Genomic DNA, 144,179 nt, shown 5'->3' with positions numbered 1-144,179 from the left:
GTGGTTTTAACTTAAAGTTTTTATTCTTCATTCCTTTAAATAATACACCTCTATTTTTATTTCTTTACTTACCACTATTACACATGCTTTGTTGACTCCTTGCTATAAGGTGGTGGATATAGCTCTTTGGTTCTAACTTCCTCTTCTCTTTCCTGACAACAGATTTATACTCTATTTTTAAACCCCTTAAAAAGATTGTCTTACTGAGCATCAGTGGCTCACAACCTGTAATCCGAACTACTCAGGAGGCTTAGATCTGAAGACTTCAGTTCAAAGCCAACCCAAGTAGCAAAGTTCCTGACACTTTTTATCTCAAACTATCCAGCAAAAAGCCAGAACTGGAGCTTTGGTTCAAGAGGAAGAGTGCCAATCTTGATTGAAAAAGCTAAGGGTCAGAGCCCAGGCCCTGAGCTGAGTTCAAGCTCTAATACCAGCATGCACGTGCACACACACACACACACACACACACACACACACACACACACACAGATTGTTTTTGTTTGTTGTTTCATCTGTTATTGACAGTGTCAACTCCAGGCATTTAGGATGAAGATACTTTTGCCCCCATCTGACCACTATATTTTCTTCATATTCCTCCTTCTAATTTCTCTCCACTGTACTTGACCTTGTCAAAGGTGGTAATTACACCCTACAAGCATAATTGTATTCTATGACCTTTTGAAAACCCCTAACGTCAGGTGATAAGTTATTTCTATAAAAGTTTTGGTTACTGTAGGACTAGAATTACAGAATGATTATATTTCTTTCTTGATGGCTTTCCAATGCATAACCGCAGGCCTCACAAAAGAATATTTCTAACACCCAGTGTCTTTTCTTTGCTAGACAATCCTTTTTTTCCTCTCTGCATGTTTCCTGGATTGTCTTTAACGTGAATATTTTGAAACTGTACAATGGCGTACTCAAGTGAAGATCTGTGCTATTTCATCTTACTTTGAACTTGGTAAATCATCTTGCCTGATAATATGTGCCCTTCAACTCCAAGAAATTTATTTATACTTATTTTCCTCCTCTTGCTCTTCAAACTCCTTTTCGTAGAACCTTTGTTTTGTGTGTATTTGGATTAAACTTCTACGTGTCTGTCTTCTCTCCTCTACATTTTTTACCTTCATATCTTTTCATTTTGTTTTCTGGATATTTATTCGACTTCATGTTTTATTTTTAAATTAAATTATTTATTCAACATTCACCTCGTTATATTTTAAAAGGTCTTTTTTTGTTTGTTCATTTTAATTCTTTTGTTTTAAGGATAAAAGTATTTCCTTCTCTCCAGGCATATTAAATAAGATTTCCTTATTGTCAGATTTTTCTAGAGGTTATATTTATTTCTTCCTCCTGGTCTTTTGTTTTGTTTTTGTGCTGATCCTAGGGCTTAAACTCAGGACCTGGACACTGTCCCTGAGCTTTTTTTGCTCAAGAGCTCTACCACTTCAGCCACATCGCCACTTAAAGCTTTTTGGTGGCTAATTGGAGATTCTTTAAAAGTCTCATGGTCTTTCCTACCAGGACTTGCTTTGCACCATGATTTTCAAATCTCAGCCTCTTATGCAGCTACGATTATAGGTGTGATCCACTGGTGTCCTTTCTCTGGTGCCTTTCTCTTTGATGTTGCAGATTTTCCTCAAACATTTTGTGATTCTAGGTTGTGCATTCACAACATATTACTGAGGTCTGAAAAGAGAACTGAGAGCGCTAACATTAAGGCTGGAGTTGCACAAAGACTTCCCAGCTCCTCACCACAAGTATTTTGCCTTCCTTCCCTCCTCCCCTCTTTCCCTCCCTTCCTTCCTTCCTTCCTTCCTTCCTTCCTTCCTTCCTTCCTTGCTTCCTTCCTTCCTTCCTTCCTTCCTCCCTCCCTCCCTCCCTCGCTTCCTCCCTCCCTTCCTTCCTTCCTTTCTTTTTTTTTCTTATTTATTGTCAAAGTGATGTACACAGAGGCTACAGTTTCATATGTTAGGCAATGCATACATTTCTTGTACTGTTTGTTACCTCCTCCCTCATTCCCCCCTCCTCCCTCCCCCTTTCCCTCTCCCCCCATGAGTTGTTCAGTTGGTTTACACCAGTTTTGCAAGTATTGCTTTTGTAGTTGTTTGTCTTTTAATCCTGTGTCTCTAGATTTTGGTATTCTCTTTCACTTTCCTAGTTCTAATACCAGTATATACAGTTTCCAATGTACTCAGATAAGATACAGTGATAGTGCAGATACAACCACAGGAAGGGGATACAAGAGGATCATCAACAATAGAAGCTACAGTTTCACATGGCATGTTGAAAGTAATTACAACAGTGATATATCACTCATTTTCATAACATGGAGTTCATTTCATTTAGCATTATCTTGTGCATTCATAGGGGCATAGCTATTAAACTCTTGTGATCCTCTGCTGTGACTAACCTAAACCTGTGCTAATTCTTCCCTATGAGGGAAACCATAGAGTCCATGTTTCTTTGGGTCTGGCTCACTCTACTTAGTATAATTTTTTCCAAGTCCTTCCATTTCCTTACGAATGGGGCGATGTCATTCTTTCTGATAGAGGCAAAAAATTCCATTGTGTATATGTACCACATTTTCCTGATCCATTCGTCTACTGGGGGGCATCTGGGTTGGTTCCATAGTTTAGCTATGACAAGTTGTGCTGCAGACTCTACTCCCAAGCTACTAGAGCTGATCCAAAACTTTGGCAAAGTTGCAGGATATAAAATAAACCCTCAAAAATCAACGGTCTTTCTATATGCTAATGACCCGAAGACAGAGGCTGAAATCAGGAAAGCAACTCCTTTTGCAATAGCCTCAAAAAACATAAAATACCTAGGAATAACCTTAACCAGAGAAGTGAAAGACCTCTATGATGGGAACTTTAAAAACATGAAAAATGAAATTAAGTCAGAACTAAGGAAATGGAAAAACCTCCCATGCTCCTGGATTGGGAGGATTAATATAGTCAAAATGGCAATATTGCCAAAGGCTATATCTACAGATTCAATGCAATACCCATTAATATCCCAACACCATTTTTTAATGAAATAGAGGAAGCAATCCAGAAATTCATATGGAGCAATAAAAGATCCAGAATTTCAAAAACAATCTTAAGCAGAAAGAACAGTGCTAGAGGAATTACAATACCAAACTTCAAGCTGTATTATAAAGCTATAGTAATAAAAACAGCTTGGTATTGGCACCGGAAGAGACCTGAAGACCAATGGCACAGAATTGAAGACCCAGAAATGAACCCACAGAACTATGCCTACTTAATCTTTGATAAAGGAGCTAAAAAAATAGGATGGAAGAAAGATAGCCACTTTAACAAATGGTGCTGGCAAAACTGGTTCAACACCTGCAACAAACTAAAACTAGATCCTTATATATCACCCTGCACCAAAATCAATTCCAAATGTATCAAAGACCTCAAAATTAAAACAGATACCTTGAAAACACTAAAAGAAGGAGTAGGAGAAACACTTGGGTTCCTTGCCACAGGACAAAACTTCCTTAACAAAGACCCAGAAATGCTACAAATCAAAGAAAGGATGGACAAATGAGACTGCATCAAACTGCAGTGCTTCTGTAGGGCAAAGGACGTAGCTCGCAAGATAAACAGAAAGCTCACAGACTGCGAGAAGATCTTTACTGGCCATTCAATGGACAAAGGCCTCATATCTAAAATATATGCAGAACTAAAAAAATTAAATTCCTCCAAAACAAAACTGCAAAGAACCAACAGCCCCCTCAACAAGTGGGCTAAAGACCTAAAAAGAGACTTCTCTGATGAAATGAGAATGGCCAAGAGACATATGGAAAAGTACTCTACATCACTGGCCATAAAAGAAATGCAAATCAAAACAACATTGAGATTCCATCTCACCCCAGTAAGAATGTCCTGTATCAAGAAAACTAACAATTAACAAATGTTGGAGGGGATGTGGCCAAAAGGCAACCCTACTTCACTGTTAGTGGGAATGTAAAGTGGTTCAGCCACTCTGGCAAGCAGTATGGAGATTCCTCAGAAAGCTAAACAGCAGCAGAAGGCTGCTGACCCAGCAGCACCACTTTTGGGCATCTACCCAAAAGACCACAAACAAGAACACACTAAAGCCACCAGCACAACAATGTTCATCGCAGCACAATTTGTCATAGCTAAAATATGGAATCCTTCCTTCCTTTCTTTTCAGTTATGGGGCTTGTACTCAAGGCCTGAGCGCTGTCCCTGAGCCTCTTTGTTCTCAAGACTAGTGCTCTACTACTTAAGCCACAGTACCACTTCCTCTTTTTGAGTGGCTAATTGGAGATAAGAATCTCATAGGGACTTTTCTGACTGGGCTGGCTTTGAGCCAGGATCCTCAGATCTCAGCCTCCTAAGTAGCTAGGATTACTGGCATGAGCCTCTGGCACCAGGCTTCTGTTAGTTATTTTTAATCCACTGCTTTCTTCTTGACAATTATTTGAGCTGTTGAGAATTGTGTTTTAAATATATTTCTGCCATTAAGATTTTCTCTATTTGTAAGATATTTTAGAAGAGAATCTAAAAGCATGTTTTCTGATTGGCAAGTTAATCGGCAGTTATACAAGATTTATTATAACAAGATCCACAAAGACATAACTAGTGGATAATTATGGCAAGAATAAAGAACAAGTTAATGGTTAAGGACAAATGTTCTAAACAATGCAGTCATCAATAACAAACATATACAATTGTAGGTGACCAACCACAGCCCACCGGAGACAATGACTTGAAATGCACTGGAAATACTTTTCCCCTTTGACAAAGTAGATACATTTCTTGATGACAAGATAAAAAATAAACTATGAAGAAAATTCATCTTTTGGCTAAGGCTTTTTTTTTCCTTTAGATATAAATTTCAACCTTCTTCATCTTTAAAACAAAAGTTATGTCAACAATCCCTTTTTTGCTTTCATGATTCTTGTTTAAATATCATTCTGGCTTATGACTTATACTGTTACCGGCAATGTTAAACAAGGCTGAATCAAAATATTTAAGGCTAATAATTTCCTGTTTATTTGGAGCCAACTGTTCTAATTTAGAATGATTGCTCTCAAGTCCTGATGTCCAGCAGCCATTTTAGATTGCCATTTATCTTAGATTTTGAGCTGTCTTCTACCTTATTGGTAATGCTCAATTTGTTAGAGAAATAACCTCACATTAATCCAGTAGAGGTGCTTGGTATTTACTCCCTTTCATCTAATAGCAACCAGGTGCAAAGATGTGTTTCCTATATTCTGTTGATTTTTCAAAATCAATCTGCTTTTTAAAAGTTTGAACATGAATGCTTTACCTTTTCCTTAGTTCTTTGTCTTCCATTGTTTATTTGTTTTGTTTGTTCTAGAAGGAGCATACTTAAATGCTTTCTTCACTATACATTAATATTATCTTCACTATTATCCAGTAGCAACAACCCCCCTCATCCTACCTCCTAGCATTACAGGTCTGCTCCGCCACACTGGATTGATGGATGTTTTTACAAATGCTATCTGGACACTTGTATAGTAAGCAAACACTTACTATAGACAACTTTTAAGTTATATCATTCAGATTGCTTGCTTGCTTCTTTACTCTTGTAGGATTCATCAAGTAGTAGTTTCCTATTATGAATGTGTATCTATTCATTGCTTGACATTTCTTTCCTTACAATTAATACACATTAATATTAGTGAGATATTCATATTGAAAAATGTACTCATTATTAATACAGAATGACCCAATTTGCCCTCTGAGACATGTTTTGACTTGGCTTTATTGTATCTTATAGAAATACATTGGCATCTGTTCCATTTTAGTTTGCAGTAGCTGTGCTTGTCTTTGTTTATCCAAACATTTAAACATTTGTCAAATAATTATGTATATTTCTCTTTGACCTGTGCTGGGTGCTTTTTAAGAAAATGTTGTTTAGCTATTGTTGTTATAAATATATTTCTTCTTATTTGTTTTACTTTACTTTATACTTTTAATGTCTATTTTAATTCATGTCAAATTTAGCAATCAAGAAGCAAGCATCACACATGGTTATTTGTTCATATAATGAGAAAGTTATCTACTTTTATATGTTTTAAATCCCCTCTATTTCTCATGTCCTAATTTTTATTGAACTTATAGTTGTAACCATCTAATCATGTTAATTTTCTTTAAATATATTTTAATATATATTACTTAAGTTACTAATATGTACAAATGTCTTCTATGTCACCAGAAGTCATTTCTACATGTACATATATAATTCTACATATATGTTATATAATTCCATATATATGGTGTATATATATATACATACACACACGTATATTATGAGAATGAGAGATTAGCTAAATAAAGATAATCCAAACTTAGTCATCTTAAGCATATGGTTATCCTACACATGATCTACCATTATTTTTAGCTACTATCCCTTTAAACTAGAGAGTATTACTAAGGCTTTGTGGAGTTAATCTCTATCACTTGTATTTATCAGTCTAATAATAATATTTAATAAAACAATATTATTAGTACTAATAGGAAATTATTTACAAAGTACAGTATATACTATTATGGTAATTTAGCTCCTGATTTCAGGGACTCAAATATCATAATAAAATCTATATGTACAATTTTACATATAGATTCTGAGTTCTCATCTCAGTGTTGGTTTTTTTTTTTTTTTTACGAATTTTTAACAACTCATTCCCACTGTTTGAAATCCATTAACATTCTTGCTGTAGAGAAAAGGCAGAAGTCACTGCTTGTCTCTTGCATCTCCAACGGCACCCTTCTGTCTCTCATGTTCTCTAAAAAGATGTCCTTTGATCACTTCACCTATGTATCTTTTGTTTTCAAATAGTGGCAATCTCAAGAGGAAGAATCTTGTCTCCTAAGTCTTTGGCCTTTCCTGCAGTTTCCAATTTTGTGCCTTTCCTCAGTCCCATCCCTATGTAGTTTCTGCCTTAACTTTTTCAAGAGTGGTAACTATAATTCACAGGTTTTCTCAAGACAAAGATTTTGAACTTTCCTTGTCTGGACTGTCATTAGAAATTAGTTTTTTGGGCTGGGATTGTGGCTTTGTGGTATGCATGCCTACCAGTCATCACACATCTATGCATGCCTAGCATGCATCAAGCCCTGACACATAAGCACATAAGCAGGAAAAGGTTGAAGTGGCTCTGTGGCTCAAGTGGTAGAGCTCTAGCCTTGAGCACAGAGAGGCTCAGGGACAGAGCCCAGGCCCTGAGTTCTAGCCCCAGGACCAGAAAAAAAGTAGTTTTTGATTCAATATTGCTATTTTAATTCCATATTTCAACATAAAAAGATCAAACAATTAGCTTTGGTCATACATTTTTCTTTTCTTTTCTTTCCTTTTTTTTTTTTTTTTTTTTTTTTTGGCCAGTCCTGGGCCTTGGACTCAGGGCCTGAGCACTGTCCCTGGCTTCTTCCCGCTCAAGGCTAGCACACTGCCACCTGAGCCACAGCGCCCCTTCTGGCCGTTTTCCATATATGTGGTGCTGGGGAATCGAACCAAGAGCTTCATGTGTAGGAGGCAAGTACTCTTGCCACTAGGCCATATTCCCAGCCCCCATTTTTCTTTTCTTAAAGTAAGGTGAAATTCTAAGTATCTTAAGGCAGATTCTAAATCTAAACTGAGTATATGTGATGGCATAATTTATATAACTGGGATTCAGTCTTGAATACCTGAATTATAAGTTGAGAGGAGCCATTCCATCCCTCTGAGTTCATCCAGATATCCTCAATAACACATCAACTTGGAAAATAAATAGGTATTTCTTCCTTGTCTTCTGTTTGTTGGTTGGTTGGTTGGCCGGCTGATTGGTCATGGGGCTTGAATTCAGACCCGGGCACATCCCTGAGCTCTTTGCTAGCACTCTACCACTTGGAGCCACAGTGCCACTCCAGTTTTCTGGTGATTAATTGTAAATTAATCAGTCAGGCAGTGCCCTGTCTGACTTTGAACCTGATCCTCAGATCTCAGCCTCCTGAATAGCTAGGATTATAGGCATGAGCCAGTGGCACCTGGTGTTCTTTGGTTTTTAAAATTGTGTAATTATTACTTGATGTTGACTGAACTACATTAAATTGAATTTTTTCTACTTCAAAAGTAAGTCTCAGTTTTTAGTTTTCTTCTTAGAGGTGAAAAATGGAGTGTGTGCTATTTCCATGGAAAAAATGGGAAAATCCAAAGCAGAATTTTAGAAGGCTACTCTTAAATAATACAATTTTTAATGGTGTAATATTTAGTCTAGGTCTTAAATTATAATTCAAATCTCTTTTTTTCTTATTTATTGTCAAAGTGATGTACAGAGAAGTTACAGTTAATTCAAATCTCTTATTTAGCATATCTACCTACTTAGATTTAAACCATTAAAATTTACTTCCGTTTGGGGCCAAATAAGCTGAGCAGAAAGGTTGTAGTGGTCCATTTCTTTACTGGAAAAGAGGAAAACTACAAAATAAAGTCACTTCTCTATAGCTTACAAGTTTCTCCAAGGTAGTTCATACATTGGCCACATCTTTGTGTCCTTTCTACAGCTTTCTTAACATCTCACCCTGGGTTGTGGTCTTTGCTTATTATGAATTTTAAAACTTGAGCTGAATTTCAGTTTTAGTAGACTTAGGCCATGCTGTTTGTAAAATCTTGGAAGACACTTCTTAAGCTAAAAGCCCATGCTAAGATTTTTTTCTCTTTCGTGAAATCATCACACTTTTAGAAGGTTCTCTGACAGAAACAGAAACATTTTTAAGTTTCAATTTCACACCTTTGTAGCAAGACAGAATCAGAATGTATCTTTGTTGTTATATATTCCCTTGTTCTGGTTATCTGAAAAAGACACATTATGAGTGTTAACTGCAGAGTTTATAAATTGCATTTTTATTATCTTTAAATAGTTGTACAAAAAGGAGTTACCACTACCATAGCTAAAATATGGAACCAACACAGTTGCCCTTCAGTAGATACATGGATCAATAAATTATGGTATCTATATCATATATATGATATATGATATATATGATATATATGATATATGATATATATGATATAGATACCATAATTTATTGATCCATGTATCTATGTACACATATACATATATATGTATATATATGCATATAAATATTTAAATTCTATCAGAAAGAATGTCATTGCCCCCCAAAATTATACTAAGTGAAGCGAGCCAGAACAAAAGAAATATAAACTTTATGGTCTCCCTTATTGGAAATGATTTGTATAAGTCTAGGATAGTCCTAGCAGATGATTACAATAGCTCAATAGCTATGTACATATGATCACATAAGATGACACTAAGAGAAATGGCCTCCAAAATATAGAAGCAAGTGGTTTATCATTGAGGTTATTACTTTCAATGTACTATGTGAAATTGTTTCTTTTTTCCTCTGTACATTTTCCCTGTGATCTAGCCCCTGTTGTCACTGTATTTGATTCTGGTACCCTGGGTATTTTATATACATCTGTGTGAATTAGGGAAGACAAGGGAAGGGAAACATTAAAATGGTGAGACAAAAGGTAAAAGGCAAAGCAATGCAACAGCAATACTTACAAGACAATATGTTGCAAACCAACTGTACACTGGGGCGGGGGGAGATGGGGGTGGAGGAAAAGTGGGAGAAAAATGAAGGAGGGGGTATCAAGTTGGACAAGAAATGTACTCACTACCTAATGTATGCAAGTGTAACCCCTCTGTATTTCAAACTTGGCAATAAAAATAAACAGATAAGTTTTTAAGTTAAAAAAAAGAAGTTGCCACACAACAAATCATTTTACAAGTACAATGCATCTTGATCACAGAGTTGTGGCCCACGCTTTAGTTACAATTTTCTGATTTTAAATCATTATTTTGCATGGACTTTGGTTTTAGTCTTAGTTATAATAGGTTCTGTAAGTTACCAAAGAGTGAACTGGTAAATTATCACCTGCAAAGTCTAATGACTCATTATTTGATCAATTTCTCCGCCCCCGCCCCCCGCTTTTTTGCTTTTTGCACTCTAGCACTTGAGCCACAGCACCACTTCCAGCTTTTTCTATTTATATGGTGCTGAGGAATCTAATCCAGGTCTTCATCCATGTTAGGCAAGTACTCTACCACTAAGCCACATTCCCAGCCCTCAAGGCACTAATTACCTTTTATTATCTTTAAGCAGACGTACAAGGGAGTTACCATTCAACATATCAGTTTATAAGTACAATGTATATCGATTAGTATCACCCCTTTAAATATTCTTCCCCATCAAGCTTTCAATAGTGATCTTGACCCAAACTCAAGACCACATTCCCAAAAGCGTTCTCTAGAACAAGCCTGGTTTGTCTTGGGGTGAATACCAAGTGCTTGTTTACTGCTCAGATCACAAGGACAACCTGAAAGACTGAGGGCTTGCTGAGGATACCTGCTGTCCTATTTCCCGCACAACCAAACCAGGTATCCAAAATGAGTCTCACAAACCCAGTTCTGAATTGCAGTCCCATTCTAGGTTTTACCAAGTTTTCTCTCCACAAATCAAGACAAAGCATTTATTAATAACCTATTTCTACAACTAGATACTAGAATGTAACAGAGCCACAATAAATATGGGTACACTGGCAAATCAATAGATCATATGAAATAAACATAAAGCTGGGAGCCAGTGGCCCATGCCTGTAATTCTAGCTACTCAGGGGGCTAAGATCTGAGGATCATGGTTCAAAGCCAGCTGGGGCAGGAAAATCCATGAGACTCTTATCTCCAAAATTGGAAGTGGTGCTGTGGCTCAAAACGGTAGAGCACTAGCCTTGAGCAAAAAATGTAGGGTGTTATGTGAGATTTATTAAAGTAGGGAGCTAATGAAGGAGAATATCATGTGGTATTCAGGCAGGAGGGAAAAGTTTATTTCCAAACTGAGGGTCTGGGACTGAGATGATGCCAGAGAGAAGGGCTATTTGATCAATTTCATACTGCAGATATCTTAGAGTTACATTTCCATGCAAAGGCACATTCTCTAATTTTTCTTTCTAATATTTGGGACAGAGTAGCTGCTCTGTAAACGAGGAAGTTGTAGAGTTCTAGAGTCATACTTACTATTTAACACAATGACAAGTTTAACACTAGATTGAGTTTGTTCTGGCATTACTACCAAAGAGATGAGATTACTAAGAAGTTTCAGATCATGGTCCCTTGCTCATAACAGACTTTGCTACCCAGTGTGCTCATGGCATAGGGCAGATATTCCATAAGAGTCTGGTAAATGTGCCACATGGATGCGGAAGCCCTAGCTAGAGCTCTTTTCCAAGTTTGGGTGAGAGTGATTGCTTTTGCATGTTTTTCTTTAGCATTGTGTCCTGCTTACCTGCGTACTGCCTTAGTGCCCGAACCCAAGTAGCTCACCCAGCAGCAGTGCTTTGGTCCAGCCTCCAGATGCACTGCCCAAGGAAGCAGGGCTTGCATGTGTTAGGAAGATGGAAATGATTATCATAAAAGACGTAAGAAGAATTATGTCAGGAATTCTCTCCAGATCTGTGTATATTTAGCAAGCCATCCTGGTTCATATTACACAATCACGTTGTGTTCTGCAGCTCCCCTGTGACTGTTTGCTGTTGGTCATGGATTTGTGAGAGAAGGGGGTGAAAGTCAGCGATGTTTACAAATACAGGAGAAATGGCAACAAGATATGGTCAAATCCAAATATGATCTGTATGATTTCTAAGTGGCTAGTCATCTGACTTGTAAACACAAAGCCTGGTTTCTGGCTAGGCAAGGTGTTCTCTGCATTTAGAATACCTTAAATAGCGTAACCAAAGCAAACCGTTCATCGGTACTTCAAGTGCTGGCAAGCACATCCTCCCTTGATGCCAGAGTTTCTGTCTGATACCCGGGACACTCTTGTGTAATGTTCAAAGGGAACCACAGGAGGCTGAAGCATGTCTGTGCTCATAAGAACTCATTTCTATAGCTTGGAAATAACTACAAGCCATTTGTCCTGGGCTAGTGGAGTTTTTGTGCAGCCTTAGCTTCTAGAATAAGAATAAGATAAGAAGCAGACATTGATATTCAGTTGTGATTGTTTCCTATCTGCAGGCCCTGTGGTCAGGTGGACTTTACCATTGTTTTTTTGTTTTTTTTTCCCTCTGTCAGACAATACATCTTTCCTGATTCTTATGTGGAAAAGTTGTGGCAATCATCACTTATCAATGTTATCTTCTCTATGAGAGAGATGGACAGACAGACAGAGACAGAGAGAGGGAAGGATGGAGAGAAGGACAGAGAGAAGTGCCATCCTTTTTTATCCTTGAACCAAGCAGCAGAGAGATGGTCTGGAGATGATTCTTTGGCTCGGAGGATATTTATGGGTATGTTACTGAGTCAAAATCCTCTAAGAAGCAGTGTGCCCTTTACAAGAGTTTTATGGGGACCACTTCTGCAGTTTCCAATCTGAGTTCTATTTTGGACCCTGGAAAGAGAGCCCAAGGAGGAAATCTTGATTACATGACATGCTTCCGGCCTCTTTTTTAAAAACAATAATAAAGTGAGATAGCTTGGGAATGACACGACTGTAGGGAGAGGAACGTGGCTGTAACTTAACCTCTATAGCACCACTAAAACATTAAACTAAGATTCCTATTGTTCAGGGAACTGACATAGTTGTGACCCTAGACCAAAAGTATTTGGAGTGAATCAAATCCTTACAAGGGTCCTGAGACCTGTGTCCAAGCTGGGATCTGAGTTTTATGTCTTGGAACTTGAGAGTGAGCGTCCTACAGCTGGATGTGTGTGGTTGAATGAACTGGTTCACCTCAAGGTTCCTCCTTTAAAATGCCCTCTTAGTGTTCACTCCAAGACCCCTAAACTCATTTTGGATGTTTCCCTCCATTGCCACTATTAGAGGAGCAGAGAGAGGAGCAATGAGCTGAGAGGAAAGGAGGACACAGCAGCTGTATCCTGGCTGAGGGTCGATTCTGTCTGAAGATTGTTGTAATTATATCTTCCTCTTCTCCATGTGGATTTCAGTATCGCTTTGATTGAAGCCAAAGGGAGGAGGGGGAAAACAAATCAAAGAATGGAATAAAATTACTGCATGCAAAAATTTCCGATTTTTGGAAAGAAGAGACCAAATCAACATGTGCTTCAGAAAGTCATTTCTGGACAGGCAGAGGTGTGATGGGGTCCAAGGCGAAGAGATCATCCAGAGGGCACAGGACTGGAGGAGCCGGGGGGGGGGGGTTATGGGGTCTTTTGGGGGCGGAAAACCTTGTTGAGGAATGAGTAATAAGTCTCAGATTTGGGGAGAGGAGTTACTGTTGTATGATTTAATTTTACAGCACTCACATTTGTTTCCCCTGCCCTTTTTCTTTCAGGGGGACTGCACAGCTTTCAATGGCTTCTTCCACATAGGACTATCTTGGCTTCGCTGTGTCCTGACCAAAAGGGACACAGGAGCTCTCCATCTTGCCTTCATAGCAATAGGTGGGACGGAAGATGCCCACACCGAAGTAAGGGGCTCCTTAATGCTTAACTCGAAAGCCTGAAGAGGCAGTGTTTTAAAACATAAAAAAGTGATAGAAGGCCTTGTGATCCTCTCCTAAGAATATCCTTCTTTGTTCTCACTGTGAGAATGTTTAGAGTGATGTTTAATTAATCATGTCCAAATGTAATTATATGGTTTTTATTTTTACTGTCCATTGGGTTTACTTGTAGATTTATAGGTACATTCTAATTATTATTATTGAGGGAAACCATGCAGCCTATATTTCTTTGGGTCTGGCTTACTTCACTTCATATAATTTTTTCCAAGTTTTTCCATTTCCTTATGAATGGGCAGAGTCATTATTTCTAAAAGAAGCATGGAATTCCATTGTGCATTTATACTATATACCATATTTTCTTGATCCATTCATCCACTGAGGGGCATCTAGGTTGATTCTATATCTTAGCCATGGTAAGGGCTCAATGTGAATATGTGAATATAATCATATAAAATGATGCTTATTGAAATGAACTCCAAGAAATGTTAATAAGAGATTTTGTATTGTACTGTTTGCAGTTCTCCCCCCACCCTTTGTTTTATTTCCTTTTGTCATTGCTTTTTTGAAATTTCTGTACCCTTTGTCTTGTATATAAGTTTATCTGATTGTGGGGGTAGGGAAGCACAGAACTGGTGGGACAAAGGGTGAACCAATCCAGCAGTGACACTCACACACTATGTTGGAAATGAACTATACAACTTGTGGGGGAGAGGGTTTGGGAGAGGAAAAGTTGGGAGAAAATGAGGGAGGATGTGACATTGTTCAAAAAGAAATATACTCATTATCTGACTTACATAACTATAAACCCTCTGTACATCACCTTTACAATTTTTTTTTTTTTAAGAAAAGTGAGTTTGGCAAAAGAAAAAAAGTGATAGCAGGCTAAGAGCTGGTGGCTCACATCTGTAATCCTAGCTCCGCAGGAGGCTGAGATCTGAGGATTGAGGTTAAAAGCCAGTTTGGACAGACAAAGCCAAGAGATTTTTATCTCCAAATTAATGAGAACCATGTCAGAGTGGAAGTATGGTCCAAATGGTAGAGCACCAATCTTGAGTGAAAAAGCTAAGCAAGAGTGTAAGACTCTGAGTTTAAGCTCCCATCACCCCACTACCATCATCAAAAAAAAAAGGGGGATAGAAATGCCAACAAAATTTTCTCTTAAGACTTCATGGAGTTGGTACCCGAGCCTCTGAAAGTCCACCTAATGGGAGGAAAGTGATGGGGTCTCACCTGAGAATAAATGCACACAAAGCTGGATTCTTGGAGAGAGACAAATAGAAAACTAGGGACGGACAAAGAGACTTTAAAGACCTTGCTGAGTCATGCATGTAAATTCCATTTTTGTTATTTTTAGTGGTTTGAGGGGTTGGGAAATGCTTGGTATTTGTAAATAGTATTTTCTGCATGTGAATGTTTTTCAAAAAGCCATTTTTCTTCTACTGTAGACTGGATCTTGAAGGTGGACATATGATATTCCACTCCTTCAAGTACCTGAAATAACTGTGGTGGAGGAAGCTTACAATCTGAAATCCCCAAGGAGCTATATTTGAGAATTTTTCCTCCTCCTAGTTATTACGTCCAATTTTCCCATCAAATCCTATAGGACTGCTTTGAACCCCTCCAGCCCTCTGAAGGCAGAAATGGATTTTAACTCATTCACACTGTTGCTAATCTCCTAAGTGATTTATGAGGTCTTTCAAGCTTTAATTCTCTGTCTGTCAGGAGTCTTCCCTGGTAGTGAGTTGACAGTTTAAATGAGTGTTTAGACATGGCTTTCAGAATGTCAGTTTGGTTTTGTCTCAACAGCCCCTTGGAATTCCTTCCATTGTACCTCAAGTGACTCATGGCAATAAATGACTCTCCTTCTCTTTTGTTCTTAATCAAGGAAGAATGGAATGAACCACATAATGTTTGTTAAAGAGCAACCTTAATTAGGTCTCAGCTGTAGCCAGAGATGCTTGTCTTGTCTCTTTAGCATACAAATGTAGAAACGTGGTGAGTTCATGAGTGAAGACTGATTTCCTAAAAAGCATCCTTTGGTTTCCTTCCAAAAATAAATAGAAGGGAGATTGCTGTGGAAACTTTGTAAAGCCCTTTCCTTCAACTGGCATAGAAGAGATGCCCAGCTAGCTTCCAAGATTGTATTTGTTTTAGGCATTGAGATGACCTTTTGGAATTGAATGAATAAACCACCATGTGAAAGGTCCTCCTGAAAAGGGTTTCCCTGTTCGCCCCCCAGCCATTCCTACCATGAAGAAAAAAGTGCCAAGAAACACCCAAGACTAAAGTTTGCCAATGCAAACTTTATTCCTGAATTTTGGATACAAAAGTAAAGCCCAGATCCTTAGGGTCCAAGTTTGTTTACTCTCAGTGAGGTTTGGCTTCCTAAGAAAAATGGTGAAAGAAAGTATAAAACTCCATTAAAAAAAAACCCTCAAGTATTCTTGGACATCAAACAACTCTTACAACACAATCCTTTGATGAGTTCAGTGTAAATGAATCAGAAACATATGGGTAGTGTTTATGCTCAAGTGCACATGCGTTTAAAAATTTTGAGAGAAATTAGTTTAGTGAGCTATGCTTGGGTCATTTCCAGCATTGAAGAATTTGGAAAAATCACTTCGTTGGAGTAAAGATGTGGAAGAAATGGTTGAGCACTTCTTGAACTGAAAATGGGCAGCATCAGAAGCCTGTGCCTCATGGTATATCATAAACACGGTAGCAGAGGGCACACATCTTGGGAAAGCTCCAAGCAAGGCAGAACTGGGGCTACTGATGGAGTGAAAGTTTCTGTATCTCATTACCAGCTGTCAGTACCTGTGCTAGAGAGTTTCACACTTGACAAACATGGCTTGCCAGCCATGTTTGGATTAGTACAGTCATTGACACCTTTATAAATCACATTTTATACTTAGGCCATTGTAATCCATTGGTTATGTGGCTTCCCTTTGGTATAACCCCAGCTTTCTTCTCACTTTGAGGATAGTGAAAACTGCCAATCATGTTATGGGTGCAGAAAGTTGTCAGCTACACTGTCTCTGTTTATACCAAGGAAAAATGTATGTAAACGGACAAAAAAAAATCCAACTGGTATAATTCTCATTGCTAGCTGGAAAAAAAAAAGTATTGAATTTTGAATCATCTCCTTTTTACCCAAAGTGTGTGGTCATTTATAAAGGCAAGAGAAGAGGAAAAAATAAAAAAAAACAAGGCAAAGGCTACTGTATATTGAGACATCAGATTGAAATTTTGTCTGTAACCATCTCATGAACTGAGTCTGCAACGTTGATTATGACTTCAATGATCTTCACAGTTAGGCTGCTGACTAGGAGAGTGAAAGGAATCTTCTCAGTGTATCTTGATGTCCACTCACAGATAGAAGCAATAATGTTCTTTCACAGTGATGGATTTACTGAGGGTGATAAACAATATCTATTATGATATCAACAGCTCTACATGTGGTTCTCAGAGTAAAGAGAAAATGTCAGTAATGCAGGCCTTCTGCCTTCAAAGAATCTGAAACTGAATTGAGGTTACAAATAATAGTCCTAGACATGCCACCAGGAAGTTGGTCCATTGATAACTAGTGACATACAACATTGTTTTCTGATTTGAGGGATTTGGGTAAAAAAAAATTTTTTTTGGTACTGGGGATTGAACCCAGGATGTTGTACTTGCTAGGCAAGTGCTTTTGCCACTAAGCTACATCCCATCCCTTGGATAAATTTTTAAGGCTATGTGGATTAGTAGAAATACTATGAGCTACTTAAACACTAATGGAAACATAGCAAAATGGAGAACATGATAGTTACTAAACCTCTTTCAAGAAGAATAGTATGTGTACTTGAAACGCCTACATAGACCCCCTGATGGTGGGTGGGGTGAAAAGAAGTCATAGGAGTTAAAACTCGTAACTGCTGGAAGCTACTTGTGTGACTGTTTGAATTAATTGTCCTGAAATGACATAGGTAACATGGAAACATTAAAGAATGATCTATTATTTATCTGTTACAGTTCTTTGAGATGAGGAAAAAAGGGACCCACAAATAAACACAAATCACCAGAGCTCAACATGGTAGATTGCAATGGGGGAGCCTTGGGGTTTCACACGATCAAAATGCAGAAAAAGGGAAGCTGATGTTACATAACAGTAACAAAATTTTAACTTTGATCCAGGGAATTCTGTGCACCATTACAGTCTAAAATGCTACAAAACAGAATGTCAAGCAGGGTGCCAGTGGCTTGGCCCTGCAATTTTCGCTATTCAGGAGGCTGAGCTTTGAGTACCAAGGTTCAAAGACAGTCCAGGTAGGAAAGTGTGGGAAACTCTTCTCTTGGATTAACCAGCAAGAAGCTGAAAGTAAAGTTGTGGCTCAAGTGCCAGACTCAAGTGAAAAAGCTAAAGGGATATTGCCCAGGCATAGTCTCAAGTCTCAATACTGGCAAAAGAGGGAAAAAAATCCCCAAACCAAAACAAACAAACAAAAAAACCAAACTGAATGTCAACAAATGTTTTTCTTTTCTGTAGCATATTATAAACATTGCTATTTCATTGTTCTTATGCCTCTCTCTTTCTCAGACCTTTGCCTGGAATGAGAGTTATAGTAGTAACAGTGTTTTATCCACAACTTCTGTCCTTTGTTCTTCTCAGAACACACCTGGTTTAAATATAGCTTTATAGGATGTCTTCTACTCCACCTGTTGTGCTACCCTCGACTCAGTGTGTGACTTTGACTCCTCTTTATGTACCAACGTCTTCATAAGAGAATAATATTGACTAGGAAATAAAGCACCCAGAAAGCCTCATGAAAGATACTAAATCATATTATTATATACTCATGAAGCCTATGGGTCATAGTCTTACTGCCTTCTAGATATTTATGAGATTTTCATTTCTTAATAATCTTTTATACTTTATTACTTTGATCTTCATGAGACATCTTCTCCCTTATGCTACTGAAGGTATTGGGTGTAGTAAAGAGAAGACAGTGACGCCTCTGAGAAGCAGGCACGGGGTAGGAAGGAATGAGGAAGTCATGAGATGTTTGAGGGTACCAGAGTTCTAATATGTTTTTGTTTTCTTAAAGGCATGATCATGGGATCCAATACAACCAAACATCTGAAGGTCTGAAGCCAATAGATGAAATATTTTCACTTTGAGCCCTTTATAGCTAATTAAATAACCTGTTGTAAATGTATACCACATTGCTATGTTGTGAGTCACATTGCTCATATGAGAGTCAAGGACCTACCTTCTTTCCACAGGAGCTCAAATTTCAAGAGAGCTAGCCTCTAGAGACACAAAGAATTTGGTAGAACAGTGAATGAATTGAAATGGGACAAGAGGATAGGACACAGACTCCAAAAAACATGGTCCATCACAGAATTAGAGGCACAAATTCATGACATACTCTCAAACAGAATCTTATATGGTTCCAAATATTTGGTAAGGGCAATTCAGAGTCACACTTACTATGTAGTTCCTTAATCTACTTGATAATGGGGCCCCAGGCAAGACTCAAGAGTTCCTAGGTAGAACTATACCCCTCCCTATCTCTTTCCAACACAAAACACAAATGAATAGCCATTAGATGAGCCCCCCCACCCCAGTAGTAGTGAGGCCACGGGAGAGATGTCATGTCACATGACTGGCTCCTATTAAGGCTTCTCCATCATTTCTTCTTGCCTAAGGAGCCTGCTGGAGCCTTGGGCACTCATGCTGCCACCACTAAAATATCACTGCTGTTACTGAAGTCTGTGCTTTAGTGTAAACTATGTGCTGGGCAAGAGCCTTCCTGTTCCTGAGGTATCCCAGGTTGCTTTGCTGCTAGGTTCTGGAGAGAACATTGGAGGACAAATCAGAGCGACAAATGCTATGCTGTTCTCGTTATCCCCATCTCTGACTGGTGAAACACCATTACTGACCAAACAGGTGTGTTTGGCCCAGTCATTTCTCAGAATTAGTTCTTTCTCAGGAGCCTCTAGGGCCTCACATCATTCTCTAGGGCCAGACCTGCACAGGCTTGTTTGTATCTTGAGGTAAACCCAGCTGGTGGGGGAGCAGAGAGGGACACTTGATTCTCTTGGCTTTAAGAGCTGCAATAAATTACTAATACATTCTTTATTTGCTAGTATATTCTTATTGTTTTCAGATATGGTTGGTCTTGTCTCAGATATGTTGGATTTGTTCAGTTTTGACAGAGAAATGGTGCAATGGCAAAGAGTTGGGGTTTTTTTCTTCCATAACTCCTATTTTAATTACTACCAGATTCTTTTTTTTTTTTTTTTTGTAGAACTGGCTGGCTGGCTGACTGATTCAATGTAAATGTCCAGAAGGGTGGGCCCGTTTAAAACCATAGAAACAAATACAAGACTTTTATCCACAGCTCTGCTAGGCCAGTAAACAAATAGAGGGTGAGACAGCTGATACCTTCCTACAGTCTCATAATTGTGCATCTGCCTTGTCCCTCCGAGAAACCTCTAAATTCCTCACCATTCCAGCAGATCGATGCCTTTTTCAGGCAACCATACTGTTTGAAATTCTTTTTGAAAACTTTATAGACCATATTTAAATAGAAGGGCTAATGTCAAAATCAATTACTTTTATAATTCAGTCTTGAGATGTGAAACATTATTTATTATAGTAACTATGAAACAGATGTTGTAATATATGTCCTAATTCAATTAAAAAATCAGTTAAAGCAGTCATTTTGTAAGTTTCCCAAGAATGTGGGGTCAGGTTTAAGGTATGTGATTCAAAATATAATGAACACAAAGTATGTCGGTATAACATTAGATTGACAAATATGAAAGATTCGGAAAAAGAATGAGAAAATAGCACATTGTGTTGAGGGAGAATCCCTTGCTTCCTCCTAAACAGATGGTCAGAGAGACCTAGATAGATATCCTGGGCTGAAAGTACCTGGGCAGCCCAGGACCCTGTCTAGTAGGAGGAGACTAGGTCAGGAGTCAACCCAATACACGGAAATGGAGCCATCCCAGCTCCAATGGCCAGAACAGACACTGGTGAACAGGCAGGAATGGGAGCTGGCTGAGAAAACACCTGTATGGCTATGGACAGCATGGCCTTGACATAAAGAGTGAAGCAATGCATTTGATATGCAACGATTCATGTCTTCTTGGCTTCTGTTGCATTCTTCAATTGTCTTCTCTTAGCTAATAGCTTCAGCAAGACTGGCCTTCAGGAGCTGGGCCTTCTAGAATAATAAGTTTGTTTTTGTTTTTGTTTTTCATTTCAAAATTTACCACACATTTCATTGGCATTTAAAGAACTTCACTTTGCTTTTGCCTGAATATAGGAAGGAGAATTCGGCTAGGTTTCAAATGAAATATGCCAACAGTTTTAAGCAATTTGCTTGTGGAAAAGAAGAGAGATGACTAAAAATTTCCAGAATTTCTCTTTGTTAGAAAATTTATTGTCAGGATGATGTACAGAGGGGTTACAGTTACATGCTTAAGGTAGTGAATACATATACATTTCTTGTCATACCTGTTATCCCCTTCCTCATTCTCCCTACTTCTTTCCCCCAACCCCTCACCTTATCCCCTTGCTTTCTTATTTTTTCAAAAACCAAAATTTTAAATAAAATAAACAGAGATCTTATCTTTAATGTCCCCAGAATTTCTTTTTGATACTATATCTATGTTATCTTTGATTAATTACTGGAAATCCCAACTATTTCAAAATAGATGCTATGTGGATGGATGTATAGTGAGGTCCTATATGGAACAATCTGTGAAAGATTACAAATTCACAATTACATCCATTTACAGCTAATCCTCAACTATGTTCATTCCAAACTTTTGATCCTTGATCAATTGAAGTTAAGTAAACTTCTAGTTGAGAATTAATGTTTTCTGGTTAGGAATAACTAATCATTATTTTCTCTGCTTCTGTTTGTTTATTCTGCTTAGTAGAGCCATACCTCTTATTACCTGTACCAATATTTTATAAAATAATAACAAAATTATAAAATCATAAAAAATAAATACACAATGCCTAATTAAATTGCTGTCTGGCAGGCAGCTAGAAAATAATGCTTTAAATACTAGGTCACTAGCTGGTTCTCTAAAGTCTACATTTGTTGTGTAAAAATCATTTATGGAGACAACACATAATTTTTAGAGTGCTTGTCTGTGAATGTTAGATTACTAAATTTAAAGATGCCCGAGTGTATAGCAAACCTCTCTCTTATGCTTTCATCTGTCTTTAGAAATTCAAGTTCATCTAGATTAGAAAACCATGTGGTTACTGCTGGGCAGCATAGCTGGAGAAACTCCATTTCCTAAAGTGATTCTGCTATATAAAATGGGGACATGAAGGCACCTAAACTTTAATGATGCTCCTGTTTTCTATTACGAGTTAGAAATGGGATGTTCTTCTTGATTAAATCCTTAGTTAGAACAACTAGTTGACATATATATTACATACCTTACCAATTTCCACTCAAGTTTTGTTGTTTGCTTGCTTTGGGTTCAGCAAATATTTATTGAGCTACTTCTCCAGGCATTGTGTAAATACCTAATGAGACTGTAACAAAAATACTCTGACCCTTCCCTCCAGGAGCTCCCCAAGGTTGCCAGTTTCAAAGCTCTTGAATACCACAAATATGCTCAATAGAAAAATCATATTGAATCAATTAGCCTTTGAGGATTCATAAGATACTTCCAGACCTTGCAGTAATCAAGGTCATATTATGAGTGCCATTTATCATGGGATAATCAAAGCCTCTATGTTCTAGTTAATAGGTTTTGATTTGGTAAACTGCAACTGAGAGTGTATTGTTTTGTGTACACTGAGAATCCCAGAGCACAGGAAACACTTGAAGACAATGCCTTTCATGAGCTGCTTTAGAGAAAGGAACATGCCCTTCCCCTTCTGTAAACAAGAAAGTGTTTGTAATTATTCAGTAGAAGCTGAGTGCTTACTGTACAAAGCTAGATGCCAACTTTGTTAAGGGATCCCCTTGTTTCTAGAGAAGCAAACACATTTGTTTTATATCAAGATATACCAATTGTTGGGGCTGGGGATATAGCCTAGTGGCAAGAGTGCCTGCCTCGGATACACGAGGCCCTAGGTTCAATTCCCCAGCACCACATATACAGAAAACGGCCAGAAGCGGCGCTGTGGCTCAAGTGGCAGAGTGCTAGCCTTGAGCGGGAAGAAGCCAGGAACAGTGCTCAGGCCCTGAGTCCAAGGCCCAGGACTGGCCAAAAAAAAAAAAAAAAGATATACCAATTCTTACTTTAGGGGCTCTACTAAAAGAATAACAAGGAGCTCCAGTGGCGCAATCGGTTAGCATGCGGTACTTATAAGAATAACAACATATTGCCATCCGTTGACCATCTATTTCATCCAGACTTTATTCTAGAATCTTATATACATTATCCTTGGTCCTTAGGATAACATTGCAGAATAGATGTGATCATCCCTCCTTGTAGAAATAGATAGGTCATGATGCACTTCCTATGAGTCTCTCCGGTATGAAGTGAAAAGTCAGAATTTAAATCCAAGCTGCTCTGGTTATATTTTTTTGTCTTTTTTTTGTCTTTTTTTTACACAATATAAATGTACTTTTTCATTTTGATTCAGTTCTTTCTTCAAGATGTGTCTCTTTTGTGTGTCATAAATGTAGCACTGAAAGTAACTTAGGATGGACAAGATAGAATTTTCTTGGAGGATATTGTTTGTAGGGGATGGGGCTCTTGCCTGGAGGAGAAAACAACTGAGATTGTGGATGGGAAAAGAAACAGTTCAGCACCTAGATGGTGAATTTCTTCCCTTTGGTGAGAGGAGTATACCTGGGGTAGTAGGCCACAACACTCGATTTACTCTTGATCTTTAGTATTCCTTAAGAACCTGGAATTTTTAAAGAAAATGCTTTTAAATATTACAAGATAAAAGGAAAATGCTTTTAGGTAAGTGCTATACAATTTGAACCACACCCTCAGACCTTTTGTTTTCAGTTTATTTTTCAGATGAGGTCACTTTGTCAGGTTTGTTTTCTGGACCATGATTTTCCTGTTTCTGCTTCCTTGAATAGCTAGGATCTTAGACATCCTCCTCCACAACTCGCTTCATGCAAAGTTCTTTTTATAAATTAGAGTTCTAGTTAACTGAGTTTTGTTTTGTTATGTTTTGGCTAGCCCTGGAGCTTGAAGTCAGCCTGGGCACTCTGTTTGAGCTTCTTTTACTCAAGGCTAGTGTTCTACCACTTGAACCACAGCACCACTTCCAGCTTTTCTTTTTCTTTTTTTTTTTTTTTTTTTGGCCAGTCCTGGGCCTTGGACTCAGGGCCTGAGCACTGTCCCTGGCTTCTTCCCGCTCAAGGCTAGCACTCTGCCACTTGAGCCACAGCGCCGCTTCTGGCCGTGTTCTGTATATGTGGTGCTGGGGAATCGAACCTAGGGCCTCGTGTATTCGAGGCAGGCACTCTTGCCACTAGGCTATATCCCCAGCCCCACTTCCAGCTTTTCTGAGTCATTTAATGGAGATAAAAGTCTCGTGGATGTTTGTGCCTGGGCTGGCTTTGAATTGCAGTCCTCAGATCTCAGCTTCCTGAGTACCAGGATTATAGGCGTGAGCCACCGGTGCTCAGCTTTAACTGAATTTTTAATATAACTTTATGGGGAAAAATGCTTTCACCTCATTTCCTGGTATTCCTAGGAATGCTGGGAAAGACACAGATGATCAAGCCCCCAGCAGCTTTCCATAGCCACACCTATAACATATTACAAGTCAGCGTTTATTACCAATTACTAGCTTATTACACATCACCAGTATTTACTAATTACTACACATTACTCTCATGTAATTACTATTTAATACTACTTTACTGTGTGCTACTAATTATATTTGCTTCTGTTCCCAAGATGTCACCTGAGGCCTCTCTGAGAAGACTTGGATAAAGTTGGACTAAACTGGTTCAGGGCCCATAGATGGTCAGAGATGCTAGCCCTAGGGAATCTATAAACTCCTAAATCTTGGTGTGTGTGTGGGGGTGTCTGTTTGTTTTTAATTAATTTATTGTCTAAGTGATATACAGAGGGGTTACAATTTCATATGTAAGGCACTGAGGACATTTCTTATCCAACTTGTTACCTCCTCCCTCATTTTTCTCCCACCTTCCCCCTCCCCAATTCCCTCCTCCCACTGTGAGTTGTGCAGTTGGATTATGGTATATAGTTTTGTGAGTATTGCTGCTGCATTGGTTTGTCTTTTATCCATTGTCTCTCCATTTTGATGTTCTCCTTCCCTTCCCTAGTTCCAATAAACATATATACAATACCTGGGGTACCGAAATAAGTGTGACATCAGGGGTAAAACCCTGGGGAAGAAAGACAAAAGAAAGTGGCATAATTTCAGATGGTACATTGAAAACAACAATGACAATGGCAAACCACTTATTTCCATAACTTGGAGTTCATTTCACTTAGCATCATCTTATGTGTTTATATGTACATAGCTTTTGAGCTATTGTGATCTTCTAGGACTATCCTAGACATGTACTAAGTATTACCAATGAGGGAAACCATAGAGTCTATGCTTCTTTGGGTCTGGCTCACTTCACTTAGTATGATTTTTTTCCAAATCTTTCCATTTCCTTATGAACAGGGCAATGCCATTCTTTCTCATAGAGGCATAGAGTTCCATTGTGTATATGTGCCACATTTTCTTGATCCTTTCATCTACTGAGGGGCATCTGGGTTGGTTCAATATTTTAGTGAAGGAATTTGCTTATAAGCAATACATGGAAGTAATACTAAATGCAAAGAGAATTTTGTGTAGCCATTGGTTAGAAAGATAAGAAATTATAAATCCTGAATCAGGGTCTTTCTTAGATACATACTGGGTAGTTTTTGTGTCAGCATGTGAAATGGCAAAGCAAACCTACTTAAAAAATTTAAAGACTTGTAGGAAAAAGCTTGGATAGGAGAATATGTCAGAGTGTATATCTAGTTTAAAAATATCTTTGCTAGTCTGTGCTTACAAGAAACTTGAGAAAGAATGACGTGAAACAAAGAAGATGCATTTCATAACTGTGTTTGTATAGGATCACACATAATCCGATCACATTTGACATTCTGATGATTTTTTTCTAGGACAGAGGATGGAAGGTCTAACAGGCAGATGTTTTGTCAAAGTTTATACCAGAAGGTCGAAAAGAAAGCAACATTTGGAAAAGGACAATGTTTTGAAAAGAAATGGGTAGATTTCAGAATTCTGAGCAAAAGAAGGCTTAAAAATCAGTAAATCAATGAGGTCACAGTTCATTTCACATGCTTGTTGTCATATTCCTTGCTTATAATTTATTTCATACATTTGTCTTATTTCCTGCTTATTTTTCCTTAATTTAATGGGTGTTTAAGTTCCTCATGGAAAAGTCTTACTTTCCCCATAACATAGGGAAATTTAAAATATTGTGAATGATTTGAAGTTCTAAAATGCAAAAAGTAGCCAAGAATTTTTCTGATTTTTGAGGTCAGCTTTATTTGTTACATATTTTTATACTTTTTAATACAGTGAACCTAAGTCTTCATTGTCAGCTCAATAATTTTTACATAAATCTGTCAAGCTGAAGAGCTTCCTGTATCTTATTTGTTGTTGCATAGATGCATTAGAAACAATTCCCAGCTTTCTGGGATTTACTGTTAATTTACCTTTATTTTTGAAAGGCATCTTCTCTAGGTTTTAAAATATAATTGGACAATTTTTTTCCATTTAGAACTTTAACAATATCAGTCTATTACTCTCTGCCTGGTTTTGGGGAGGTCATCCTTAATGCTATTGCTGTCCTTCTTAACATCACATACTTTTTTTCCTCCAGATTTTTTGTTAATCTTCCCTCTTCAGCTATTTCATGATCATATGCTAAGTGTGATTTTCTTCATATTATCTACCTGGAGTTCTTGGAGTTTCTGAATAATAGGTCAATTTCTGCCAATTTTTCTTCAAATAATGTTCTGATTTGTTCTCTCTGCTCTCACCAGAAACTCATATTTACATGAATACTTAGTTGTTTTTCTATCCTTTTCCTTCCTGACTTTGCTATGAATATTTTGAAAAATGACTCTTATCTGCTCTTAACCTTACCTACTAAGTTTTACATTTTGGATATTCTATATTTTAGTTCAAGAAGATGTGTTTGACTTTTTAAAAATTTTTTGTGGATTTGAAAGATTATTTGTATATGAATGCATATTTTTAATGTTGTACATGTAAAGAATATATATATAATATACATACATACACACACACACACACACACACACACACACACACACACACACACATATATGGCCTGGCTGTTTTTGCAATGGCAGTGAGAGCTGAAAGATTCTATTTCAATTATTATTTTAAAATACTAATTACTGAAATTTTGAATAGTGTTATTTTCTAGTAAAATATTTATTGTTAGAGCCCCTAGGAAGTTGTTATAAGACAGATTTGACCACAATCAGCCAGCTCTTTAAACCATGTTTGAATTACTTCTGCTGATGTCCTCATCATCTGCTTGTCCAATTCCATTGTGACCTAGTAAAATTTTATTTTCTCATGGTACTATCTCCATATCTACTACAGAGTTGTGACAGTTATAAACTGGATAATGTCAGCACAAATCTTGTAATTTGTAAGAACATTCCTTGGGGGCTGTTGGGGAGTTTCTCATAAAGCAGTAATCACTAGAGTAGATTATCAGTCAGTTCTGGATGTGCGAGCTCCTCTACCCAGTGGAATCAGGATGTCTGTTCCCACATCTGGTTCATTAGGAGAATGGAAAGCAAACCAGGAAACAAACGAAGGATGGCACTATGTTGTAGTATAAAGGGAGTCAGGACAACAGTAGCCAAGGCACAGAAAAGAACATTTTCAAAGCTTTCTGCATCAGACTCCATTTCAACTTTACCTTTTTCCTTGTTTCATGGATTTCTGTAGATTTCCAGAAAACATGAAAATGGACACTAAATGGAGGGGAAGCCAGGAACTGATGGCTCATACCTGTCATCCTAGCTACTTAGGAGGCTGAGAGCTGAAGATCATCGCTTAAAGCCAGCTCAAGCAGGAAAGTTCATGAGACTCTTATCTCCAATGAACCAGCAAAAAGCCAGTAATGGAGCTGTGGCTCAAATGGTAGAACACTAGCCTTGAGAAAAAAGTTCAGAGAGTGCCCAGGCCCTGAATTCAAGCCCCCCTGGACTCTCTCTCTCTCTCTCTTTCTCTCTCTCTCTCTCTCCCTCTCTCTCAACAAGAGACTCTAATGTAAAAGGTGCAAATAAGTTACCAGATGTAGCTCTTAAGAATAAGCTAAAAGATCATCCTTGGGCAGTAGGGGATCTCAGAGAAGAGATAGTTGCAGAGATCACTGCCAGCGTTGTTTGTCCTCCTTTCCTTGGTGATATCCTAAATGCCCTTAGGAGCTGTCCCTCTCAGTGATTAAGGCCTTACAAGATTCAGTCACTGTATGCTAGCTTTCAGCTCTCATAAATAATGAATCATTTTGAGTCAGGTTCCCACTAGTAAATACCCTTCCTTTAGTTCTGTGTTAAAGTATGATGACCCAGACCATCCAGAGGAGCCTCATTTTCCTTTCTTCTGTTCAGAATTACTTCACAAGTAAAGAATTAACCACATTCTCCCTACACAGTTACCCAGGAGTACTTTGGCCAGGCACATGTCACCTACCATAAGAAAGTCCTGAGCTGCCAGACTAGAACTCAGGCCTAAGGCCTACATTGTTGCCTTTCAAGTATCCTTATAAGGCAGCACCAGGATTGAAGAATCATTTCAAGATGATGAAATGGCTATGAGCCCATAACTACAGGGGGAAAGACTTTCCCTTAATCAGAAGAAAACACAGTAACATTCTATCATAATACATGTAATCCATTTATAAATACTGCAAATGTGTATGAATGTCTATGCCTATACATATTCATTATATTACATAATTGTGTTATATAATTTGTGAGGTTTGCATCATATATGGCCATTTTAAATACCTCTGGCCCTAGAATACAGCCTCAGGTAAGTCTCCTTTGAGAAGAAACTAAGGTTCTATAGATATGCCACAAAAGGTCCTGTTATTTTGTACTTTAGGAGAGTTGTTTAGATGAAAATTCTACAATCTCATTTAGAAATGTTTCAGTAGTCTGAAAACACAGTGAATTCATAATATGATTGTCTAAGTAGTAGGACTAAAAATATTGAGTGTTGCAAAAGAAAAACAAGAAAAGGAAAAATGTTGGCTGCTCAAAAACTTGTAATAATAGCATCACCCAAAATATTATCATCATATTATTACTCAAAAGAGGGTTTATCCAAAAGCCCAATAATATATATTTTATTTAGATAAATCAATGAGATACATACTCCTATAATGAAATACTATTCAATGAGAATGGAATGTAGCACAGATTTATGTTGTCACAAGGATGAGCTTTGAAAACATTATAGTAAATGAGAGAAGCCAGTCAACAAAAAAGCCTCAGATTCTATGATTCCATTTATATCAAGCACCCATGGTGGGCATGTTTACAAAACACATCACCTCTTGCCAGGACAGGGAATAGACTAACAAATACAGGGTTTCTTGTGGGAGATAATGAAATGCTTGAAAATTGACTTAGGTAATGGTTATACAAATTGGAGTGTACTAAAACCATGTTTTGGCATCCTGCAAGGGATACGCAAGAAAAAAAAAAGTAAAAGAAAGGAAATATCCCATGTTTCCCAAGGAAAAAAATGGTGGCAAGGAGGGAAATTTGGGGATCTTAAATCTAGGGAAGGCCCAAGAGACCATCTCCTCTGATCTGAATGCTCCTAAAGACTACAGAAGCCCAAGGGCTGATGCTACATGCCTAATTCTCACTCACTAGTTCCATTGATCCCTCACAGCCTCATACTCTAGACGTTTCAGAACATGGGGTTCCCTGATTAGTCACACTCTTACAACTCCCAGGACTCGTGCAGGTACAGTGTCCACTTCTTATCCTGAATGTTCTCTTGGCTAATCATCTTTATCAAACCATTTATTTCACAAAAAGAAACTACACATCCCTTAAGTTTGTTCAAGCTTCTCTTCCTCAAGTTCCACAGCATCAATCTTTCTTTCTTTTTTTTCAAATTTTTATTATCAAACTGATGTACAGAGAGGTTACAGTTTCATACGTTAGGCATTGGATACATTTCTTGTACTGTTTGTTACCTTGTCCCTCATACCCCCCTTCCTCCTCCCCCCTCCAGGTGTTCAGTTCACTTACACCAAACAGTTTTGCAACTATTGCTTTTGTAGTTGTTTGTCTTTTTTTAACCCTGTCTCTCAAATTTGGTATTCCCTTTCAATTTCCTGCATCCAATACCAGTATACACGGTTTCCAATATACTCAGATAAGATTACAGAGATAGCGTAGGTACAGCAACAATCTTTCTAACTCTATTAGAAGTTGGCCCATATTTCCTTGCACATCTTATTCCAAATTGCCATCATTGGTTTGGTTCTATGACATGTTCTATGCTATGAGCTCTTTGAGGGAGGCAAGGATTTTTCTTCTTCTCTGACTCTCCCCACTTTGATGTGACTGGTATACAATAAACACTGTTGAATTATTATAAGAATATAATTATATCTCCCTACTTGATGGTTATCTAGTTATAACCTTAATGTTTTCAGCAACATAGAAGTATTCCTTTTTGAGGCAGCCAATCCAAATTTGGACTATTGCAACTATTGGGAAGGTTTCTACTGAGCCTTAATATTCTCTTCCATGTTCACTTGCAGATCCTTGTCAAACTCACCTCCTCCCTCATTCTTCTCTCACCTTCCCTCCTCCCCAATTTCCCTCCCCTCCCCTGAGTTGTACAATTAGTTTACAACATATTGCTGTTGCATTGACCAGATTTTTTTTTAAGTTAGGGAACTTGGAGATGGGAGATACTTCTCCAGGACTCCCTGATGAAGTAAATGAAAAAGGAAATCACACTCTCATCTTGGGTCAGAAAGAGAGGGAAGTTTTTCTTCAGTTGAGAGTCCCTTGAGGACAGAGGGGAGAGATGGAATTATTGCACATGCCACCTCACTTCATCTACCAGAAGTATGTGTTGTCTCCCTCCTGTACAAGTTGCAGGCAGAGAAGACAGTAATGAGGTCTGGGCTCTCCTGGCCTTTCAATGGGTCGATTCAGCTTCCAGTCCAATGTTCTCTTCAGGAAGAGAGAAAGAAAAATTCATTCTCCAGATGTAGCAGTACCCTTTTATTTAGGGAAAGTCTTAAATTCCTAACTTTCAGACCTCCCTAAAGGATCACAAGCTTGAAAGAGCAGGCTTTTTTTTTTTCATGGTTTGAGATTTTCTCTGCAGCAGCAAGTCTGTGACAGATAGTGTCTGCTCTAAGTAAAAGCGAAGTCTACTCTAATGAAAACTTGTTTGAAGACGTCTCAGACCCAAACAACATCACAGGTCCAAAACACAAGCTTCAAATGGCACCAGGGTAAATACTGAATGTTTTCATAATCTTTGTCCAAAGTAAACATTTGAAAAAAATCCCAGAGGTTTTAGTTTCCTGAAGTAAAGAAAAATCATATTTCCAGCTGTCATTGGAAAATATCACACAAAATCCCACGTTTTTTATCTTCCCAAATATTTGTACAATTACTAAATACTTAAAGGACTATTTTCGTTCGTTTCTATGTTGGTGAGCTGTTCACACAAAAAGCAATTATGTCAGATTCACATACAGCTACAGAAAATGCTTCCTACCTTCCTCTCTCCCCAGTTCTTGGGTAAAGTCTGAGAGAACTGTCCATCCAATAGTGGATGATAAACAAACAAAAGTACAATCTTTTGCCTTCACTTTAGGGTAGGGAATGTTGCATAAACATGTGGCGATCAGCATATGCTGACTTTTAGAAATATTAACTGCAAATTTGGCAGTAAGCTTCAGCATTTGCAAAACTCCATATGTTCGTTGAATTGTATTATTTACAACATATTTTGGTTAACATTTATTTTTGTTACCACGTGTAGAATTTGAAAGTAGTTTCGGTCTCTTGCCTTCTTAAGGCCTTTGGGGTCCTTGTAGAATTTTAACTGGAAGGCAGTAACCAAATTTCTTGGCTGAAATTCATTTAGATCGGGATTTAAGGGCATGCTTTGAAATTTGCAAGCACTGTGGTAATTGAGAATTAAATTTTTGTCATCATTCAGCAGGTCTGTCAGATTTTTTTAAACCCCTCTTTAATGACTAGAATGCCATGTATATTTTAGTAGATGTAACCCAGATAATCCTTCAGGATTTGGCATTATGAAGTTGCAAAATTAGAAGGGAACTGGACAGCTTAGGTAGTCTGAGTATTTGCCTTCAGATCTTTTAAGACCACTCCAGAGAAATGAGATTTATTCTGTTATGGAAGCTTATTCCCTGGACATGTCTCTTCTCCTTGTTTATCATCTAGTAATTCTTACTGCCAAGATACATATATATGTACATATGTAGGTATATATATGTGCATATGTGTATATATGGTCACATATATATTATGTAGACATATATTTCTGCAACTCATTAGGTTATTTTTTAAAAACACCTTGATAGATGATGTGGTGTTACCGTGTCCACTTTATGCATGCAGACACAGAGACCCAGGAATTAAGTAGCTGGCCTCAAGCCTCATTAGAGGTATGAGTCATATTTGGGAGTGAGCACAGAGAGCCACAACCTTCATTCCTGAGCTGTTTCCTCAACTTGACATTCCTCTTTAATGCATCCAAAAGTAAAAGCAAAAACACCCACATCTGAGGGGCCACACAATGGTAATCAGATGTGCACAAGCCAAAGACTACTGCTTTGCATTGCTCCAACTCTGTCATGATCAAGGGAAATTCAGTCACTCACCCAGAGTACATTCTTTGGTTGATCTGTGGCAAGTAGTTCACAAGAAACTGGCTGGCTAGATTGCTATTGTTCTCATATCGGTACCTCTGGACAGCTTTAATTAATATCAGAAACAGCACAGGAAACATCCTTTAATTATTCCTCTCGTGTTTACAGAAAATGTAGCTCACTAAAAGCTAAGTAAACTACAAGTCTTTGAACTCATGCATTATCTTTGTCCTTTGGCTTGCTAGGGTTTTGTGTTATCAGACATGATAATTTGTTTTCAATGATACCCTTGCTGAAATTAATTTAGTTTTAGTCTACCATACATTTCCTTTTGCTGATACTTTCGCTCTTGGCAAGGTCTTATCTGGGCAGTTAGTCCTGTTCTCAGTCTGGTTCTGTCTGCTGAGATTCAATAGCTTCAGGACTGTTGTTTTAAACAACTATGTTTACTTTTTTATTAATGTAAAAATTCAGTTCATTTCCCCGTTTTATCTTTTCATAATGCAAAGACTGGCTTTTTTCTTTCTTTCTTTTTTTTGATGGAGACGATGATTTTGGACTTCACTGCTAACTTTCCTTAGAAACACCCTACCAGACCTTCCGAAATACATCATCATCAGAAGGGAAAAACCATTTCAGACACTCCTATCTGTACATTCAGCTGGAACTCAATTCTTTTTATAAATTTAATTTTATTGTCAAGGTGATATACAGAGGGGTTACAGTTACATACATAAAGTAGTGAGTACATTTCCTGTCAAACTTGCTACTCCTTCCCTCATTTTTCTCCCACTTTCCCTCCTTCTCCAATTCCCCCCAATTGTACAGTTCATTTCCAACATATTGTCTTTCAATTCTAACTTCAAAGTCCTAAACATTTTACTTTTTCAACTACATTAATGTCCTTGTTTCAAACACAAAAGTAATATGAGCTTGTTAAAAAAAAAAAACCTTAAAATTTCAAATAAAGTCTTCTCTAATATTACCCAGTTTTAGATAATGCTAAGCATCAAAATATCTTTTATGAAACTATTTCTATTTCATCATATGTAAAGATTGCTGTGTATAAGAAAGTTGGATAGAGTTTTATAGGATCATGCTGAATTTAATATTCGGCAATGAGCTTTTTTCCACATTCCAATTAAAAGTTTAATCAGTTCCTTATTGATAGAGATTATTTCCCCAGTATTTTTGTTATTATAAAATAACAAGAGAAAATAGGATGGGAGAAAAACAGTCTCTTCAACAAATGGTGTGGGAAAAATTAAACACCTGTAAAAAAACTAAGGCTAGAGATCCTTATATATCACCCTGCACCAGAATCAATTCCAATTGGATCAAAGACCTCAAGGTAAAACATTGAAGGAAGGAATAGGAGAAACAATAGGGTTCTTTGGCACTGGCTGAAACTTTCTTATTAAAGACCCAGAAATACAATAAATCAAGGAAAGGTTGGACAGATGGGATTGCATCAAACTGCAGAGCTTCTGCATGGCAAAGGACATAGCTTGCAAGATAAATAGAAAGCACACAGACTGGGAGAAGATCTTCACTGGCCATACAATGCACAGGGCCTCATATCTAAAATATACTTAGAACACAAAAAAATTAAGTTCCCCCAAAACAAATCCTCAAAGAAACAGCTGTACCATTAATAAGTGGGCTACAGACATAAAGAGACTTCTCTGAAGAGGAAAAGAGAATGACCAAGAGGCACATGAAGATGTGTTCAACATCACTGGCTATAAAAGAAATGAAAATCAAAACAACATTGAGATTCCACTTCACTCCAGTAAGAATACCCATTATCAAGAAAACTAATAACAAGAGATGCTGGAGGGATGTGGCCAAAAGGGAGCCCTACTACATTGTTGGTGGGAGTGTAAACCTGTTCAACCACTCTGGAAAGCAGTATGGAGGTTCCTAAAAAGCTAAACATAGATTTTCCCTATGGTCCAGCAACCCCACTTTTGGGCAAAGGATGACAAACAAGGCAATACTAAAGCTACCAGCCCAACTATGTTCATTGCAGCATTATTTACCATAACTACAATATGGAACCAACCCAGATGCCCCTCCGTCGAAGAATGGATCAAGAAATTGTGGCATATATGCACAATGGAATTCTATGCTTCAATCAGAAAGAATGGCAGTGCCCCATTCATAAGGAAATGGAAAGACTTGGAAAAAATCATACTAAATAAAGTGAGCCAGACTTAAAGAAACATAGACTCTATGGTTTCCCTCTTTGGTAATAATTAGTGTAAGCCTAGGATAGTCCTAGCAGTTGATCCCAATATCTCAAAAGCTATGTCATATGATCCCATAATATGATGCTAAGCAAAATGAACTCCAAGTGGTTTATCATTGTTGTTATTTTACTATATGAAATTGTTTCTTTTGTTTATCTTTAGTCCCTGTTGTCACTGTATTTGACTGAGTATTGTATATAAGTTTTTCTGAATTAGGGAAGGGGAACATCAAAATGATGATACAAAAGATTTAAGGTGAACCAATGCAACAGTGATACTCACAAATTAACTGTACAACTTGCAGGGGGCGGCAGATTGGGTAGGAGGGAATGTGGAAGAAAAATGAGGAAGGAGGTTGAGGGAGGAGGTAACAAGTTTGACAAGAAATATACTCACTACCTTACATATGTAACTGTAACCCCTCTGTACATCATCTTGACAATAAAGATTAAATTAAACAATAACAAGAAATTATTTGGAGATAAGTCAGGGAATTATTCTACATTGTGTGTGGGGGCTTGAACTCAGGGCCTTGTGTTTATACGAAGCTTTTTCACTCATGGTGGGTGTTCTCCTACTTCAGTCATGCTCTGTCTGGAGGTGAGAATCTCGGGGTTCCTCCCCCCCCCCCCCGGGCTGGTTTCAACCTGCCACCTTCACATCTCAGCCTCCTGGATAGCTAGTATCTATAATGAGCCATTGGCCCCTGGCTCATCTACCTTTACTATTTCAAAAATAGTATGTTGATTGATGTGTTTCTCCATGATGATTTGAATGGGAATCTTAATCATTTAATAGTTGCATATATCTTTCAAGAAGCTATTGTTTGCACCACTAGCTATGGTTTTCAAATAACTGAATCTGTTCTTCCTATCTACTTGGACTGCTAGCTGGGGGAACAACGGAAAGAGAGGGAGCCATGGCTGTCTAACTTCATGATGATATGCCAGTCAGTGCCAAATGAAGCATAAAGAAATTGTAAACAAGAAGACTTTCCATCTCCATCCTTTCCATTCATATATTTGTAGCCATGTTTGAACTCTAAACTGATGTGAGATATGTCTATTTCATAATGTTTTAGCTACCATAGCTTTTTATTGCAGTCTACATAAGATTTTGCTAAACATTCTCCTTGCATTCTTTTATTTCCTCCTTCCAAAAGACTATTTTCCTATATTTATAACTTCAGATGAAATGTACTGACATTTCTTTTAGTGCTAAATAAGCCAAAGCCTGTAAGTTTTATGTTGAAGACTTAAGTTCAAGACCATGACTTGAACCCAAGGCCTTGTGCTTTCATTTAGCCTTTTTAACTGGTAGTTAGCACTCTCCCACCTGAGCCATACCTCCAGACCAGCGTTTCAATGGCTAATTGGGATTATACCAACTATATTCAATAAATTGTGGAGAATGTACTTAAAATTTTGATTTATCTAAGACTTCAGAACATTTTTTTCTATTTGTTTAATGGAAAATTTGGTATATTTCCAATATTGATAAAGACTTTTTAAGGGAAACTTACTGTTGACATGCATGTATATATGTATGTATTTACTGTTGGTCATGGGGCTGTAACTCACAGGGCCTGGGCTCTATTCCTGAGCTCTTTTTTGTTGAAGGATAGTACTCTACCACTTTTAGCCACAGCTCCACCTCCAATTTTTGAGTGGCAAATTGGAGATAAGAATTTAATGGAGACTTTTCTGCCTGGGTTGGCTTAGAAGCACAATCATCAGGTCTCAGCCTCGTGAGTAGCTAGGGTTACAGATGTGATCCACCAGCATGTGGCAAAATTTAAAACATCATGTTAGAAGTACAACAGGTTGCATACCCCTTACCTAAAATGCCTGGAACTAGAGTGTTTCTGAGTTTTTTTTTTCTAATTTTGAAGTACTTGCATATACATCATGAAGTATTTGGGGGAGAGGCCCCAAGTCTAAACACAAAACTTATTTAATATTAACTAGGAGAGTCAAAAGAGTCTCAGTGATGAAAGAGTGAATAATGGACCAGCGACAATGACTGAGTGCTGGCAGAGCTATAGATTGATTTTGTCAGTACATTAACCTACCTGTGAGGCGAAGCACAATTTTTTCTTTTTCTGGCAGTATTAGGAGAACTCAAGACATCTTGCTAGAAAGGTTCTTTAGGACTTGAGTCATGCTTCTTCCAGTCTTATTTTTGCTTTAATTTTTCTTAGGGAAGTTCTCATATTTTCACAGGGCAAAACTATCATCAGACCATAATCTTCTTACTTATGGCCTCGTGTATACCTGGGGTGACAAGCATCTAAATTCACATGCAGCTCTTTTGCTGTAGGATTTTGATTTTTTTTTTTTTTTTTTTTTTTTTTTTGCCAGTCCTGGGGCTTGGACTCAGGGCCTGAGCACTGTCCCTGGCTTCTTTTTCCTCAAGGCTAGCACTCTGCCACTTGAGCCACAGTGACACTTGTGGCCGTTTTCTGTATATGTGGTGCTGGGGAACTGAACCCAGGGCCTCATGTATATGAGGCAAGCACTCTTGCCACTAGGCCATATCCCCAGGCCTGCTGTAGGATTTTGATAACTTTTTTTTTCAGAGCTGGCCTTGAACCTCAATCTTCTAATTCTGTGGGAACTGTAAATGCAGAGCCATAAGGTCTGCCAAAGAGAATTCAAAGGCCATTCTCTGACTCTCAGAAGGCTGAGAGTGGCCCTAGTAAGATCTATTGCTCTTGGCATTACAATGGCCACAGATTCTACCCCAGATGTAATCGATTCAGCTTCACCAGACCTTGGAACTGGCAGGTGGCCTATTCAAATTGGCTGTTTACAATTCACCTTCCTCTCCTGTTTAAACCCCCCCCACTCTGGTGCCCTTATCTCTAAATGATGGCTACCTTGTTTTCTGCAAGTACTCTCCTGTTTTATAATGAATAAAAACCCTGTTCACAGGACTCTGTATCTGTTGCTGACTGCACGCAGCAGGACCCCTGGTACCCCGAAACCGGTTCCATGGTCTGGTCTCCATCATTGCTTTGCTTCTGGCCTCAAGTGGACAAGGTGCTCAGGTTTGTAACAAAATCTCTATCTGCCATGTAGCTACAATTACAAGTGTGAGCCACCAAGGCTCACACTTTTAGTTTCCACTCAGGTTCTTTGAAGCAGATCATTTCCACAATTCTTGAAAAGGAATAATATTTTGACATATAAATGGTGAGAAAGTAGAACTTCTAATTTATTTTATTTACCTTAACCATCAAATACTGTTTTTACAACACATCTCTTATCATAAAATACTATAAAATTCTAAAAAAAACAGCTTGCCATAGGATTTTTAAACTTAGCAAAGTTTTCACCAACAATTCAAAAAGATCACTACAAACCAAAACAATAGAATTACTCCTGATGTGTTTCCCCTACAAGGAAAACAGCAGAATTTCAAAACATTGATGTATTGCATGATGGGAACAGATAAAGCGAAGGAAATGTCAAAGTACCATGGTAGAACATTGAGAATAAAACAAATGGAATTGTGAAAGCAGAACTGGGTTAATCTTTGACAGTACACAAACTGATTCCTTGAATCCACAACCACTACTATCCATTGCTTTAGAAAATTCTGAAACAATACAAGAATATAAAAGCATACCTTCATTTTTAGCCAAAACACTGTCATGCTATCCAGCATCTGAAAGTTCCGGTTAAGCACTTGCAAGAAAATAAAAAGGAAAGGGGCGTGGCATCTTGGTGTTTTTAAGAAAAGCCTTTAACCTTCTACGTAGCCAAAAAGGTCTTGGGGGCCCAGGTCACAAGTTGAGAAACACTGCTTAAATTCTGTGTGAGAGAACTTTACCTTGGTTTAGGGCAACATTTTACAACATCTCAGGTTACTGGAAGAAACATGATTTGTGATTCTGAGGAAATTCTCTTCTGTCTAACCTAACATTTCTGCAGGGGGAGGATTTGGGATAAGGAGACTAGTGGTTCAGAAGCAGATCTATGAATCTTCCTTCCAAAAATAACACTTTTCTCCTTCATGCTCTGGATAGGAGCTGTTCATCCATTCCTCCTGCAGAACACATGGTATGAAAAAAGCACGTGCTATTGGTTCAGGCCGAATACATCAGTTTTATGACTGAATGGCAGGTGCTATACTTACCCAACACCTATCAGACTGGTTCGGCCTGGTGTGGGTTAGTTGAAGGTATCTCCAAACATTTTTTTTTATTTTTTTATTTTTGCCAGTCCTAGGGCGTGGCTTCAGGGCTGAAGCACTGTCCCTGGCTTCTTTTTGCTCAAGGCTAGCATTCTACCTCTTGAGCCACAGCGCCACTTCTGGCTTTTTCTATACATGTGGTGCTGAGGAATTGAACCCAGGGCTTCATGTATACGAGACGAGCACTTTACCACTAGGCCATATTCCTGGCCCATCTCCAAACATTTTTGCAGTCTAAAAACTGAAAGGATAGGTCCCAGCCATCCCAGAAGACCATGTGGAGATAATCACAGGCAGGAGAAGAAGGTTCATAAGGAGGTTTATTAGTGGGGCCATAGTTCCCATGGGAGAGGGAGCTACATGGCTTCTGCACCTTATCCAAGTGGCAGCTTCTCTCTCTGGGGTTAAAGGGGAAGTAGTTAGGAAGTGAGTAGGAGTGGCTCATTAGGTATGGGTGGATCTGGGGGCTAGTGGGAGGAGCTGAGGACCTGAGGCTAGGGAAATGCTAACAAAAACAATGAAGATTTAATAGTAAATCAGATAAACGAAGCATGCTGGAAGATTCTCAGGGACAATACACAAGACTAAAATACCAACATATCTGAAAACATAAGTAAGAAAACTGTGGGTTAAAAATTAAGTAGGGGGCTGGGAATATGGCCTAGTGATAAGAGTGCTTGCCTCATATACATGAAGCCCTGGGTTCAATTCCCCAGCACCACATATATAGAAAACGGCCAGAAGTGGTGCTGTGACTCAAGTGGCAGAGTGCTAGCCTGGAGCAAAAAAGAAGCCAGGGACAGTGCTCAGACCCTGAGTCCAAAGCCCAGGACTGACAAAAAAAAAAAAAAAAACGGAGCTGGGGATATGGCCTAGTGGCGAGAGAGCTTGCCTCGTATACATGAGGCCCTGGGTTCGATTCCCCAGTACCACATATACAGAAAACGGCCAGAAGTGGCGCTGTGGCTCAAGTGGCAGAGTGCTAGCCTTGAGCAAAAAGGAAGCCAGGGACAGTGCTCAGGCCCTGAGTCCAAGGCCCAGGACTGGCCAAAAAAAAAAAGGAAACAAAACAAAATTAAGTAGGATATAGGAATGATCAAATGACTGTCATTTGCAAAGTATAACACCCTTCATGAGGAACACCCCAGACTTCTTTCAAGTTCAACGTAGATACTTTTCACAGATACTTTCTGCTTAATTAATAGATTTAAATAAATTTTGCTGAGTATTGGCTGCTCATACCCATAACCCTTTTTACTCATGAGCCTGAGATCTGAGGACTGTGATTCAAAACCAGCCTAGGCATAAAAGTCTATGAGTCTCCATCTCCAAAATCACACACCCTAATACCTTCCCAGGATGAATACAAGTCCCTTTGTAGTCAACAATGTTGCTGCTCTGCTCTACCGGGCTCACCTTTACCTGCATCCTCTACCAACATCAAGAAATCCAAAGTCCCATTTGTGGAAGATGGTTCTTGGTCTCCTTAGAAACTACTTGGAAAGCCTTGGTAGTGCCTAGGAATGTACACTGTTCCAGGTAACCAGTTACTGAAAATGCCAGATTATAAAATCCCAGCATCTCTTTCCTAAAGGGGCAAGTCTAAGGTATAACTTAGGCTTCAAGATTACCCTACAGGATCATGCAAAAAATGTTTTGTACAAATCTCATCTCAGGGTCGACTTCTTAGAAATGTCTAGAGGCATTGTTCTTCCTTCATTGAGCCTCTGTGGCACACATGTCCTCCAGCAAAGATCCCCACATGAAATAGTCTATTTGGATATTCTTGATTCCTCACCTATGTGCCAATTTGTGTTCCTTAGTGTTATAGATGTGTGAATTATCTGAGAAGCCACATATTGAAGGATCAGATCTTGGAGTTGTTATTAGATCATTAGCAGTCTGCAAGCAGCCAGTTGTTACAAAGGCCTGCAGTCCACAAATACCCTTAACATTGTCAGGAAACAGGCCAGTGAGGGAAGAAAGAACACAAACCATACCAACAAACCAATCCAGCTCCAATGGAGAGCTGACTTGGGACATCATGGTAACCGGAGAGGAGCCAGGAGACAGGACACAGGACAGGAACACAGAGACATGTGACATGGCATAATGGCACCTGAGCTGACCTGACCCTAAATAGGGTCAGGTTAGGGGGCTGGGTCACAGGAAGCTTCCAGTTTCAAGCACTTGACAGACAGGTTCAGTTACCTATAGGCCACATGCCCACCCCTGTCTCTTGGGATTCAGGAACACCCGTTACCTGGGGATGGGACTTCCCTTCCTATAAGAATCTAGGCACACCCATCAAGACAAGATGCTAGATAGTACAACTGGCCATGTGGCCAATGATGGCACTGGCCAGATCTGACCTCCATACTACACTAGGAGAGTATCTTATTTATAGTAATCTTGTGAGAATTGTTCATATCTGGTATAATACATCTTCAAACCTATTCCCTTTAAAAGTATCTTGATTAGTGTTCATTCATATAAGCTTTACAAATCATCTTGTCAAGTTTAAAAGAAAATCACAACAAATAATTTATGTTTTGTGTGTAAATCAACTTGGGGAGAATTGATATCTGTACACTAATAAGTCTTCTAATATATAACCATGGATATATCCCTATTTGTATGAGTCTTCTTTAATGACATTAAAAAACATTTAATCCCCTCTTTAAGTTCTTATTACCTTGTTAGATATGTTCCTAGCAATGCTGTGTTTTTTTTATGGTATTATAAAAATACTTTGTTTCACTTATTGTTGCTTATTTCTCTATAAGAATATGTTAGGTTTGTATTAATTACCAAAGTGGATCTGAAGATTTAGAAGGGTAGGATTTTCTATGCTTACAATAATGTGATTTGTTAATAATTTTTCAATCATCCCATCCCACGAGGCTCTCACAATTTAATTCTGCAGCTTTTTCCTTCTCATTGATAAATGTCCGAGCTGCTAATTCATCTTTGCATACTGGATTCATCTCTCTGAGTTCTCATCTTCTGCAGATTTGAGCCTTATAATTTATTACTCTCATGGTAGCTCAATTCTCTTAAAAATTTTAGAAGATATTTACCCAACTTTGCAAATTGTTCTCAATATAAGAGTCGATTCAAGCAACCTTACCAGAATTTTACTTTCATTTTCAAGGACTTAAATATCACAAATGCAATCAACCGTCTAGTGCAGACAGATCTATATATTGCAGAGTTGGAACATCTGTCTAAACACTGTGGACAGGCTCTGAGGGTCGTGGGGAGGATGAGGAAATCTAGTCTGGACATACTGTGAGGGAAAAAGCCAACAGGATTTGCAGATGGTTGCAGAAGAAACCAGGGGTTAGAGAAAAGTCAGAGGATGGCAAAGCTTGAGCAAGTGGAAGCAGCAGTATCTTGACTGGGATGGAGAAAATTAAGCAGCTTTTAGGAGAAATCAATAATTTAATGAGATGAGGGTGATTCAAGTAGAGACCCTGTTGCAAAGCATGAGGCCTGAAGTTCAGAACTCATTAAAGAACTCAGAAAGGCCATGAACTAGTGGTGCAGACCTGTAATTGTAGCTATCAGCAGCCTGAGATCTGGAGGAGCTTGGTGCAAGGTTCTGTATTCAATTCCCAGCGCCTAGGGGACAAAAAGGAATTTAGTTTTAAATATTTTAACTTTAATAAATTTATTAGGCATTGAGACAGAGATATGTAGTAGGAAGTTGGCTGTATGGTCCCATAGCACAGTAAAGAGGTTGAGAACTGTCAGTCTATACATGATACAGAAAGCCATGAGCCTGAGATCCCCTACACAGAAAAGGAGCCCTAGAGCACATACATCAATAGTAATAATTCAGGAGAGGAGAATGATAGCTAATAGGAGAAAAGACATTGCATGGGAAGAGCCAGTAAGAGAAGTGGAAGACTATAAAAGACTGGGACTTAGAAACCAAGGGAAGAACAGTCAACCACAACAGCCTCAATCAAATAGTCATGCAGAAGTCTAACACACCATACATTTGGGAGGAGATTGGTCCCTAAACTTCATTATCTCAACATGAAGCTAGAGTATACACAGCAGCAAGTCTTAGAGTTCCATTTTAAGATTTGTAGTTAAGTTGGACGATCAGAAAACAAAAAAGACTTTTAGCTCCGGCACCTTGTGGACCTTTGTTTTGTTTTTACTTACTGTGACCATTTATTCTTTACTGAGAAAGATGGAGATAGAATAGAAGGCATTTCTGACAGATGCTCATACCAAAGATTTATGTTCTGCTATGTGCAGAGTCAGATAGACCAAGCTTCTCAGACCAAGCATGAGAATCACTAGAAACATTCCCTCTAGGCCATTAGTTATTGATTTTCCAACTACTTTTGGAAAACATTTTATAGTATAAGTTAAGGATTTAGTGACTGATTTTACTTAAAGTAAAACAATTTATCCTCTCTCATCTTATGAGAGCATTTTTTTTTCATCTATGGAAGGAATTGCAGTGAGCATGCATCTTTGAATGTGATTTTTTTTTTTTTTAAACACTACTGATTTTATTGTAACTTTTTTTTTTTGCCAGTCCTGGGGCTTGGACTCAGGGCCTCAGCATTGTCCCTGGCTTCTTTTGCTCAAGGCTAGCACTCTGCCGCTTGAGCCACAGTGCCACTTCTGGCCGCTTTCTGTATATGTGGTGCTGGGGAATTGAACCCAGGGCTTCATGTATAGGAGGCAAGCATTCTTGCCACTAGGCCATATCCCCAGTGATAGTCGTTGGATGAGTGTGGGTGTCAACATCTGAGTGACATGAGTGACATGTCACTGAGTGACATCTGCATGACAGGAAGGGAGGGACAAAAAGTCAAAGGAAACACAAAATGAGGGTACTCCACCAGATGAAGGTGAATCTGAAGACCCAAAGTCCTTGTGAAAAATAGGCAGACTGATGATGAATGATCACTGGACTTCACTAAGATTTTCACAGAGCTGTCCAAATGTTTCAACACCTGCTTCACATGAGGGAAAAATCTTCTTGTAAACAACAGTGAGTCATGGCCTTGGGCTGGCAAGAAAGGTGCTCTGGAATATGTGCATATTTTCTCCACGTTTCCTTTGATCGACAGTGACCAAAAATAGAGCCTAACCTTCTTTGCCCCAGAAATGTTTACTGAAAAAAAGGGAAAATTCTAGGGGGGAAGACAAAACCAGGGCTGGTATTATATACCTGAGCACATAAATAAATCCATCCCATATGTATTTATGTAGGTGGAACACATGATAATTACATTTCCAAATGGTTTTTGAAACCCCCACAAATGTGTACTTAAAAAGTCATCCCAGTGAATGGAGACTGGATGGCTCATTAGTTTGGAGATAAAGAGGCATTCCCTTTGGATCACCTGGTCCACAAAGGATGAGGCCAGAAGCAATGGGATTGAACAGGGAAGAGAAAGGCATCCTTTGTGAATGTGTGCGCATACAAACCCCTTATTACAACATTATGGATCATTATTCATTTACTCACACTTTCAGCCAATGTTTATGAAGTGTCTGTGATGTCACCAGTACATTTATATGATAAGAGCTAGGAGGAATAAGACATTGCTTGGCTTCAAAGATCCCATCATATAGTGAAAGAGAGCGAGTGAGCAAGGTGATTCTAAAATACAACACAATGTCACAAGGGCTATATTGAAGAATTTTAAGTAACCACACAAACACAAAAGAGACAATGTCACACTTTATGTACTTCATGATCTCCCTCATGCGAAATCTGAGAAAAAGTTGACGTGTAGGACTTAATGTAGAATGATGGTTAGCAGAGGTTGAAGACACTAAGGTGAGGGAGGGAGACAGGGACATGTTGATCCATGGGTACTGTTAGCTGGGAGCAAGGAATCCTGCTGGGTTGCATAGTAGGGTATTTATAGCTAACAATGATGTGCTGTACATTTTCAAAAGCTGGGAGAAGTGATTTTGAATGTTTCTACCATGAGAAATGGCACATTTGAGGAGGGATATTAGTTTAATTGGATTTAAACTTTATGCAATGTGTACATGTACCAGATCATTACCTGGTACCCTATTAACATGAACAATATTCATCTTTTTATGTATCATTTATATTAGAAAAACTTAAAAATGTTAAAAAAAAAAACCTTGTAGTTAACTCTAAGTGACTTGGTCAAGACCACAGCTTAACTAAAACCATGCTAAAAGGCCCAGGCTCTATCAAAATAATAACACAGTCAAAGAACAACCCTTGGTAGTTTTCAAAATTATGACAGTCTTATTGTGCTAAGAGTCTGTGTTGCAATCGTGTGTCATTTGTTAAAAATATTTTTCTTCATTTTCAGAGCTTTTTCTTATTTAAACATAATAATTCATTCTAACTAATTTCTCTAAAAAAGTAAAAATTTTCAGTTAAGTGAAGACCTTAATGTCTAGCAGGAGGAGTTCATGTCCTCCAAGCACAGCTGGCCCAAAGTACATTCTTTACTTCCATCGGATACATGTGTGAAGCTGTCATTTTAGTCTTCACAAGATTTCCTAGGAATTCAGTTCCTAGCTCCAAAACCCATTTGAAAGATATTAAAACATTTGATGTATCCATTCATCCCAGAATTACAATACAATTGTGTACTATATTGTTTTTCAAAGATCCTTAAAACAGTAGGTAATACAAATTTCAGTAATATAAAAAATTATTAATACAAACAAAAAGATAAAACAAAATTCTTTCAGAGGATTAGAGCATTTAGAGTATTTAGAAGACAAGACCAGGAGTGAGATTTTCTTATTCTTTCTCCTTTTTCCTCTTTCCCTCCCTCCCTTCCTTCCTCCTTCACTTCTTTCCTTCTTCCTTCCTTTCTCCATTCCTCCTTCCCTTTCTTCCTTCCTTTCTTCTCCCCCTTCTCCCTTTTGTGTACTTGTAAATAGTTTGACTATTGGTATATGGTTCTACGGCTTCTTTCTAAAAATAATAATAATAAAATTAAAAAGTGCTTATATAATTACGGTGAACTCTTGTTATGTCTTCCTTTTCAAAAAAAATTCCATCACATAACTTATATGTTCATCCAATACTAGATTTGATTGGCATATATTTCAAATTAAATTATATTTTAAAACCTTTTTGCTCAAAAGAAACACTGTTTTAGATGCTGCTTTTAAGTAAGTTTCTATGTACCATAGTTGAGATTCAAAATCAATATGGAACCAAAGAATTTTAAAGGCTATGAAAGCTTTATTAAATCCTATTTTGTTATTTCACAGTGTGGCCTTCCTAAAAATGCCTATGACTTAGGAGGGCTTCCGGTTGAACATACTCAGTTTCTGGTGAAACGATAGTCACTCTGAGCTGGCCACAAGCTCAGCTTGAGACACTCCTCATAACCTAACTGACACTTTCTATTTCCCTGGCTTTGTCTCTTCCAATTCATCTACAGAAGACAGAGGTCAACTCCTTAGCCAAATTTTGCTGTCATTTTTGGACAAGATGCTTGATGCCTCTTTTCACTTGTTTATTTTTGCTTTACTTTTTAAAATTGTTATTATAAAGGTGATATACAGAGAAGTTACAGTCACAAAAATGAGGTAGAGGACATTTCTTTTTGGACAATGTCACCTCCTCTTTCCCTCTCTCCCAGTTTTTCCCTCCCACCCCCAGCCACAAGTTGTATGGTTCATTTTCAACATGGTGTCTAGTGCATGGCCACTGCTACATTTGTTCACCCTTCGTCCCTCTTTCTGCACCCCTCCCTACCCTCCCAAAGACAGAGAAAGAAACAAGACACTGAAAAAGAAAACCAAAAAAGCAACAAAGAAAAAAACCCTTTCTCGATAGCCTCTTTAACAAGTGGTGCTGGCAAAACTGGCTCAACACATGCAACAAACTAAAACTAGATCCTTATATATCACCCTGCACCAAAATCAATTCCAAATGGATTAAAGACCTTGAAATCAAAACAGGCACCCTGAAAACACTAAAGGAAGGAGTAGGAGAAACACTTGGGCTCCTTGGCACAGGACAGAACTTCCTTAACAAAGTCCCTGAAAGGCTACAAATCAAAGAAAGGTTGGACAAATGGGACTGCATCAAACTGCAGAGCTTCTGCATGGCAAAGGACATAGCTCTCAAGATAAACAGATAGCCCACAGACTGGGAGAAGATCTTTACCGGACATTCAACAGACAAAGGCCTCATCTCTAAAATATATGCAGAACTAAAAAAATTACCTTCTTCCAAAACAAAACCGCAAAGAACCAATAGCCCCCTCATCAAGTGGGCTAAAGACTTACAAAGAAACTTCTCTGATGAGGAAATGAGAATGGCCAATAGGCATATGAAAAAATGCTCCACATCACTGGCCATAAAGGAAATGCAAATCAAAACAACATTGAGATTCCATCTCACCCCAGCAAGAATGTCATATATCAAGAAATTAATAATAACAATTGTTGGAGGGGATGTGGCCAAAAGGGAACCCTACTTCATTGTTGGTGGGAATGTAAACTGGTTCAGCCACTCTGGCAAGCAGTATGGAGATTCCTCAGAAGGCTCAATATAGAACTCCCCTATGACCCAGCAGCCCCACTGTTGGGTATCTATCCAAAAGCCCACAAACAAAATCACAGTAATGCCACCAGCACAACAATGTTCATCGCAGCACAATTTGTCATAGCGAGAATCTGGAACCAAGCCAGATGCCCCTCAGTAGATGAATGGATCAGGAAAATGTGGTACATATACACAATGGAATTTTATGCCTCTATCAGAAAGAATGACATTGTTCCATTTGTAAGGAAATGGAAGGACTTGGAAAAAGTTATACTAAGTGAAGTGAGCCAGACCCAAAGAAACATGGACTCTATGGTCTCCCTTATTGGGAATAATTAGTACAGGTTTAGGCAAGCCATAGCAGAGCATCACAAGGCCCAATAGCTATACCCTTATGAACACATAAGATGATGCTAAGTGAAATGAACTCCATGTTATGGAAACAATTGCTATATCACAGTTGTAACTACTCTCAACGTCCTATGTATATGTGTAGTTTCTATTATTGATGATGTTCTTGTATCACCTTCCTATGGTTGTACCTACACTATCTCTGTAATCTTATCTGAGTATATTGGAAACCGTGTTTACTGGTATTGGAAGTAGGAAATTCAAAGGGAATACCAAATTTGAGAGACACAGGGTAAAAAAGGAGAAATAACTACAAAAGCAATACTTGCAAAACTGTTTGGTGTAAGTGAACTGAACACCTCGGGGTGGGGGAGGGAAAGGGGGGGAGGGAGGGGGGCATGAGGGACAAGGTAACAGAACAAGAAATGTATCCAATGCCTAACGTATGAAACTGTAACCTCTCTGTACATCAGTTTGATAATAAAAATGTGGGGAAAAAAAACCCTTTCTCCCATTTCCTGGAGTTCATTTCAGTAAATTTTATTTTTTTTATATGATCAGCACATAAGCATTGCACCTTTGTGCTCCTCGCCAAAGAATATTCTCCTTTGGTCTCATTGCATGTGAATGCCTGGAGTCATATAAAATTTATCATGTCCCAGTGTATTTTAGATCTAGCTTCTGCATATGAGATTTGTGCCATTTGTCTCTCTGAGCTTGGCTTACCTCACTTAGCATAATTTGTTCTAGGGCCAGCCATTTTCCTGCAAATGACATAATGTTGCTATTTCTAATGGCTGTGCAAAATTCCATTGTGTATAAGAACCAATTTTTGACCCACTTATCTATTGTAGGACATCTGAGCTCTTTGTTTCTTTATTATTTTTGGCTTAAAAAGGAATGGCATTCACATACAGTGTCTATTGATAGGAGAATCTTTAGCTGCATATGAATCATTGTGTCCAATTATGGAATCAAACAAAGAAAAAAAGAGAGTAAGTGAAAAGTCTACTTAGATTGTGATTGAGACAAAGAATACGAAACAGTACCATTATCCTTCTTTAAAGAAAAACACAAACGTATTTGATATGCTTCTATTAGCACAACATAGTCTCAGATTTCAAATATACTTTCCAGTTCTTATGGGGCAATTGCCAAACTCTCAATGAATTCACCCTCCACAATCATATTTTTATGTGTTTTTACTCCAGTGTGTCCTCAGAAAACATCAACAGATTCCAAACCCCACCAAGTCCATGGAAAATTGCTCAGGGCAAAACCATTGTTGGAGCTCTCAAGACAGCAAAGCTCACTTATGGTGGGCCAAAGCCCCTCCCTAGTATTTACCTAAGAGTAGCAGAGAGTGTCTCCAAGTCTCTCTAAGAGGCAGAGACTTCTACACTTGGGAAGAAAGCAGTGACCATGTTCCAAGGTTTCCAAGCTACCACTTCAACATTTACAGAAACCCTCTTACATTCATACTATGTATAGATTTTTTAAATGTCACTTAGATATGGTATAGGAAATGTCTTGGAATTTTATGTATTGGTCATGCCAGTTTGTATGGGTTGGGGAGTGAGGGTATTGAGTTTAGTCATGGGCATTTTAACAACATTAACTTTCCCAGTCTATGAACATGGGAGGGCTTGGCATCTTTTAGTGTCTTCGATGTTTTTCTTCAGTGTGGTATAATTTTGATTGCAGATGTCTGTCAGTTCTTACTTAAGTTCATTCTTAGTGTGTATGTGTAGAGGGAGGGTATGGTGTGTATGTGGAGATTTTTTTCCTTGATTTTCTTCTCCCTAAATTCAGCATGAGTATATAGAAAAGGTACTGCTTTCTAGATATTAATTTCTAATTTGCTGAAATAATTTGTCAGTCCTAATAGTTTTTTGGTGGCGTTTTCTGGTTTTTCTATATGTAGAATAGAATACCATCTTCAAAGAGTGACAATTTGACTTCCTCCCTTCCCATTTGTATGTCTTTTCCTTCTTTCTCTTGCCTTGTTCTCTGCTAATATTTCACTGAATACAATCAGTGAGAGTGGACACTCTTACCTTTGAAGAAATGTACTGTCTCTCCCCTTTTAGTATGATGTAATCTATGGAGTCCCTCACATCTATTATGCAGAAGCACACTTTTATGCCAATTTGTTCAGTGCTTCTATCATAATGTGATGTTCAATTTTATCAAATATTTTTCTTGCACCTATTAAGATGATCATATGATTCTTTTATCCTTTGGTCTATTTATGCCATGTAGTATGTTTATTGACTTGTGTATATTGAATAATGCATACATCCTTGGAATGAAACCAATTTGGTCGTAGTGGATGATCTTTTTGATGTGCTACTAAATTTTGTTTGCTAACATTTTGTTAAGAATTCCTGCATCTATGTTCATAAGAGATATTGTTCCAGAGCTCTCCCTTTTTCCTGTTACCTTACCAAAGTTTATAAACAGGATGAGGCTGTCCTTAGAGAATGATGCTAGAAGTGTTCCTGCCCTTTGATCCCATTAAATAGCTCCCAAAACGTTGGTATTCTTCCTCAACTGTCCCATAAAATTCACTGGTTAAGCCATTAAGACACGGACTTTTCTTGGTTTATAGACATTTTATTGTTTTTTAATCTCATTACTTGATATTGGTATAAACAGATTTCTTTTAGATTTTCCAATTTTTATCATATCATTTAAAAGTATTTGTAATAATCCTTGGGGTTTATGTGGCATGTTTCATAAGCATCCTTTTGTCATGATTAGTTTTATTTACTTGGACTGTCTATATCTCTCTGCACCTCTCTCTCTCCTATCCTCCCTCCCTGTCATTAGTCTAGTTACAAATTTGTTATTACTTTCTTTTTGTAATAATCAAATCTTTCTTTCACCAATCCCTTGTATTGTTCTTTTATATTTATTGCTTCTTTGATATTTATTATTTCTTTCCTTCTACTAGTTTTGGGTTTGACTTATTTTTAATTTTGTTAAGTCATTGAAATACATCATTAGATTTTTTTTAAAAAATCTTTTATTTTAAAATGTAGCCATTTGTTGCCATAAACTTTCATCTTACACGGTCTTTTCTGTATCCAACATGCTTTGGTATGATGTGTTTCTGCTTTCATTTGCTTTAAGAAATGTTAACATTTTTGCTTCGAACTTCCTCAGTAACCTCTAGTTCATTCAAAAATATGCCATTGGGTCTCCATATATTTGCATAATTTCTCAAGTTTGTCTCGTTTCTATGTTTTCTTCTAGTCATGTATTCTAGTTTCATTCCATTGTGATCAGAAAAGATACAGTATATGAATTTTTATATTAAAAACTTGTAAGGCTTGTTTTGTGGCCTAATATATGGTCCATTCTAGAGAAAATTCCATGACTTGATTAAAAGAATGCATCTTCTGATACTGTTGAATTGAATATTCTATAAATGTTTATTACATCTACTTTATTGATAATATTATTGAACTCTGATATTTCTTTGTTGAATGTTTTTTGTCAGGATGATCTATCCTTTGTTGAAAATAGAGTACTTAAGTCACCCAATGTTATTATCTCTCCCCTTAGTTCTTGTAGTGTTTGTTTTATAAAATTTGGTACTCTGTGATTGTCGCTTATAGGCTTATAGATCATTATAACTTCCTAATTAAGTGGTCCCTTGATCATTACATAGTAACTTTTCTTTTCTCATCTTATCATTCCTTCCTTCTTTATTTCCTCCTTCCCTTTTTTCCATCTTTCCTTCCTTTCTTCTTTCTTTCTTTTTGCTCTGTAGGGGAGGGTTTACTGAAACTCAAACCCTTTTGCATTATGGGCAAGTGCTCTCTCACTGAGCTATTCCCTCACCCCCACCCCAGCCAAAAGACATGTCAAACCATTTGGTATTCTGCTTGCCTTTTTCCCTCTAATGCTTGAAATAAAATGAAAGGCCTTATACATGTCAGGCAAGCATTTTATCATTGAGCTATATCCACAGCACTCAAAGTTTTTGTCTTAAAATCTATTTTGTCACATATAACTATCACTATACCTTGAAACTCAATTTAGGACCCCATTTGCTTGGAATATCATTTCCATCCTTTCATATTCTTTATGTGTGGCTTCACTGGTGAGGTGAGTTTCTTGTAGGCAGCATACTACCGTGCTTTGTGTGTGTGTGCCAATACTGGGGCTTGAATTTGAGGATGGGGCACTATCCCTTAGCATTTTTGCCCAAGACTGGTACTCTATCACTGGAGTCACAGACAAGTGGTAGAGCCACAAATGATCTCTTGCTGGTTTATTGGAGATAAGTGTCTCATGGACTTTGTGCCAGAGTTAGCTTAGCATCAGGATCCTTAGATCTCAGCCTTCTGTCGAACTTTATCTCTCTTCCCTTTGTTTAACAAAAATAAGTATCTTAACTTTTCTCTTCTTCCTTGTCAATTTGTTTTATCACATTTATTATTTTGTTTTCTGATTCAAAAACTTAAAAATCAAAAGAAGCATAGATAACAAAATATTCTCACTTTGGCACATTGTTTCTCTCTCCATAGTGAAGAGATCTGTGGGATCTGACACAGAGCTTCATGGGAGAAAACCAAACGTATTTGGCTTTGCTTTCTGGTTGCAGGAAAGGCAATCTATTGCAAGCCCTCCATGATATTGAACAAGCAGGAAGTGGAAATATAGGCAGTCATAAACAATGGCACTGTTATCTGAACGTTTTTATAAGTTGTAGTTTCCCAATTTTCATCACCATGGGATGAATATCTATCTGAAGTTTCATAATAGTTAAATTTGCTTCCTAAAATATGCATGCTATTCCCTCATAGCACAACAATGATCTGAAGTAACTACATTTAAAACCTTGGCAGAATTCAAAAGACAGAATCACATAATATTTAGAGATATAATTATTCATCTGAACAATTATGGTTCATTTCCTGGAGAAAGAAAATGGAGAAAAGGGTTGTGTGATTGATAAGTGAGTTAGATATGAGTATTTTTTAATGGATTTTGACTTCTAGATAGGGCTGGAAGTAAAATTTACTACAGAACCAATGGTAGACCACATCAGATATTTAAAAGGCATCACCTTTTTTGGCTGAAGAATGCCTTAAATTACATTTAATAGAAAACTAACTTGCATTTTCCATTTTCTTTTCATTTGATTTTGCTTTAAAAGAAAAGTCCTAACTGAATAATTAAGCAAGAGCTGATCACACATAGAATTTAAAGTAGAAAATACATCTTTCACATCACTGAGACTTGAGAAGGCAGACCTTTGGGTAAAAACATTTTCTTTCAGTGTTTTATCTCACATGGAATTGAATTTCCTTCAGTAAATTCATATATTCACTGGTGTGTATTTTTCCTTTTTGGTACCATATAGATTGGTTAGTCAGGGAATTTTTCTCTACACAAACATTCTTGAACTGTTTTGAAAAGCATTGGCTGTAACAAAGCAGTTTATAGAAGTACATAGTATAAACAAATACTTCCTTTAAGTGATTTAGAATTGGCTGAAGTATAGCACATGCAGAGTTGGTGTCTTATTGGTCTAACCTCTTTGAACAATTAACAGACATGTGAACAAAATAAATACCAGGAATCTGAAATATGTCTTGTCTGAGGAAGGTAGGAATTAAGGAAAGGTGCAAACAAATGGAGAGAGGAATGATGGATGAATACAGTCATAATAACCAATGTATGTACCAGAAATAGAAGTAGAAAACTTGAGGGGATGGGTCGACTTGGGAAATATGGGAGAAAATGAGGGAAGGAGTGACACTGGTTGGGAGTCATTGTACTCATAAATTGACATATTGAATTGAATTGAAACACCTTTGTGCAACTATTTAAAGATAGTAAAAAAAAAGTGAATTAAAAAATAATAGATTTAGAAGATAGGACTTGCCTATCTGCCTCTAAATCCTTTCTTTCAAGTATTATAAATATTTTAAAGCATTTGATGGTAGTGTAAGAGCTCATAATTGTCCTTACCAAATGAGACTTTTTTTCTAAGTTTTTACATGTGAAATCTTTTTTTCTTCTTCATTTTTGGTGCTAGTACAGAGGTTGAATTCAGCCAGAACACTGTCACATAGGTTTTTCACTCAAGGTTAGTGCTCTAGCACTTGACCCATAGCTCCACTTCCACAGATGGAGTCTTTGCACAGCCATTCATTTTCAAGTCTATTGCTAACATGGCAGTCCATTATACACACATGGACACACAAGTTTAGGTAGATATTTCAAAGTCCATTATTAAGAGAGAAAGTGAGGCATGCATGTACTGGCATGTTTTTATATATGCAGCTCTGTGAAAAGCAGAGACGGAAGGATCTGGGAAAAGAAAAAAACTAAGTTAGGAGTGGTTCCATGTTTATAATCCTAGCTACATGCTATATGGCAGAAGAAAGTAGCAACATCAAAGACTAAGGTTGTTCCTAAGCTATAAATAAGCTAAAGCATAAAGGGTTAGGGAAGGACTCAACTGGTCAAGTGCCAAGCTTCTGTCAAACCTAAAACTGAATAGACAGAAATGATATAGATAAATGGATGGATAGATAGATGACAACAGGAAAATGAGTACTAGTCTGTTCAACTCACTTTTCTATGGTAAATTTATTTTGATATTTTTATTTAAAGAGCCCAGTTTTATTCCTTCTATATCAATAGCCAATGAGTAGAAGAAAGCTAAGGAATTTCTGAAGTTGGAAGAAGATTTAGGGTGGTTACATCTTACACAAATGGGTAATTTGCATGTCAAAATTTTTAATCCTAAATTGGCTCAGACATGCCATGGCAAATTTTCGAGAAATATAATGTTTCAGTTATTGGAAAGAATCCAGTGATCTACTAACACAGTGTCCCATTTCACTGCTGAATAAGTCAATGTACAACATAGAATTAAGACACTCATTAATTATATAGTTAAGAACTTGAGAGTTAAAGAAGGCAAAAATGGGTATTTTTGGAGTAATTCGTGGTTTTGAGGGATTAACAGGCCATTTGAGGTAATTAACCACAGGAAACAAAAAGCTCACTTAGGTTCCTTGGCAAGAAAATCACAGAGCCCATGACAAAGGTGGTGACTTGTGTTGGCCACTTCTCATGCATATTCTCAGCCTATCTTTTTTTTTTAAGTGTTTAAAAGCAAAAAGGAAGTAATTACAGGTACTCATTCACATCAGCAATATGAGGAAAATCCTTCTATCAGTCAGCAACAGTTTCTATGGAGACAGAAACCAAGAACTTGCTGTCTTTTAATGACTGTCAACTTATCCCACAGGTAAGACCATTATAAGGAAGGAAAATGTGGTTTTATAACTAGAAGGCCAATTCTAGAATTTACTCTTCAAGATTGTGAGTATGCCAGCCACCAGAGGCTCAGGCCTGCAACCCTAGCTACTCAGGAGGCTGAGATCAGAGGATCTGGAGGCTAAGTTCTAAGGATTATAGTTTGAAGCCAGCCAGGGTAGGAAAGTCTGTGAGACTCTTATCTCCAATTAATCAGAGAAAAAGCCAGAAGTGGAGCTGTGGCTCAAGTGATAGAGTGCTAACCTTGAGCAAAAGGAGCTCAGGAACAGTGCTCAGGCCCAGAGTTCAAACCATAGGCACAGCAAAACAAAACAAAACAAAACAAAAAACAAGATAACAACAAAGAAACAGGGTTTAATATCCTGAGAGGCCATGTGCTGGAAAAATCTATAGATGAGAGTTCTTTAAGCATCTTTTAGTTTCTGTGGCAATCCATGTAAAGGCTTATTTTTAAGCCAAGACAATGTCTTTTATAAAATGTTATACTGATCAGTTGTATAACAAACCCAGTAATCAGTGAAATGAATCTTTACAGTGGTAACTTTTAAGATTATCGTGCCAAATATTGGCCCACAATTCAAAAATAATGTCGTTTCATATCCAAAAAAATACAAGTGTCAAGACATGAGCAACATGTTATCCAGCTAACAATCCACACTATGTAGTATTGAGAAAAAATATGATTAAAGATGATTCCTATAAAATATTTCCAGTACAAACCGCATCCCCCCCAAAAGCCAAGCCCAATATACCCCAAATACAGAAACTACAACTCTAAAACACAACTGTATTGAAAAGCACGAGCCATTTTCTACTATAGGCAGTAGGTATTCATTTGAAACAAATGCTTTATTTGAATCTTTTTCAAAGAACAAAGGTCAAAAATCAATTATCTCAAGTCAAATAACTGCTTTTTTAGATAGTTGCATAAGAGTTATACCTTGTTTTGCCAGAGGAGATGGGAACCAGGGCCCTGCCATTCTGCATTGAAGTGGATGGTCCTGGGGCAATTTTCGTGGTGCTCAAGTATACTGCACTACTGGCCTGTTTCTGGAATCCAGACAGATGTTTGAACACAGAGAGAAATTAGCCTGACCTCCTCTCTGATGAAGAAACCTGTATCAGAAAATGTCTGCCATGTTTTCAAGCAAAAACTGATTAAACCCAAGGTTTAAATTGACAGGTAGCTTCTAACATTTTAGAATATCCAAACCATAAGGACACCACCACTGGAGCTGCCCAGAGGGATTTAGAGAAGGCAGGAAGGTTGAAGGGTAAATCCATAGGGACCTATGTCCAGAAATACCAGGACCTCCTTGGAAACATTCATGACTTGGAACAGTCCAAATGTCTGGTTGCCCAGGATTATGCTACAGGAATCTTCTCCTGGAAGTCAGCGAATCCATGTAGCATTCCTCCTTTAGAAGACTGTCCCATGCTCACAAGGAAAATTTGTATTGCATGATTTTTGGATAGGGAGAAATAGAGTGAAATCCTATGCTAAAAGTGACATCCCTCCATCCTAACAGGATTTGGGTTCAAAATGGAAAATGATATTTGAGTTTGTGAAATGAGGTCTTTACCCAACATAGCAATTATTCTATATTTGAGAATCATTGATTAGCTGCTTTAGATTACGGTTTAGCTTTATTTCTGCATTTGAATTATTTTCCAATTTGGTGAAAGAAAATTCCCTTATAAGGCTCATGTGCATAGAATAATTGCAAATCTATTAAATACAAGCAGTAATACTGACCATTAAGTATAATAATTGTATTTGAAGGAGTTAAAGGAATGAGTTGGAAAAACTCCATAAAGCTACTGTCTCCAGTTGTGGGTCCTAGTACTGAAAAAAAAAAAAAAAGGGCTCAGGGGCTGGGAATATGGCCTAGTGGCAAGAGTGCTTGCCCCGTATACATGAAGCCCTGGGTTCGATTCCCCAGCACCACATATATAGAAAAACGGCCAGAAGTGGCGCTGTGGCTCAAGTGGCAGAGTGCTAGCCTTGAGCAAAAAGAAGCCAGGGACAGTGCTCAGGCCCTGAGTCCAAGGCCCAGGACTGGCCAAAAAAAAAAGGGGGGCGGGGCTCAGAATCAAGTAGGATCACCTTGTGAATTAGAAGGATATTAGAAGTGATAGAGTAAGAAAAGTCTCTGAAAAATCAGCAGTGGAAAGACATTAACAAATAAGGGTATGGGCCAGCCAACTTTGACCAGTGTTACCCATGAGAAGATGTCTAGACTTGAAAACAATTGCTGGTGGATCATGTGAAATTCTCAACTTTGAAGCATATTCACCTCTGCTTCCTGACAAAGGATGGCACCATTTGGTTTACAGCCATCAGTTGAGTTAATCACATGTAACAATCCCCGAAGGTCCCTCAATTTTATTCCATATGCTTTATTGATAATAGCAACAACAATAATGCTTGCATCTCCATTGAAGAAACACATACTGAGTTTTCCTTCCTACTGGAAACAACCAAGAAAAAGACAAATTACGTAAAACAATGAGTTTTACAACAAAAGGCATTTGGCAAGGAGGCAGAATTGTTGAATAACAGTAAACAGACTGAGTTCTTCTATTGCTCCAGATTAATGACTAGAAGGAAATAACCAAAATAGGCATAATAGAACACTGCAAATGAGGGAGCAGCATGGAAAACTCGAAATCTATGGAGTAAACTCCTCAAGTTTGTATATTACATGCAGTGAGGAAATTTCTAAAGGCAGAGAAAGAATCACCTGTAAGGACTATAAAAAATAGTTCCTAGGAGTTGGAATCATAATTTTTCTCATGATCAGACTGAATAACTCTCAATCTTCAAAAATTGTGGATATAGCCTCAATCGTGGTGAATAATTAATGTTAGACAAAATATGACTACATTTTGAAAGCAAGTCCAAAAAGAAAAAAATATTTCCAAAAAACTTAACTGTGACCCAGATCATACAGCTCCATAATATTTAGAGGTACAAAGGTGTTCAGCCTGCCGTAGAATAAAGATGACAATGTCTGTCATCCATAAAATGTTACTAAGCACATAAAGAATACTATAACCTAGAATGAGAAGAAAACTTGCTAGAGATGTCTCAGAGCCCACACAGATATTAGAATACACAGATATGGACACTGATGTTATTTAAAGTGCATTCCACATGCTCAGGAACTCTTTTGCATGCAATTACCAGAACTTTAACTCGAGACCTCATGCCTCCAGTTCAGCATTTTCCTGGTTAATTGGGCATGGAGTCTTGCAGCCTTTTCTGCCCAATCTGGCTTTAAACTATGACCTTCCAGATCTCAGCCTCTTTAGTAGCTAGGATTATAGATGTAAACCACTGGCTCATGTTCAAAAAATTTAAAGAAAAATTTTTAAAAGAACAAAGTTAAATTTTATAGATGAAAACCATGATGTAGCATACACTCTACACTCTATAGGATTAATGACAACAAAAATACCATAAAACAAAAAATTTGAAGACCTGGAAACTAGCCCAAATGAAACATGGAATTTTTAAAAAAATGTTTTATGAAATGAGGACCAAATAAGTACTTGAGGAAATAATGGCTGACCATTTCCAATGTTGATTAAAAACTATAAACTCACAAATCCAAGAAGTTCAACATATCCTCCCACAGTAAATCATCAAAAAAGAAACAAAGTGTTCAAATACCATTTTAAGGGGAAAAAATCCTAAAAGAAACCACCAAAGAAAGGCATATTGCTACAGATAAAGATATGTTGGTTGTAGATTTCATATCAGGAAGAGCTGCAAAGAGAACCAGTGGCGTAACAGCATTTAAATAAATGAAACTATGGTTGGGATAAACGTTTGCCAAAGGTCCACATATTAAAGAACTAGGTACTTAGATTGGTGCTATTGGAAAGTTCTAGAACGATTAGGACTCAGGCCTACTAGGAGGTCACTGGGGACACAAACTTGAACTGTATTGTCTGTCTCTCCCTTTTTGGGTTCATGAGGTGAATGATTTTCATCATGGGCTGTCACCATAATAATCTGCCTCACCACAGGCCCAAAAGTCAACAGGGTTAATTGGCTATGGATAGAAACCTCACAAAACTGTACACCAAAATAAACTCTTAAAATAATGGACTACCTTAGGTATATGTTAAATTAATAGAGAGCTGACTGACATAACTAAGAAGAGAAGAAAACTGAAACAGTCAGTCTAGCATTCTAGGCCCTGTGGAACTATGGTTTGGAAAAGAAAACAACTGAAGATGTTTCGGATATAAAGCACTGGGACACTGTAGTAGAACAGTGAAGGTCATCCTTCAGGCAGAAGACCACGAATCTCCTTGTGAATATGAACTGTAGAAAGGAAGGAAAAACTACTGAACTAAGTGCCTGGACAAATATCTAATATTTCATTAAATATTTAATATTTATTTAAACTACTTATTAAAACACTATTAAAAGCACTATTTATTAAAAATGATGAAATGTAGAATAAAACTATAACATAAAAATGAAGTGTACAGCAATAATATAGCATATATTAGTTTGGGAGAAGTGGCAATACTCTACTGTAGATTGTGATGCTATTGTTATACTATATTGGAAGTGATACTATATCACTTTAAGTTAGGAAACATTAACTAACATGAAATACTCTAAATCCTAAAGCAGTTACTAGATTAATAAAGGAGTTATAATGAAGAGGCTAAAAATAAAAAGAAGATAAAGTCATAAAAAACCCAAAGAAGTCAGAAGAAAAGGGAAAGGAGAATAAAGACCATATGAAAGAAACAGAAAACACCATCACATTTTGATTTGGTGATGCTTTAATGGGTGGAAGCACAATCGACACTTGCAAAAGTGAATTTTATTAAAATATACATATATACATATATAAATACATGTACACATATAGAGTGTATTGTAGTTAAACTTCAGGGCAACTGTTTGAGAGCAAAACGACTCATAAGGTGTCTCTATCATAAGCATAGCTTTATATACATCATGTAGAGAGGAAATGGTTATGGATTGAATTATGTCTCTTCCTAAATTAATATGTTGAAGATAAGGTATACACAGAGGCAATACTAAATTATTGTCATTATCACTGGTCCAGCAAAAGTAGTGTCCTTATGAAAAGGGAAACTTCAGCTGTGTGTACTACTTATCTCTCACTCATCTGGAGACCAGGGAGTTCAAGATCAATGTGCCAGTACGGCAGCTGCATTCAGAGGCATCTCCCCTTGGTTTACTTATGGCTACCATCTCACTGTGTGTGCTCACTGTGATCTCTTTGTGCAATCTCGGGAGAAAAAGAGTAAATAAACTCTTTGGTGTCTCTTTTTATAAAGGCATTAATCCTGTCAACCCAAAGTACCATCCTCATGATCCCATCAAATTCTAATGATCTCTATCAAACCTCTGTTCCAAATACTATCACAGTGGAGGTTACAGTGTGTGAAATACTCAGTCTACAATAGGCACAAGTACAGGGAATATGTCACCTGAACATGAAGACAGAGATGTATAATCCAAGGACAAAGGCCAAGAATAGATTTTCTCTCACAGTCTTCAGCAGGAGCCAACCATAGCAACGCCTTGATTTTCAATTGACACTTTCCAGAATTAAGAGACAACCAATTTTTGATGTGTAAGTTATCCAGTTCAGGTATTTTGTTACAGCAATCTTAAAAAATAATAGGAAAATACAATTGATAAGAAAAGTTAAACTAGGGACATTGTTCAATGTACATCCTGCTCAATGCTAAATATAAACAAACAAAAAGATGTTTCTGACCCAGCTGTGTAGAAAGTCACTAGAACTCTTGGCCTTTTCTGAAATGAGAAGTCCCCTAGTAGATAGAGGAGATCAACTCAGAAAAACAGTCTTTTCTTTATTCCTCAAAGTGAGAATGTTTGAGTCTCTTTCCTTTATTCATACACATAGTTGGGGTACTCATACAGGTATTTAAATAAAAGTTCAAAGCTCTACAGAAGTCTTACATGTCTTTAAAAAAAAAATCCCCCTTGGGCTGGAAATAGAGCCTAGTGATAGAGTGCTTGCCTCATATACATGAAGCCCTGGGTTTGATTCCTCAGCAACACACACACACACACACACACACACACACACACACACACACACTTTTTAAGCCAGAAGTGGCACTGTGGCTCAAGAGGTAGAGTGCTAGCCTTGAGCACAAAGAAGCCAGGGACAGTGCTCAGGCCCTGAGTTCAAGCCCCAGGACTGGCAAAAAAAAAAAATACCCCTAAGTATAAAATTGAAAAGTCAACTCTTCTAAATCCAAGGCAAAAGAATGTATGCATTATACTTTAAATTAACTTAAGGTATTAAATAGTTATTGTCAATAACTTGAAGATTATCAGCTTCCTGAAACTACATGAGAATCAGTAGCTGATTACAATTTTTTAAAAAAGGAATTTCCAAAAACTTACCTCTAGTAAGTTCTAGTCTCATTAGAATCTTCCAGATAAAAGTCAAAGCATTTGATCCCAGAAAGCTTATTAGGGTATTCTGTTATACAGTGTGGCATTGTAGTCCAGATCCTGATAAAGAAATGGTGTTTTTGTTTACATTTTAACTATTTCTGTTTTTTTATGAGAATGTACATTTCTCACTAATAAATTTCAAATTAGAAACCTTTGAATTAAAATTGCATAGTAGGGGAAAAGGGATTTGGAAAAATCCACTCCAACAATTCCAGTTTGAAAAGAAAGAAAGGGCAGAGGGACAGACAGAAGAAAGGAAGGAGAATGGAGGACAGGAGGGAGGGGAAGAGGAGAGAGAAAAAGAGAGGAGGGGAATCTAGTATAAATTCTTTGTATTCTTGCAGTATCTGCCACATAGTAGGCACTATTTTGAAGTCTATATGAAGGTAGAACATTTCATTTCAAACCAAATAAGGTAAATGAGAACAAAGGTTTGGGCTGGGAATGTGGCTTAGAGGTAGAGTGCTTGCCTACCATGCACAAAGCCCTGGGTTCGATTCCTCAGCATCATACTAACAGATGAAGCTGGAAGAGGAGCTGTGGCTCAAGAGGCAGAGTGATAGCTTTGAGCAGAAAGAAGCCAGGGACAGTGCTCAGGCCCTGAGTCCAAGCTCCAGAACTAGCCAAAAAAAAAAAAAAGAGACAAGGAAGGTGGTTTGTTTTTTTTCTTTAATAGTACCTGATATTTATTTTGTACTGAATACAACCTTTCCAAATGCATTATATCATTTCATTTGGAACAAATGATACATTATACCATTTATAATAAACATTTTGAAACGAGCATTCCTAGGCTAAATCTGCAGGAAAAGAGACTGTACAGTTGATCCAATCACCTAGCTAGGAAGTAGCAAAGCTAAGCTCAGACTCAGGTTTCTGATTCCACATCCTGTGCCTCGCTTTCTTCCCCTTCAGTCCATACGGAAGCCTATCTCTCACACCACATCTTTCAGAGTAGTTTGTCAACTGGGTTTATGTTACTATAAAATATAACTTTCCTGCATGATCCCTTGATCTTGAACTGTTGTAATTGATCAAGGCCTATTTTTTGCCAGAGTACAAATGGAGGCAAACAATATACTTTGATCTCATTGCACAGGATTTGTTTCTAAGCTTTCACCCCTGAGGCATATATGTGCTAAATATTATCTAATATTAAAGTGACAGGAAAATATTTTATTCCACTCCTTGCTCGGCTACAATGGCCTATACGAAGCAACTGAATTTTAGTTGAACTTATACTTAAAAATATTATCACCAGGAAATTGTTGGATCTGATGCTTTCATTTCTGTAATTACAAAAGAAAGATTCATTGCACACAGTTAGCACAATCTGGGAGTAATTGCCCTGCTGTTTCAGAATAGTTTCATGATATGGTTATTCTTGTCATACAAACTCTAAATTATGCACTAAGCATAATATAATTTATAATGAAAATTTTAATGTGGCTTAAAGTAGCTACCAAACCCAAATGGTGCTCTGTGGTTGTACAAAGTAATTACATAATTATTTAAGCCTCACAAACTTAGAAATTACAAACTACTTATGAAAGCATTACCACGAGACACTACAAGGAACTTAAAATAGTTACTAACCCAGTTTAGGTGATGATTTTGTTTTGCTAAATGGCAAGCCCATCATTATACTCCTCTGAGATAGTATCAAATATATTCCTATGAATTTTTCTTACTTGTTATTATTCAGACAGCCCTAGCCTCTCACAGTTGGAAGAAAATATTCAAACCAATGATCTCCTCAGATTGTGGGCTTTTTCTACAGCATCAGCACAATTAGTTATTGGGCTGCTTCTTAAACCAGAAATTCCATAAGTTAATAATTCCAGTGAATCGGTGAGGATCCTGTAGTTGCATGCCTTAGGTGTCCCAATTTATACTAACCTAAGGGAAAGAAGAAATTTACAAGCTCAAGCAATTGAAAAGCCCAGGGTCACTTACTAGCTCTGAACCTAGCTTAGTTTTGGTATTAAAATGATGCTGCAAGTCCTACTCCACCTTTGCAAAAATAGAACTGCATGTGTTATGAAAGAAGAAGAAACTGGCTCTGTTCTCAAATAGATCCTCCCCTGGTATTGGCTCCATCTAGCCTCGTCATTCCATCAGAGAGAATTCCTCTGTCCTAGGAATTTAAGGGAGACTTGGAGTGTTCTGATTAGGACATTCTGTATCATATGCCATTGCCTAAACCAATCATTATAGACAGATGTTTTCATGGTCTAAATCTGGATCTCATGAACATCCCCAGAGCCAGTAGGGTTGGGTCAATCCCAAAGGAATACTGTGGTGCTGTTCGTGAAAGAAGAAATAAGTTCATTATCGTTCCTAAACTTTCATGGAGATACTTGTTTCTCTTTTCAGTGGAGAACCTTTGAGAGGTAGGTTCTGGAAAAATAAAAATAAAATAAATGTAGTAAACACGTTGGCCCATGCTGGAAGATGACATTGATGCCGTCATTATATTTACCATGAACACAACCCAGAAGAGTTACTGTGTCCTGTTGGTCTGGACACAACATTCTCTAGCTTCAGTCCACAGAGCATTGATTCATCAGTCCTAGTCTTCCTAGAGTACTTACATTTTTCTTCTGTCTTTAAAAAATAATAATAGCCAAGCATGGCTCGGGGTCTCTGCTGATACCATTCACCCTCACAGAGCACTCTGGTGAGCCACAATGTCTGCTGTTCATACTGGTCACCTTAGAAGCCAAGGGTGGAGGATAAAAAGCATCTCACACTCATACAGAGTGCAGAGTGAATTGCACGGTGCTAGAGAGGCTTGCCACTCCAGTCTTCAGGCCTCACAGGCATCTGTTAGTCCTCCTACTTGCCCAGCATCTAACCTTCGTTTCCAATGGGCAATTATCCACCTTGTGGGTTTTAGTGGGAGGCATACAGAAGCTAAAAATATTCTAGATTCACTTTTCCAGTCCTCATTGCTAGTAGGTGGCCTATAATCTGTGCCAATCTCCACCAATCAAAAATGCACCCATTCTGGTCTTTGAATAGGTAATCACAGATGCAAGGAAATAAGCATTGAAATGAATCTTCTCTGAAGGTAAAGACCATTGATTGCATCAAGCGACGGAGGGTAACCGAGCAGCAAGGCAGCAGCTGTGCCTAGCTTCTGGGCTCAGTTGTCCCACAGCTTTGATGCCTGTCTAGGTCTCAGGGATGGCAGATCTTGATTCATCCCCCCATATCCCCTTTGTCTCATCATTTTGGTATTGTTGCTGGCTGCAGCACTTCAGGTTTGAACTTCCAACACTCCTCATATATCTGCATCTTGCATTGTGTCTTTCTTTAAAAAAAAATCTAGAATTAATATCTGTGGCTTGTGTCCAAAAAGACAGGTTGGTATAAAATCTCTCCTCATTTGCACCCCTAGGGCTGGAGATTCAGTCTAGAAGGATTTTACAGTACAAACAGTGTCTGTTGCATAATCTATGATATTCTTAAGATACGTAACTGCTCTCGTTCAGAGTCTACTTAACTATAGACAATGGAAGTCATGGTACCTACTTCCTAAGAGTACATCAAGGCAGAGCACTTAGTGTATCTCTGGAATACTATGGAAACATCCCAATGTGAGTTTTCAAAATTTATTAAAGAATTCCTAGTAGTATTCTGACTTGGCATCTGCATAACAGAAACATTTACTCTCACAGAGGGATAAAGGATCTATTTTAAATTTTTCTAGTTTTCAGATCCCTTTAACTAAGTTCATTAGCAATAGTGACTTGGATTAAAGGTCAGGGAAAGCCCACCATGGTGGGAAGGCAACTTGGTGGGTATTTCTGAAGTATCTCCCAGTGGGAGGTGGCTCTTCTCTGCTGACTTAGCTCACGCTTGATCTCTATAAAATGTAAACTAGCCTAGGAAAGGAAAATGCCTAGGTTGTGATTCCCATAACTTCTTCAAGTTCCCCAAGGGTCTGGTGAGATAAAGTTCTGGGACAGAAGATGTCTTTGAAGCAGTGGAGGGGAGGGTGGGGGCCACACAGCTGGGTAGAGGTACTGTCTGGGGAGGGACTTGCCATCCCTACCTCTGCCCTCCTAAAACTGGGTGATTGACTCCTATGTTGCTCTGGAATTTTACTGCCAAACCAAAAACGTATGTGCTTATTTTCCTTGTGGACTATAATTATAGTAGAAAACGGTTCCCCCAACTCCTGCTGGCACGTACCTCTGATACTCACGCGACTGTATCAGAAATTGGAGATGACAGCCATGGTAGAAGGATTGAGAAACAAGAGAAAGGGGCCAAAAAAAAAAAAGTCCACGTTACTAAGTTAATAACCAGAAGAAGATCTAAAAAAGGGTAGCTCCTTTACAATCCCACATACTATTTCTTAAACAGAGTCATCCTGTGGTTTGTAATCAAGTGTCTGAATTCTGAATTTATAGGCCCCAGGATGGCAAATGTGGTTATATGGTATTTAGCAATTTTGTGTGGTGTTGGGCTAAATATGGAAAAGTCAGGAACCTTTTGCAGTGCTTTTACTTTGCATTTACTGTGAAAGTTGGGTTGGGTGACAGCTTTAAAAAAACAAAAAGAAAAAGAAAACCACCATTCTGGCAAGAGGTAATCAGATTTTATCTGCTTTGGGGCTTCAATGCTGTCTGAAAAACATTTCCTTAGATCATGGCCAAATTTACTTCTTCCTTTTTTGCTCATGAAATTGCTTTCATGTCTCAAAATATTGACATACCTGACACATGAAAATAGATTTGTGTTCAATATGGGAGGGAAATGTCGGGAAGGTTACAATGTTCCAAGGAAAGGCTTGGGTAAGGGTTGGACTGGTCAGAGAGGAAATCCTTTTTTGATTCCTGGAGCTTCAAACCTAAGATCAAGGCTCCTTGAGCTCTTTCAAAAGCCTTTTCCAGTGTGCTTGGGAGTAAGGACCTATGTTGACATGAACTTGGTGCCTGGCACTTTGGAGTTCCAATAAATTCTAACAACATAGGAATGACAATATTATCTTTACATATCTTGTTCCCTAAGGTAACTACTGTGAAGGAAAAAAAAACTTGTTTAAATGTATAAGTTGTAGTGTTTTAAAAATCAATTTTATTTGCTTATGGTTAAGTTGACTATAAACTATTACAGAAGTTATATGCTGTAAAGTTACATCTTTTGGAGAAAGAACTTGGACACATCTTTAAATCAGTATTTTCCAAGAGAGCTCTTCATGTCTAGTTCATGTATTCACATTTCTATTCAACATACCTATGACAATTTGGTACACATGAATGGAATGTCTTGCAGGGCACCAGTAGTTCATGCTTATAATCCTAAAATCTGGAGGACTGTGGTTCAAGGCCATCCCAGGAAAGAAAGGTTCACTAGGCTCCAACTACAAAATAATCTTTCCAAAGCAGGATTGGAGGTGTGGCTCAAATGGCAAAGGGCTAGCCTAGCAAGCCTGAGGCTAAGGCCTTGAGTTCAAACCCAAGTACCATCACCAAGTAAAAGAAGAAAGATTGAGAGCGAGAGCAAGAGAGAGAGAGAGAGAGAAGGAGGGAGGGAGAGAAGGAGGGGAGGAGGGGGGAGGGAGGGAGGGAGGGAAGGAGAGAGTGGGGAGGGAAGGAGAGGGGAAGGGGAAAGGGAAAAATTGAATATTTCAATAGAAACAGTTTTATAGTGTCACCAAGTTGGTATGACCAGTCTTCTCTCAACCAGAACTCCTGAGAACACCAGAAATTCCATATACATATTCTTACCCTGGAATGGAGGGAACAGCTGTAATAAAAAAAAAAAAAAAAACACTGTGAAATCTATGCTATGATGTGAAGTAGACAACTTCCCTTCCCCTACCTAAAGCAAAGTTCCTGATGTTGACATTTTGTTGGTTTCTTGTCCCAAGTTTGGTTCTTGCCTCTGCCTGCCATCTTCTTCGCATCTTATCCCTTTGGTTCCAGAGAAACCTTCCTCTAGCTGGTTATTCTGCATCTGGTGTTTGTCCATTTCCTGGGTTAAAGATTCTTGAGGGTCTCATTTTCAAAGGGAGGGTTCTGCATATGCTTCCTCCGCCTCAATCACCTTCTTGGTCCCTATTGCATTTCTAGTTACCTCTGGGCTACTTCCTTTGCTGGTCTGTCACTTCTGGCCTCCCTTCCACTTGCTCCATCCCACCTCTGCTCATTGCCCACAACATAACACTTATTAAGTTACAGAGGTTCAACCAGTGAGGTGAATATGCTACATTTTGTGCCATGGTGCTCTAAGTGATTTAAATGAATTGCATGCAAAAGTTTTGGAAAACAAAAGAGGCGAGAGAACTAGGCAGATTTCATAGAGGAGCCAGGACTTGACAGATGAATAAGAACTCTACAAAGAAGTGAAAGGCATTACAGGCAGAAGGACTGAAAAAAAAAAATCCAAGTCATAAAGGCACTGAAATCCAAGAACAATATTCTCCATAAAGGTGTGGTAGAAAGTAGCTGAAGGGGAGAGTGGGAAGAGAAAGGGAAGTAGGAGAAAAACTACGAAGAAATAAATAGGCTCCATAGATATAAGGGCAGATTTGTACATAAAGATAGATATAAGTGGGCAGAGATAGAAATACAGAAATAGGTAGTTATAGATGGGTATAAATGAGAGATGATAGGTAGATGATATTCATTAGATTCATGTTTATATTGTTGGAACAGGAATATTAAACATAGCAATAACGTAACAGACTGTTTTCACATTGTGGGGTAAATAAAAAAGGAACTAGAGATATATTATTTCAGAGGCATTTGAGAGGTGCTAGCTAGCATAAATGATGGCTTCAAATATGAGCCATGGAGATACTTTAGAGGAAAGGTACAGCATGAAATGTTCATTAAAACTGTGAAAATGGAAAAAAACAGCCAAAGATGATTCTCAGACAACATTTTTAATTTCTATGCTTTACTGTGTGCTCCACAGACCTTTACCTGTATCAGACAGACCTTTATCCTATTTGGGCCAGCACCCCTGTTAAGTTCTCAATCCCTACATGTAACTCACTACCATATGACAGAACACTGAGCACATACACAATAGACTAGATGAGTTTCAAGGAGCTCATCGTTTTCTTAGAAAAGCTGGGCATCTGGAATAGGTTACAGGGAGGTTATGGAATTTTCTTCCCTGGAGGTCTTTTACAACGAGCTTGATACCCATCTGTCTGTGATGGCTTAGGTGTGGTCCTTTCTGAAGCCTGGGAGGTGACCTATTGAGTTCTTCTGATCTCTTCCAGGCCTAAAATTCTATGCTTCTACATCATTTCATGGCGTAACCCCAAGGTATATTATTCACTTGATAAAGTAAATAATGAGATGAAACTGGAATGTTTTATAGACACTGTCATAGAAAGCATTCTGGAAACTCTTAAAATTAAGCAATGGGTCTTCTGAATAAATTATGAATAATGTTATGGGTCAATATTTCCCAAAGTGTGTTTGATGGAATTAGTGCTGTAATGGTTTGACTTCCCAAAATGGGAAGTGGTGGAAATTCAAAATATTGTTAGTACACAAAAGCCTGGGGAGAAGTTCAAAAACATTTATCTAGAGCATCTCACAACCTTTCCAACAAAACATATGTATCTATAATTATAAATATATGACTACTAAGCTATATATGTCTGTCCTTCATACATTGTCTATCTACCTATCTATCTATCAATCATATGCTTTTCAATTTCTTGTGAAAACAGAATTTTGTAAAACATATTTTTGGTAAATATTGTCCCGACATATTCTTCAAAGAATAAGAAAATATGGGTGGGTTTGAACCCTGGTATTATTTAAGCTTTTCCAAGGATGATTTCTGATTAATTTTGTAGTTGAATTATTTCAAAATTATAATTTGCTCCTTTGTGGATATAATGACCTCTATGCCTCATAGTTATTACAAGTACTATAATATAAAATGTGTAAAGTGCCTGGCACAGGGCTTGATCCCTTCTGAGTGCTTCATAAATATTATCTTCCTACTTTGGCTTCTCTGTTATATTTTGGAATCAAATGCATTTTATAAATAAATTAAATAGTTTAGGTGCACAAATGCTTAGGCAATCAAAACCTTTGGCCTCTTCTAAGAAATACTATCCTGTGTTAGATTAAAATGCAGAAGGTTAAGTGGTTGTTCTTCCATAATCACAACCACATGGAAATGACCATATGTGCACATGAGGGCCTCTATACAAGAATAAGAATATTTGGAATATGTAGGGGGAGCATGAGCAGTTTGTTCTATTTTGAAAACCAATAGGCTATTTGTGAGCACAGGTTTAGGCTCACAGCAACATTGAGTGGAAAGTACAGAGAGCTTCTACATTCCTTCCTGCTCCCTGATTCCTGAGTTGTGGGGGCACAACCCATCTTACATCCTACACTGGCACATCATTGTCAACCAAAGGCCATAACTTACATTATGGTTCACGTACAGTGTTGGACATCCTGTGGATTTGGACAAGTATATATAATGGCATGTATCTATTATCACAGTTTCTAACAGAATGGGTTCACAGCACTAAAAATCTCCTGAAAGGTGGAGGCACTTTCCCACCAGGTTGGCAATCTGTTTCTTTGAGTTCTACATCTGGAGATCCAACTAATAGTGGGTCAAAGATATTTGGAGAAACAGGTCACATCTGTGCTGAACACCTATGGACTTTTGTCCTAAATAATACAGCATGACAACTACTCACTGTATTAGGTATTGTAAACAATCTACAGATTGATTTAAAGCATATAAAGGAATGTGCATAGGCTACCTGCAAACACCATACATTTTATGCAAGGAAATGGAGTGGCCCTGGATTTGGAAGTCCACATGGGATTCTGGAACCAATTCCCCACATGTATTGATGACTGACTGAAAAAATTAGCATCTTTGTGCTCAGAATGATACAGATCACTCATTTTCAGATTTGAATCCCACCACTCAGGATAAAATTTTCACTGAAAGTGTCCTGATTGCCCATGGAGAGATAGCATTGCAGTATCTCCAGTCTGAGAAGTCACCAAGGGTAAGTTCTGCTTTGGTCTTCTCCCTAAAGTCCTCACTTAACTGTGATACTGGCCTACACTCCTAGCTCTGAGCTTTCAGTATGTGGAAAAAGAGAACAGAAGAAGCTTGCGTGACACACACCCACCCCCCCTCACCTGGCACTACCCTACTCTCAGTTCTTCTTAGGAAAAAAAAAATACTTGGCTGACCTAAATTGAGAGAAATAGTATTGAGTTGTCTTGCAACTTTGATGTGACTTTTGATTTAATAATAAAAAACAAAAATGAACTTGGATCATATTGCAATAAACAACAAAGACTTTCCCAAGACAGACACCATATTGTACCTCAAGACACATCAACAAAAAATGAACATATATTCTATGTAAATGGAATGTGAGATAAAACTTTATGGTGGGATTTTTCTGAATTTGAATTTTAAAATATGGGCCTTTAAAAATGTTGGGCTGCTGGGCTGGGAATATGGCCTAGTGGCAAGGGTGCTTGCCACATATACATGAAGCCCTAGGTTCGATTCCCCAGCACCACATATATAGAAAATGGCCAGAAGTGGCGCTGTGGCTCAAGTGGCAGAGTGCTAGCCTTGAGCAAAAAGGCCAGGGACCGTGCTCAGGCCCTGAGTCCAAGGCCCAGGATTGGCAAAAAAAATAAATAAATAAAAAGTTGGGCTATTCCAGTTTTAACTTAAAGGCTCATAATTTTGGATAAATGTAATCACTGTAATTAAGGCAGAGTATTTCTATCATTGGTTGCTGTAGTTTTGCCTTTCATAGATTTTCATATAATACAGTATGAATTACTTTGTGTGAGGCTTCCTCATCTGTGTTGATGCATGTGTGTCAGCAGTTCATTCTTTTTTATTGCTAAGTGAAATTGTTTTGGATGAACATATTATCATTTTTCAATGCATCTATTGGTGGACATCAGATATCTGTTCATGGGCTATTTACAGAAAAACTTGCTTAAAACATCATATGTAAATTTATGGGAATATGTATTTTAATTTCTCTTGAGTAAATGCTGAAAAATACAGTTGCCATGTGATAAGTCAATGATTAGCTTCAGAAATGACTACTGAACTGTCTTACACAGTGGCTGTAACACGTTTCATTCTCACCAGCAATGTGAGAGTTCCAGTTGTTCTACAACAATGGCATTGCCAGTCTTTCAATATCAGCCATAATACTGGCTATATAGTGAATCTCATAGTTCTAATTTCATATTCTCTGGACCGTAGACATGGCTTAGTGGTAGAACATCAGCCTAGCAGACACCAGACCCTGAGTACAATGCCCAAATTAAAAGAAAGAGAGACAGAGAGGGAAAGAGAAAGAGAAAAAGAGATAGAGAGAAAGAGGAAGAAGAAAGGAAGGGAGGAAGGAAGGGAGGAAGGAAGGGAGGGAGGAAGGGAGGGAGGAAGGGAGGGAGGAAGGGAGGGAGGAAGGAAGGGAGGAAGGAAGGGAGGAAGGAAGGGAGGAAGGAAGGGAGGGAGGGAGGAAGGAAGGAAGGAAGGAAGGAAGGAAGGAAGGAAGGAAGGAAGGAAGGAAGGAAGGAAGGAAGGAAGGGAAGGGAAGGGAAGGGAGGGAGGGAGGGAGGGAGGGAGGGAGGGAGGGAGGGAGGGAGGAAGGGAGGAAGGGAGGAAGGGAGGAAGGGAGGAAGGAAGGAAGGAAGGAAGGAAGGAAGGAAGGAAGGAAGGAAGGGAGGGAGGGAGGGAGGGAGGGAGGAAGGAAGGAAGGAAGGAAGGGAGGGAGGGAGGGAGGGAGGGAGGGAGGGAGGAAGGAAGGAAGGAAGGAAGGAAGGAAGGAAGGAAGGAAGGAAGGAAGGAAGGAAGGAAGGAAGGGAAGGGAAGGGAGGGAGGGAGGGAGGGAGGGAGGGAGGGAGGAAGGGAGGAAGGGAGGAAGGGAGGAAGGGAGGAAGGGAGGAAGGAAGGAAGGAAGGAAGGAAGGAAGGAAGGAAGGAAGGAAGGAAGGAAGGAAGGAAGGAAGGAAGGCAAAATCCCAAGGCTGATCTTTGATGATCTGATTCTCAGTGAGGCTTCAACTCAAATGTTGTCATAGATCTTGAAAGCGACTACAGCTGGTAGCTGTCACCTAAGTACACTCACAGATGTCAGCTTATTCTCAAACAAAATTGGAACAAAGTTACTGTGCATCTTTCACACTATTCTAGCGTGCTAACGTGCCATTGCGGAAGGCCTGAGAAGGCTAGCTTAGATTATAACTGCATCCAAACGATCCCTCCTCACACTCCTCCGGAAAAACCTCGTCTTCTACATTGAATCTAAATCTACTGCTGGTGCTTTGAATTAGTATTCTTCTTGTATTACTGTGTCCCAATTTCCTGACCAATAAAATGGGCATTACAACACATCCTCTTAGGGCAAATGTAAATTGAAATAACATGGAAGGAAAAGGAAGATACCATCTGCCTCTTTTATAAGGCAAGATAGTTTATAGAAAATCTGTGTCTTCATCAGTTTGCATGGTCTTCCCCTCCTTATTCTATTCCAATAAATTTCTAAATGAATATTGAGTTTTTAGTGTTTTTTTCCAAAGTGGAAAAGATTAGAAATACCTTCATTGATGATAGCAGAAACTTTCATGGCTTTTTTCTTTTGATTTGTGTATTTAGACCCACCATTAAGTTAGTACTTACACTACAGTGCTGTAACTCAGTGGGATTACTTGTGGCCCTCACAGTTGTTGTACCCCTAGACCTCCTGTTCGCTCATATTATATTCACGAATTGCTTTGTCAAATGTCATCTCTTTTGTACAACTAAAGATAAAAAAGAAAACCATTTTGGAAAAATTGCCTCATAAGATCACAGCTTGAAGCAGAACTGGCAGGAAAGTCAGTAAGATTCTTATCTCCAATAAACTACTCAGAAAAAAGCCAGAAGTGGCACTGTGTCTCAAGTGCTAGATGCTAGCCTTGAGTACAGAGAAGCTCAGGGACAGAGCCCAGGCCCTGAGTTCAAGCCCCAGGAGTAGCAAAGAAAAAACATTGCCTCGTAAACCATTGCCTTCCTTAGCAAGAATTTCGCCAACTTTTATCCTTATATTGCCCCCATATTCTAAATTAGAACCTGCTAGCATAAGTTCTAGAAGAAAAGCAAACACAGACTATACTAGAATGATATGAATATGCTAGCACAGAATATACTATCACACTGTGATGGAATCTCCAAACAATATACATTAGAAGTTTGTTATAACAGTAGTACTTACAAAGACAATATGTTGTAAACTAACTATACAACTCAAAGGTAAGGGGATTGGGGAGGAGGGAAGGTGGGAGAAAAATGAGGGAGGAGGTAACAAGTTTGACAAGAAATGTAGTCACTACTTTATGTATGTAACTGTAACCCCTCTGTACATCACCTTGACAAAAAAAAAGAAATTTGTTATAAATCAACTTTCAAGCATAGGTCGCATGTTTTATCTTATATGGGGATGTCAAACAAAATGCAAACTGACTAAACTATGGTATACACAAGGGTGTATTTCTTTACAAAAGTAGTGGTTTAATGGAATATTATGAAAGTGAAATGACTTAATTGGGAGGGAGGGCGTAAAGACTAATGGAAGAAAGCTGGATGAATAAAAGAGAAAGGGTGGGTGAATATGGTCATAAGATTCAATATATATATGTGAAATTGAAGTAGGAAATTAGGTAACAATGGCAGGGGAAGGAAGCTGGAAGGAAGTGATAGAAGTGGTGATTCTGATCTAGATGCATTATACACATAAGTGGGCATGTTAAGTTGAAACCCCCTTGGTACAACTATGTGAAGATAACAAAATGAACTTTTATCATGAGAAGTGAAGTTATTGAATCAAAAGGGCACTCTGAAGCTTGGCACTGGTGGCTCACACCTATAATCCTAGCTACTCAGGAGGCTGAGATCTGAGAATAGTGGTTCAAAGCTAGCCAGGACAGGAATGTCAGTGAGGTTCTTATCTCCAATTAACCAGAAAAAGCTGGAGGTGGTGCTGTGGCTTATGTGGTAGATTACTAGCTTTGAGCAAAAGGACAGTGCCCAGGCACAGAGTTCAAGCCCCAGGACCGACAGGAAAAAACTGCAATCTGTATGCCACTGCCTTGAACAGAGGTTTAAATAAAAACAGTAAACTTGGATTAAAGGAAGTTCCAATCCCAAATCATTTTAGATTCCTGTGCAGTGATTTTGAGAAACCCCCTGCCTGTTTCTCTCAGTAATGATCTTATAGACTTAGAAGGATTTGTGATTATAGGAATGGTAACCACTTCATGAAATTCTAGGAGAAATGACTAAATAAGGAAGTCTGTATAAACAGAGGGCACACAGGAGAGGTGAGCATGTACACAGGAGCACGCTCCCGGGCAACCCCATGCTACTTCTGCTGATCTCCGATGGTCCACTCGCTAAGAAGGGACTGAGCACCCAGGCTCCAGCTGCTTTCAATGTATCTCTGCTTTCTGTTGCTTATCCAAATCTCTCACATCTCCAGGAAATATGACTAAAGATTTGTCTAGGAAGGTGGCTGCCCCTGACCTGCTCCTTTGATCAGGATTGTTCCTGAGAATATAGACTGAAGATCATTTTATTTTATGGAAATGAGAAGCAATTGAAAGGGGGGGGGCAGGCTCAAGGGATTGTCTCACTCATGTTGTTCAAAGAACCAGGACAAGTCAAATAACATGAAGATAAAGATGAAAACAAAAACACTTTAGAACCAAGAGTCAACAAAATAAGGTTACACAGAATCTAGCCGTAAATAATTTTTCTATTAGTAAAATGGAAACAGGTTATTTCTTTTACATCTACATCTCTACCTTCCTTTACATAGATCTTTGGGGTACAGGGTTCTTTACATTCCTCTTGCTGCTTATAAATGGATGCCATTTGAGAAGAAAAGGACAAATGTTTTACCTGATTTTACCCTTCTGGGAATAATGTTGGTATTATTATGTCATAATATATTATCAAAATAAATTATTGAACATGGGTAAGAAGACAGGCAAAAGAAGAGATTAATAGAGATAAGGTAATTCAAAAAATCTACATGAAATCTTAATCTTCAAATAAGCACACAGCATTCCTGTTGAATGAATGAATGAATGGTTTAAAGATATATATATATATATATACATATACATATATATGAATCCAGAATTTAAAAAAATTAGCAGAGAAAGCTATGCTATGAGAATTGCATATTGACAGATTTGACAGACATTAGTAAAATTAGAGCTAAAGTTCAGTAAAATGAAATAACAATAAGGATCAAACGGATGGACAAAATTCCACATCTGGAAAAACCCAAACAGAGCTGAGATTTGATGCCTCAGAAAATGAGTCTTTTCATTCCACCAGTGATCTCTGGAATGAGTGCCTGAGAAAGATAAATAGCTTAACAATTAGCTTAGCTGGGAGACTGGATACACCTAGCCCAGCAAGGAGCCCACACCAGCCAACCAGGTGTGAAGAGATGACTGAGCAGGAGTGATAGAAAGAGAGGGATGAGGGCCTGGGTAAGAGGCATTTCAAAGGAATACTCAGGAGGATTTAATAAACACTTTTCAGTAGATCAAAATCTCCAGGCGTACTGAGGCTGCAGCAGAAGAGATAAGAAAATGACTAACACTTGTAGAAGGAGTAAAAGATAGAAGGCCTAGGAAATAGAAGCCAGGCCTGAAAGTCAATGCCCCATGACCTTGCCCAAGGCACTTGTTAATTCAATCCGTAAAATCATGAGGTTGCCTTGCTCTGGTGGAAACTTGTTTGCCTTTGACAGGCTGCCATTGTACAAGAAGCTTAAGATCCAAAGAAAGAAGGTCCTCTGGTCCTTGCCAAAGAGCAGCCTTTCTGGAATTTGTTGGCCCCTGTCACAAGGCAAATTCTGACTCAACTTTTCTCACCTGGTTGTGCCTCCTCTGGTACTAAGGACACATTCCGATAAGCACACAGAAATACTTTAACCTACTGAACATCTGAGTCCATGAAGACATTTAGCAAGTGACAAAGGGTCTCAGAAGAATACCTGGAATAATATGTGTACAAAGGGTGAAATTGCTGCCTAGCGTGTATATACAAAGGAAAGCACAACAAGGTTAAAGTAGAAAGTGGGATTCCATTATTTTGCAGTGCTGGGGATGAAAACCAGAGCTGTGCACTTTCCCTGAGCCACATGCCCAGATATCACCCAGTAAAACTACAAAAGCATCACTAATTCTGCATCTCCTTCCATTGTCTTTTTAAAAAAATTTTCTCTCAGGTAAGGATTCTGCCTCTCAGAGCTCTATCACTGCTCTAAGTGTTTTTATATCCACTTGAGGGGAAAAGAAGAGTAAGACCAACAATGATATACCCACATCATACAGAGTAGAAATGACATAGACAGCAATATGAATGATAAGAGTTTGTAATACATGAGCCACGTGGAGGGAAGTAAAGAACTGAATGGAAAAGCTGTCAAACACTACAGCATGTGTTTGTTCAAATAAATGTGAAGAAGCTTTGTTTTTGGCTAAGAGACACATTAATGTACGAGAAAACATGAAGACATGTATCTGAAAAGGAAGGGAAGGCAAGGTGTGGGTAAGAAGGGGCTTTAGTGGATGTAGGGGATTTCAGTCACATTTTGAAATGATTCCTTTAATTAGCTGGGTATGACCATTCTACATAATTCCTTATAGCTTTCTGTAACTTTGGGATATTTAACTATGTATCTGTGTAAGTTTTTGGCTCTTTCCTTCTCAACATAAAAGTAGACTTACTCCTCCCTCCTCAGAGTAGGAAAGAGTCAAATCCATGATGTAGAGATTTTAAAAAGATGAGAGGAAGAATAGGTATGGTGCCTCACACCTGCAGTCCTAACTACTCGCAGACAGAAATCAGGATTCCAGGCTCGTCAGAGTAAAATCCTGCGACCTCATCTCTGTGAATCAACTGGGTGGTATGGTAAATGCCTATAAAATCAGCTACACAGAAGAATTGTGGTCCAAAGCTGGCCCAAACAACAACAACAAAACCCACAGGACCTTATCTGAACAATAACTCAAGAGAAAAGGGCTAAAAGACCCAAAGAAACATGGACTCTATGGTCTCCCTTATTGGGAATTAGTACAGGTTTAGGCAAGTCATAGCAGAGCATCACAAGGCCCAATAGCTATACCCTTATGAACACATAAGATGATGCTAAGTGAAATGAACTCCAGGTTATGGAAACAATTGTTATATCACAGTTGTAACTACTTTCAACGTCCCATGTACATCTGTAGCTTCTATTATTGATGATGTTCTTGTATCACCTTCCTGTGGTTGTACCTACACTATCTCTGTAATCATATCTGAGTATATTGGAAACCGTGTATACTGGTATTGGAACTAGAAAATTGAAAGACACAAAATTGAGAGACACAGGGTAAAAAAACAAACAAACAACTACAAAAGCAATACTTGCAAAACTGTTTGGTGTAAATGAACTGAACACCTCGGGGGGTGGGGAAGGGGAAGGGGGAGGAGGGGAGGGGGTATGAGGGACAAGGTAACAAACAGTACAAGAAATGTATCCAATGCCTAACGTATGAAACTGTAACCTCTCTGTACATCAGTTTTATAATAAAAATTTGAAAAAAAAATTTAAAAAAAAAGAGAGAAAAGGGCTAAAGGCATACCTTAAATGATAGATGGACTGCCTAGCGAGTGTGAGACCTTCAGTGCAAACCCCACTACCCCTAAGAACAGGATAAGAGGAGAGAAAGGAAAAAGGAGACCCCCTTTGTTTTTAGCCATTAAAGTGACAAATAATTTTCATTCACCTCTCAATAGAATCTTGGAAAATTTTTGGTGTCCAAAATTCTATTGCGGAGGAATGCACCGACTTTTCCCATTCCCACATAGGGCAAGGACTTCCATTACAATGCTCAAGAACAAAAATATAAGTGAGCAGCCCAGAAATGCGCACATGCCTGTGCCTTGCTGGCCCACAGAAACAGGGATTAGTAATGCACCATAAAGCCCATTATGTCCAATTTATAAACATAACCCATCACAAGTATAGCTATCTTCTTGGGTTGTAAGTAGGTTCCCAAAATGCAACAGTAGCCCATGAAATTAAATATGATCATGGAAAATATACTTTCCATTTCCAGCATGTGACACAGACAACAGACAAATGTTGCTAGAACAGTACCTTCATCTCTGATGAATTTAGAAGACCTGTTCAAAGGTATAACAATCTAGGAAATGTAAATCTAGGAAACGCTTACTTTTGCAATTATTTAAACCAAATTTCTGGAGGAAGTCAAGAAATGAAGTTTTTCCTAGTTTGCAATGGGTTGATGGCAAAGGAAACTTCATTACAACTTCCATCCTACTTCTGACTGCACTAGAGGTCCTGAGCTTTCCTGTTTGTTTCTACTGATATGTAAACATCCAGGGCACTAATTCAGCTAAAGACAATACTAACTAACCTTGACTTTTCTCAAAGCTTCCCTTAAGGGTTAATAACAGGTTTCTATCCCTATCTCCATAGTATGTTCCACTGGAAGGTCATCTTTGCTATGCTAACTTGCTAATGAAATAATGAAACAAATGGATAAGTAGTGCAGACTGACTCAACACATGCTCTTATATTCTCATATTCCTTCTAAAGCTATCCAAGGTACTTGTTCTGTGAAAGGAAGGAGGAAAATCACACACTAGTTTAGGGATAACACTTGGGTTTGGAAAAAAGGATTATCCAAAACAAAGTATATTGAAGACAATCGTATTCATTCACTTATTTATTTAGCATTCATTTAAAAAGATGTCCATGATGATTTCTCCATCATGAAACTAAAAGGTGGGGCTTTGCTCTGGATGAACTATTTGAGTCTTTGAAGTGAAGGAGACATACATACATTTAATTGTATAGAAAGCATCCTTAACAAGATGCAAAGATCAGGTTAGGGGGCAGAGAGGCTCAGACACAAAGGAGAAAAATATGAATTAAGAGAAAAATGAGAAAAGAGGAAAGGGCTATGTGACATACTTAGTAGATAGAGCTGAGAAAAACTTTTTGGTGTTGGAGATGAAGGAAAGGGAAATTTGGAGTTGATTATAGCTTTAGTTGATAGAGAATGGTGTCATTTTCTGAGAAGGTGCAATACAAAGAATAGATTAATCTGGCAGGTTGTTTCATTCTGTTTTTCACATACTAAGTTTAACCTGATTTGAAATATCCAGATGGAGTTATTCAACTGAACTAGTGAGGATCCCAGGTCAAGTTCTGGGCTAGATCTGGAAGTCATAGCATTCACAAAGAATTAACATCTCGAGCAGTTCTTGCATGTTTGATTATATCTGAATATTGCAACCAACAAATTGGCTGGGCCTGGGATTCTACATGGAAACTATTTTGATGCATTTGATTCATGCTGTAGTACACAAGTATATGAGTGAGGTATCTGATTTCTATTTCCATCTTAGGCCTTTACTGGTAATTTGATTTTTCTGCCATTTCTGGGAGAGCCTTAAAAATAAGAAAGAAAAGAACAAACATGGAAACTTGGTAACACCAGCCTTCTCAGAGGTTCAGAGGTCAATGGAATCTGATAAAACAGTAAAGACTAGTAAAATGAAAAAAGACACCAGCAGGGCACCGGTGGCTCACACTTATAATCCTAGCTACTCACAAGGCTGAGATCTGAGGATCATGGTTCAAAGCCAGCCTGGGCAGGAAAGTCCATGAAACTCTTATCTCTAACCACCAGAAAATTGGAAGTGGCACTGTGGCTGAAGTGGTAGAGTGCTAGCATTGAGCTGAAGAGCTCAAGGACAGTGCTGAAGCCCCATGACTACTCCGCCCCCCCCACCCCCCACTCCCCCACCCCCCCTGCCACCGGCCGCCAAAAAAAGACACCAAAGAGACAGAAGAGTATCAAAATTTTTTAAGATTAAGGGATGGAAATGTTTCTAGAAAGTAATGATTTAGAAAGCTCAAGTAAAAGCAGCCCAGAATAAATAGGATGATTTAAACAACCTATAGGGTACAAGTGACTTTCACCAATGAATATTTGGTAGAAACCTGACTGAACTTAAAACTAAGCACAGACCTCTACTTCCTTGTACTCTACTGAGATGACTGGAGGAATTACAAGGGGAATGACTCTATGCCTGTTCTAAGAATAAGGAGGAGAAGCCATTGTTGTAGCAAACCATAAAGAAGTTTCTAGAAAGCAGAAACTTTTACTTTGTGAATAACAAGAGACAGTCAACTCAAAACCAGAACATATAGAGAACTGAAGGAAACTGTTCTTTTGAGACCTAGGAAAGCTCTGAGATTGGGCCGGAAGGTCAATGACCAGCCAAATCCAGAACAAGATAGGAAAGATAGTATTAATCTATTTGAGTAGAAATGTGGAAATGCACAGGAATGGCCTTTGAGATGCTATACCAAAGAGGATAGAATATCATTCTGTAATGAATCAAACTAATAGCTATGTAAATTCTGGTCAGAGACACACTGCAGTAGTTAGAGCCACTTGATAGGAAATGACTGTTTATGTGACTGGAGGCTTGAAATTTGGACTCAGTTTCGGTTCATAATGAAACAATACCAAAATGCTAGCAGTTCTTTGGAACAATGTAGATGAACACATTTAAGGGAGAAGACTCGACTATAGACTTGTCTGGTTCCCCTTTCAGTCTCTAAGGTTTATGAGACACTCTTCCCACCCAACATGGAGCAGTGTTTGGAGAGAGTTCTCTGGAAGCTGCAAAGACCCTATGGAGATACCAAATGAGTTCTTGATTTATTAGGAACTCTAGGATTGAGCTCGGCACCAGTGGCTCACGCCTGTATTTCTAGCTAATAAGGAGGCTAAGATCTGAGGATCACGGTTCAAAGCCAGCTTGGGTAGAAAAGTCTACGAGACTCTTATCTCCAATAAACTACTCAGAAAAAGCCAGAAGTGGCACTGTGGCTCAAGTGGTAGAGCACTGGCCTTGAATACAAAGAGGCTCAGGGACAGTGCCCAAGCCCTGGGTTCAAGCCCCAAGACTGGCAAAAAGAAAAACAAAACAACAACAAAAAAAAGAACTCTGGTCTGAGGTTTGCTCTATTCACAAGTTAACCGACTAGCAAGTTAGCTTTGTAAAGTTTCTTGGCAAGAGATATGAGACTCTACAGTGACATACAGAGAGGATATTTTTACCCACAGTATGGGGAGCAACATAACCATCAGTATATACTATTTCAAGATGTTTGGGCCAATGATCAGTCAGCTAACAATAGTGATCTCATAAGATTAGAGTGTAGTTGAAAGACTCCTATCACTTAGTAACACCATAGCCACCATATCTTCATAGCACAATGCATTCATGTTTCACATTTGTGGTGATGCTGGTATAAATCCACACTAATTCCAGTCATACAGAAGTATAGCACTTATTGGGGTGCAAACCTTGTAATTCCTTCTCACGAGACTGAAATTGGAATGATCATGGTTAAAAAGTGAGAGAGACCCTCCCATCTCAATCAATAAGCTAGTCATGTATCTGTGGTCTTAGATATGCAGGAGGCAGCAGATAGGAGGACTGTGGCAAAATCAATGGGAAAAATGGCTGGGGATATGGCTCAAGTGGTAGTGCACCTACTTAGCAAGTATGAGACCCTAGGACTGAAAAAAATACATTAACAAATGACTATTTTTACATGTAGGTACTTGTAAGGCTTGTGGGAAAGGAAACCCACCACATGGTTCAGGTAGAGAAGAGTTTATTGTGTGTGGGGGGGAGCAAACTGCCAGCCCACACATGTTGGAGGCACAGGGAGACAGAGGGGAAGGAAGAGAAAAAGAGAGAAAGCAAGCAAGAGAGGAAAGAAGAGAGCAGGGACTTGTGCTGAGCCAGATTATATAAAGGTGGGAGATATGGCCAGGTGGATTGGATATGATCTCATGGCCAGGTGGATTGGATATGACCTCAGAGAAGGGGGAAGTAACTGCCTCCAGGTGTGCCAGTTACCGAGGTAACTCAGGTACTGGGCACAGAAACAGGTGGAGGGCATCTGCATGGAGCTTCCCAGATGTGGACCTGACATTCCGGCCTTTTAATAATTATGAAAAAGGGTTCCCACTCTGTGGCTCCTTCCTGCTGGCAAGGGGCATCAACATTGGGGTAAAGGGTGGTGATGTGGCCCCTCCCGGAGAAGGCGAGCAGCAGGGTCCCTTGGTGGTAGATGCCAGTCCTCGAATGAAACCTAGAAGAAGTCTCATGAGGCAGGGGCTGTAGCTTATTAGGAATTGATCATAAGTACTTGTCAGAGTTATTTCTCTAAAACTTCCCGCTTCTTCCTTTGGCTTGTGGAGTAGTTCAAATCCAGAATGGCTAGCCTTTGAGAGGGAACCTAGAGGGGGCTCCCTGGAACCCAGGCTGCATCTCACTCTCAGGGCACAAGCCAAAAGGTTTGGCCATTGAGACTGATTTTCTAGCCTATGAGGCGTTTTGACTTTATGCAGTAGTCTGGTGAGGACATAGGAGTCCATAAGGATATAGATGGGGGTCCACAAGGATATAGACGAGGGTCTACAAGGACATAAGAGTCAAATTCTCAATTCAGGCATCCCTGAAATGAGAACAGACTGGCCAAAAAGACATAAGGGGTCCCTCTGGCATGGCCAGACGAACAGAGGACCTGTAGACGGGAGTCATTCACCCAGACGTAAAGAGGAGATAGTGTGGCGGTGCATAGCCAGCAATGGTAAAAGCGAGAAGTCCAAGGTGAGTTTCCTCTGGCTTTTAGCAGTTTGGTCCAAGGAGAGGTGGTCAAGGAGGTGGATTAATCCTCAAAAGAGCAGATGGAGAAGGGGATCCAGCGACTCCTGACTCTGTCCCCTCCTGAGTCATGACACCAGATGTAAGGTTTGTGGGAAAGGAAACCTGCCACATGGTTCAGGCAGAAAGGAGTTTATTGGAGGAGAGCAAACTGCCAGCCCACACATGATGGAGGCACAGGGAGACAGAGGGGAAGGAAGAAGGGAAAGCAAGCAAGAGAGAAAAGGAAAGAGAGCAGGGACTCGTGTTGAGCTGGATTATATAGGAAAAGGCGGGAGGTATGGCCATGTGGATTGAATTTGACCTCAGAGAAGGAGGTAACTGCCTCCAGGTGTGCCAGTTACCTAGGTAGCTCACGTACTGGGTGCAGACTTAAGCAGGTGGGGGGCATCTGCATGGAGCCCTCCCGGGGGGGACCTTACAGTACCTAACCTTACAGTACCTACTATACATGAGTTCATTATACTATATAAATGATGTATATATTATAATATATGATATATAACTATGTATGTAACAAATGAATACTTTGCACGTTCATGTGTTTACTATGCATGGATTTACTATGCTATTTATTTTATTTGACACTTCATCTACTTACATTAAAACAAGTCAACAATGAAGCAGCTTCAGGGGTGGGCTCCTGTGATTCACACCTGTAATCCTAGCTACTCAGGAGGCTGAGATCTGAGGGTTGTGGTTTGAAACTAGCCTGGGCAGAAAAGTCTGTGGGACTCTTATCTCCAGTTAATCACAAAAAGCCAGAAACGGAGCTGTGGCTCAAGTGGTAGAGCACTAGCTTTGAACACAAAAGCTCAGAGATAGTGCTTAGGCCCAGAGTTCCAGCCCCAGGATTAGCCGCCCCCCCCCCCAAAAAAAAAAACAGAAACCAAAGCATAAAAACAGCTTCATGTTCTTCAGGAGACATTCCAGAAGCAGATAGTGTTTTCAGAGGCCTTGACAGCTCTATGTACACCATTGCCCTGCAGAACTTCCAATGAGAGTTTTGTCCCCTATAGTAAGAGAAGATGTACAGGCAGGTGACAGTGACATTTGTAATCCTGACCCAGTGGGGACCTTGTGGAATCAGGATACAAAGAAAGACGATATTTTAGTTGTGTAGTGTGTTTTAAGTAGTTATTCTAAAAATTAAAAATAAAAATTTAATAAGGTTATAATGGACTGAGATTTATTTATTTTTGAGGGAAAGTCCCTTTATAAATTTGGTATAGGTTAACAGTACAGTGCTCATGAACTGTGCAGTGATGCACAGTACTGTCCTTGACCTTCACATTCATCTGCTCACTTCACCTATCCATAGCAAGTGCCAGTCCTGCAAGCTCCACCCATGGTAAGTGCCCTACATGGGTGAACCAGTTTTTATCTTCTATACTGAAATTTCCTATACTCTTCTGTGTTTAGATACATAAATAGTATTGTGTTACAATTGCCTACTTTAATCACTATAGTAATGTACAAGTTTGTAGTCAAGGAGTCATACACAGACTGTGCCACATAGACAAGGTATAGCAAGACATAGTATCTACATGCAAGCACATTCTATGGTGTTTACACAATGACAAAATTGCCTGGTAATGCATTTCTTAAAGTATATAATATTGCCATTGATAAGCAACACATGACTTTACAGTGGTTTCCTCTTCCCCCAGTTCTTTAGAGGTGACATAGAAGGGCCCAGGTGGGGATCCGCATATACAGAGGGTTGATTACAGCAGAGGAATGTTGAGCTGAGAAAACCTGAATCTTTGATAATGAATGATAAGTATGCCTGCCCTTTGATCTGAAGAGAGATTCTATCTTATCTTCCAAAGCTATTTGCTATGAAAACAGAAAAGATAATATGGAACAGAAGGTAGTCTGTGACTCATTCACAAGATATTCAATAAAGCATATGACCCCAAGGAATTCCCACCCAACAATGTCTACTACCTATAATTTCTATACTGTCTTAGCCACTGGTAAAATTTCCCATTAGCATTCTTATTTGTTAGCTACTCTGATTAACCTGAATGACACAGGCTGGGACCAAATCTATACAACGTGTCTCATATAGCACATTGCACATAGCACTGCTCCAAAATAGCAGGGCAAGACCAATCTGTAGCATGAATCTTAATCATTACCACCTTAAATCCTGGCCCCAACCAGCTGAAAACAAAACTTTCAAAACCATCAAGGCTAGAAAGCCAGGTCACTTGCTCTCTAGATAACTATTGACTTTCCTACTAGGCTTCAGGGATCCACATAGAGCCAGAAGTATTAGCAGTTGCACAGAATTTGTCTTGGCCACAAGCAGAAAATCAAGAGAAATTCTACCACTGGAACAACCCAGGCCTGTGAGTTAAGATTTCTCTGGACACTTCTAAAAGTTGTGCTGTGGATCATGTTAGCAGACGTCAAGGGCCAATTTTGTATTAATATTTCTAATTAATTACTCTGATATCCACAAAGTGTGGATTAATAGTGACTCTGCTATTTCCTCGGAGAGCTTTCTTGTTGACCATGGAGGTCTTATTTAGGAGAGATCGTTGCAATTAAAGGCTGCATGGCCAGCTGACTGGGTATCCTTAAATACTTCGAAATCTCTTATGTGATCCCTATGATAGATGTGTTTGGGGTGCAGGACAGAAGGCAAAGTAACACAAGTGAACAGAAAAGATACCTGACTCCACATACATGTTTACAATCATCTACAATCTGAGTGCTTTTGCAAGGAGACCCAAAGGATACAGGTTGATTTCCTCTGACATGGCGTCCAAGTCAGCTTAAGGCTCCTAGTTTTGTGCTGAGAATCGAAACCCAGTCCTAAGTTTACAGGGAATAAGGGATGTAAGTCAACCAATGTTGATGCTCACAGCAGCTGGGCAGTATCCAGCCACCCCACAGAATGTGAGGAATGGCCACGTGAACTGAGGTGAGAAAGACACCTGAGATGTAGATAGGAGCTTTGTACAGGAAGTCAGGAGTCAGAACCATCTCCTGCTGTCCCCAATAGACATTTCAGTAAGATTCAGAACGGCAATAAATAGTGGTCAGCTCAGCTGGTGAGGGATGGCCAACTCAATAACTCAGTTAAATCTCATTAAATATAGAGTTCTTGCCAGCTTTGCGGAGGTTCTATGAGTGACTCTTCCAAACAGGTTTCACTGATGACCATCCCTCTTCTATGCCACACATACCTGTTTCTGAGTGCAAGGCTGGGTGTTCTCTCTTCACTGTTCCCAATCAGTATGTCTCTTTCGCTAGCCGCAACATTTTTTGCTTAACCAGGCATCACCTACCAGCACTCAGACTTTCCAGCGAGAAGTGTCATGTTAAACATATACAAGAACAATTTTAGATAACTTATAGAGACCCACAAAGACCTTCTTAGGAGAAGTCATTATGAGTGGATTTGAACTCAGATTTTCATACTTACTAGGCAGCTGCTCTGCTTCTTAAGCCAGCCCTATTTCCCCTTTGATGGCTCTGATTATTTTGAGATAGAACATTCTTGCTTTGGCTGGCCTGTATCTCAGTCCTCCTATTTATACTACATTTTGTAGCTGGAAAGATAAGAATGTGTTGTCATGTCCGGCCTTTTATGTTAAGATGGGTTCCCATAACTATTTTTTTTTTTTTTTGGCCAAGGCTGACTCCAAGTTGCACAGAATAGAACCTGCGTCCTTTGAGTCCCCTTGCAAAAGCATTCAGATTGTAGGCAGTTGTAAACATGTATGTGAGCACAGGTATCTTTTCTGTCCACATGTGTAACTTTGCCTTCTGTTCCAAACCCCAAACACATCTATCATAGGCATCATGTAAGAGATTTTGAAGTTTTTAAGGACACCCAGTCAAATTGAATATTGACTCTTTCAAATCACAGCCAAGAAACTAATAGAAGAAAAATTATAGTCATTGAAAAATTCATTACAAATTTAAAATGCACAAAGGAGAAAAAAAAGATAATGGAATAGGTAGCACAAATGGAAAACAAATAATAAATAGTAGATATAAAGTCAAATATGAGTACTTGTATTAAAAGTAAATAGCCCCGCTGGGCACCAGTGGTTCATGCCTATAATCCTAGCTACTCAGGAAGGTGAGATCTGAGGTTTGCAGTTCAAAGACAGCCAAGGTGGGAAACTCTATGATCCTTAATTCCAATTGCCAAAAGTGGAGCTGTAGCTCAAGTGGTAGAGCACTAGCTCTGAGTACGAAAGTGCAAGGACAGTGCCAAAGCCCTGAGTTCAAGCTCTAGGATTGGTTAAAAAAAAAAGTAAAGAGCCCAATAATCCAATTAAACGATAAAGAGGTTAAGACTATTTAAAACTCAAGTATGTTAAACGTTAAAGACAGATCTGCACCAGGCACCAGTGGTTCCTGTCTATAATCCTGAGATCTGAAAGATTGAAATTCTGATCCAGAAAGTTAGCTAGATTCCATCTTGAAAACAGCCAGCAAAAAGCAGCGCTGGAGACTTGGCTCAAGTGGTAGAATACCAGCCTAATGAGTCTGAAGCCTGAATTTAAAATCTAGTACAGAAAAAAAAGTATCTGAAATATAAGAGAAAAATGAAAGTAAATGAAAAAGAATAGTTAAATATTAGCATTAAACTAAAGAAAACTTCTGTAGCTAAAAGAGTTAAAAGGTCGACTTTCTGAGAAACATAAATATAGGCTGAGTATAAAAGAATTGGCCAGGGCTGGAAATATGGCCCAGTGGTAAAGTGCTCACCTTGTATATATGAAGCCCTAGGTTTGATTCCTCAGCACTACATATATAGAAAAAGCCAAAACTGGTGCTGTGGCTCAAGTGGCAGAGTGTTAGCATTGAGCAGAAAGAAGCCAGGGAGAGTGCTCAGGCCCTGAGTTCAAACCCCAGGACTGGCAAGAAAACAAAACAAAGAATTGACCAAACAAGATAGATAAAAATAGTTCATCATTTATTTGTGTTTAAGAGCACAGCTTCAGAAGTAAGGAAAATGTTCTAAGACCAAAGTTTAAATAGACACATCAGCAATCAGAGGGTTACTTAATATTCATCTTTAAGTAAACCATCCGAACAGAATAAAAGTCACTGAAGATTGAGAAGATCTGAAGAATTTGGTCTAATTAACATATATAAATATATAACTGAGATTATACATCAGCAGATAATTGAGAGGACAAATGGATTAATATCATACTATAAGTATGAACCCAAGAATATGTTAGAAAACAGCTGCTAGGAAAAGTACTGGAACTGAGCCATGATAACAGACCAATATAGTCTACTCCCCACCCCCACCCCCACCCCAGAACAGAGAGTTGGCTGTTCAATGAACTTAATAAACGTGTTGTGTTTTCTGACACTGCTTCTCCAACAAGCTCAAGTCCCCCAAGAGTAGAGAAGCTAAAGAATGAGGTTCTAGTGAGGCCCCACTAAATCAAACTGGAAATCCAAGTCCAGGAAGGACAGGCCAATTATCAACTCAGAGACATGGGTGGCTCTCCACATGCTGCGTAAGCTTCATTATTTTCTTGGCTCAGTTCACAAAGCAACACTGCTGATCACCTGTCACAAGCAGGAAACTTTTGTTTTTTTATCTCAATACGAAAAGATTTTCATGCACTTAAAGAATTCCCAGCTTCTTACAAAATGCTATGAAACAAGAAGCCAAAGTAGCATTTTGACATATATCTTATTTAATCTTACAAACAATCCCTTGGAGCTCCAGAGAGGGGCTCAAATATGGTGAAGAGGCAACACACAAGATTGGTACAGAAAGTAAGTGGCAAAAATTGTCAAGAGGCCGGGCGCTGGTGGCTCACACCTGTGGTCCTAGCTACTCAGGAGGCTGAGATCCGAGGATTGTGTTTTAAAGCCAGCCCACGCAGGAAAGTCCATAAGACTCAGCTCCAATTAAGCACAGAAAAAGACAGAAGTGGTGCTGTGGCTTCAGTGGTAGAGTACTAGTCTTGAGCAAAAGGAGCTCAGGGACAATGTCTAGGCCCAGAGTTCAAGCTCCAGGACCAGAAAAATAACAACAAAAACTAAGAATAAGATGCAGCCCTCTCGTTGCCGGCCTAGTGGCTTTGCTTAGAAATGAGTGTGTGTGACATTTTGGTCTTAGTTCTCTCCCTAGGAAAAACTTCATGATCTAGTCTTCTTCTATTAATCAACAAACACTTGTATTCAGTGTGTACACCTCCTAACTAGGATTGAGGAAGATATATGGATACTGTGGTTAGACATTGCCTCTCTCCAGATGGCATCTTAATCTGATCTGATACAGCAATAACAACAATAAAAATCCATTAACTGGGTAGCTTATTAACAACCAATATTTCTTACATCTCTAGAGGTTGGTAAGGCCATATTAAAGGTACTATATGTGGAGGCACGTGCAAGTAACCCCAGCGATTCAAGAGGCAGTGGTAGGAGAACTGTGATCCCAGATCAGCCTTGGCAAAAGCACAAGACCCTATCTGAAAACCAAACAGAAAGCAAAAAGACTGAAGTTGTGGATCCTGCCTAGTAAGAGGGAGCCTGAGTTCAAACCTCAGAACCACTAAAAGTAAAAACTGAAAGTCTTTAAGAGCATCATCCCCTTTTTCTTCCCACTCTACCCCTCCCCCCTCTCTCTGCTTCATGGCTACTATCCTCTTACCCTGTCTTCCCACAATGAGAAGGGCAGACAAGCTCCCTCAAGCCTCTCACAGGGGCATGAATCCCTTTTCTGAGGGCTCTCTCCTCACCATCTTACCTCTTCCCCATGTCCTCCACTCTCAGTACCATCATCCAAGGGTGAGTCTTCAGTATACAAAGTTGAGGGGGGACACAGACATTGGCAATGGAAACAAAGATATTTGGGAAATTGTCTACTGATATAGCTAGAGAATTAGCAAGCCCCCCTGACAGTGACTAGTTTAGGAATAGGCATGTGACCAAAGAGAGATTTTTCTGGAGGCTTCCGTGGAAATGCTTTCTCACTCTTCAGAGGGAGCAACACACAAGCAGACACTCCCCTGCTGATCGCTACTGGCAGCCATCCAGAGTTCCATGAGGAACTGCCTTAGAATTAAGCTGACATTGTGGACAGCAGTGTGGAAGATAAAAAGGCACCAATTTCTCAATGACACCACTGAACTCCTGGATCTACTATAACCCAAGCCCACACCTACTTGTTTTCCTCCTTTATGCAACCTTAAGAAAACTCTTCTTGTAGAAGCTACTTTGACTTGATTTTCCTGTGGCTGAAATCTCAGAACATTCTAATACCAAAGCAGCCAACAAAAACTATACTTGCAAGCCCAGAGAGCCTGCCTACACCCCTCTTTGCCAGACTTCATTCCCCCTAGTCAGGATCTGGTACCCATAGTCCCAACAGCCCAGGACACAGACACTTTATTTTCAACCCCAGACTCTTTTCAGCCACCTGTTTCTCCCATGAACCAATAGTCATGGTCCAGGCCACCAGAGAATCTTAAGAGAGATTCGTGTTTATTATGAAATTCTTTTGTGAGGGTGCCCCAAGTTTCTTTGGGGAATAGTGGAGTTATTGTATGCTTTTAAATTTTTGTCCCTAGTATTTCTTTCTATCTTCTCCTGATATTTTGCTCTTAGAAAAAAAAAAAAGAAGCAGTATGGAGATTCCTCAGAAGGCTAAATATAGAACTCCCCTATGACCCAGCAGCCCCACTTTTGGGTATCTATCCAAAAGACCACAAACAAAATCGCAGTAATGCCACCAGCACAACAGTGTTCATCGCAGCACAATTTGTCATAGCGAGAATCTGGAACCAACCCAGATGCCCCTCAGTAGACGAATGGATCAGGAAAATGTGGTACATATACACAATGGAATTTTATGCCTCTATCAGAAAGAATGACATTGTCCCATTTGTAAGGAAATGGAAAGACTTGGAAAAAATTATACGAAGTGAAGTGAGCCAGACCCAAAGAAACATGGACTCTATGGTCTCCCTTATTGGGAATAATTAGTACAGGTTTAGGCAAGTTATAGCAGAGCATCACAAGGCCCAATAGCTATACCCTTATGAGCACATACGATGATGCTAAGTGAAATGAACTCCACGTTATGGAGACAATTGTTATATCACAGTTGTAACTACTTTCAACATCCCATGTGTATCTGTAGCTTCTATTATTGATGATGTTCTTGTATCACCTTCCTGCGGTTGTACCTACACTATCTCTGTAATCTTATCTGAATATATTGGAAACTGTGTATACTGGTATTGGAACTAGGAAATTGAAAGGGAATACCAAAATTGAGAGACACGGGGTAAAAAAAGACAAACAACTACAAAAGCAATACTTGCAAAGCTGTTTGGTGTAAGTGAACTGAACACCTCAGGGGGCAAAGGGTAAGAGGGAGGGGGGAGGGGGGTATGAGGGACAAGGTAACAAACAGTACAAGAAATGTATCCAATGCCTAACGTATGAAACTGTAACCTCTCTGTACTTCAGTTTGATAATAAAAATTTGAAGGAAAAAAAAAAAAGAAAGGCACAGAAGTCAGCCCTGTCCTCTCCATTGTCAATCTAGGATCCCACACAGTGATTTTCATAGTCCCTGAGCTTTCCAGTGTTCTGTTCACAAAGGCCTACTCCTTAAGCTGCCCTGTGGCCAGGTGTCCCTATCTTGATGGTCTCCCAACACCAACTTGAAAGAGGCTGCAGGTGTCCAGGGCCGAGCTTGCTGGAGGACAAAGGAGCCCAGTGTGATTGAAACTGCCTGCTGAGGGAGGGGTGCCAATGTTATTCTGGAGCTCCACAAGCGCTAGGGGTCGGGGAAGTGGGGGCAAGCATGAAAACACAGGGAAGAGTAGACCCATGGGAATGTTACCAAACCATTTAAGAGCAGAGCTGGGGTAGAAGCCAGGTGGCTTCACTGTAGGAGAGAAGGAACATTGGCTTTGAAGCTAGATTGATTGACATCACTGGTCACCTCCCAAACTAACCAGCTTTGTTACCTCTGACAGGATCTTAACTTCATCCTGGAGAATGGGGCCAATGACCACTGCCTTTTGGATTTTTTAACTTTTGGAGGAGAATGTGGATTTATAAATAAATAATAATTACATTTACTCACGGGGTACAATGTGTTTTGACATATGTATACCTTACACAAAGATTAAGTCAAGCTAATTAACATAGCCCACTTACCATATTTTGGTGTTATCAGGGCAACACAACAATATCAGTGGGAAAGGCTATACTTTTAGTGATTTTGAAATAAATACACAACCCATTTTTACTAACCATGGTCAATGCCTTCATGCATTCATGGTACTTTTGGGATCAAGTGGCCTTCTCTCCATTGTGTGGAATCTAACTCCACTTTAGGCAGAGCCCAAACTTGAGAGGAAATGAGATCTTGGCATTAGGATACTCTAAGAGATTTGAAGGAAACAGTATAGATGAGAAATTTGTCCATTATATTCAAGACTCAGCTCTGTAAGCCAGGTGCCTGGTCTTTCAGGGAAGGACAAAGGTCGGTATGACCTCACTTGTGCACAGCTCCTCTCTTGGCTCCTGTAAGTACTCCCTGCAGATTCTCTATCCTTGGCTCTTAGCCCACTAATTCCCCGCTCTCTCTCCCACCTCCCTATTTCACACTCATGGTAGTGTCTTAACCAGCCCTTTAAACAGGTCAAACATTGTGCCTAAGCATGCTCTTCCATAATTCTTTAAAGTCTGAATGTTCATATAATGATTTCTTCTCTTTCGTTCTGGCAGTTCCAAATTAAAGATTGCACTGCTTTAGGACTTCTTTGCCTGGGAATTTATGTGTCAGAAGTTAATCAATCCAGGAACTACCCTTTTAACTCTGCCCTGTAACATTCTGTAATGTCTGTTCTTGGCCACCTTCAGCTCATGGCTCCTTCATATTTGTGCCCAGCTAGATGCAAATGTCTTTCTACGCTTCAGCTTAGGCAGTTAAACAGTCTCCTGACTTCCATACTGTGGACTATTTCTTTCCAAAAAGGAATCTTTCTCATTGGCTGCCCAGGTAGAGGTCCTACTTTTCTACTTCTTTTCCAAGAGACTCTAAAAGCAGACTTACTTACCTGAAGAATTGCATGCTCGGTAGCTGAGTGAGCATGGGGCTTTCAGGCTATTTCTGCTAAGAAATCCCAGGTGAGGTGGGTCAAAATTTCAGATTTTAGACCTCAGGTATGGTGCTGGAAAGAAGCTTTAATGTCCAAATGTTTGATGCTTCACAGATAGACCATTGTGGTTGTTTGTTTAAACCTGTGTACAATACAGAAAGCAATTTGATATCACACTGACTGGAACCCATAAGGTAATTCTAAGTTGCTTCAATTGAGGCCAACAACTACATGAAGATTTTATTCTCTCCAGAAACTATCACCCCAGACAGGTGAGTAGTTCCATACTTAGCATCTGTCACATATTAGTGGCAAATCTAAGTGTTAGGATAACCAAGGAGTTAAGTAATAGAATAATCACAAATTAAGGATTAAGGTTAGTCTAGGTGTCCAGAATTAGGATATGTATATTTTCCTGGCATCTAATAGCTTTTCAAAAAATTCTCAGCCCTCAAATTAAAATGGTAGATATGATCTTATCATATACTAACTGGAAGCAAATAGAGTTGCTTCAGCAAAAAGGAGGGAATTCCCATCTTGGACAAATAACAGTAGAGTATGGCATTTATGATCTTCTTTCCAGAAGATTCTTTAGCTCTACATAATAGGAAGATGGCTTATTCAAAGTGAGATTCTCTTTCATAGACTATTTAATCCAATGCATATTTTCTGAAAAAAAATTGTATGAGCAAAACACTGAATAGTTCACCAAGGTATTTAAGACATTATTTCTCTTCTCGGGAGCCTACAATGTTAAAAGGCACCTAGACAGACAAATACATTTAAAAACAGTGAAAAGTGTTGTGGGAAGAAATTAATGGCCCCAGGAATACCAGAAAAGTCTTATGGAAAAAATGGCTTTTGAGCTTAGCCCTGATGATGAGCAACACTCCAACAGTTAGAGGTGATATTAGAGTGTTTCCTGAGAACAACTGAGCCACAGCTAAAGAATGTTGACACAGATAAGAGACAGAATGTACCCTGCACAGTGAGGAATTGTAGGAGCACAGCTTTAGTAGAGACGTGGAGGCCAGGTGGTAGAGGACAAGGAACATGCATCTGAGAAGCTGACATGTTTTCTTCCCTCCCTGGCCTCACGGGAATCAGTGGCTCCATTCACCATCCTTGTGTGAGTAACCAAGCAAACACCATATCAGGTTGCCCATGAGAAAAATAACACCAAAATACACGGCCACCTATTGAAAATTAGCCTCTGAACTTCAGGGACACTGCCCTAAAATACTCCATCCAGTTCAGCTTGGATGGCATTGTGGGGATTTTTTTTTGTCCATGGCTGATTCCATTAGCTGTGTTTCTTTGAAGTTGACTCATTTAGGCTCCTCATGCTTTTTCCCAGCCATTCTGAAGATCAGTGAGATACCATTTTACATCCTACTATCCCAAATTTGTTCTTTACATTTGATGACAATCCTTGCATCCATTTTTCTACACGCTACAGTAAGACTCAGACAACACAAACTTTATGTCTCTAGCAAGATCAGTGAACTGCTCTAAAGGCACACTCCAGAGGCAGTAAGGGTTTATGGATAATGGGATAGGTCTGGGCTGTTCAGAGGATTTTACAATGCTCCAGGCAAGAGGTAACAAGAGCCTGAATTAAAGTACTAAGACTTAAAAGAACAGGCAGATATGGGAAGGTGTTTGGGAGACAGGATCAAAAGAGTTTAGCAACTGATTGAAAGTACAGGAGGGCAAGACAGAATGTTGATGTGGTTTCATAGAGATGTGAGCCTGGCTTATTACACATCACTCTTCCAAGGAGGGACATGGAGGAAGAGCAGTACCTCTCGGAGGGCATAACTTACTTAAAAAAAAATAACAAGAATGTACTTGGTTTCTGCTTGCTGCGTTATAACTAGGGTGACCACATCACATTAGCATCCGAACTAGGACACCACTGAGAAAGAAAGGGGATGCTTGCATAATTGCATCAGTATAACAGGTCACAGGCAGGATGATTCCAAGTACATCCAGATGTTTGGTCTCCTCATCTATAATGACTTTCAGCATCTATTCATTTGGGGGTTAGTGTTAATGAAGCCAGCTCACAGTTCAATGAATCTGAAATCCTGGAGTTATAGGATAGCTCAATCATGCAGTTTCTTGTTCATTGTAGAACGTCTGCTCCACTTGATCTCCTAGGCCCAGTCTCATCTACAACAGTCCCCAGGACAGGGGACTCTCTATGATATTCTTAAATCCATCCTATTTTTGGACAGCACATTTGGACAATATTCTTCTTCAGTATAGTGTAAACTAAAATTGGCTTCTCTGTGAAATCCACTCCTTAGGATCAATAATATTTCTAACACAAATGCTATCACCAATATTAAAATAGTTAGGACTACGGAGCACCAACAAAAGACCAACCATTCCATGTAAACTGCAACAAATCTATTTGCAATGTGGGGTGAGCTTGCATAGCTCTAACTCCAACCTAATGATAATGCAGAGGGAACTCCATGTGTCTTTCATCTTCCATACATGCATTTCTTTTCTACAGGCCTGTTATTCTTATAGTGGAAGACATGGGTCAAAGGACAAAAGCAAATGCATATATAAGTTTCTTTTTCTACCACATTTGTCAATATTGTGTTCATTTAGTAAGCCATGTTGTTAGGTCTATGCCCAAGAAGAGGAGGGTATATGGCAAGTAAAGAGATGGCACAGCACCACTACTCGAACAGAAGGAATAGCTAAGGAATAGCTCACTGTACCATTGCACAGTTCAGACCAGTGGAATTCAAGTAAAAAATCCATTTGAATTTCCCAAGAAGCAAACTCTACTTCTAGTGAAGAGGAAGTTATGATGGAGTATGCCTAAAGTTCAGAATCATCACTTTGAGCCAGAATCAAGCCACTTCAGAGGAAGGAGAACCTATTGGAGGAGCCAAGTGATAAGAGTTAATCCTGGATTCAATTTGTATTCAAACTGTGTGCTGACTGTAACTCAGGTACATGAGCCAGTGTGTCCCAAGTTTTGTTAAACTGACTGAGTTGGGCTTGTTGCTGCTGGGAAACAGGCTAAGAGCAATCACAAATGAGTGAAATGGTCTCCAAATCCAAGCTATAGCCCATGATTATTAACCTTTGACTATCCTGACTAGAGCTTATACACTGTATCCTTCTAATCCAGCCATCTTGGTAACGCCCTTCTAAGATGGAGTGATGACATATAATACATGACACTAGACTATTTCACCTCGTTCCTCAACCCCCTTTTAAAACTTTTTAATCATTAATAGCTCACACTGACTTTAATGATATTTTACCCTATTTTTTTTTACCTTACTTGACTTCTAATAGTTCTCTGTATATGGAAGAGAAGCAGCAGACTTAAAAAACTAAAACAAGAAGCATAGTTAGTATTATAATTGCATTGTATTCCTGGCCTGTTAAGAAACAGTATGATCCTAAGAGCTGGTGAAAGCCAGGTGCCAGTGGTTTACTTCTGAACAAGCCTAGCTAGTCAAGAAGCTGCGAGCTGGAAGATCAAGGCTCCAAGGCTAGCCTGGACAGAAAAGTTCACTAAACTCCATCTCCAAAATAACCAGTGAAAATTCAGGGCTAGAGGCATGGTTCAATTGACAATGCAAGCTTGAGGCCCTGAGTTCAAACCCCAATGCCACCACACACAGAAAAAAGCTCTGATTTCAAAACTAATAGTTTTGTCTAGACCTATCACATGAGTCTCAGTTTCCCCATCTATATAATGAGGCTAATTTCTGTCTCATATGATTTGCAAGGTTCATTATAATAATTATGAAGATAATGAATGTGTATATTTCTATTATTTTCTTCATATCATGGTCATTTCTAAAATGTAACATGTTACTTGAGAAACTACTTGGTTTGAGAGACTGGGACATTTAAAATAATACCATGTACTAATTAGCTAAGTTGTTCATAGTGTTAATACCATAACATTGCCTAAGAGGGCCATACCATCAAGTGCTTTCTTAGAGACAAAAAAGCCTTTCCTACAGGATCTTAACCAAGCCTTTCTTCATGATTTATTGGCCAGATGTGGCTCACCTATCCAATTCTTGAGGAAATATCAAGGAGAATGAAAAAGCTAAGATTGGTTCAGAGCAGACCTGCCTGTGTACCCAATGCCAAGTACAAGAGAGTACAGACTTGAACAAGACTACGAAAGAGGAATGGCACTGAGTTTGGGGATCAGCAGAGATGGTCCACCACGTAACCAAACTCTCCTGCATGCTACCTGGTCACCTAATGCAATCCCCCTTTCATCTGCAAGGCAAGAGGAGTAATGTCTGTCTTATCACCAGCACCCCAATACAAGTTCTGAAACCCAGGGGAAACTCAGAGCACTCTTTGAATTTGATTTTCAGATTTTTAAATCCTTTCCAGCTCTAGAAACATGTCTCAATGGGAAACTGACCATCATTTCTTCCCAGCCAGGTTGAGACCTAGCAGGGCGGAAGAAACACCCCCTGATGTGTAAAACTCCTGTTTGCCTTCTGTGAGTCTTTGATTTGTAGAATGATTTCATTTCCCTGCCCCCTTGACATTATTATCTAAAACCTTTAGAACTAATTAGAAGTGGGAGGATCAAAGATGATATATTTTAAATTTGCTTCCCGCCTCACCCACTTAAAGTAAAGAATCCTGCATAGCCTATTAAGCTGGAGGTACTTGCTGACAGGAAGGAAACCATCTGGTGAACAACTTCTGTTAATTATGTTGGAACATACTAACGAGAATAAAGAACAGCCCTTAATGACCTTCCCCTTGGTGGCAGAATCCACTGTAGAGTAGACAGTCATGGCTCTGAGCCAAAAGCTAATGGTTAGTATTGGCACTGAACACTCAGGCTCACAGGACTTAATAATCTCCTCTCACTGGAGAAAGTATTTTAGGCATTCACAGCATCAGTCTTCCTACCACCTGCATGTAACTGAGGTCCAAAATGCACTCAATTGAGTGCATTATTTTGGAATGCCTCTGCAAATGGGAATCTGGGTGTTAGCATCTCTGTATGTTTCTATGCTCTTGGACACATCAAATACAATCAAACAAAGGTTTGCATTTGGTTGTAACCAATAATGATATTTAAATGTTTCTTGGCACAACATTTAATGTAATTATTGCATATCCCAGAGGGATAAAGAAACACCAAAATAATTACTCTCATTATGACCTGGATGAGTTAATCATTTATAATAACATTTCTAATTTTATGTTATGAGGAAAAATCCAGACAACTCTATGTGATCCAGGCCAAAAAAAAAAAAAGCAGATATAAAGCTGTGGCATTTATATTGTGTGTTAAACAAAGGTGTCAAAACACCGGTATTTTGGGTTTTATTTACTTCTTCACTACTGGTTTCAAGAAAGATTTTTAAAGTGGTTTACATCCCATGCTAAGTGAAGCAAAATTCAAAAGCAATCTTTCGAAATTTTAATGTGTAAAAAATTGGAAGAAAATGTAGAAAGACAACAGAAGGTAGGAAAATGAATTCAAAGTAGGAGTAAAGTAAGTATATAAATATGCATGTCATGAAACCCTATGCCTGTCCTGGGGGTGGGAAACAAACTCTGGTCTTAGCTTCCTAGGAGCCCACTCAGAAGAGACAAACACCAGTGCTCTGGAGAAAGGTTTTGTTTTGTTGGGGTTTTTTTTTTGCCAGTCCTGGGCCTTGGACTCAGGGCCTGAGCACTGTCCCTGGCTTCTTTTTGCTCAAGGCTACTAGCACTCTGCCACTTGAGCCACAGCACCACTTCTGTTCGTTTTCTATATATATATAGTGCTGGAGAATCAAACCCAAGGCTTCATGTATACGAGGCAAGCACTCTTGCCACTAGGCCATATTCCCAGCCCCTGGAGAAAGGTTTTAAAGTAGCTCAAGTATCTCAGTTCCAAGTACTTTAAGCTGACCCTCTTGTCTAGTACATTCACAATATAGACTCTGAAAAGAAAGTAGGAAAAGGAAAAGATGGAGGGAAGGAAGGAGAGAAAGAGAAAGGAAAGAGGAAGGAAGGAAGGAAGGAAGGAAGGAAGGAAGAAAGAAAGAAAGAAAGAAAGAAAGAAAGAAAGAAAGAAAGAAAGAAAGAAAGGAAAGAAGGAAGGAAGGAAGGAAAAGAAGGAAGGAATAGTCTAGAACCTGCTGGTTCTATGGGTGGGAAATAGTATCTCTACATAAATCTTTTGTAAAAGTTCAGTAACTACAAACTGTAGTTTGTAGTTGACAGTTCTATAGTTATAGTCCCATAGTTTGTAGTTATACAGGTATAGTTTGTAGTTCTAGTAGTTGTCATTTCAATCAAGAATGTGTTACAGTTTAATCACCTTAGATATTAGCTAAGAAACTGCTTGATATATAATTTCTGAATATATATTTAAGCCTTTTGCAATGTGTATCATAAAGGAAACACTTTTAAAGGATGTATGTCCAAGAGTCTGAACAGAAGTAAGCAAACCCAAGCTGTTTGTGTCTAAATTGGCCCATCTGTGTTCTCTTGGACAATCCTCAATCCTCTTTGCAGACACATGGATCAAGCAATTGGCTACGTGTCCTGTACACAGGATGTCTCCTATTTGCATGTGAAGTACTATTTTGTTTAAAATATAAATGCAGTTTTGCATTATTTATTTAATCTGTCTTTGCATACTAATGTCACGCAAATACTGAAAATAAATATTCAGTCATGGTCAACATACCTCAAAATATCTTGGTGTTCCGTGAATTTATGTGATTAAAAACAAGAAAGAAACCTTAACTTCCACTTTCTTTGAAGCTTGCATGCTTCCCCTCCTCCCACTACAATCTGAACCACCCACTACTATCTTTGAAGTGGGCTCATCTGGTAACAGACTCACTGAAAGCTGTAGCACACACCTACCACTCATAGTTAGATGTTGTCCATGTGACACGTTTAATCAGTCCCTTGGTCTCTCAGACATGCAGCTGGTGGTGAATTCTTTTTTGCTAGTGTAATATTGTTAAGTGTCTTGAGTTAAAGTTAAAGCTGCTGTTTTATTTTCATCTTGCTCTTCAAGGAGACAGCTCTCTGGAAGTAGCATATATATACATTTTTCAACCACAGTGCCAAAGAGATATTTTATACTCCATCAAATCTTTTGTGTTTGGAGAGAATGGGCCAATTGAATAGACAAGTCAGTAAATAATCCAAATGGTTGGATCTCGGCAATCGCTGGTTGCCTAGGATTATGGGCAAAAGTTAAAACATGACCCTGTTTGGCAGTTTTTATGCTACAGATGCTGCATTTAAGATGACAGCATTGAAAATGCTGAGAAACATGTGGGATTTATAGAAATTTTCTCCCTGTCCAGATTGCCTGGCCTCTATCTACCAGTTACAAAGTCACTGCTGACACTCATCATTTGCCAGTCCTTCAGCAAAACAAACAACCCTTAGGAGAGTTTCTCCTCTCCCCCAGCTAAAGAGGCAAGTAGTAACAGACTTGGAATGTCACCCCACAATCAAAAGACAATGAAGCTATGGATATTGCTAGTTTTTTATATAGAAATGGTAAAAGGAAAGGGAACTGAGAATATGAATTAGAAAATGATGCTGACACAACAAAATGAACTTTTGGCAATACCAAATATGTATCCTGCGGGTGATGCTAGGTGAGGTTGGGAAGTGAATAGTAGAATATTTACTTGGTTGTGGGAAGAAAAAGGGGGAACTGCAGGGATCAGAGAGAGATTCTAAAGATGACGGCTTTGCTCTTGTAGTCATTTCCAACCCTCCTGTAAATTCTTTGCCTAGGCCAACATCAAGAAGTACCTCACAAATCTTCACTGCCATGTTATTAGGTAAAAAGGGAGTTAGTGCTAAGTGCCAGTAGCCCATACCTGTTAATCCTAGCTAGCTACTTCAGGAAGTTGAGATTTGAGGATCATTTGGATCTAGCTTGGACTGGACAGTCCATGAAACCATAATTTCCAAGTAGTCACCAAAAAGCCAGAAGTGGAGCTGTGGCCCAAATGGTAGGTAGAGTGCCAGACTGGGGGTAAAAATCTAAGGGATAGGACCCAGCTGTGGCCCACGCCTAAGTATTGACACACACACACAATAAAAAGGGAGTTTGTGTGTTAAGCCTAATTTTTATGGGAGCTAAAGAGAAGAAAGACATCTATGAAACTTGTGATTCCCAAGGAAGGAATGGTAAGTTGCTAGTTAGTGCTCAGGATAGGATATATAAAGCTAAGTGCTAGAGCAAAACAATCTTGAGACAGAGTCTTGGTTCTTTTACTTCCTGGTTATGCTGTTCCTGGCCAACAAGTTTCCTATTGAATCTTCATATTTCTCTTCTGTCAAATAGGAATAGCACTCTTTTCACTGTAAAGGAAAACAAACAAATTAAGGGAAGCCTTTAGTAAAGTGTATATCACACACTAACTATACGATACAATAGAAGTTGTATTCCCAGTTATAATTCAAGTGATGAACTCATCTCATGTAAGGCACTGAAGTACTGGGTTATGACCATCCTACAGGACATAAACCTAAGTACAGAACAGACTTAAGAGTACAAAATGTATTCTGAATTATACAGAGTGTATTCTAACTAGTAACCATGCCATGTGTTCTTTAAAGATTAAGATGCAGTTATAAATTGGCTAAGGAATACAAGACTATACCCTGAAATTCTCTTAAACAATGATGGAGGATTCATATCAAGAAATGAAAAAAAATCTCCCTTAAAAACATTGGATTTTCTGTTGTTTGTTTTTAGCCAGCTGCTCATTGCTCACACTTGTAATCCTACCTACTAAGGAAACCTGAACTTTGAAGTTCAAAGCCAGCTTAGGCAGGAAAATCTATGAGTTATCTTTAATTAACCACCAAAAACTAGAAGTCCCAGTATACACACACACACACACACATACACACACACAAAACACATGCACATGTGCACACACACACTAGATATATACATGAATATATACTATATTATACATATACATAATATGTATAATATGTATTCATTACATATACATAGGCACTTTTTTATTTTGGATAATCTTTAGATTCTTGGGTAATATGAGAGTGAAAAGAAATGATCCCACTTCATACCATCATTTTGAAACAACGAGCAAAGGCTTTTATCTTGATAGAGCAATTCTCATGCTTGTCGTAGAGCGTAGAAATTTGACTCCAGTATCTAGAACCTCACCTTCTTCTGGACAAATTTCTTCATCTCCTTGTTAATCATCTTGCTCATCCATAAAACAGCCTAATAATATTTACTTACCTCACCGGGGGTTGCAAGTCTTAATTAATGTTTAGAAGATTATGATCCTTAGATGAAAGGAGCTGTAAAGTATAATTATTTTTTTTATTACTGCATGATATGTTATGGAATGAGAATTTAAGATTCTAAGGCCATGATATGCATCTGATGGACAATAAACAGCCAATAAAGTGATTCCCTTTAGAAACCATAGGAAGGATTTCATCAGATTCTAATTTTAGAATGTTTCCTTTTTATCCCCAGCTGCTTGACTTAGCCAGTGACGAAGGAAAAGAATTAAAACTTACCTCCATCATCACAACATTCTGTCTCTACCTGTCACTTAGTCATAAATACTCCTAATCCATTCAGAACTTATTCTCTTCAAAGAGGAAGACCCTTTAAGAATAAAAAAAAATCTATAGCTAACAATAGGAATGTCAATATTTCTCGTCTTCTTTTCACCTCTTCTTTTTTTTTTTTTTAGCTTTGAGGTCTTTTTTTCTCCTTTCATAATCTTTTTCATTAATAATTCATCTTTTCTCTTTTTCAAGGAAACTGCCACAAAGTCATTACTGAATGTAAAATGTTAGGACCAAGTGGTACGAATTCACGTACCAGTAACTGCTTTTATGCCGTAACTATTTCCATTTACTTTTTCACTGGCTGAGAGAATTTTAAGAAAAACTCTTGCAGGACTTGCTGCTGCTAGGAAAACAGTGCCTGAAAAAAGAAGAGAGCATGCTAAAGGAATTTGAGCCAAAACAGGATTTTAGGCTACCCATCCTATGGTTACTGGTGAAAGCACACATCTAACCATGTGCCTGGTCATCTTAAAAACACCTTCCTGTAGCTCCTCACAGTTTGTGGACAGGTTGGGGAGCTTTTACAACATCACCCCCATATTCATTATAGTTCTATTGTCTATTGCCCTCTTACTCCAAACCCTCAGCCCCACCTCTTCTGTTGTCATTATTGTTGTTTTCCAAACACATGTTCCTTTAAGGCTCAACTCCAGGTTCTCTCTCCCATTATTCCAGAAAGTTAAGTTATGTCATCTTCTAGGTTCCTACAGAATTTATAAGTATATGTGAATTAGTGATTGTTACATTTATGTGCAGAGATACATTATATATATATAATTTAAATGTATATATGGCATGTCCAAATACATTATGCATATACAACATATTTTTTTATTATTTAATGCATTATTTACATTTAATTTATTTCTATTATATATTATTAGGCCTATTTTTCATTTATACTTACATACTTTTACATATAAATATATACATACATGTGTATTTACATATAAATATATGCATATCTATTTCTCAAACTTGTTTTCTCTATCCATTTATGGTTATTGAGTAAACATTAATGACTACATACATTATTTAAATATATGGATATGGCTATATAAACATCCATTGTCATAGTTTGGTCTGGATTGTCCTCAGAGGCCCATGTATTAAAGTCATGTGCTTTAGTTTGGCACTATTGAGCAGTAGTGGAAATTTTAGGAGGTGGAGCCTATGGAAGGTCTTTAGGTCATTGGCAGTATGCAGTTGAAGGTGATATTGGGACCCTAGACCTTCTTTTGCCTTCTGGCCTGCATGAAGTGAGAAACTTCCTCTGCTACTTATTTGTAGCTTTTATAGATGCTACTACAGAAGCAGAGGATGCTACTCATTCCCCTCATATTATACTCTGCTGCCTCAGGGACAAAGTAATAGAGCCACACAGCTATGGACTGAAACCTCTGAAACTGTGAGCTATAATCAATTTTATCCTTTTGTAAGTTTTTTTTAACTCAGGTAGTTTTCCCACAGGTATCTATTTGACCAAGAAACACATATATTCAAAGGTGTATATGTTTAAATATTCTTTTTTCAGTATGTGATTCATGCATTTAGATTAATTTATATTTAGGGAGCTACATTAAGTATGTTATTTAAAATAGTTTTCTGCCTGCTTTGGTCACTGGGCTCTGAACACTTCTAAGTCAAGAATTCAGAATGAAATTCAAACTCAGTTAGATACAACTGTTATGGCTTGAATAGGTAATATCTCGCTCAGGCCAATTATGTGAATGTTCAATTTTAAGTTGGTGGTGCTATTTCTTTTTTTTTTTTTTTTTGGAGGGGGTGATTCTAGAAACTTTTGAAGGTGCAACCTACCTAGAGGAAATAGTACCAAGAGGAGGAGTTCTTGCATATCTTGTCCTTGGCTCCTTCCTCTTTCCCCATCTCCTCTCCTCTTCTCTCCTGTCTTCTCCTCTCCTAGACTCTCCACTCCTTTCCTCTTCTCTTCTCTCTCTGTCTCTGTCTGTCTCTCACTCTCTCTCTCTCCTTCTCCCTTCCTGTCTACTATGAGGTGAGGTGATTCTGCCACCATGATGTTCTACCCAAGAGCCCCATTGGCCATGGATTGAACTCTCTGAAACTACAAGTTAAAATAAATCTTTCCTCCTTTGAAGTTGTTTCTGTCAGGTGTTTAGGCATAAAGGATGCCAAAGTAACTAATATAAATACCTACCCCTACTGGGCACTTATTCCATGACACTACCTAAAATGACTTGTATACATAATCTCATTTAATCCATCCAAATATCAAATGAGATGTAAATATAACTGTCCACACTCACAGATTAGGAAATAGAAGTTCAAACAAATGAGATTACACATCTTTGGTTTTGAGTACTTGATTAGGTTCCTATTCTGGTTTGGTCTTGACCCTAGATATCTGGCTTTTGATCATTTAGGAATGGAAGAAGCAGTGTGGGATTCATGCATGTTCTAGGGTAAGAGCAAAGGCTTGGGAGGTAGATATGCAAGGTGCATTCTATCATCTGTTAGTGATATGGAGCTAGAATATTTCTCTATCTTTTAGGGCCTTTATGGGCGTCAAATCCACTTTTGGAACAAATGCTGAAATAGGAAAATGAAGAATAATTTAAAGCCTGGCCCAGGCTCATGCTGGTCTGGAGACTGAGATCTGAGGATCGCAGTTTGAAGCCAGCCCAGGCAGAAATAATCTGTGAGATTCTCTTATCTCCAATAAGTGACTCAGAAAAGGCTGTAAGGGACACTGTGGCTCAAATGATAGAACACTAGCCTTGAGCACAAAGATGTTCAGGGGACAGCATCTAGGCCCTGAGTTCAAGCCCAGAACTGGCAAAAAAAAAAAAAGAGAGTAGGAAAGAACGAAAGAGAGAGAGAGAAGGAAGGAAGGAAGGAAGGAAGGAAGGAAGGAAGGAAGGAAGGAAGGAAGGAAGGAAGGAAGGAAGGAAGGAAGGAAGGAAGGAAGGAAAAGGAAGAAAAGGTAGCATGCATTTTTACATAGCTAGGATTCTCATGGATACATTTCAATCTATATATTCTTTTGTTTTACCTGAGACTTTATGAGAAAAGCAGACACTCAAGCTCTGTTCCAGACTACAGAATCAGACTCACATTTGGACAAGACCTTTGAGTGATTCCTATTTGTGACATAACTTGAGAAGCACAGTTATAAATAATTCTCTCTTTCTGTCCAATATCATTAATTGTGGTTCTCAATAATACTTGTATGATCCTCCATTACTGTTTTAACAAAGTGTATATAGCAGAAATGTGGATTATGAGAAGGAAGTGGAGATAAATTTGTAAATAAGTAAATTTGTAAATTTGTAAATAAGAATCAGATTATTTCACATATGCTACAAGCAAACTGTGTGACTTCACACAATTTACTGTCCATGACTTTTTTCGTGTGTGTGTGTGTGTGTGTGTGTGTGTGTGTGTGCGTATGTGTGTGTGTATACACACCGATGATGCTTGGACCCAGAGCCTAGTTGCTATCCACTAGGTTTTCTTGCTCAAGGCTGTTGCCTTACCACTTGAGCCACAGCTCCACTCTGGCTTTTTGATGGTTAATTGCAGATAAGAGTCTCATGGATTTGTCTGCTTGGGCTGGTTTGGAACCATGATCCTTAGACCTCAGCCTTCTAAGTAGCTAGCATTAAAGGTTTGAGCAGCTAGCACCTGGATGAATTTTTTAATTGTATTTTATTATAAAGGCGATGTACAGAGGGGGTTACAGTTACATAAGTAAGGTAATAAGTGCATTTATCTTCAAGTAGTGTTATCCTCTCCCTCATTTCCTTCTGCTTTCCCTTCCCTCATCCACTTCCCCCAAGTTATAAAATTCATTTCTAGCATAGTGTCTAGTGAGTATCGCTGTTGTCTTGGTTTACCCTTTGTCTCACTGGTTCTGTTATTCCTCTTCCCTTCCCCAAATCAGATAAACTTATATAAAAGACAAAAGGTACTGAAATCAGAAACAGTGGCCACAGGGAATAATTTTTGTAATTGGCTTCTATTAGTTATGGGGGAATAATTTCATTCTTATATCTCCATATGTGTTTGCACTGCATTGCAATCAATTTCACTCCTTCTATCACAGACTCTATGCCTTCCCCCTGAAAAACATAGCATCCACAATGTTTCCTTGTTCCATTTTCATAATTGCATATACTCTATTTGGACAGTATAACCTTTGTTTTCTCCACCAGCCTCTCCCCTTCCTTCCCACTAGTTGGCAACTACCTAGAGAATGCATTTCTTTTCGCCCAGCCCTATACTGGTGATCAGCTTTTGTTGACTTTCTTTGTGCTGTTCTCAGTATACTCACAATGTGTTGCAGTTATTTACTCTGTTTCCATGATTTTCAACACCTGAATACTCTCTGTAAAGAGGAGAAGATCATTACAAAGGTGACGTTTTAATTCAGACACTCACTAAATAAAACATTAAACTATAAATCTGACTAAGAATTTCAAGGTTTCTGTTTTTGTCTTAACTACTGCTGTGTTTTTTAGAACATTGTCAATAACTTGCATCAAGAATAAATGAACGCTGACACTTCCAGTTACAAGCTCACAGAAGCAAGTGGCTCAAAGAGGTAGAGCACTAGCCTTGAGCTCAGGGACAGTACCCAGGTAATGAGTTCAAGCCTCCTGACAGACAAAAAAAAAGAACTCACAGAAATCTTTGTCAAAGGTAGCAGCACCTTCTATATTGTTGTCAACATTTTTACATACACGGACACTTAGGAGATGGTAACAAGTTTTTAATAAGACAAAATTAGTTTATCCACAGCTATGCCAATTAATAACTTTTTTGCAAAAGCTTGCACCCCGCCCTCCCATAGCTAGCATCTCTAGCACAATCAAGTACATAGATTTTTCCATCCACATATCTTATTTTGCCAGAATATGAGTATATGGTAGGAATTCAACAAACATTTGTAAATTTTTATATTTCATGTGTACATGGATTCAGTGTTACTTTAATATTATATAATATTCCTTTAATAGGTCTTGATTTTTTAAAACAAGAACTACAATGTTAGACACATTATGGGTTCTCCATTTGTAACTTCTCCATTAAAAAGCTAGTGGATTGAACATTTTTAATGTATACTTGAATGATGTTTTTATGACCTTTATAGGAGTAGATTGGTTGGAACAAAAGGTATGGGCATCGTGATGGTTTCTGGTACAGATTACTAGAATTTCTTCCTGGTTCCCTATTTCTAGAATTCTGAGACAACAATAGTCTCTGCTGGTTGGAATGAAGACTAGAAACCAGCAGCCAGCTACTGGTGCCACCATTGTCCTTGGAAATAGCAAGACAGACATTCCCACATTCTCTTCTTTCATGGATGATTACAACAAAATGGAAACCTTGTGCTAGAAATTGGCTAAGAGCATCCAGTGGATGAAATATTCTGTTACACAAATGAACAGAGACTAGTTGGATAAACAAGATAAACTCAGAGTTGCATTCTTTTCCAGAATCTCAGCCTAGAGCTTTGGAGCATGGGTTCACAATTCTGCTTGTAATCTCTTTTTTAAAATATCAAAGAAAAAGAGCAGATGTCACAATGAATTAATTCTTCTGGACTTTCAAATCTGGAGACACAGGTACAAATTCTCCCTAGTTGAAAGTAAATATGAGTATTCTGGCTTCTGAGAGATCCCTGGTGCATATCTCATTCACCTCTAAATTTGACAATTTGACAGGATCCCAACATCTTCTTTTGCATCATGACTCTGAGAGCTCAGATGAGGTGAGGCAGGTGCCATAGCTGAGTAGAGGGAAGAGCCCACCTCACCGCCCATCGCCCTCACCACGCATACCTCTAGGGATTCTGTTCTGTTGTGCAACATTTCTTCATCAACAAGCCCTGGATCACACAGCTGTTGTTGAAAAAGACAGGAAAGAAAGGAGGAGGAGCCCTGGCTGCTCAACTGACTTAGTGATGCAGAGTCAAAGGCCATCAAAGTGCAGCTGCAGAATCCATCAGCATGGCCACAATTCTGTGGACTGAAAGGAGACTCTTCCCTGACAAGTGTCCCTTTAGCAGCATACAACCCCACTCTCTACTCAAGTCAATGTCTGAGATCTCATCTCTGAGATTACAGCCATACCATTAGCATTCACATGCCCAATCACCATTTCCTCTACAAGTCTTCCTTCAGAGTCAGCTGGAATACTCCTTCTGTGTGTACCTGTTGCATCCCTCTGCTCATCCCAGCATTTTTTCTCATCTGTGATAGCCCATACTGTTTCCCCCACTGGACCCTAGACTCCATAGCAATAGAGAAAACACCTGCCCAATTCACTAATGTGTCCCCTGGTGCCCAGTAGAGTGTGTCTCTTTAATCCCATCCTCTGATTTCTGCCTTTCTAGGAATCCCTGTAAGATCTGCTGACTCTGTTTTCAAAACAACCTACAAAACCCTCTTGTGTGAGAAGATGCTGTGGAGAGGTATGCATGTGTGGTAGTGGTTTTTCTTCCTGCATTCTGGGATGAGGAAGGGGTGCCAAGGGTCACTGCCCACCAGGTATCTCACTCTGGTGAGCTAGATTTCCACCCAAAACCCTGTGCATCCTCACACAGGAAGAATAGCTGGTATGATGATAGGAAACAACAAATGATCTTTCCCTCACCAAGACATATCACAAATGGATGAACTCATGTCAAATGTGTCCCCCAGAATAATTAGATTTCAGGGAAATACAGAATTAGAAATTTGAACTTTCTTAAAAACTCTACTTATACAATCTTTGTTTTTCTTTCAACCTAAGTTGGGTTTTCAAGTTATTCAAGTCGAGTTTTAAAGAGGTGGGAGGAGGGAATTCTTTCCCACATCTCCCCCAGTAGTTTTCCCATGGGGTCTCTGCATGAAGACAGATTGGCTGGTCTAAAGAGGCAAATTGTCCACTTCTCAGTTCATGTCCAGATGCCCTGCTTTTATTGGAGTTCAGCTGTATCAAACTATGAACATATGTTTCATAAAAATTTATGTCTTTTAAGACCTAGTAAAGACATTTGAAACATTCTTTCCTCCCCATCCTCAAGAAACCCAGGAATGAATTCCTCACCAAGAAAGCAGAGTCTAGGGAAAGGGGAGAGAAGGGGCAGCCAGCTAGGGAGGAGAGAGAAACCCAGAGAACAGATCCATTCAGGCCAAGTGCACAGACCTGCAAAGACCAGCCTCCAGGCCTCTAACCTGAAGTTACAAGAAGATTACAGAATTCCTCATCTTCTTTATCTTTTTTCCTGAAAAAAAAAAACGAAAGAGATCCTTCTCTGAATGTCTCTGCATCTCAGTGTTCGTTCGGGACAAGGTTGTGCCACCTGTCTTGAATGTGGACATTATCATCTCCTCCCAGAATTGGGCTTTTAAAGGGAGCAGGTTTAAAACTGCCAGCAAGAGAGAAGGCCAGATTGCTGTCATACTTGAGTCCATGGGCCAATGTGTTTGTAAGTGGTTTGGTATGCGGGTAAGACAGAGCCCTCTGGAGGAAACACTATAGGACTTCTTTAGTAGTGAATTCTGCAGCTTCTTCACCCAGCACCAGCCCCCACATGGGGAGAGGCAGGAGACTCCCCCACCCCACTCCACCCCAAGCACAGAGTAGAAGGGTTCATCCTCTGTTTTCACCATATAGAAGAACAGCAGGAATTTCCCAGTGACACAACGCAGGACTCATCAGCAGAGTAAACCCAGAAATGAGAGCACACATTGCATAGGTCTGTGTCCAAAGTCAGAGGATGTGGGCCAGGAGGAGGCTTGGATGAAAGGAGAGATGGAGAAGATTAAGCCGATAGGGTTCCAACAAGAGTTTAACAGTGCCCTTTACTAGGGAGCTGAGGAAAACATTAACAAACAAAATAAAATGATTACAAATTTACCAATTAATTAACTGAAGTCTAGCAGACTCTATGGAGAGCTCAAACAGTGTAAATTGTTTTAGAAAGACAAAGTCCAACAAAATAAGCAGCAGGAAATGAGTACTTGCAAGGGGGGTGGGGTGGAGGAGAGAGACGAGAGGTAGACACAGTGAGGGAGAATGCAGTCAAGAATTCACTCACCAGGCTTTGGTGGCTCACGCCTGTCATCTTAGCTACTCAGGAGGCTGCGGATTGTGGTTTGAAAGCAGCCTGGGCAGGAAAGTGCATGAGACTTTTATATCAAATAAACTACTAAAAATAAAGCCAGAAGTGGTGCTGTGGCTCTAGTGGTAGAGTGCTAGCCTTGAGCAAAACAGCTCAAGGACAGCACAGAGCCACTGAGCTCAAGCCCCAGGACTGGCACAGAAAAAAGAAAAGAAAAGAAAAATGAATTCATTGTATTAAACCACAAAATTAAAGAAAAGTAAGGGGAAGGGTGGGTCAAAGGGAAGGGAGTGAGAACATTGAAGGGGGTGACTCTAATCAACACGGATATATTCATAAACTGCTTCATTAAATGGCACCTCCTCTGAACAACTATTTAAAAATAATAATCATTTCCTTAAACATGCTGCAACTTCCCTTACCTCCTCAGTTCAGTCTCCCTCACCCACACTGAAGCAATGATAGAAGTTTCTTCTGAAGCCCAGCATCATCTGACAACCTAGCTCATGCCAGCATAGAGAGCAGCAAGCCTAGGCTCTAATCTGGGGGTTTGCTGCATATTATTGCTGAGACTGTAGGCAAGCTATCTAACCCAGCTGAACCTGATTTTTCTGACAGGCAAAATGAAAATAACCCCAATGAGAAAGCTGATCAAAAGGTGGCTTGGGAGTCTGAGGAGACGTCCGTACTGGACGAGTCATTGTCAATGGTAAATCTCCCTAGTTCCTGCTTGGTGTTTTCCTTTAGCATAGGCTCTAGAGACCTGGGAGTCACACATTGCAGACTTGCTTTCCACCCACTTACAAACAACATGATCAAACTTAGTTTTGACAATGAAATTCATGCGTGGGATATTTTTAAGTTGGAAGAGAGTAGGGAGTGTCATTTCCTCAGCTGCTGCTGCTGCTGCTGGTTGAGCATGACTTCCTCACAGGTGGCCTAGGCTGCAGCTGGCGGGTCTCCACATTCAAGCCCAGGCACCCCCAGCAGGGCTATGGGCTAGCTATCATTTCCTTACCTACTGTGACACCCTGCATGCTATATAATCTGAAAGCTAAAGGTAGTCCACTTAACTTTCTTAATTCCAGTTTTCCACAGGGTAACTTGTATTCATTTTCTATTGCTGCATAAAGCAAGTTTTCTCCATTTTAATGTCTCCAAACAGTTCTCATTTCTTATCTCATACTTCTATGGGTGAGGTGAGCTCCACCAATTTCTGCCTGGGGTCTCTCTCAGGAGACTGAACTCAAGGGGCCTCTCTCTAGAGGCTCTGGAAAGAATCCATTTCTCAGATGACTCAGGTTGTTTATAGAATTTCACTTCCTTCTCTTTTTAACTCTGAGATTACCTTGTCCTTGCTGGTTGCCAGCAGGGCCTATCTCAGCATCTTAAAACCATTCACACTCCTTCACAGGTGGCTTCCCCATCTTCAAATCAGTAATTGTACATTGAGCCTCCTCACCATATGAAAGCCAGCAGCCAGATCCCTCTTATCCAGTCACACTGCCTCCCTGACTCATTTCTCTGCTCTCAGCCACTGAAAGCTCTCTGCTTTGATGGGTTCATGCCATCTGACTTCCTTCAACAGCTGTATAATATCATACAGTCACATGGGTGTTATGCCCATACATTCACAGCTTCTAGGATTCGGAGATGCATCTTTGGAGCAACCATTTTGAAATTCTGCTTGAAAAGCTTGGGGTCCTTTCAGTGTCCATGTCCTTAACCACCAGTGATCTGAGATCACTATCTCCAAGCAGGCTTTGAGAAAAAAATGGTAATCCTCAAGATTTATAGTAGCACTTTTACCTTGGAATAGTCTGGACATTTACTTATCAAACATCAATTCAAGGTGCAATTATTTAGCTACTGTCATGTACCAGATGGTGCTACTGTGTGTGTGTGTGTGTGTGTGTGTGTGTGTGTGTGTGTGTGTGTGCTTGCTAGTCCTAGGGCTTAAACTTGGTGCTGGCCCTGAGCTTTTTTGCTCAAAGCTAGTGCTCTACCACATGAGCCACAACTCAGACTTTCTTGCCGTGGCTGGCTTCAAATCATGATCCTGGGACTTGGACACAGAGCCTGAGCACTGTCCCTGGCTTTTCTTTGCTCCAGGCTAGCACTCTGTCACTTGAGCCACAGTACCACTTCTGGCCTTTTCTATGTATGTGGTGCTGAGGAATCGAACCCAGGGCTTCATGTATACGAGTCAAGCACTCTTGCCACTAGGCCATATTCCCAGCCCTATCACCTTTAAGAAAAATTTTTTAAAAAGAAGTATTTCCTTGTCGTCCTGTGGGCAAAGTAGACACATGAATAGAACATTTCAATGTATCATCAAAGATAATAAGAGAGATTAGGTTCCAAGTGGAGAATCACTCATAGAAGTGAGAAATTGGTTAGATGTCTACTCTAAGCCAGGCATTAGCACAGGCACCTGTGAGCTAAAGACCAATGTAGTAGTACCTTGGAGGATACAAGGCCGAAAGAGGACTTAGATATGAAACCACAATAAAAAGCTATGTGAAAAAGGTATCCGCATTTTAAAAATTCACACAATCATTATAAACTGTATATTATCCCATGTAATCTTTACCTTTAGCCCAAGATATAGAAATATATTTTTTTAATTTAACTGAAAACAATGGAGGCATTTTTCTAGGAAATGGGACGTCTGGATTTGCAACCTAGACGACAAAATTCTAACAGTCCCACAGTAGTAGCTAACACAAAAACCTAATGACTGTGCTTTGCCCTGTCTCAACATCTCCTTGCTGCCTGCACCATTTTACCTCCATTCCTACTCCATTCCACACCACACACAAGCTTCTCTTGTCCCAGCAGCACCTGTATTCTTTCTTGGAGAACAATACTTTGAGTCTCCATGACCCCTACAAATGATGAAACCAAAATGCCTAGTGCATGTCCCTGGGACAGCCCTTAACCAGGGCCTTCTGCATGTGAGAGTAAATTCAATTCCTTTGTCTTCTAGATGTGAGAGTATTCCCAGTTCCTTTATCCCAGGACAACCTTGAGGTGTGATGGGTCATTATTAAGTTGGTCTGCAGACTGGGCAAAAACTACCCTCTGAGATTGCAAGCTTCCTTAGCTTTGTCCCCTCCATGCATTCTGTCCCCCAACATTGCTTTTCTACTTACTTTCCCTTGGGAACTTCCTTATAAACATCTGCCTACAGTTCTAGTGCCTGCCTGAAGACACCCCTGATCTGACATTTGTGCTTCATTATGATGGGAACTAAAGGAAGAGAGCATTAACTCTTATCCATTTGAGGTCAGTGGCAAGATGTCCCAGAGAAAGTGATATTTCTAGCATGAGAGATAAGCTGAGATCTGTAATGGAGAAGTGGGAAGAAAACACTTCAGTCAGAGGTGGGCAGAATGAGGGGAAGTCTGAGGAAGAAGAAACAAATTGAGTACACAGGAGCAGAGGACAGAGGATGCCAGAGCCTGCCAGGAGTTAGAGCTCTAAGGCCAGTAGGAGGACATAACAATATTAAGGGTGACAGATCATGACCATATTTATATTTTTCATATGGCAAATTTTTACTAAGAAGTTACAGTGAAAGTAGGAAACAGGTCTATGTACCCACGAAGATCCTTTAACTTTCGATTAATGAAGAATGAAATTTATTTTCCCAGTTATACAACCCACATTGCAAATGCTCAGTGGCCACCTAGCACCAGTGGCCATCACACCGGCCTCTGCACCTTCAGAGTACTGGCACCATTGCAAGAAGTTCTGTTGTATTGTGCTAATCTGTCCTGTGAGCAAATTGCTAATAGTCTTCACAACTGAGTGTTTATTTTACTATCTTCTTCATCTTTTTAAGAAGTCATGGTATATGCCATTCTTATTTTTCTACAGAAGAATGGGAAGATTCTTTTGATGGCACAACCAAGACGGGTGTACAGCCACTTGCACTTTGCCATTGATAGTAGCAATGGTAGTTGGACTACTATGACAGCAGAAATCTCTTTGAAAATGCATGTGGGCTTTTCTGTGGGTGATATGCTCACACCTGCCTGGAAGATCCAAGTAGTGGGGTCTTCTCTCCTCCACCTGTTTCCCTTGCTCATTCTGAATGCACGTAACTCAAAGCATGTCTTCCAAAAACAAAACGATATTTGTGAAAGAGGCACAAAATGAATTCCTCACCTGGTATGCTGCTACTTCCAGCATCAAACATTGGCAACATCAACCTCTGAGTCTACCAGGGAATTAAAATGTTATGATTAGTATAAAAATTAAGAGGAACTAGAATTTTCCTTGAGGAATCACCTTCTCCTACCTCTTGTTGCACTCTTTCACAAGAACCAATGAACGACTGAGTTCTTTTACAGATACTCTACAATCATAAGCACAGAAACTTCATCAGAAACACAGAAATTTAGAAACTTCATCATCAACATAGAAACTGATATTAAATATTTAGCATGTCAAACTCGGGGTTTTGTACTCTCATTCAGCTTGATTGCTTGGCTTGGTCCTCTACCATTCAACTATGCCTCCAGCCCTGTTTTTTGCTGCTTATTTTAGAAATAGAATGCTCACAGGCTTTTCTCCCCAGTCTGTCTTTGAACCACGATTCCCTGGATCTCAGCCTACTGAGAAATTAGGATTACAGCTGTGAGCCACCAACACCTGGCTTGACATCAAATATTCTTTAATCAAAGTGTCATGCTAGAGGAAAAATTAAGCCTAATATTAATGATGAAGTCTGCGGTACAGATCCTAATGACTGTTCATTCAAGTGCCAAGGTTACCATGAAGAAGCAATTTAATATCCACTTGGAAGACTGCAAACCTCGTTATCTCATAGGTTTCAGAGTCTGAACACACATTGCTCACTTTATAAAAGCTCATTTCTGGAGCCTTATGGTAAGAGGAGATACACCAAATGGAATAAGCAAATATTATCTTTAAAATAAAATTAAAACTTTGATTGACTGTGACTTTCTTTTAGCAATTTTGATTTATAAAGAGCTTCAAAATACTAGTAAACAAGTTCTTAAATGTACAGGTCAGCTGCAGGATCCAGAGGCCACACAGAAAAGAGACATAATATAGCCAGGACTTACAGCAAATGATGAGGTTTCTTTTTGTTTCCCTTTTATTCCCCCCCCCCCCCACACACACACCTCTATTTTGTTTGGTGCATATTTACTTCTGTTGCATTTGCACCTTCAAGAGAACAAAAAAGTCGCACAACATCCCCTCTCTTCTTGCTCTAATTCTCCTGGTCTAAGGAGGCAACAATAGCTAAGTTCTTGGAGTTTTCCACTTGATTACAGACAAGGCAGACTGTGCTCTACATTATAGTCTGCAGTCCTGCCACTAGATGAAAGGAAGAGCATAAAAGCAAAGCCAGGACTCTGCTTTTCCTGCTCCAACACGCCATCAAATACGGATGGGGGCACTCGACTGCTGTAGGCATTCTGTTGTGCGTGTCCTCCGGGTTCAGCTGAGAATGTCTGAGATCAACAGGTGGCCTCACTAATGGAACAGATTCATTCATTGTTTGTGTGTTTAATGAATCATTGAGTTACTGATCAGCAATGAGCAATGGAAGCTGTTCAAACAGAAAGGAAGCCCAGCCATGGGGTGGTGCCGGCCAACACACTCCTTTGAAGCAGGGCTGGCCCCATGGGGAGGACAGGAGGCTTGGGGGTTACTCCCTACAGTTCCCAGAGAAATGGTAGCAAGAAGAAGGTGTTGGTTCTAATTGGATGATGAAAGCCAGCTCAGAGGACAGAGACCAAAGGGCCAAATGTAAGAAGGGGAGGAAGAGAAAACATCTGAAGCAAATGTGGAGGTAAAAATGGAGCGACAGGTGTTTGCATTGAACCATAGAGTAACCCTCATCATGCCCCTCGGCTTCTCAGGAAGCCACCAAGTGGGAAAGGAGGGAAAGAAGCAAGAAGAAGCCTGGTGGAGGATTCTGCTGCTGTTTTATCTTGAACAGTGGAAACTCTGCCATTTGGGGAAACTCTGTCCTTGTGGGACGCCTCCACGTTACACAGCAGATCTTTCCCCTAGTGGAACTGAGTCACGGCAGACTAGCGCTGTAATTAACAGGCTGTGTTTCCTTCCCCTGCAAAGAAGACTTGGCCTTTGCCACTTTGATTAAAAATCTGATGTGTCAACAGATTCTCAGATCATTGACTGATCATAATAATTTTTATAATTAGAAACCCAGAGAATGGCTTTTTGTTACTGATTCACTGACCATTCCTGTCCAGTTCTTGGCCTTCACTGGTTGGGTTACAATTTCCATCATCTTTCAGATTGACTGGCCTATAGGTGCTGAGCATAAGCGGTCATTTAAATATGATTACTTCCTTTTTCAGTAAAACCAACATAGACAGATGAGACAAATAACCAGCAGTCATCTCAACATCAATATCAACTTCATACAAGGTCAGTTTTAAAGCAAAAAAAACCCACCTTTTTCCAAAACTGAGATTTGAGCTCAGGGTTTTTGCACTTGCCAAGCCAGTAATCAAACAATGATGCCACACTTCCATTCCTTTTTGCTTAAGTATTTTTCAAATAAGATTGCATGCTTTCTTTCACCCAGGCTGTCCTGCTCTTCTTTTGATCTTGGAGCACATTTCTTCATGGGTAAGAGCCATGCCATAGAAGTTGGTTAGGCAATTTTTCACCCTGAATATATCCAGTTTGCACTTTCTAAATGCATCCTAATCATTCTGCAGATCAACAAAGCCTACTTCAAACACTATGACCTTGGAGGCCATCAGGAACAATTTTGGTTCTTTGAATCCTTGTAACCACAGGTGTCCATATTTCTTATATTGAACATAGCGCATGCTTTTTTATTGTAGCAATCTTTCTGAGACAAAGGATCAACCACTTTCTCCTTGGCTCCTATTTTTACAATTTTTGTGATATATATATATTTTTTTATTTTTTTTTTAAGGTTTGGGGCCCATAAGAGATAGGGAAGAGTGCTGTTTGGTAACAAGGAAATTGTACTAGGGGTTAAGCAATGTGGGCCAAGGTTGAGTATTTTGTAATCAGGCCTGGATCAGAACCCCCCACCCCCCCAGATGATCTACCCTGGATTTTGATATCTGGGGCTGACTTTGAGGATCACAGCACTTCTGTCAAACCTGTCTCTTCAGCCTTCAGGGTAATCACACAGAGGCCCAAGATTAGTCAATCTCCATTTCCCTTCATATACCATGTAAATATTAGGTCATAATACACAAGTCATGAAAAAAGGAACAGTACGTGTCCCAGTGGACTCTGGGTACCTGAAACCTTCCTATTCCTGGATTGAGGTGATCACAGATTTTTAATTTCATGCACCCTAGACAAAGATGGGGTTAGGGTGGTCATCCCTCAGAGATAGTAGGAAAGAAGGAGGACACAGAAAAGAAAGCAAAGTCTTTCAGAATCCACAGGTCAGTTAATGAAGAGAATAATGAGGAGGCCTAATGAGGAATAGCATGAAAACTGGGAGAACCATTCTCTGGAAGAGCTGGAGAATGAAGGCAGAACTTGCCATTGCCTTGGCCAATGGCAGATCTTTAAGCAATAAATCCTGAACAAGAGCCCAAATAGTATGAATAAGCTCCTATTCCACCAGTGTATCTCTCGCTATGGGTTTGTGCTTAATGAAGCCAACCTAAATCCTTTTGTAACTAAAGATCTCAGCTATCCAAAATTAATCTCCTTATATGTCCTCTTCAAGAAATCCTCCCTTTCAACTCAGAGAAGCTGTATTCCCTTAGGCAATGTCATTGCTATTTTTAAAAAATGAGAACCCAAGATATATATATATATACACACACATGTGTGTCCTGTGTGTACATAACTCACAGTTTTTCTAACGGAATGTTTGTATGTACGGTGCATTGTGAACTCCTAGATAGAGACACTGTCATAGGGCCTGTAGTGGACTTGTTACCTAATCCCAGGATAAGGAGGCTGCATTTGCTATGTGACTCTGAACAGCCATACTATGTCCTCAGCAATGAGACATTGCAAAACTTGTCTTTGAAGATGTTGACCATCCCTTTAAAAAGAGAAGGGGAAGAATGAGAGAGGTGACATTGATCAAGATGCACCATACCCATAAACTCACATGTTCAATCAAATTCCCTTTGTACACTACTTAAGTGTAATTTTTTAAAGGACCTTAAAAAAACTCTTCAGCTGAGCAACAGTAGTACATGCCTGTAATCATAGCTACTCAGGAGGCTGATATCTGAGAATCATTGTACAAAGCCAGCCTGGGAAAGAAAGTCCATGAGACTCTTATCTCTAGTTGACTATTAAAAAGCTGGAAGTGGAATTGTGGCTCAAGTGGTAGAGCACTAACCATGAGCAAAAAAGCTCAGGGACAGTATCCAGGCCCTGAGCTCAAGCTCCAGGACTGGCTCACACACACAAACACATACACACACCTCTTCAAAACATATCTATATTGCTGTTATTAATTCCTTATGAAGAAGATATTCATACCTTCCTGTTTTAATAGATGAAGAAGTTAAGAGACATGAGATATCAGTGGTTTAAATTTATATAGTTACCTAGAAAGCAAGCTAGGATTTAGATCTGTGACATCTAATTCCATAATCCCTATGCCCAGACACTACACTGGACTGCCTGAGGCCTTAATAATTAATCTAACCTCACTCATGTTTTCCTCACACCATGTGCTCCCTGGTGACCTCCTTCCCCCCCACCCCCCCGCCCCGGCCATTGGAAAGAAGCACAATGATGCTCACCAGGTCTTGTGGGTCAAATTAAGACCTACCATGCCTTTGGGGGCAAAGCCAAGAAGTTCAAAATGCGACTTCAACTACGAAAGTCATGGTATCTGAACAGAGGCTTGGGGTGAAAAAAAGAAGTATTCCTTAAAAAGTTTAATTCTTAATCAGAAACAAATGTAATGTTCAGATCCCTTCTAGAGAAAGCAAAATAGCCATTCTGCATGGTGGACGGTCTCCATGGTTTTCACTTGTAGAATAGGAATCCAAAAGATAGTATGGATGTGATGTTCTAGGGATGAGTGGTTTGCATGTTTAAAGCCATGGAGAAGTCAAGTGTTTTTCAGTGCTCAGGAAGGGTGTAGTGGAAATTGACAAAGACTGCACATGTCTATACTATCTAAGCATAATGTTAGTTTGGTTAGCTGGCTGATACAGAGGAAAAAATCCACACCTATCCAGACTTTGCTTCCTTTTATAAAAGTTGGCAGTACTCAAATTTGAACTCAAGGCTTTACATTTGCTAGGCAAGGGCTCTACCACTTGAACCATGCCTCTGGCCCCTTTTGCTTTATTTTTCAGTTAGGGTCTCTCATCAAGGACAGTGATTCTCTTACTTATATCTCTCACATAAGTAGGCTAACAAGTGTTCATTACTACACTTAGACCTTTATTGTTAAGATGAAGGGGGCTTACTAACTTTTGGCCTAGGCTTGCCTCAAACTGCAAATTTTCTGACCCCTTCATATCCCTTCACAGCTAAATTGTAGGTGTGAGCCACTGAGCCCATCTATTTCCTAGTTTTGAAGTGAGAAGGGCAAACTGTATAACTTGCATGATCTAACCTGATTTTGAATTATCCATTTCCCTGATCCACACATACCTGGGGACCTGGTACATGACAACCATTCCACTTGTCTCTCACTCCTGTGCTCGTGGCTGACTAGGCTCTGGATATATGCACCTTCTTTGTGTTCCTTCTGGAATACTAGGCTCCTTTTCAGCCTAGAGCCTCTCTTCTGGTGAGTCCCTCTGTTGGAATGTCAAAGTCCCTTGGTTATTGTGGGATTAACTCTTTTATTTTGTCATTCAAGTCACTGGTTTACTTCCTCAGTTCCCTCTTCCATGAGTCTGATCCGACCATCTCAAGCCAAACTATCCTCCCCACAGCACTTACCTCTCCAGTAATCATCCTGATTTATTATCACCTATCATTACCTGTTTCCTTATTTGTTTCTCTACCTTCACTATGTATAAGCCCAAGAGAGTTATTTGTCTTTGTCATCATTCTGACTCCAGTGCCTATGTAAGAGCATATTTGCTGAGGAACTACATTCAAGAAATCCAAGAAACACAAAAGAAGCAAAATGGAGCCCAGAATGGATAGGCATTGGAGTTCCTTTCCAAAATGCACTTCAGGGACCAGAGGGGTCCCTGAATGCTATGGCTCCTCTTTCTGATCCATCAGTGATTTCAGAGTGACTAACACAGACCCACAGAGACAGGTTGGTATACGTCCTCTATCTTCTACCTCTTGGTGATGAGGTGGGAGTCTTCAGGGACATATTGTCTAGTTATACTATTGCCTCATAAGCAGAAAAAAGCCTGTCCCCCCGCAGGGACCAGCACTTCCCAACTCCAGTTCTGAAGATTCTAAAATTCAAGATCTGAGTGAAGGGAAGACTGGGCACAGGAACCAGCTGGGCTGAGGAAGGCTGAATGCTGAAGTCTTAGAGGGACTCTGTGACAGCGAGGTTTTCAAGAGCATCACCAACATTGGTTTAAACCTTAAGTGATGGTGCTTGGTTGTTAGCTATGGCTACTACATGGTGCCAAGGGAACCCTTCCCTTGTAAGAGAATGGGTACCACACCAGGCCACAGTAGACATTCTGCCTTGGGTTTGGTCAGACAAAGTAAAGCCTGTGAGGCTTGAGGAAGCTGCGTGGAGTTTCTGGGCAGGGCAGCTATAGAAGCTGCTCCTCCCAGCTCAAAATAAAGAGATGATGCCTAATGCACAGCTGCCTTCCCAGGAACCAAGGCATGGTCTCCACCCAGGTGAGTCACTGAGACTGAGGGAGAATGAGGAGAACTAACACTGTGAAGTCAGAGGACGTGTCACATTGTCACCACCTGGATTTCAGAAGGATGGTGGAGGTCACCTGTGTGAGGGACCCTCTCAACACCCCCAGAGCCCAGGGGTAGAGCACTGGCTTCATTGTTGTTAATGGTTCATTGACTTTGACTTTTCCTTCTCCATACCAGTCAGTTTCAGAGCCTCCAGATGTGCAAAAAGATACCCTTGCTCACTGTCAAATTCCTCTACCCATTCCCCACAGCCTCCTACATCAAACACCTGACATAATAACAACTCAGGACTAGTGATTTTCTATCCTATCATAAAGAGATTACAGGGTCAGACTTAAGTACTTCCTTGACTCACTTTTGGTCGAGAAGTTCTTCCTTAAGCATTACTAACACATCTCCTGCTGCAATGTCAGCCATTTCTTCCCCATGAGTATACTATGAAGTAGCAAAATAATGAATATCCATATCCTTCCTGCTACTTGAAAACGATTACATCAACCCTTAGCTTCCACTCTTCACTCAATTTCATGCTCCCACTGTTGTAATCTTTCTGGTAATTCTTTTCTGAATTTTAATTCTCTGCAGAATTTTTACAGTGCACAAATGAAAACTGCTCTCCTAAGGCCTTTGGAAGATCTTAGAATAGCAAGAGGTTTCCTTGCAATTTTTGATGTTACCTTGATGGCTTATACTCAGCTTGGGACTTGAGTATCTTCTTGAAACATAGCTTCACCTAATTCTACACCAAACAGCACTACTTACATTTATCTCCAGGTGTACAAATCTTATCCCAACCTTGCCTTCTTTTCACGTTTCCAAAATTTAAATAGCATTTACTTTTCAGTTACTGTAAAGTGTCAGAAAGCTACACCAGCTAAGCAGAGATGACTGGACATGGCCAACAGAGACCTGGAACAATTCTGGCCCCAACATCATTCAGATGTGGCCAAGCTGGCCTTGGTCATCCTGAATCTGCGCTCAGCACCATAAGTTTCTGAGCTTCTGTCAGAAGCAGGAACCCCACAGTAAGGCGACGGAGTCTCCTCTTGGGAGCAACTTCTAGAAATCCAGGCTCAACTTCCTTTGTTCTTTGACTTGTTCTCACCCATAAGCAACTTCTACCTTAATCTACATGGCCAGGCATCTCTTGCACCCTTCTCTGTCACATACCCCAGTCCAGGTTTTTTGGAACCATCATTAACTGAATATCACATTTCTATGCCTGAATGCATTGTTCTGATCTCAACTTCATCCTCAATTCAGACAACTGTCATACCGACTGACTAAACTTTGCTTAATGTTTTTCCTCTTGGAGGTTTTAGGATAGATGCTAGGCTGCCTGGAGTTGTCCCAACTTAGATTCACAGGCTCTGCATAATTATTACAGAAGTCTCCATCTTATCCACAAGGAATACTTCCCAATTTCCCCAGTGGATGTTGGCAACCTTGGATAAGACCTGGGCATCCAGTCTCTTATTCTATGCATACAATACCTATGGTAAATTAATTTATAAGTTAAACATAGCAAGAGATTAACAACAATAACTAATAATAGGACAATTATAAGTACAGTAATCAAATTACCAGCATCACTACTCATAAATTCAGGCAGGTGGGTGCATTGATAGGTAAAGTGACAGTAACTGGAATATAAGATCAAGTGGCAGAGTGCTAGCCTTGAGCAAAAAGAAGCCAGGGACAGTGCTCAGGCCCTGAGTCGAAGGCCCAGGACTGGCAAACAAACAAACAAAAAGATCTGTGGTATTGGGACAGTCCAGCTATAGCTAAGACAGTTACAAAACAATTAACAGGCAAGTTTTGTGCCAGGCAGGTTGTATGTACAAGGTGGAGACATTAGACAAAGATGATTCCGCTCCCTGATTGGATAGGCTGTTATAGTATGAGATTTCATTCCAGTACTCAGAACAGCAGGTGCTCTACCACTTAGGGACAATTCCTATAATGATGTTTTTCAGCACTTGGCTCACAATATACATTCCATACAGTTTTTACTCTGCGATTTACATCTACAGTATGGCTAATTATACTGTGCTGACATCGACTATCTTTAAAATCCTCTTCTCCCTAGACAATCATAATATAACCACATTGTGATGATACTCCTTCTCCCACTCTGCTCTCTGGCTTCTTGAATTAATGTAGTCCATATGACATTTCAGAGCACTTCTGTATATAGTAACTTCTTTCTCAGACAATACTGTGAAGTAAGTAAAGGAAATTCAGCTACCTCCTCTAGGGAGGAAGCCATGGGTTCTGATTCAACAAGCATTCTGTTTTATGAAGAGCTGTCATAGGCATTACACACAGATAATTGTTCAAATAGTTAATGGATAGTAATTCTTTATGAAGCAGTTTATGAAGAGCCATCATAGATATCACACACAGATAATCATTGTTCAGCTAGATAATTAATCACAGACACATATTTTAAGGACTAGAGGGTTGGCTCAGGGTAGAACACCTGCCTGGCAAGTATGAGGACTTGAATTTAAGTCCCAGTACCACCAACATAAATAAATAAGGCAGTAGACTTCCATTTACTAAAACAATACTGCTTATCATGTCAGCACTCTTCCATACTTGGAACTAACAGTTGATTCCAGCAATGTGAGTATTTCTTTTCATTCTCCTATAGAAATACTCAACACCTGCTAGAGTCGCATAACAGAGAGTGCCTGACTTCTGTGATGACAAATATGTACCACACACGCTTACCTATCTAGAAGGTTCAAAAGAAAAAGTCCATAGAACACTCAAAACATAGGAAGGACCTGAGCTACACTCATATTTGCTGGAATCACCAATAACCTTTGCAGATCAAGACAGCCTTCTCAATGGTTCCTCCAGTGAGGAAGTTATGAATTTGTGTAGGTACAAGGAAATCATAGAATGGCCTAGAAATCTGCTATACATCTGCTACACTCATTGAGACATCTGAATCAAAACTATAGGTTGAATTTGAGATAAAAATCTATTAGAAAAAAAGTTATTAAGAATCTTTGCACATAGGACTAAATCCTTATATTCCTGAATAAAACTGAGTATGAAATCATTATAGGGATTAAGAAAGATCTGAAGATTGAATTTGAAAAGTGAGTGGCTCCTAGGACACAAACCAGGCTACAACTCAAACAGAAAGGACTTGCTCATTTATTTGAAAAGTGTGTTCTATTGTTAATACTATTCATTTCCTATACGTACAATAACTGAGTGCTATCTTATTGTAAATAGAATGGAGCAATGTCTCCATTGTTGTTGTTTTAATGTCCTTTGTTTTAAAGCATAACATCTTTCAAAGCAATCAAACATATAACCAGGTGCTGATGGCTCATGCCTGCATGCCTAGCTCATTAGGAGGCTGAGATGTTCTTGATTTGAAGCTGGCACGGTCAGAAAACTCTGAAAGACTCCAATTAACCAGCTGGAGGTGTGACTCAAGGGATGGATGCAGCAGCAGTCAAGCAAGCAAGCCACAAAATGCAAGGCCCTGAATTCACCCTGGTACTATATTAAAAAGATGATCAATAAAAATAATCAACATGGAGTTTCATGGCCCTAAATAGGTATATATCGAATAATGCCACCAACTGAATTGGAAATAAAACCTAACAGCAAACCTAAGAATCACTATATCTAAAAGAAAACCTCCTTGAACTTGATGTTTATATTTATGCTGCAATGACCTTAGAAGAGAGCCCTTTAGCAATAGGGACATTCATTGGTTTTTAAACTTTTCTGATGGGGCTGGCTCTCCAAAACTACTCCTCATGCTCAAAAGAGAGAGAAAACAAACAAGAGATTTTCTCTGTGTTTGTGTCACTACTGATGTTTCAACTAAGGTACTGGAACTCTTGCTTGTTTTGTTTGCTTAAGGCTGTTGCTCTACCATTTGAGCCAGGCTTTGTCTTCCTGTGCTGGCTTTGAACTGGGGTCCTCAGATCTCAGCCTCTTGAGTAGCTAGGGTTATAGGCATGAGCCACCTGTCCCAGTCACAGAAATATTTGAGGCTATTTAACACTTTGTCTCCAGTGGTCTCAAGACCTTCCTCCATGCCCAGAGCCACTTGGAAATTGCCAGTACCAACAGACTTAAAAAATCCCTTCAACAAGGACCATGCCTAATTCCTTGTTCTAAAAGACATCCTGACACTTTTCTCCAGAGAATTCATCATCATCGTCATATTATTATTTAAAATTTATACCAGCTCATCATAGGACCATCCTCATGCTATAGTAACAAATATTTGACCCTGTGGGTGTTTTCCTGCTCTGACTTTTCTCCTGTTTCTCCCATAAAGGGCCCAAGATTTCTGAGAAAAGCAAGAGGAAATGAGGATGGGGAAAGAGACAGTCAGGGTCACAGCATAATGCTATTAGTCTGAACTCTCCCATGACGGATTCCTCACTGGGAAAGAGGATTATATGCAGAAGGAAGATAACCTCACCAGACAATAACCTCCTGAGAGATCCATGTGCCACCATGTACAACAGTACTAATTTGATTATCCTTCAGAGAAAGAGCCAAACTTGGAGGCCTTCTCAAAACCAAACCAAGCCTTTCAAAGCTTGCCCATCTCTAATGAGCTGGGGCTTTTCACCAATCATCTAACCACATGATTTCCTTAATTCTTAGCTGCTTGCATAACGACAAAGATAAATGTGGCTTTTTCCAGCTGCTTCTAAAATAAGTTCAAGATTGAATTAATATGAATGGAAATACTTTGTGTTCGTGTAAAGGGTTGGGAGGAAAAAACACATATGTAAGGTTTGCCAACACCTGCTAAATGCTTGCTGGGTGCCCCAAGTTGAGGATAGAAGAGTAGCAGGAAAGAAAGATGAACTACTGGAACCTAAAATCTCAAAGAAGAAAACCCCACCCAGTGAAGAATTCAGCTTCATCAGGAGCCAAAATATTCCAAAATTCAACAAATAAAAAAAGTATACTTCCTCACTTGACTTTTCAAAATTCTTGTATTTCATTACCCAGTCAATGAAACGTGACAATAAACAAAGGTTGATATGTACTGGAATATCTTTAATATATAGTCTCATTAAGTTTTTCCTCAAGAATATAATGAATAACAAGAGACTGAGGATCTAAGAGCAAATATTTGGAATACAGAGGCAAGTTTTATATTTGCAAATAAAGAAGAAACACAATGGGAGTTTCATACTGAGTGAGAATCTGTTCCTAACAGGAAGTGAGGGCCCCCTGTGTGTTAAATTAGATTATAGTATATAATTAATACTCATTGGAATGCATGTACATGTTCTTAAATGCCACTTGTGTGCAAAATGATATAAATTAGAAATAAAATAATAAAGCTGAGTGTTGGTGGCTCATACCTCTAATTCTACTCTGGAGGCTAAGAGCTGAAGATCATAGTTCAAAGTCAGTGCAGGTAGGGAAAAAAAATCCATAAGACGATTACTAAGTGCCTAAAAGCTGAAAATGGAGCTGTGGCTCAAGTGGAAGAACCAGACTTGAGTCCAAAAGTTAAGGGATAGTACCCATGTCCTGAGTTCAAGCCCCAGGACCAGAAAAATATGAACAAAAGAAAGAAACAAAAACTTACTTTGGGGGGCTGGGGATATAGCCTAGCGGCAAGAGTGCCTGCCTCGGATACACGAGGCCCTAGGATCGATTCCCCAGCACCACATATACAGAAAACGGCCAGAAGCGGCGCTGTGGCTCAAGTGGCAGAGTGCTAGCCTTGAGCGGGAAGAAGCCAGGGACAGTGCTCAGGCCCTGAGTCCAAGGCCCAGGACTGGCAAAAAAAAAAAAAAAAAAAAAAAAAAAAAAACTTACTTTGGTATGTGCAGGAAGACTTTCAAATCTAACAGGCAAAAATCTGATGGGAAGAAAATAGCACTAAGAAAATAAGCTCTCTCTCTCTCTCTCTCTCCCTCCCTCACTCACTCACTAGCCCCCCCCCCCTCCTTTCTTTCATTTTTTTTTTTTGGTCTGTTGTGAGGCTTGAACTTTGAACTCAGGGCCTGGGCACTGTCTCTGAGCCTTTTTGTGCTCAAGGCTAGTGTTCTACCACTGGAACCACAGCCCCAATTCCAGTTAATTGGAGATAAGAGTCTCATGGGTACTATTCTGCCTGGGCTGGCTTCAAACTGCAATCCTTAGCTCTCAGGCTCCCAAGTAGGTAGGATTCCTGGCTTCTCTAGAACACCTTTCACACCTTTTGGGCTTGCAACAGATCTGACAGGGTAGCATGCACGGCTCCGTGTGCTGATGCAAAACTGTCCCAGTGAAGAGGAAAAAACTTAAGATGCTGAATCCAAGTCCCAACCCAGTTCATTCCTTTGTTCTGTTTCTTTCTTTCTTTTTTTTTTTTTTCTTTTTGCCAGTCCAGGGGCTTGGACTCAAAGCCTGAGCACTGTCCCTGGCTTTTTTTTTGCTCAAGGCTAGCACTCTGCCACTTGAGCCACAGCGCCACTCCTGGCCGTTTTCTGTGTATGTGGTGCTGGGGAATTGAACCCAGGGCTTCATGTATACAAGGCAAGTACTCTTGCCACTAGGCCATATTCCCAGCCCTTGTTCTGTTTCTTTAACTATAGCTACAACCCAAGTCTTTACTCTTCATAATTGGAAGAACCCTAGCTAATACTGCCATGGCTAATTTCTAGAAATAGGGTAGTTTTTCCATATAGATAAGTATTTTTCTGTAAGTGACAAGCAAGTCAAAGTAAATCAAACTGTTCAAGCTCAATCAGAATTCATAATGTAAGAAAACAAAACGTGTCAGATTCTGGTGGCTCATGTCTGCAATCCTAGCTACTACTCAGGAGAATCAGTTCTGATAGTCACAATTCAAAGACAGCCTGAGCAGCAAAATCCATAATATGCTTTTCTCCAATTAACCAGAAATTGTGGTATATATACACAATGGAACTTATCCATTAGAAAGAATGATATTGTACCATTTGTAAAGAAATGGAAAGACCTGGAAAAAATTGATTAAAGGAACTAAGTCTGGCTCAAAGAGACAAATGATACATGTTTTCCCTGGTTTGTGAAAGCTAGATTTAGCTTATAAACTTATAAGTAAATACATTGGGTGGTAAACCCATGTAAACAAATGTATTAACTGAAATATGGTAGATTCAAAGGAGGTCTCAAATAGTGTAATTCCTTAGAGAGGCAAAATCAAAGTTCACCAAAATAAAACATCAGGAAGTGGAACTCAAAGGGGGTGGAGTAGAGTCAAGGAGAAAGGAGTAGGTGAATGAAGAGAAGAGAAAAATACAGACAAGCATCCAACTTATATCCTACAAAATTAGTAAGAGTGAGGGAAGGAGGGTAAGTAGGGTAGGGATATGTGAGAATGTTGAAAGGGTGGCACTGATCATGATAAACTGTATTCATAAACCACTTTATTTAAATGGCAACTCCTTTGCACAACTACTTAAAAATAGTAACAAAAGGAAGACAAAACAAAAAGAAGTTGAAATGATTTTTTTTTAAGCCAGGAGTAAAGGTGTAGCGCAAGTGGTAGAGTGCCAGCCTTAGTAAAAAAGCCAAGCCAAGTTCAAGCACCAGTCCCAGAACAAGAAAGGAAAGGAAAGGAAGGAAGGAAGGAAGGAAGGAAGGAAGGAAGGAAGGAAGGAAGGAAGGAAGGAAGGAAGGAAGGGAAGGAGGGAAGGAGGACTAGAGGGAAGGAGGGGAGAAAGAGAGAGAAAGAAAAAAGAGAAAGAAAGGAAAGGAAAGGAAAAGAAAGAAAAAGAAAGAAAGAAAGAAAGAAAGAAAGAAAGAAAGAAAGAAAGAAAGAAAGAAAGAAAGAAAGAAAAGAAAGAAAGAAGAAGGAAATGTGGGTTGGGGGAAGCTTATCATTACTTTCTTACTCTCTCTTTTTCGTTGCGCCCCAGCAAGCACCTTTACTAACCAACTTAGTGATTGTTTCCAAAGCAGTCTTAAAAAATTATACTAAGTGAAGTGAGCCAGACCCAAAGAAACATGGACTCTATGGTCTCCCTCATAGGGAAGAATTAGCATAGGTTTAGGTTAGTCACAGCAGAGGATCACAAGAGCCTAATAGCTATGCCCCTATGAATGCACAAGATAATGCTAAGTGAAATGAACTCCATGTTATGAAAACGAGTGATATATCACTGTTGTAATTACTTTCAACATGCCATGTGAAACCGTAGCTTCTATTGTTGATGATCCTCTTGTATTCCCTTCCTGTGGTTGTATCTGCACTATCACTATATCTTATCTGAGTACATTGGAAACCGTGTATACTGGTATGAGAAATAGGAAAGTGAAAGGGAATTCCAAAATCGAGAGACACAGGATAAAAAGACAAATGACTACAAAAGCAATACTTGCAAAACTGTTTGGTGTAAACCAACTGAACAACTCATGAGGGGAGAGGGAAAGGGGGAGGGGGAGGGGGGAATGAGGGAGGAGGTAACAAACAGTACAAGAAATGTATCCAATGCCTAACGTATGAAACTGTAACCTCTCTGTACATCAGTTGGACAATAAAAAAAAGTAACCCACAAACTAAAATTTTTCAAGACGCTTACTTACTTTAAAAAAGGGATTAACTTACCTTCAGATTTCTTCTCAATTGGCAAATTTTCTCATTTTCCTATCATCTATGATCAGATGAAAGTTTAAATTTATTTTTAATTATTTATAGTTAATAGTTTGATGTTCCTATTATTTATGTGCTAATGACTAGAGACTAAAATAGACTCACTGTATGGCTTGGATCTTGGCATTAATAAATTAACCTGTCTTTGCAGCTACAATAAGCAGTTTCCCCCAACAACTTCTGCTCTTTGGGAATTGAAAACAAGAGTTCAGAATTCCAGGAGTACATAGAAATTCCTAAAGTCATTAATTATTTATTTAATTAATTATTTATTAATTCTTCTGTATTTTAACATTACTTACTAAAGGAAATCGCGTTTGGTTTTTATAATTGTTTGGTTTAGGGGTGGGGTGGTGTTATTGAGGGGAATAGTGGGGAATGAAAAATGGTACAGTAAGTTTGGAAAATGAGCTGTCAGTTCCTCAGAAGTCACAGCGGGCTCACCTTCGTATCCTGGCTATGTGAAAGGTGTTACAGCAGGATTACAGTCTGAGGCTGGTCCCCAAGCAAAAAGTTCAAACTTTATTTGAAAAATAACTAACGTAGAAAAGGTTGAATGTGTGGCATAAGCAGTAGTGTCCGCCTAGTAAGCTTGAAGTCCTGAATTCAGACTCTCGCACTTCCACGTAGGGAGAAGTTGGGGGCTTTTTTTGCTTGATGATATTTTTATTTTCTGTTTTGTTTTGTTTTCCATTGGATCACTTAGCACACAAGTCCAACCACCATAGCATTCCAGGGTAGGGTGATTTTCTCTCTTGCAGTCCAAGGCTACACAAATTTCAGAGGTGGGGGGTGGGGGGGCCTGGGAATATGGCTTAGTGGCAAGAGTGCTTGCCTCGTATACATGAAGCCCCGGGTTCGATTCCTCAGCACCACATATGTAGAAAACGGCCAGAAGTGACGCTGTGGCTCAAGTGGCAGAGTGCCAGCCTTGAGCAAAAAGAAGCCAAGGACAGTGCTCAGGCCCTGAATTCAAGGCCCAGGACTGGCAAAAAAAAAAAAAAAAAAAGTCTCACAAAATTCAGAGGGGACCGTTTTAATGTGAAGCACCTATTGTCTTCCATGAAAAATCTGTGATTGAAAAGGGTAAGAAATGTCATTTCAAGATCTGACCTCACATAGGTCTTTCAGAAGCGCTTTGGGAAGAAAAGAACTGTCTTCATTTGTTTTCTAAATTAATTTAATTTCTTAAATCTCGTAATACTATCTTGATCCCTAAAGCATGTGTCTGATTCTGTGTCCCATTTTTAGGACTTTTAGAAAGACTTTGGAAGTCAGAGATACTCATGGGAAATCCATGAATGGAGGAATCTCACTCCTTTAACTCATACCACAGAATGTCGGGTGGTTCTGTTTTGCAAATTAGCAAGTGAACAAACCAATGTAAAGAAATAAGGACAATGCCACATAAAACACCCTCCTGTTATTTATCTTGACAAGGCATGGTTCCATTTTAATGATTTATGCTAATGTTTCATTGTACAGTGGTTATGGCCCGGGGAGCATTTTATAAGACTAATGAAGTCTTAGCAATCCCAGACATCTTCTTCAGAATTTTCGTATTAAGTCTTTGCTGAGAACTCTTGTACCAGAGACCACCAACCACTGGGTGCTTCAGGAAATTTGGGAATTAGTGAAATGAAAATCAGCCCAGCCAGTCTCAATAGAGCTGGGTCCACTGGCAGTTCCAACAAATTCTGCATTTTCACATAAAGATGGCCTATTGGTCTCCATCACAATAAGAGACGAGCAAACTGTTATGTTTAGGGTTCAGCAAACATCAAACCATTTTTTTTAATGTTTTGGGTTTGCCAAAATCCAAAACACGTTTTGCCCTCAGCATTTTTCCCTTCATTTTCAAACCCCTGTGTATTTTAAGGGAAATTTAATCCTTATGTTTCTGACTCATTTACACTTAACACGTGAATATATTGTTTCATAAGACTTATTTGAAGTCTATGAAGTCTTGTAAGTCTTCTAAAGCCCTTTTTCCATGGTGGCAGGAAGCTGTGTGTTGCAAGGACATGTGAACTTGAATCCCCAATAAGTGGAACTAGTTTGAAACTTGAGTTTATAAGACACAATGTTAAATTGAGTTAAACATGATAAAACTGATCCTTTTCCATAATAACTGCCCTATAGTTTGGCACATGGCTGTTAACGATAAAATAATGTGAACATAAGTTTTTGAAATTCATGTGCTTTATTCTATGAACCAGATTTCCTTAGGAAGGGTAGGGCTGGGATCATGTATTATCTGCACCAGTGATATTCAGTTTAAGTTCTAAATTTCCTGGTTCTTCACCACAACCTCCTTGAAAGCTGTGTCTCCACAATAGGAAGCTAAACAGTCCCTCTGTAGACTTCCCCCAGCTTTGTGCAGGGCTATGTGGTATGTGGGTAACAAATGCCTGTGTCCTACAGAGCATGCTCACTTGCACGCATGCAAGCAGCATGTCGGGTGATTGCTGTGTGGACAACTTTCCCTACCTTAGAGATTTAGAAACAGAAAACAGAACAGTGATCAAGGCAAAGCATTTTACTGCAGGGATGCTGGCAGTAAACAATAGCAAAGACTCTTTGGCTTTTTGGTTTTTGGTGGTTTTTTGGGGGGGGGAGGGAGTACTGGGACTTGAACTCAGAAAATCATGATTGCTAGGCAGGTGCTCTACCACTTACATCATGTTTCTATTTTACTTATTTTTCAGATAGGGTCTCATGTTTTCTTTCATGGGCTTCAGGCTGTGAACTTCCTACTCATGCCTTTTGTGTAGTTGAAATGGCAGGTGCACATAACCACATCTAGCTTACTGGTAGAGCTAAGGGTAGCTAACTTTTTGCTGGGGCTTGTCTAGAATCACAATCTTTTCCATTTTGCCTCTCAAATAGATGGGATTACTGGTGTAAGACACCATGTCCAGCTTCAATTCTTCTTCCTATGGTTGGCCTTTCTCCTAAGCAGCTCCTTCCACTGATGAAATTCCAGATGGACTTGGAACATTGGTATGGGAAAGGCCCCAGAGCCACTTCCAGATTCTTCCTAGAACAGACATGACTTGAGGTGGTGAGTGGTTGAAAATCAGGATTTTAGGCTTACTAAAATCTAGACCTGAATCTTGATTGCCTTGCCTATTCTTAATTGTTTAATGCTTGAAAAGTTAATGATGTCTCAGAGTCTGTTTTCCAACTGGAAATGAAGATTTCACAATTGCTAGTTCATAAAATAGTTGCACCCATGCCATAAGATCACTTTTGTTTTGTCCATGTTATGGACATGAGTTATGGCTGTGTTTCTCTCATTGTTGTTCTTGTTTCTGATACCTGGGGTTCTTCTCCCCACTCTTATACGTCCATCTCCTACCCTAATACTGGAGAAAGAATATTGTATAAGAATAGTTGTGTTTACTTCATTTGTGTCACTTCACTTGAATCACTGAGGTGGAAAATCAAAGGTTTCACCTCCCACCTTTGCTCCCATATTCCACTGTGAACAAAAATGATTAACCTAATCTTTGAGAAGTAGTCAGTACCATCTCTTCTCTCAAATATATTTTCTTCTTTGAGTTTGCCTTCCACTTTCCTTTCTGTCAATAGACAACAGAGTGCCTCTCTCTACTCAATGCTATCTAAGCTGGACATAGATGCTGGTGCTCTTCTATCTTAATACCTTTGCATATAATTTCTGATTATCAAATACTATTTCATTCCTTTAAGTAATATCCTTGGCTTAACCTCTGATCTTGGCCCGTAAGACCAAACTGTCCTTTCTCATAGGTTAATAAATGTCTCTAGTTTCCCAAATACATGAGTCAAAATCTTGGGCTATCCCAATCATTTCTCATATCCAATCACTCTACTGAATCCATGTCAATAACATGTATTTCTAATTCTCTTCACTCCACATTCAACCACTAACACTCCAAATTGACTAATGCAGCATGAATGGCACTCTTATCAAGAGCTGACACATTTCACTCTGCATCCAGCCTTCCTCTCTGACAATCCACTCTGCAGTGTTTCTAGGATTCTACAAGTTCCATGTAACATAGAGTATCTTCTTCCATTCTTGCTCTGGCTCAGGTGATCCAGACACGTTGATGTTTCCCTTCTTCAGTGGTGGCCAACTCCCTTTCCTCTGGCATCTTTTCTGTACAACTGTCAAGCCTTTCCTTCTCCCTGAACCAGTCAACTAGTGCTTTTTCTTTTCTTTTTTGATTTTGTATAGATTTCCTGGGTCTCGAACTCAGGGCCTGGGTGGTCTATCTGAGCTTTTTTGCTCAAGTCTGGTGCTCCACCACTTGAGCCACAGGTCTACTTCTGGCTTTTTGCTCATTAATTGAAGATCAGCGTCTCAGGGATTTCCCTGCCTAGGCTGGCTTTGAACCATGATCCTCAGATCTCAGTCTCCTGAGCAGCTAGAATTACAGGCGTGAGCCACCAGTGCCTGTCAAATCTTTCTTTTTGTCAAAGCTGGAACCTCCCATCCTCTAAGAAGCATTCTCCAACCCTCCTCACATACCTCCATGGCACCCAAATATCTCCTTTGTGACACTTACTACAAACATTAATAATAACCAAAGTGGAAACTGTTTGTCTCATAGTTCTGGGTTGTCTCATAGTGTGTCTTGCTCATCACTGTATCCCCATGGCTAGGAAGAATGCTTCAGCCTGGTATGTACTTAATAAAAGCATTCATTCTGTACTCTTGCCCTATATCCCGCTGGTGTGTGAGGTTCTAGGTTGCACAGCCTAAGTTTGCCCTGGTCTTAAAGTCCTTCAGCAGCTGTCATCCAGGTACTGATACCATTCAAGATCAGACAGTGAGCTCTATGTGGGAGAATGCCATATTTTCCATCTCTCTTGTTTCAACCAAATCACTGTACTACTACTATTATGAAGTCCTATTTCCTGGTGTTTATAGACTTTGTGATAACTCACAGTCCTTCTCAACAGCTGCTTGCTCATTGTTAGGATTCAGTTTTCAACAATATCCCTTCTTACCATTACTATGGTTTTCATTCTTCTATTCAACGAGTGGCAATACTCAATCAATATATATCAGTAATTATTTTAATTTTTTAATTAATTTCTTGTTTAATGTTAAATTATGTCTAAAGTATGGTCCAATAATATAAGGAGAAACAAAGTTCTAGAGAGCAACAGCATTGAATGTACATTTATTTTTCGGGTGCACATGTGAGTGTGTATGTGCCAGTGCTAGGGCTTGAACTTAGGTTCTCCCTCTGTTGCTTGGCTTTTTCAAAGCTGGCACTTTATCAATTGAGCCACACCTCTATTTCTAGCTTTTTGCTTGTGAGTTGAATGTAAGAGTCTCATGGACTTTCCTGCCTGGGCTGGCTTCAAACCACAATCCTCAAATCTCAGTCTTCCATGTAGTTAGGATTACAGGTGTGAGCCAGCAGTGCCCAACTTTAATATACATTCTTTACACTCATCACCAAGTAATTCAGTAAGTACATTTTAAAGATACACAGTTTTCTTTATTTTGGAATGTTGAGGAAGACTTGGAATTTGAAAAGTACTAAACCTACAAAGTACTGTAGGAGTCCAAAGGATTAAAAATCCAGCTCAGCCACGGCGAGTCACAGAAAGCCTCCTGAAGGCAATGCTTGGTTTTATTTTGATGACATAGATAAAGCAAGTCTCCAGAGAAATGGAACCAATAGAATATATGACTATGAGTATATATGCTAATTAGTACAAAATACATATATGAAATATATTGTAATATACATACAGATCTACATGAAAGAGAGACTCACTAAGAAATGAGCTTGTGCAATTACAGAGGTTAAGAGCTGGTGAGCTAGAGGCCAGTGAGACTCAGTGGTGTCAGTGGCAACTCAAAGAAAGCAGGTTCAAGACATGAGATGAGCTTATATTTCAGTATGATGAAAAGGCCAGGAAAGATTGGTGCCCACCACAAGCAGTCAGGCAAGTAGAGACTCCTCTTGCTCAAAAGCGAGTCACTTTTTTTTGCTCTATTTAGGCCTTCAGTTAATTAGATGAGAATAATCTGCTTTGTTCAGTCTTCAAACATTAGTCTCACCCTAAAATACCCCAACAGTAACACCCAAGGTAATATTTGACCAAGTATCTGGATATCCCATAGATCAGTTAAGTTCACACAAAATTAACCTTCATAACTTGGCTTTTGATGCTAAGATGCTTTTAAAGATCCATGGCTGGGAATATGGCCTAGTGGCAAGAGTGCTTGATTCATATACATGAAGCCCTGGTATGGATTCCCCAGCACCACATATATAGAAAACAGCCAGAAGTGGCGCTGTGACTCAAGTGGCATAGTGCTAGCCTTGAGCAAAAAGAAGCCAGGGACAGTGCTCAGGCCCTGAGTCCAAGCCCCAGGACTGGCAACAAAAAACAAATAAACAAAAAAAGATGCATTATATTTACAAACTGATATGTTGGATTGAAATTCCTTTGAACAACTTCTTAAGGTTAATAAAAATTAATTAATTAAAAAAAAGATCCAAGGTGTTTTCCTAATGTTTTGAGGCTACATTTAATTTCCTAGCCTTCATTCCTGTAGAGAGGCACCTTTTTATTCATAATCTTTATTCTTATTCACAAGTTTAGTATCAGCATTTCTCCCCTAGCCTGGGCTCCGTGACAGTGGAGATTGTATTTGACTTATTTTCTGCCAGTCTTGGTCCCCAGTACAGCATCTGTCCCACAGCAGGCACTTGATAACTACGGGTTGAGTTGAATGACTCTGTTGTGCTTTCTTGATATTCTGAACTTGAGATAATTATTTTCCAGATCTGCACCCAACCCCGATGCTGCACTGAATCCCAAGTATAAATAGTGACAGTTCTCTGCCCATCTGTTTTCCACCAAGCAAGGATATCATGACTCAAATTTTTATCAAGTTTTGGGGTGTAGCAAAAATCCATCCTGAATCAAATAACCAAAATGCAGGATCTGTTGCTCATTCTTTCAACACACATCAGCAGTTTCAGCAGCGCCCAGCCTGTCATTTTGTCTATCTACGCTGTCTTCAGAGACCTTCACCTAAAGAAGGGCAGCACAATTGTGCAGTGGCAGCTACTGTTATTTGCAATATGAATATCAGTATCATATAGAATGAAACAAAAAAACACACATAAGAATAAAGGAAATTCAAATACAAAGCTTAGAGAGAATATAACCTAGGGTTTCTGCTACCTAAAATATTGCACTGATGAGTGTTCCCAAATTTAAACAGAAAATATGACACTTCTTTGTGGTCATGTTTATATGTAAACCATTGGCTTCTCTTTCCATGTTTCCTAAGAGAAATTTCTAGCAATTCTTTCATTGACATTTATTGTTAAAAAATGATTACAGTGATTATCACTGAAATGTTCCCTCCCCTTTAAAGCATCATATCTATAAATGTAGTTGTTGATTATTGTCATTTCCTTCAGCATTTTAGTAGTCTTCCCATATCTGTGGTTTTACTGTGTGTGGCTTCAGTTACCTCTGAGAAACACCATGGTCTGAAATATTAAATGGAAATTTCTAGAAATAACAATTCATGGATTTTAAATTGTAAGCCATTTTGAGTTACTTAATAAAGCTCTTGAGCCATCTTCCTCTATTCTCCCAGAACATGAATTATCCTTTTATCCAGGGTATGCACACTGTATATGCTACATATCCTGTTATCTGTTATCAGCTTTACTACTGTGGCATCTCAATACTTATGTTTAAGTCACTCCTACGCCATAGCCTAACACTACAACACAAAGCCTCTGTCACTCTCCTCACTTCATCCTTTACATGGACCCTGTCTCCCATGATCATAAGGATAAAGGTGGGTTAAGTATAGATCAATATATTTGGAGTGAGATCACATTTACAAAATCTTATTGCAATATTATTTGGGTGGGGTTTTTTTGGTTGGAAAGAATTGCTTAATGGTTAATAATCATAGAGGTTGTAAGCATTGTAGACTAGAGAGACACTATACATCAAGGTAGGATTTTTTTTTTTCTGAAAGAAAATGAAGAAAGCAAGGAGGGGTGGGTTGGAAGGGTGGGGGGAGGAAAGGAGAGAGAAAAACGAGGAAGGGGATAACAAGTATGACAAGAAATGTATTCACTTCTTTAAGTATGTAACCTCTCTGTACATCATCTTGACAATGAGAGAGAGAGAGAGAGAGAGAGAGAGAGAGAGAGAGAAACAAGCAAACAAACATGAGAAAAGAAAGAGAAAAGAAGAGCTGGCCCAGCCTGGGTTCCGTGTCAGGAAAGGATCTCACAGTGTTCGTTTCTATCAGGGACAACAGCCTGCTCTCACCATCTGGGTATAATAAATGAAGAATTTGAGTCATAAAAATTGCTACCCAATTTAAGATGCACAGTATTGCTTTTCTCAAACTAAATGCCCCTGGCAGTTCTAGTTAATACTTCCGTTCAAAATTTCACCAAAAAAAAAATCTTAAAAGCCTTTTAAAGTGACATTTAAAATAATTTGGAAACAATGCTAAGACAATCTCATTTACATCCAACTTCCTGTGAGATATGATTGTGTAAGCATACCTGCCCAATTCCTCCTCATTTAACCGACACCTGCTGGGAAATATGGAGAAGGTGCAATTAGTGTTCCAGAGAAAACAAATGCTGGAAGAGTGTCCTTCTTAGATGTCCGCACTGAGGATTCACCAACAGCCTGGCCAAAAGGGAGCCCAGTGCCATGCAAACCCAGTCACATTCAATCGAGGTTGTTTGAGATTTTCATCTTTGTCAGGCAATGTCTTGTGACTTGTGTCCAGGCGGGTGAAGATCAGTGGATGCGATTCCAGGTTCCTCAAGGGAAAATGTGCTCTACCTAACACAGCCTTGCACCTCGCATTCTACCAGCTACTGTTATGAACCAAGAGCAGGAACTTTGGATTTGAAAAAACATTTTTTTCAAAAGCAATGAGAAAAAAAAATTTTAAAAAGTTAAAAACTAACAAAGTAAAAATGGAAATCATATATGCACCAAAAAGATAGAAATAATATGAAAGAAATAAAAAATCATAATGTACAACAGGAACACAATTAGCAATCCTCTGTTTTATGCAGTATTTTAAATTTGCTGAGAGACTATACATGGTCGGACTACACTTAAAAAAAGAGGTATAAAGGAGATGGTGGATATGCTAACTAGCTTCAGTAATTATTTCAAAATGTCCACAAATCTCATAACATATTTTATATCTTAAATATATTTTTAATTTGTTGATTTTACCCAGATAATGCTAATAGCATTACTTCCACACAAAGAATCACAAATTAAAGTAAAATACTATGCTTCAGTTATTAAATTGACAAAGATTTTAAAATGATAGTATAATCAGACCTTTGCATTCAAGGGTTCTGCATTTACAAATTCAACCAATTGCAAACCAAAAATTGTGGGAGAAAAATTGTCTATACTACACACATGCAGACTCATTTTTTCTTATCATTATAACCTAAAAAATGCAATATAGAAACAATTTAAAAGACATTTGCATTGTATTAGCAAGTATAACTAAGCTAGAGGTGATTTAATATACACAGGAACAAATGCATAGGTTATAGGAAAATACTATGGTGTTTTATTTAAAAGACTTGTGCCTATAGCTTTTGGGTTCCAGAAATAATTCCTGGAATCAATCTTCATAGACACGGAAGGATAACTGTGCTGATTTTACAGAATGCACATACAGTAAGATGGAAACTCTATCATTACTAGCAAATGTATAGAGTTAAGTATTCTGAAATCATCATGACTGTGAATATTGAGAGCTTCTTTATTCAACCTAGTACATTCATTTCAGGTATTTGTGCAGAAAAAAATATGTAGCATAGTTTTTATATAAGTGTAAAAACCTGTAACCTAAATAATAACAACAAATGAATAGAGATTTGACAGAATCCTGGAAAACAATAGAAAATATCATTCCAGAGATGTTAAAAAAAAGAATATAAAGCTGCATACTATGATGACATCCTGATATATATATGTGTGTATATGTGTATATATGTATATATGTGTGTATATACACATGTATATACGTATATATGTATACATATATACGTATATATGTATATATGCATATATACATACACACACACACACACACACATATATATATATATCCATAGAAAGAGACGACGGGAAGAAATACAACACATACCAGTAAAAGATAAAGTAGGGGGCTGAGAATATGGCCTAGTGGCAAGAGTGCTTGCCTAGTATACATGAAGCCCTGAGTTTGATTCCTCTGACCACATATATAGGAAATGGCCAGAAGTGGTGCTGTGGCTCAAGTGGCAGAGTGCTAGCCTTGAGCAAAAAGAAGCCAGGGACAGTGCTCAGGCCCTGAGTTCAAGGCCCAAGATTGGCAAAAAAAAAAAAAAAAAAGATAAAGTAGGACTATACTGTACTTGTGGTTCTAGGGTCTGAACTCAGGCCCTAGGCAGCCGCTCTATCACTTGAGCCATACCTGTAGTCCTTTTTATTTTAGTTATTTTTCAGACAGTCTCCTGCTTTTGTGCTGGTGCTGGCTTGGACTTCTAAATTTCTTGCTTCTACCCACCACACTGCTGAGTTTTTCTTTGTGGAGATAGGGTCTTCTTTCTTGTTTTTGCCTGAGCCAGCCTCAAATCAGGATCCTCTCATCTTCACTTCCCAAGTAGCTGGCATTACAGAAGTGAAACACAGCATGCGGTTTATAGTTGAATGTTTTCTAAACATTTTATAGGACATTTTATCATTAAAACAAAATTCCTGGTCTTCATTTCTGATCCAGCAACACAGAGATTGAAAAGCAATGTAAATGAATAAAAAACAATAAATAAATAAACGATGTTGCTATGAGCTATCCTTCATCTAAACCCATCTCCTACCCATGGAATTCATCAGAACAGGAAGTAAGACCCTTTGTAGTAACAAGGGTCAGTGTCATTAGTATATTTGAAAATGCATGCAAATACAATTGGGTTAATAAAAATGTAACCACCTACAGGCAAATTGAAATAATTTCAACACTATTAATTGAATCAAAATATGGGGAAAAAAAACTTCAGTTAGCCAAAATGTACCTGTAAATGGCCAAAACAGCCCTATTCAAATTAAAAGTGTCTTTTAGTGCTACTCAAAACACTTGAGAGTATTACCCTAAAAAAGATCAACACCTTGATAGTTCTTTGAAGTAGGAACTGGTTTTGCTACCTTCCTTCCTCATTCTTCCTGTTTCAAAATCATCAAAGCAATGGTCTTAAAGTGCCAGTGTCTTACAAGTAGCTTCTAATGGATTTGCTCTTCACTAATCAGAGGTAACCTGACTTTTACATTCCTAATGGTGCCCCTTTCAAAGAGCATTAAGCACGCTAACATTGGGTTTAAATGGTCCTAAATGCATCCCTGCTTTTGACCTGGGCTGTTCTGACCAGGTAATGTTCTAACATTACATCCTGATGTGAGAGCAAGCCCAAGGACAGTGTGTCCTCCCCAGGGCAGCCAGCTAGGAGAATGTTTCCGGGGTCACCTGTACACTATCCTAATTGTTATTTCTTTACCCATCTTGATGGCTCTCTATTGGCCAAGAGAGTCATTTTTAAATCTAATCCATAATAAAATTAGAAAACATGCAAAACTTAGGCAGCATGGTTAAAAACGAAGATTCCCATACCCCAGACATTCTAATGCAATTGTTTGAAGTGAGGCTGGGGATATACAGCCCAATTAGTTCCGCTGCAGGTGATCTGCACTTTGAAAAAAAATGCCCTACGGAATAAGTTTCATCCTAGACTCAACTGGTTCCCAGGCTCACGCTCCATATTAACACCCATCCTCCATGTGTGCCTTTATGCTCTTCTGTTCTCTCAGACTGCAATTTCCTTCTCCATTCCACCCTTACCCCACAAAGTCAGCAGGTTTTCACGATTTCCCCTGAATACCTTCTCTGAAGTCTGCTTTGAGATCCTGTTTAGAACTCCCTCCTTGAACATTCTAGAACACTGATCTTATATGTCACATACCACTTTTTGAAAAAAAAGATTGAATTACATTGTTATGTAAATTGTTAAAACCTGGTCCTGTAAACCATTCATAACTACATTTAATTGCATTTGAAAAACATGTAAATCCATGTACCAATTGGTGGGAAAAAACACAGAAGAAACTGAGGATATAGGTCACCCTCCTAAAGAGGTCACTGAAATTGGCTCAGTGCACGTGGATGGAAGAGGCGTGGCCAAGAGTGGGCTTTTCCTTCATTTCTGTTTTCCAGAGGATATTAAATACATTTGTACACAAGCATTGCTTATATTATCTAGATCAATCACATGCTATGAAATATGTTCCTTATCTTCAAAGACATCCTATAGATCATTATGTAAGGAATTACTTACTCTGAGTAATAGCAAATTAAGGAAGTACATGGGAATTTAGTTGTAAAGCCAAGAATCAAACCACAAACTTTCCATCTCCATCACTTAATACCAATTTTCCACAAGAGAAGTGAATGACTTGGTATTGCTAGCTGAAAGCTGTAGTTCCCAAAGGCAATGAAGACTTTCATTGCCAAGTCTTTTCACAAAAGACTGAGATGGGTATGGACACCTAACTAGCCTGTTGCTAACAGAAATCTCTGCCTGGTGTGGTTATTCATGCTTTCTTCCCGGTCCCATGTGTCTTTTCTCAACGTTCTCATGCCTATATGCTACACTTGCTCAGGGAGATCATTTCCTATCCCAGGATTCACGCTCAACTGCAGAAGTCTCAACTCTCTGCACCAATCATCCTCACTGCTTTTCTTGTTAACCAGGATTCATGTGCAGCACTGTGACTATCTCTCACTCGCTGGAGCCACGGGTGCTCCTTCTGAATGCTGTGTTCTCTGCACACAGTGAAGAAGAGAGCCAAGAGCTAAACTCCCCAAAGCTGAAAATCTCACCGTGATTGGCAGTACAAGCTAAAAAGGGGGGTTCAAACACAGAAGCCAAGTTATTCCCTAGTATTGTGAGGCCTGAGGCTTATGCAATTTCGAAAAGCCCTCTTTAGGAAATAAAGTTGAAATTACAACTAAAAAACTTACTAGGACTCCTCCAAGATCTTTAGAAGTAACATGCTCACATATAAAGCCCTGAACCTTCAACTCCATCAGCTTCTTGGTAACTTCCCCCCGATCAATGTTTAATATCACTAAAAGTGAACACAGGTGACTTAAACAAGCAATCAGGAGGTTTAGCTATTAAGTACCCATGAGGGTGATTAAAAAAAACAAACCATAAGGTTCACTTGGATTATAGGAACACAAATTCTACCCCACATTCCCCTAAGATCCACACCTGTAATCCCAGAAACTCAGGAGACTAAGATCTGAGGATCAAAGCCAACCTGGGCAGGAAACTCTGTGAGACTTATCTCCAAATAACCACCAGAAAACTGGAACTGGAGCTGTGGTTCAGAGTGCTAGAGCACTTGAGCAAAAGAGTT

The sequence above is a fragment of the Perognathus longimembris genome, chromosome 14 (genome assembly GCF_023159225.1).
Source record: "Perognathus longimembris pacificus isolate PPM17 chromosome 14, ASM2315922v1, whole genome shotgun sequence".
In the NCBI taxonomy this organism is placed as follows: domain Eukaryota; kingdom Metazoa; phylum Chordata; class Mammalia; order Rodentia; family Heteromyidae; genus Perognathus; species Perognathus longimembris.
This window is presented reverse-complemented; position numbering follows the sequence as displayed.